Genomic DNA, 140,101 nt, shown 5'->3' with positions numbered 1-140,101 from the left:
TGATATTTTATGATGGTTGCAGTGTCTCAAGATCATGTGGTTCTCCTTTGGCCACCTTCTGGCCAACTGGGCAAGAAAAGTTGTAAAAGGAGGCAAAACAAATTTCTAACTTAGCAATCTAACTTTGGGCTCAATTGTGCTTGTTAGTCAAGGACTTACCTGTAATTGAGACTCACTGCAGTTTTGCCTTGAACAGCATGCACTCTGGGACCTCTTTCAAAGAATATTGAGAAAGAACCCCGCTCTGCAAAAGGAAAGGATGTGCTCCTATTTACACATGTCAAAAGGGAAGCGCATGAGCCACAGATGATGCAAACATATATATTCATTAGCAAAAGATCTCAGATTACTTCCTCCTGCTGCTTATCTTCAAGACAAGGAAAAGGAATAACAAAGAATAAAACAACTCCCATAAATCAAGAAAAGAGTGCAGTTAAGAAATGGCAGATGCCAGGAAGAAAGCACCACCCCTTGGCACTTTGACGCCTAATCGTTTTAATAAGATAAGAGGCTGTGCTTCAAAAAAAAACCCAACAACTTTTATCTCCTGCAAGATAATAGGCTGTGCTTCAAAATGCTTATCTCTCTTAGCCAATTCTATTTGTCTAAAAGATGTATGTATGTATGTATGTATGTATGTATGTATGTATGTATGTATTTATTTATTTGTCAAAACATGTGCAAGATAATAGGTATGGTATAAACATAAGCAATAGGCATAGGTAAATTTGGACAATAGGACAATAAGGCAGGGACAGTAGGCACAATGGTGCGCTTATGCATGCCTCTTACAGACCTCTTAGGAATGAGGTGAGGTCAACTGTAGACAGTCTAAGATTAAAATTTTTGGTGTTTGGGGAAGAAACTACAGAGTCAGGTAGTGCATTTCAGGCATTGATCGCTCTGTTGGAGGAGCTGTATTTTCTGCAGTCAAGTTTCAAACGGTTTACATTGAGTTTGAATCTATTGTATGCCTGTGTGTAGTTGCGGTTGAAGCTGAAGTAATCATTGACCAGCAGGACATTTGTGAAAGATGATTTTATGAGCTACATTTAGAGCAGTTTGAAGGTAACTTACCTCTAGGTTTTCTAAGCCCAAAATTTCAAGTCTGGTGGAATAAGATATTCTGTTGCAAGCAGAGGCATAGAGGAAATATTTCTGGACTCCCTCAATTGTATTAATGTACAATATGCAATGCACGTTCCAGACGGGTGAGCTGTATTTGAGGATTGGTCTGGCAAATGTTTTGTGTGCTCTGGTTAGCAGTTTAATATTGCCAGAGAAGAAGCTACACAAGATTAGGTTAAAAACTCTTAGTGCCTTTTTGGCAATGTTGTTACAATGGGTTCTGGCACTTAGTCATTAGATATGAGTACCCTAAGGTCCTTAATAGAGTGAAGGTTGTCCACATGAGTGCATCTTCCAAGTTTGTATTTTGTGTTCTGATTCTTTTTGCCAATGTGTAAGACAGAGCATTTATTGATTGAAAATTGCCAGTTATCAGACCATTGTAATACATGGTTTAGGTCTTTTTGAAGGATAGATCTATTGTTGGTGATGTTGAATAGTTTAACATAATCAGCAAAGAGAATGCAGTTACTTATAATATGATCACTAAAGTCGTTTATGCAAAGAATGAATAATGTTGGTCCTAGAATGCTGCCTTGAGGTTGGAGTTGGAACCTTGGAGGTCTTCAAGTCCAACCTCTTTCTCAAGCAGGAAATCCTATACCATTTCAGACAAATGGTTGTCAATATCTTCTTAAAAACCTCCAGTGTTAGAGCATTTACAACTTCTGAAGGTCAGTGGACAGATTAATTTCTATCAGGAAATTTCTCCTTGGTTCTAGATTAGTTCTCTCCTTGTTAAGTTTCCATCCATTGCTTCTTGTCTTTCGTTACTCTCAAGTGCTTTGGAAAATAGCTTGACTCCCTCTTCTTTGTGCCCACCCCTGAGATATTGGAAGATATTGCTATCATGTCACCTCCAGTCCTTCTTTTCATTAACTAGGCATATCCAATTCCAGCAACCATTCTTTGTATGTTTTAGTCTTCAGTCCCCTAATCATCTTTGTTGCTCTTTGTTCGTAGAAAATGTTGTTTGGGTGGCTTCCTTTGGGTAAATGATCCTGTTTAGTTCTCTTTTGTTAGAGCCATGAGGTCGAAAACTCCATTTACTTCTATATGGGCTTTGGGTTAAAACTTTGAATCCATTAATACTTCAGTGCCTTGGCATTAAGAAGGTCAAGGAAGGGAGGGAGGGAGAGAGGAGAAAGAAAGAATGAAAAAGAAAAAGAAAGAAAGAAGGGAAAAGAAGGAGAAGGGGAAAGAGGAGAAGGAGAAGAAAGAAGGAAAGGAGAAAAAGAAAGAAAGAAAGAAAGAAAGAAAGAAAGAAAGAAAGAAAGAAAGAAAGAAAGAAAGATGGTGAAGAAGCAAAGATATGAAATAATTTGGTTCGGAAGGAAGAAAAAAGAGAAGGAATGAAGGTAGAAAGAAGAAAAAAGAAGAAAGAAAGAAAGAAAGAAAGATAGATAGAAAGAAAGAAAGAAAGAAAGAAAGAAAGAAAGAAATGCCCTAGTCAAGAATGAAAATTAAGATGGCATTATGGAAGTTTTCTAAGACTGCAGAGATCAAATTTGTTGAATAAATGCGTCTGCTAAATTTACAAGGACTCCATTTCCCCATTCAATAACCAAGAGACATTTTCCACCCCAAATCTGTCTGTATGCCCTGCTCTGTTGATTATGCCTAGGGATTGCCCTCATTTGCCTCTGCATTAGCAAATTTCAGGAGTTGAGAATTTGGATCCTGTTCAAATCAGCACCATGGACCAGTTCACGGTGTGCTGCATTTCAAAATCTTCGCAGCTCATCAAAGAAAAGAACAGACTCTAGAATTGCGTACGGTAGTTCTGCCTCCTGTTATGGGTGTGCATCCCGTTTCCCAACAGCGACAGGTTTGAAGAGTTCAGTTAAACCACAGCCTGGAGCATTTCTATGACAGGTTTATTTACACGAATACGTAACAAGGGCATATGTTGCAGGTGTGACTCGTCTCAACCTCTCTTCTCCAACAGGATAATTAAGTAATTGAAAATACCACCAGGAGACAATGCATTGCTCCTTCAGACTTAATTCAGCACATCCTACCTCGGTCACCCTGGTTAGCAATAGCAATAGCATTTAGGTTTATCTTCTGCCCCATGGGTAGTTCACAGCACTTCCTTAGCAGTTTACAATGTTTTGCACATCGCCCTCAATAATCTGGGTCCTCGTTTTACTGACCTTGGTGTTATCTTCTGAGCCTTATCAGGACTGAACTCCAGGATGTGGGTAGAGTTTACTTGCAATATTGCATACAAATCTAATAAATAAACAAAATAAATAAATTGTAACCACCAAAGCCACTCAGGGTTAGCAGCAATGATGGGCTCCTAGGAGAACGGTCAGGTATGCAGAACTGGTAGAAACATTTTGGTCAAGTATGCAGAACCAGTAGAAAACTTTGAATTTTTTTCTTTTTCCCCCCTTCTGGGCTCTAGGTGTTTTTCCTATCACAGCAAATGAGGTTGAATGTGTATAATTTTAGAAGCGCTATGTGTGCGCGTGTGTATACATACACATACAGTTTACATACAGATGATGTATATTTTTGTGTGCCTGTGTGTAATATGTATGTACACATGTGGCATATGTACATAGAATTAAATAGTATATTTTGGATGTAATAGTAAATAGATAGGGAAATTGTATCTCAATAATAATAATAATAATAATAATAATAATAATAATAATTCTGAAGCATAACACACCAGACATTGTGATTGTGGAGAAAAAGAAAGTATGGATCATCAACATCGCAATCCCAGGAGACAGCAGAATTGAGGAGAAGCAGCTAGAGAAATTAGTGAAATACGAAGATCTAAAAATCGAGCTGCAACGACTCTGGCATAAGCCAGTGAAAGTGGTCCCAGTGGTACTTGGCATGCTGGGCGCGTGCCAAAGGATCTCAGTGGACATTTGAAAACCATTGGAATTGACAAAATCTCCATCTGTCAATTGCAAAAGGCTGCTTTACTGGGATCGGCAAACAATTCACTGCTACATCACACAGTCCTAGGTGCTTGGGAAGCGCCCGACTGGTGATGAAATACGAAATCCAGCATAGTGATCTCGTTTGCTGTGTTGTACTGACATAATAATAATAATAATAATAATAATAATAATAATAATAATAATAATTTATTACATTTGTATGCCGCCCCTCTCCGAAGACTTGGAGTGGCTTTAAGGCACCAAGCACCCTAACTGTAACCGAAACCCTTGACGTGAGTGATGTCAAGTTGGCCAACTTTAAACCAGTTGCATGACCTTTAATCCACCCCCGGTCACATGATTGCCAAATCACTTTCACTTGGTCACTGGGCCAGCAAGCCACACCCACAAAATAAGCCATGTCCACAGTGTGGTATTAAATAAAATTGTAGCCCTTCACTGGTCAGCAGGAAGACAGAAAGTTGGATCATATCTAATTCTACATACAATATTTGAGGATAGAACACAATAGAGTTGGAAGGAACTTTGGAGGTTTTCTGGTCTAGCCCCCTGCTCAAGCAGGAGAATCTATACCATTTCAGATAATTGACTGTCCGGTCTCTTAAAAACCTCCAGTGATGGAGCACCCATGATTTCTGAGGGCCAGGTGTTCCACTAGTTAATTAACCTGACAGTTAGGAAGTTTTTCATTAATTCCAGGATGCTTCTCTCTTTGATTAATTTCCAACCATTGCTTTTTGTTTTGCCCTCTGAGGCTTTGGAGAATAATTTGACCATTTCTTCTTTATGGCAGCCCCTCAAATACTAGAATCTTTCTATCATGTGACCCCTTTTCTCTAGACTAGTCAAACCAAAATCCTGCAGCTATTCTTCATATGTTTTAGTCTTCACCCTTTTGATCATCTTAGTTGCTCTCCTCTGAACTTTTTCCAATGTCTCAACCTCTTTTTTGTAATACCGTGTTTCCCCGAAAATAAGACAGAGTCTTATATTAATTTTTGCTCCCAAAGATGGGCTATGTCTTATTTTCAGGGGATGTCTTATTTTTTTTCCAATGAATTGTATCCTGCATCCTGCTGCAGCAAAAATGCATCCAAACAAGCAGCCACATGTTGGATGTGTTTTAAATCTGTTTGATTTAGCGTTTTGGGATACACTTTACGGACAGCAGTGTTATATATGTTCTGTTCGGGAATGTTGCGAAATGAAATGTCTCCTACGTCTTACTTTCAGGGGATGCCTTATATTGGGCAATTCTACAAAACCTCTCCTATGTCTTACTCTCGGGGGTGATTTATTTTCGGGGAAACAGGGTATGTTGACCTATCTTGGTTTTTCTAATTCTCTTGGACTGCCTTCATAAAATGTTCCTGGCTATCCATTACTTTTGATCAAATCTTTAGAGGAATGGAAGGCACTTTGCTGTGTTAAAACCACTAGCCCTTAATACAGGTAGTCCTAGACTTACAACGATTTGTTTAGTGACTGATCAAAGTTACAACAGTTCTTGAAAAACATGTTTTTCACAGTTATGAACTTTTGCAGCATTCCCATGATCATATAATTACACAGTAACAATAGAGTTGGAAGGGACCTTGAAGGTCTTCTAGTCCAACCCCTTGCTTAGGCAGAAAACCTTACACTACTTCAGACAAGTGGTTATCCAACGTCTGCTTTAAAACTTCTAGTGTTGGAGCATTCCCAATTTCTGGAGGCAAGCTGTCCCACTGATTAATTATTCTAACTGTCAGAAAATTTCTCCTTAGTTCTAAGTTGCTTCTCTCTTTGTTCAGCTTCCACCCATTGCTTCTTGTTCTACCTTCAGGTGATTTGGACAATAGGTGGACTCCTTCTTTGTGGCAACCCCGGAGATATTGGAACACTGCTATCATGTCTCCCCTGGTCCGTCTTTTCATTAAACTAGCCATAATTGAAATTCAGTTGCTTGGCTGGCTCATATTTATGACCGTCGCCGTGTCCCAAGGTCACACGATCCCCTTTTGCCACCTTCTGACAAGCAAACTCAAAGCACAGAGTCAAATTCACTTAACAACCATGTGAGTCCTTCAAGGATCACATCGATTCGCTTAATGGCTGCGGCAGACAAGATTGTCAAATCACATGCAACTCTTCTTAATCACTGCCTCATTTAGTGCCAAAAGTTCTGGCGCCAATTGTGGTTGTAAGTCAGTTGACTCAGCCTCCCATCCTTCCTTACCTCGCTGGTAAAACGAGGACCCAGATCATTGGGGGCAATATGCTGACTTTGTAAACCACTTAGAGAAGGATGCATAGCACCATGAAGCAGTATACAGTGTTCCCTCAATTTCCGCGGGGGATGCGTTCCGAGACCACCCGCGAAAGTTGAATTTCCGCGAAGTAGAGATGCAGAAGTAAATACACTATTTTTGGCTATGAACAGTATCACAAGCCATCCCTTAACAATTTAAACCCCTAAATTGCAATTTTCCATTCCTTTAGCAACCATTCAGATTATTACTCACCATGTTTATTTATTAAAGTTTATTAAAAAAAATATTTATTAAAGGCAGACAAAAGTTTGGCGATGACATATGATGTCATCGGGTGGGAAAAATCGTGGTATAGGGGAAAAACCCACAAAGTATTTTTAAATTAATATTTTTGAAAAACCGTGGTATAGACTTTCCGCGAAGTTCGAACCCGCGAAAGTCGAGGGAACACTGTATAAGTTTATGTGCTATTGCTATTTATCTGTATGTCATATATGGGCTTGTTTTTTTGAGTATAAGATAGACAAAAAAGTGGCTAGGATAATGCTACCTTTTTTCCTAACCAGATGCATTTGGCAAGGTCTGAGCCTCAGTCAATTAAAAGGAGTGTGTGTTCGGTTCCTGCTTCAGCCAGTGCTGGCAAGTTCTCCCCATCTGGGGAGAGTCCCCCCATTGGCCAAGCGAGGTGGTGTTTGTTCCTCCATGCCATATGACACCTGGTACTTTTTTCAGGACCTCACTGCCTGGTTAGTGTTGCAAGAAGACAGCCTCAGCTAGCTTGGGTGGGGCTGGAGTTTCGATGCCTATGAAGTGGCTGGCACGTGGTTCTGAGCTTGCCTGTGTGCAAGACCAAGGAAGGGGAGGAGACATTGAGTCCATGGTGAGACATTGCTCCATCGGTTTATTAGTTGGAGGGAGGCACTTCAACCAAGAGCATGCTTCCATCCCTGCTTTAGGATCAGAGCTTGACTATTTGGGAAGGGCTACGGGATTGACCAGAGAGTCTGCATAGTGTCTTCAGAGCAAGTAGAAGTGAGGATTGAAGATGCACTGCTAGCTGACCCGTAATCCAGGTATTGTTTTGAGGCTGCAAGAAGGGAGAAGTATATTCAAAGGTAGCTTCTTTCTGTTTGCACCTGATGACATTGTGCTTGCTTTCAATGCTTTTCTTAACGAGTCTGATGAAGTCCTGCAGGATGAAGCTCTATCTGTTGCCTTTTTGTAGTAATGAAATGCATAGCTGTACTTCTATTTCAAGGGGTTGGGTGATCAGCAAAAGGGGACTGCTACAGCTTCTCCTAATTCCCCTAACCTCCTGAGCCAAGTAAAGCTTTCCTCTCTTAAGTAATGATCCTGTCCTGAAGCTGTTGAGATACGGTAACCTTGGTTTAAAATACTTGTTAATCCCAAATTCTGAGACTCTATATGTGCATGAATGCCCTGAATCCCCTCTACTTTTTTCTTCTATGTCTTCTTTTTTCTTTAGATTTTGTAGGACTATCTGATCCAGCCTGCAAAACTGTAATTGATCACCAGATGGCAGCAAAGAGCAATATTTAAAAATGTGTACTGTATTCTGCTACCCTCAAGTGTTGAATTTGATTTTTACACTCCATGCCTAGGAACCTTGTTTTCTCTGTAAAAAGTGGATATTGTTTCGAGCAGCATAATCAGTTTAACTGTAATTGGGTTCATTGATAACTTTGTACTTATTATGTGTGGTATGATGTGTTATGTGAAACCAGCCTACAGTAGCCTATTCAACAGTCACATTTTGGCAAATTACGGCTTAGCTTAACGTATGAATCTTTTTTATCATGTTTATTGATATTCCATTATTTAATTGTTCTATTATTTTACTTTGTTCTGGTTACCCTGTTTTCTTTTCTTCCCTTTTAAAGCTATCTATAATAACCCCAAGCAAGATAGGCAGCAAATACATTTAACAAATATGTTTTTAAAAATAAGAAAAAACATTGCTTCTTAGAGAGAAGAAGAGCAAACAGGTGGCCAGTTTGTGAGTTTATCTCCGTTTTTCTGAATCTTGGGAATTTGAAGAGGTATGGATTTCAACCCATGCAGGTTGAAGCACAACTCTTAACATTTGTCTCAGGGCATCCATATATATTAAGTTTAAGGAACAATTTGTACTTTTGGCATCAGCAGAGAAGCTATTAAAAAATATCTTGGCAACTCTGAACCTGATCGATAATACTTCTTGAGAAGTAAATCACACGGGTGTCTATTTAGCAATAGAAAAAAAGGTTAGCAAATGATGCGTTGAAGTGTTATCATCAGTTGCTCTAGACTTGTGATGAAGATTATATAACAAGGAAATGATTTTCCTGCCAGGTCAGTTTTTTGTTACTGCCTTCCCTGTCTTTCCCAACAATATGTTTGTCAATATGTTCTGACCTAAAAGCATCAATCAACTTCTTTGTATCTGAGCCTTTCTTAAAATCCTGGAAAGTTGAGAAGAGCTTACACCTCAGACAAGGCTCTATAGGAGAAACAATTCTCATGTTAGAACATTTTTTCAGCTTTTTTCAACAAGGGTTCCCAGCAGGGATGGGCTCTGGTTTTCTTTGCTGCCAACTGACTCCTTGATGCATTGCATAGAGAAGCCCATATGTGCAGGGTTAAAAAACTAGTTCCTGCACCTGCGCAGAAGCAAAAAGCAAGGTGGCACCATGGAGAGCTGGTTTGGGGGCATGCTGATTCTAGCGACCCAGGCACCTAATTACTGCTGGTTCCATTGAACTGGATCAAAGTGGAAGGAACCCACCTATGGTTTCCAGATCTTCCTTTAATCATTTGTTCCATGCTAATCTTTGAGGTAATGTATCTCAACTCAGGAACTTTAAGAATTCTGGAAATTGAAATCTACACATCATAAAGCTGTTGCAGTTGAGAAATACTGTTCTAATGAATTCAGGGTGGTTCCTTTAACACGAGACCTTTTACTAACACAGGATGTTGTGACTAGTTGCATTGTGTCCATATAGTGTACCTGAAACAGGCTGCTTTGATGTCATCACACTTTGTTCTAGAGCCATGGAGATTTAAATCAGCCATGGAGATTTCATGGAAAGCTTTGAACCTGTCCTTGCTTATTGGCATAACTTAAGTTTATTTGGCTAATGCTTTAAACAAAGGTTTCACTGTTCTTTTTTATATGCTGTAAGCCGTCCTCAGAGAGGGGCAGCATATCAATCAATCAATCAATCAATCAACCAACCAACCAGATGGATGGATGGATGGATGGATGGATGGATGGATGGATGGATGGACAAATGCAATAAGTGGATACATTTAAATTGATCTAGGAGTCCTTAAAATAAATGAGTTTTTAAAGCCACATCTTTGAATCCTTTTCCAATGAAAAACTTTTAAAAATGGGTAAAAGATAAATGATTTTATGTTAGCTCCCACATCACATTAGTTTGTTTAACAAGGAGATTACTTATAAACTGTGGTGCTGAAAGACACTCTAGATGGGTTCCCTGAAGATATCTATGTTATGGAAAGATGTTTCTATCCATCTTGATGTTTGGATGGTCCTAACTCTGTGGTCCTTTAGAAAACCTTTAACTGGATTATTCTTCCTGGGAACCGAGGCCAGGATGAATAAAGTTACATTTGGTATGAAAATGAGACAGGTCACCTTATTGATTACTGATTATTATTGAATATTTTTGTCTCAGCTTGTTTTTTGTTAAAGCTGCCCAGAGTTCCTTTACTTATGTTGAAGGGATCACATAAATTCTCCAAACAATTAAGTATGCTAAGCTAACCTCTGTCGCTTTATGATTTCATAGGCTGGAAGAAGATATAAACACAACAGTTACTCCTTGCAAGACTTCACTTAATATAATGAACGATTGCTATCTGTATAAAATGTACGTTAATAAAACAACATTCCTTAAGGCAGTGTTTCTCAACTTTGGCAAATTTAAGATAGTGGAAATTTAAGATACAAGCACTTTCAATGGCAGAATTCGGGGAGTTGAAATCCACACACCTTAAAATTTCCAAAGTTGAGAAACACTGCCATAAGGAATAGTCAAACTACTGTCATCTGGTAGAAGACATGTTATCTTTTAAATTAGGTTGCACAACAATAATAGTGTAACAATGTCATTGCAGATGATTGTGATTCTGAACATAAAATGGGAATTTCCGATATTAACATCAGATCATATTTCTGTTCCCCATTATGTTTTTTGGGGGGAAAAGATTTCTACAAAAAACAAAATCTATCTATCTTAGCACATAGATGAGATAAATGTCATGATGCATATCTACATCAGATCTTGTGGAAGAAAACTTTTCCTATATGATCTGTACATCTGTTTCCTGTTCATTCTGAAATATTTCTGAAAAGTAAAAGCAACTATGTTTTGTCATATCTTAAGTCTTTGCCTCAGGACAGTCACAAGTGCTCTCTTGACTCAATAACACCTTAATTTCTTTTGGAATTGAAGGATAAAATCCTAGAAGGGCACCTTGACTAACCATGATAGTTTAATAATACAAAACCATTAAATCTATAGGAGAACTAGAGGGCAAAATAAGTACAAAGTTAGTTTGCAGTAGTGGTTGAGGTGCTGGCCTACAAATCAAAAGACTGTGAGTTCTAGGCCTGCCTTAAACATGAAAAATGGCTGGATGAATTTGGGCCAATCACTAGGAGGCTGTGAGTTCTACTCCTGCCTCAAGAATGAAAGCCACCTGGGTGACCCTAAGCCAATCACTCTCTCTCAGCCCAAACCATCTCACAGGGTTATAGTTGTAGGCCAAATAGGAGGAGGAAGGAGTATTAGATACATTTGCTCCATTGAGTTACTTATAAAATAATAAAAGGCGGGATGAAAATAAGAGAACTGTATACAGTGGTACCTCTACTTAAGAACTTAATTCGTTCCATGACCAGGTTCTTAAGTAGAAATGTTTGTAAGTAGAAGCAATTTTTCCCATAGGAATCAATGTAAAAGCAAATAATGAATGCAAATCCACTAGGAAAGAAATAAAAGCTAGGAATTTAGGTGGGAGGAGGGTGAACAAACAGACTCATTCAGAAAAGTCTATAAAAATTGTTCTCTGTTAATCCATTAATTTAACCAATTAATCAATGCAGGGTAACACAGGACTACCGTTTCTCAGTTGGAAAATTCCAGATGCTCACTAGATAGCAATAAAAAGTTAGTTTTTTCAGAATCTCGTCTAATTTTTGCAGACTGTACATGTAGCCCCTACACAATACCCCCCCTTTATGACACTGCAGTCCCTATTTGGGGTTGAGTTGGGGCAGAGGTGATAATTTACTGGCTGGATGCCCTTCCTATGTGGAGTACGCAGCAGATCCCACCCCCAGAAGTCCTTATAAATCCTAATACAGTTGTACCTCTATCTAAGAACGTCGCTACTTAAGATAAGAACTGGGTGTTCAAGGGGTTTTTTTGCCTTTTCTTAAGAACCATTTTCTACTTAAGAACCCGGACCTGGAAAAATTTCTCAGAAAATTTGAGAGCGGCATGAAGGCCCAGCCAGTTTCCTGCCACAGTGAAGGAAAGGAGCCGGCTACAAAGTGAGTGAGTGAGAGGAAAGGGTAGCCCTTCAGCATGGGAAGAAGAGGAAGCAGGTAGCAGCAGCAGCCTTTCAGTCAAAGGAGCGGGAGGTTCCCCCTTCTCACTCTCCTGGGTTTCTCTCTCACACACAGTGTATGGGAGGCAGCCTCGTGCCAGGTGTATGGGAGGCGCGTGGTCCTCCTCAGTGCTTCAGAGTCTCTTTTTTTTTAAAGCTTTAAAGTTTTGGATTTTTTTGATTCCCCTCACCTCACCTCACCTTCCTCCTTCAGCAGCGACTCTCCTCCTCCTCTTCTTCCTCCCCCTCCTCCCACCTAAATTCCTAGCTTTTATTTCTTTCCTAATGGATTTGCACGCACTATTTGCTTTTACATTGATTCCTATGGGAAAAATTGCTTCTACTTACAAACATTTCTACTTAAGAACCTGGTCATGGAACGAATTAAGTTCTTAAGTAGAATTACCACTGTATACAGTTCTCTCAATTATCTCCTTTACAGGAAGATTGGATCCTGTAGGTTCGGTAAGAAGTTCAGTAGATTGGATATTTATTTATTTATTTATTTATTTATTTATTTATTTATTTATTTATTTATTTATTTATTTATTTATTTATTTATTTATTTATTTATTTATTTATTTATTTATTTATTTATTTATTTATTTATTTATTTATTTATTTATTTATTTATTTATTTATTTATTTATTTATTTATTTATTTATTTATTTATTTATTGTTTAGATTTGTATGCCTCCCCTCTCCGAAGACTCCGAAGATTTACAGCCTCTTCAGTAAAATCAGTAGTGTATGACCCAAGATAGATCCCACAAGATCTCTGTCTGTTGTCCTCTGCCACTACAAAGTCCCTGCATCAGTTTGCATAGGCTTCTCTGCTCTTAACCTAATTAAACAAGGAGCACACAGAGTGGATCTCAAAATGATCTATGAACTCAGAAATGGGAAGTTGTCAAGACACTTCTGGTTTTCTGAGGACAGAATCAAAATGTTTCTTTTTTTTCCTAGCAATCTCAGGAATGTGTTGGGCAAAGATCTCCCTATTCAGAAGGTGTGCTAGTTTACTATTAATTTATTTATTTATCACAATATTTTATGTCCCCACCTTCTTGCAATTCTTCTCTTCCTCCTCCTGCTCCTCTTCCTCCTCCTCCAACTAATGTGATTGTGGGGGTAAAAGAAAAAGCCACCGTTGTCCCACTTTCACTGCACATAATGCAAGATATCCCCAACAAAATTGTGGGTTACCCAGAAAGCTTCTTACTGAACCTGCTACAATGAAAAGAGTGAAGACCCTGATTTTCCCTTCCCCACCACACAGCAATTGTGGTTGGTATAATTGACAGTTGCCTTCTGTGCTTCTGGATTTGTATACCTTGAATTCAGAGAGCTGTGCAAAGCAAAAGTAACTGGGTTTGGTCTGCAAACCACAATTCAGTTCCCAGTAGCCTCAGCCAGAGTTTGTGGCGTCCCACAGAGCAGAGCTCTCCAATCTTGCTAACTTTGAGTTAAAGCCCAAAAGTCTTAAAGTTGCCAAGGTTGGAGACCCCTGTCACAGAGGATTTATAAACAAACAAAAAGAAGAAGTACGTACTGTAGATCAGACAAGGAGAATTGCCAAAGATTTTATGGGCCATTAACACATCAAAGACTGGGTGTGAGCCAGGCATTCTTGTGCTGATGGATCATGTACATATGCAAAGTGATAAGAATCCTCACCCTCTATTTAATTTAGAAAAAATGAATTCCTCCATATCCCCTGACTTTAAAAAAGAAAGGCTTTGCATATGATCAAACTTTCAGTTCAAAGGCAGATGAACCTGCGCTACTGAAATATTTCTGTACTGAACTTATTTTCTTTTTTAAAAGTGCCATATTTGCAGTCACAACTTCTGAATGCAAGCTGTTTCACTGGTTAATTGTTCTATTGGGACATTTTTCCTTAATTCCACTTTGCTTCTCTTCTTAATTAGTTTCCATCCATTGTTTCTTGTCCTACCCTCTGGTGCTTCGCTAAGTACGCCAATACTCTCCTCTTAGTGGCAACCTCTCAAATGGTGCTATCATGTCCTTATTTTTTTCTAAACTAGCCATACCTGAATCCTAGAAATGTTCTTTTTCGTCTCCAGGCTTTTAATCATTTTAGTTGCACTTCTCTGTACTATTTCCAAAGTCTCAAAATATTCTTTGCAATGGATATAGTATTCCAAGTGCGGTCTTTTGTCTATTGAAAGTTATTCACAGAATATAGTTTCAAATCCTCAAAATGTTGCCTATCACCAAATCTGCTGCAATTTCTATCAGCCTTTATTAAAATGGTGTTTCCGGGATTAGATGCAATACTCAAGACAGGATTGTAATAGTGTGAGAAAAAATGGAATTGTGATTTCCCATGATTGGGAAACAATATTTGTTCTTATGGAAATACATCTAACTTTCTTCTTAGCTATTTGATACCACTGACTCACATTCCATTAGTAATCAATTTTTAGTTCAGATATGTTTTGAATGCCATAGTTGTTAATCAGCAACAGCAAAGTGACATCATCCTAAAGTGATATCAATAAAACGATACAACTTTGTGGCACAGCTGGATACCAACTCTGGCAACATTATATGCGTCATAATATGACCATTCCAATGGTGGATTGCTACCAGTTTGCCCTGGTTCGGGCGAACTGGTAGCGGTGATGGCAGGAGGCTCCGCCCACCTGCCCAGATGTCATCACAGACGATCTGCACATGTGTAAAAGCTCCACACATATTTTTTATGTACAACATTTTTATTTATTTATTCATTGTATTTATATGCTGCTCACTCCAAAATGGACTCTGAGCGGCTAATTTTTATATACATAAAATAAATTCATTACTTCAACTAAAAGAAATTCAGTTATTTTCTTTTGGTTAATGTAACTCAGAAAGCTATACGTTAAAAGTAGGATAAGCTCAGTTCTGTTTCATATACAGATGTTCTTTAATAATTGGGGGCTGGGCAGCATGTGCTCCTTAGTTTTACTTCCCACACCATTTAAATCCAGGTAGTGGCTAAATGGCTGCATGCTAGATGGCACTATCATAGAGTTCTTACTTTACTATGGTTTTGTTGTTGTTTTTCCATTATATAGACTGAAAAATCCACTATTCAACTGTAACTTACCACTGAATGGCATGCAATTGCAGAAATATTCTAAACTGAAAGGAACAACAGTCCTTCACTTGTTCTTTTTCTTGGGATTTTTTTCATAGAGTTCATAGGCAAATTTTTCTGTAACTGATTTCTCACTGATCAATCCAATGAAGTCTATATCCAGCTGGAATGGACCATCTACTTTATCAGCCAGAGTAAGTCCCAACGTGCTGATCCTATCTGGCCAGAGTTCGTATTGGCCACCCTGGATTCTACCATGGCTTGTAAAAAAGAACTTAGAAAATGGAACCTTGATTTCTTCCCAATATGCCCCCCTCTGGGGAATATGAAGTAGTTATAAGCATCTTTCACCACATTGGTGAAAGATGCAATCATGATGCAAAGATGCAAGCAATCATGCGCACACATGCATTCACAATTCCAAACCGATAGTGAAGGTAAGTGAAACCCACTACTGTTCCATTCAGTTCTGCCACACAGTTTTATTGTTTTACCCTTATCGCTGTGGGTTGATTTGCTGTTATTGCTAACAACTCGGTCTTGAGGATTAAGTACTGCAGTACAATTGTATAGCCAACATATTACTGACTTACAATGTAATATGTTTATACAATGTATTACAATTAAATTTGAGTGTTTTGATATGGAGATCCTTTGGCTGAAATCATTCTAGGGCATAAATATGGCTGTTTGGCTTTGACTTTAATTTGACATGCAGATCCGGGTGTTATGATTTGCAAATCACAGTTTACCTTGGTGCATGTTGTGTAAGGCTAACCTACAGCAAACAATGACTTAGCAAAACATTTCTTTATGGAATGGTTTTTCGAGAAAGGAAGCTTAGGCATGACATTCTTTGGTGTTTTATTTCATCCAGATTCTCTATCTTCATTTCATTCTGCATTTTTTTCCTTGAAGGAAGAGAGCCAGTTTGATCTAGTGATTAAGACCCAAGAAGCCGGCAAATTGTGAGTTCAAGTCCTGCCTCAGCCATAAATACCAGCTGGGTGATTTTTGGTCAGTCACTCTCTTTCAGCCCAACCTGCCTGACATAATTCTTGTGAGGAAAATAGGAAGAAGAAGGTGTGTTGCTCCAGTGTTGAGTTTTAAATCATTTTACCACTTGTTTCTGATGCGCTTGCGTGTGACACTTCTGACCATGTGCAGAAGCGTTCCTGGGAAGTGGGCAATGCTACCAATTCTAAGAACTAATGTGAACCAGGAACAACCCACCCCTGTGTTGCTCGCAACAGAATTCCTTATGCCACCAGGCTTGAAAATTTAGACAATTTAGAACTACACTGCCATCGGTCTGACCTAAGGATAGTACATAAAATTATCTGTTCCAATGTCCTGTATGTCAATGACTACTTCAGTTTCAACCTCAGCAATACATAAGCACACAATAGATACAAACTTAAGCCTCTCCAAACTTGATAGCAGAAAATATGACTTCAGCAACTAACCCTAGTTTTATCCCCAAACCACCAAAACTTTAACCATGGACTATCTATTATTTTTTTTAGAAATTTTTTTATTGAATATTTACATTAAAATTACAAAACAGAAGACAACAATATATACACATAAAATGAAAAAAAGAAGAAAAGGGAGAGAGAGAAGAAAGATAAGAAAAAGAAAGAAAGAATAAAGCATTCTGCTTTATATATAGCATATTTGGTATCATTATTTACAATTGGCACTACTCAAAGAGTAGTGTAATTTGTGTGCAGCTTATGTCTATCTTGCAAAGGAAAATCTTCCTTTTAACAATTATTATACATTTAATACATAAGTACATTTTTATAGTCTCCATATCGTTGTGTCAATCATATATCCTTCTTTCTTCAATGGTATAGTGGTGCTATAGTTTGTTAATATTTGTTGATGATATTTAAATTTATTGTTTCTAAATTTGGAATTGGGGTTCCTGATTTCTTTTCATTTTACTTTATTTTATTTTATTTTTATTTATTTTTTGCAACCCAGATATACCACCTGTCCCAACTTTTGTGAAAGTCCTCCATGTCCTTATCTTGCAGTTCGTAAGTCAATTTAGTCATTTCAACTACCTGATATACTTTATTTATCACATTGTATATTGTTGGTGTGAGTTCCTCTTTCCAGCATTGAGCATATGTGATTCTGGCCGCTGTTGTAATATGCAATATTACGTGTCTGTCGTTTTTTGAAAAATGTTGCCTAAATATTCCAAGTAAAAACAATTCTGGTCTTATACATTGTTCTGTCTGGGTTTTCCCAGACCTCAACACCAACTGAAAAAACAGCCAGACACTCTGGTAAAAGCCAAAAGTATTTTATAGCTGGAAAAAATAAGCACAAAGGAAAACCTGTCTTCACAACAGACAGGCTATAATACGTTACAGCAGGGTCCTGATGTCCAGTCAATACCACAAGCTTCTTGCTGGCACCCCCCCCCCCAAGGTTTCAATAGTCCAAGGTACAAACCAGGATTGTAAGCCACCAAAGTTCACAGACAGGTCTCACGAATCTCCAAGATAAAACTCCACAAGCCAGGAAGGGTGGGTCCGCCTTTTATCCTTTCCCAAGAGCACCACACCCAAACCCAGCTGTGACCTCTAATGCTGGAAATACTTAGCCAATTGAGTCCGTCTCTGATTAGCTCTCCTTTGTCGCATATCTATGATGTCTTGAGCATTTTCCCCTAAGGAATCCAGGCTGCTTGCTGGGGAGAGCTCCCCCTGGTGGGACTCTGGCTGTCCTTCTTCTTCAGCCTGGGATTCCTCTTCCTCGTCAGTCTGCACCTCCTGTTCCTCAGCCTCTCCCTCTGAGCTGGAAACCGACAGAAGGTCAGCCATTCCCGGAGGGGTCCCAGACTGAACCACAACATACATGGACTATCTATTGTTGACCTCGCCCCATTCCTAAGAGGTCCGTAAGGGGCATGTATAGGTGCACCAATGTGCTTACCATCCAGCTGACCTCCATTTATTCCTATTCATTTTCTGTACTCATAATCATGTTCATACTTATCTGTTTCCTTACACCTGCTTCACAAAATAAGTAACCAAGTAAGCAAGCAAGCCGGCCGGCAGGTAGGTAGGTGGATGAGGGGGGGTGGGGGGAGACGGAGAAAGATAATAAACAAACAAATGAATAAATAAATGTTTGCCACTTAAGAGACCTAGTTTGATATAATGATTAAGGCAGCAGAATGTGAGTTCAAGTCCCATTTTAGCAATAAAAGCCAGCTGGGTGAATTTGGGACAGCCACTTTCTCTGAACCCAGTCCACCTTACAGGGTGGTTGTTGGGGGGGATGGGAAGCGGAGGGATGTGTGTTGGATATGTTCACCTCCTTGAGGTATTCATAAAAATAATAAAGGTGGGAAAGACATGAATACTAGTAATTAAAAAAAATGAATAGTAATTTATTATTATTATTATTATTATTATTATTATTATTATTATTATTTATTAGATTTGTATGCCGACCCTCTCCGAGGACTCGGAGCGGCTCAAAACAAGCAATACAAAATACAAATCCAATATTAAAAACAGTTTTAAAACCCTTAATAAAAACAATCATGTGACCCAAACAAACCATATATAAATGAAACAGCCAAGGGGTATATCAATTTCCCCATGCCTGGCGACATAGGTGGGTTTTCAGGAGTTTATGAAAGGCAAGGAAGGTGGGGGAAGTCTGGAATTGATTCCAGAGAGCCGGGGCCACCACAGAGAAGGCTCTTCCCCTGGGTTTCATTTGGGTTTGTTTATTGTATTCCCAATTTAAATACTCCAGGATTCTTATTTCCAAGGTGGGAAGGAATAATACACTGCTCAAAAAAAAAGGGGGAACACTTAAACAACACAAATCAAACTGTCTACTTAGGAAGCAACACTGATTGACAATCAATTTCACATGCTGTTGTGCACATTCAACTTTGTACAGAACAAAGTATTCAATGAGAATATTTCATTCATTCAGATCTAGGATGTGTTATTTGAGTGTTCCCTTTATTTTTTTGAGCAGTATTTATTAATTAATTAATTAATTAATTAATTAATTCATTCATTCATTTATTAGATTTGTATGCTGCCCCTCTGTTGGAAAGCTCATTAGAATTGGTGAATTGTATCAGATGAAACTTCATTAGGTTTGTCCTTTGTACAGATGGTATACCAGCTCAGCTATCTTGTCAAAAAGTCATTAATGGTGTTGCTCAAGAAAGGGAAAGGGGAAAAAATATTGTTTTCAAGCCACCATTACCACCTCAACCACTTTAGGGCAAGCCCCTTATTGCCAGGATATATACCAGTGGTGGGTTGCTCCCATCTCGGACCAGTTCTTAGAACTGGTAGTGACAATGGAGGGGACACCCAGGACACTTCTGGGCATGCATGCATGGAAACCCCTAGCAAACTAATTCAGAACCCACTACTGAGATATACTTAAAAGAGCAAAGCATGATATGAAAGAGTTTGATTTAACTCTGTTCTCCGTGAACTTCAGAAGAGATATGCAAAAAGGTGAAACCCAGCCTCCAGTCCCAAAGTGAAGAGATAAAGAGTTTCCTAATCACCTAAAAGACAAATAATAATAATAATAAAAAGAAATAATCACCCATGCCCACGAGGTATTCAAAAATAATTGTATGGAGGGAGGGGACCAGGAGAGAAGCAGAAGGAGAAAGACCAGCCTTGGCTGAGAGTTTGTTTGTTTGTTTGTTTGTTCGTTCGTTTACTTACTTACTTACTTACTTACTTACTTACTTACTTACTTACTTACTTACTTACTTACTTACTTACTTATTTTAAATTTGTCCACCACCTAATATTATCTTGTTGAGATAAGTGACTATATAAATTATTTTAACCAACCAACTAACTAAATTGTTTCCTCTTAATGGAAGATAGAATCAGATTACAAACTGTAGCTATAGAATAAAATATGGCTTTAAAAAACATATTTATTAAAGCTGCATTTGTTTCAGAGTAACAATTGCTTTATAGCCACTGTAAATAAAGTTAAATTTAAATCTGTGCTTTAGAATGTAGCTATTTTGCATTTTTTTCACAATGCACTGTCCGGTGCTGTAAGCTAGGGGTATCAAACTCAAGGACCCAGATCTGACTCGCCAGGTACTTAGATTTGGAAACAGCAAAGGACCAACCTGCAGTTCTTCTGCCAATAAAAATGGGCTCCCTAGCTCCATTTTCACTGGCAGAGGGTTTCAGGAGGCTGTGGCAGCCGAAAACAGAACTCGGGAACCTATTTTCATTGGCAGAGTGGTCAGACCACTATAGACATCCCCCTGACAGGAGTGACATCCAGCTGGCCATGACCCCCCCCCCCTTGCAATGGCCCACTGGCCACCCGGAGGTCAAACACAACCTTGATGCGGCCCTCAATGAAATTGATTTTGACACCTCTGCTGTAGGCTTTCTTATGAGTTGCCAATTGCTTCCTCCTCTCCTGATCTGCCTTAAACCGGAGCCTCTGGTAAAGGAATAATCAACCACGTGTTTTGTGTTGCCTTATGCAAAGTTTAATTTTAATATTTTGTTTCATATTGTTGTTAAAGGTGTGGAATGAAAAGAGCAGGTTGGAATATTAACTTTTTGCTTGTATCCTTACAATTTATATTAATATTGATTGCTTATTTGTACCTTATGACAATCATTAAGTGTTGTACCTCATGATGCTTGACAAATGTATATTTTCTTTCATGTACATTGAGAGCATATGCACCATGACAAATTCCTTGCGTGTCCAATCACACTTGGCCAATAAAGAATTCTATTCCATTCCATTCCATTCCCATACTTATTTCAAATGGCTTGCTAGTTATTTGGCAAACCTCACCCAGCCAATATTGTACAACATTTAAGATTATTGGATGAGACACCCAGGTTCAACACCATATTCACCCAAGAAGATCCATAAGTAACCTTGGAATTGGTTATTGGACTTGTTCATAAATCACATGAAGCCAGACTAAATCTGATTTAGGCTAAATGTACTGCATAGATTCAGCTATTATAATATGGAAGCCATAATTTATAACAGAATACCAGAGTTGAAAAAGACATTGGAGGTCTTCTAGTCCAACCCCCTCAAAGAAGAGACCCTACCATTCCAAACAAATGGTTGTCCATTCTCTTTTTAAAAACTGGCCATGATGGTTCTGCAATCATTATTATCTGCTAAATATTCCATAAACCATGCAGGCTGGGAAATTCTGGGAGTTGAAGTCCACCCATTTTAAAGTTGCTGAAGCTGAGAAATACTAGTTTAGGCTGTCACAGCTATTTATAATGACTGTTGACCATCTTCTAAGCAGATTTCAATGAGGGAAAAGGGACTCTTTTTAACAGATTAACATAGTTGGAAGGGACTTTCTAATCCAATCCCCCACCCATCCACCCAAACATGAAGAGATCCTACATTTTTAACAGATGACAATCCAATCTCTTCTGGAAAGCTTCCAGTGATGAAGTTCCCACAACCTTTGAAGACAAACTGTTGCACTGATTGCTCTCACAGTCAGAAAATTTCTTCTTATTTCCAGGTTGAATCTCTCCTTGTTCAGTTTCCATCCATTACTCCTTGTTTGGCCTTCAAACAAGGAATGCTTTGTCTCTGGAAAATAGTGCTTTGGAAAATAGCTTGACCCATTCCTCTCTGTGGCAGCCCCTCAAATATTGGAAGACTCCTATTGTACGGTCCTTCTCTTTACTAGATTAGCCATGCCCTGTTCTTGCAACTGTTCCATTGTATGTTTTAGCCTCCAGTTCCCTAATCATTCTGGTTACGCTCCTCTGTACTCTTTTTCTTGCACTCTTGTTCCAGGTCTGTACATCCAACAGGCCATAGTCAGACCGAGAATGTTGGTCTATGTTGCCATTACCCTTATGCAGCACGACAATTATCCTTATCTAACAACCATTCTGTTGTTCTTATGGTCTTCTTTTTATCTTGGTGGGATAAAGGTTTTGGAATAATTAGTGGGTCCCAAGGAAAGTAAATTTGAGACCCATTACCATACAATCTGATCTAGTGGAGCAATGTAAGGAGAATATCAAGGAAAGATGCTAACAGATCTTAGGAAATTCTTTAGTAGGGACTATCCTGCCCTCCCCAAATCTATTTTTCATGGAGCCAGCTGGAAAGTACTCAGAGGTGGTAGTCAAAACATCTTGCTTTCCATGAATTGTCCCCTTAAATAAGTCAAGCAGGCGAATGTAAATTGACTCCTGAATGATTAAAAAATCAAGGATTTTTATCAATTTCCTTGAAGAGCAGGAAACTGAGGTGTTGACAATGAAGCAAATAGCACAACACCTTCATACGTATACAGACGGAAGCACTCACACATTCCCACCAGTGAAGAATGGATGATGCAGTTCATAGAGTTGGCAGAGGAGACAACACTATTTTGATTAAACAAAAGACTTTGTCTAGCTGTGTTCCTACTTGCAAACCAATTTTGGACTGTTTTCTTGAAGGTGAGAGAAATGAAACTTTTAACTCTGAGATTGGGCAGTTAGAACAGTTTACAATTGTAGAAATAGTGTGTACTATACTTCATTTTAGAGCAAAAAATAATATTTTATTCTTGTATGTGTGGTAAAGAAAGTTGGGAGTTATTCTTTTCTATACTTTTCTTCTCTCTTTTTTTTCTTGCATTCCCAATTCTGGCTTCCTGACACCCTCCTTTCCTTTTCTTTTCCTTTATATTTCCTTGCATTTTAACTTCTTTTGAAACTTAAAAGATTTTTGGGGAAAGGAACTAACTAGCATATCCTTATCTTGGATACACCCTGAACTTACATGAGACTATTGTGATGCTTAATGATTATGTAATTCTGAATTTCTATACCTGGAGCCCTGGGTGCTAGGACTGATAACGAGATTATAAATTCTCAACTAAGGCAATTGTCTCTTCCTTGGATAAGAAATAGTTTTCACCTTTATTTCAAGGTATTCATGGCTGAAAACAATGTACGTCCACACACACACCCCTTTAATTTTATCTTCCTAAGAATCCCCTGAGAGGAATGGGGCTGAAAGGTTGCCTGGGTTTGCATATTTGCTAAGTCAAGGTTTGGTAATAATTACATATGGGGAGGGGGAGGTTTAAATCATATTGCCCCAGTTGGTATACTGTAATCTTCTAGGCTAAGTCTCACCGGATGGTATAATGATTTAGCATGATTTGCAAAGCCCCATCATAAATAACGTTTGCATGTCAGTTCTGGGAGTTGAAGTAACCCCCCCCCCCCCCTCCTCTTAAATGTCTATGAATATTCTCAATTATCCAGATCATAATTGTCTCAAAAGTGCTTTTTTTTTACATACACAAATAACCAATCTAATTGCCTTTTGAAAAAATAAAAAGTATCTTCGAGACATTCCTCTTAAAGTTGCTGAAATTAAGAAACGGCCTAAAAATCTTCAAGAACCTGTCTGCTTGACTTTAAAAACTAGTTATCAGAAATGCTAACAGAGAAATTCAGAGTTTGTATTATGAGTAGGTTTTTGCCATGAATCTCCTTGCTTTTAGGTTTCGTGATGAATGAAATTGAGTATATAGCAGTATGTCCCAGAATAATGTTGCAGGATCCAATCTGGGTTGGTCACTAGGACTAGAAGTCTTCAGAATATTTTGGACTTGTGATAGAGCAAGCGGTGAAATCTACTTACCTTCCTTATCGGTTCAGAAGTGCATGCATTTGCGTTTCATACACACGCTTCATGCGTGCCGCAATCATGGGGGTTTTAGCATCCTTTGCCTATGTGCAGAAGGATTTACACATGCGCAGAGGGTTAAAAACAAGAAAATGGCGACGAGCAGGTGGGTGGGCGGAGCCTTGTATGGCCACTGCTACCAGTTCCCTGAACCATCAGCAGCTGCAGCTACTAGTATGCCCAAACCAGGCCAAACTGGTAGCATTTCAACCCTGGATGGAACCCATTCTCAGGGATCTTCTCTCTAGCAGAAATAATAATAATAATAATAATAATAATAATAATAATAATAATAATAATAATAATAATAATAATTTATTAGATTTGTATGCCGCCCCTCTCCGAGGACTCGGAGCGGCTCACAACAAACAATACACTATACAAATCCAATATTAAAAACAATTTTTAAAACCCTTATTAAAAACAACCATGCAATCCAAACAAATCATACATAAAGCGGGCTTATGTATGCTTTGGGCTTTCTGTATGTGGTATTTATATGGTGCCTGTTGTGTGTGGCTTTCAGATTTCAGTGCACAATCTTGCTTTCTACAGTGAGTGAAAAGTAAATCTTCTCTCCCTCCACATTACTGGTAGTCCTCAACTTACAACAGTTCATGTAGTGATCATTCAACATTACCACTGCACTAAAAGGTGTGACTTATTACCATTTTTTTCACAGTTACAACCTTTGCAGCATCCCCATGATCATGTGATCAAAATCCAGGTACTTAGCCACTGGTTCATATTTGTGACGGTTGCTGTGTCCCAAGCTTAATGGATCCCTTTTTACGGTCTTCTCACAAGCAAAGTCAATGCGGGAAGCCAGACTCACTTAAAACCAGGTTACTAACTTATCAACTGCAGTGATTTGTTTAATAACAGTGGCGAGAAAGGTCATAAAATGGAGCAAAATTCGCTTAACAAATGTTTCCCTTAACACTAGCTCTGTATGTTTATTTCTATAGGTGTTGTGTTATTACATTTATCAATTAGGGCGACTTTGAAAAAGTGGTTTCAAGGATTTACTGTCCCACCTGAGCTGCCTCTATATCCAGCTGTGGTTTGTGTACAATGAGTTGAGAAACACTTTTGTAAGATCAGGGCAAACACGTCTCAGCATGTTGATGTGCAATCTTCACTTTACTTTCCTGAATTAACTTCAAAGTCTCTGTTCCATCATGCATCTTGGTTTCTTTCTTTCTTTCTTTCTTTCTTTCTTTCTCTTCCTTCCTTCTTTCTTTCTTTCCTTCTTCCTTCCTTCCTCCCTCCCTTCCTTCCTCTCTCTCTCTCTCTTTCTTTGAAAGAATGCCTTAGTTGGGGTCACTGCCTCTCTTTTTAATAATATTTCAGGTCTTCTTCCATGTTCTTGTGGAAGCCAGCTAGATTATCCTACTGGGATCCAAAGCTGGAATATAAATCAAAGCAAAAACCATAGTCTTGTTCTTTTCTAGTCCATAACTTAACAGATATCCCTAAACTTGCAAGGCTCAAAAGCATGGCTTAACTTGAAGCACAATATTAAAAGGAAAGTTTTGAGACTCTGGAAAGAGTGCAGAGAAGAGAAACAAAGATGATTAGAGGGTGAAGGTTAAAACATACAACGAACAGTTACAGGAATTGGGTATGTCTAATGTATTGAAAAAGAACTAGGGGTGACATAATAACAGTGTTCCAATATTTGAGGGACTGCAACAAATAAGAGGGTGTCAGCCTATTTTCCAAAGCACCAGAAGGAAAAGAAAGGCTGGAAACTAATTGAGAAGAGGAGAAATCTGGAACCAAGGAGAAATTTCCTGATAGTGAGAACTATTAACCATTGGATCAGCTTGCTCCAGAAGTTGTAGGTGCTCCTTCATTGGAAGCTTTTAAGAAGAGATTAGACAACCATTTGTCTGAAATGCAAGGGTCTCCTGCTTGAGTAGTGCTTGCTCCAAAATACACCATCCATCATATCCTATGCCCAAAGTTCATGAGATGTTGAGACTTTGGAAAAAGTGCAAGGAAGAGCAACTAAGACAATTAAAGGCATGGAGACTAAAACATATGAAGAATGATTGCAGGATTTAGGTTTGGCTAGTCTAGAGAAAAGAAGGACTGGGGGTGGGGATGGGGGCATGACAGCAATATTCCAGTAGAGGCTGCCACAAAAGAGGAAAGGGTCAATTGATTTTTCAAAGCACCAGTACGCAAGGCAAGAAAAAAAGGTTGGAAACTAATCAAGAGAAAAAGCTGGAATTAAGGAGAAACTTCCTAGCAATGAGGACAATTAATCAGTGGAACAGCTTGCCTCCAGAAACTGTGGGTGCTTCATCTGGAGGCTTTTAAAAAAGAGACTGGACAGCCATTGTCTGAACTAAGCTGAACTAAGCCGTTGCATTTGTCAGAAATACAAGGGTTTCTTGCTTGAGTAGTGGGTTGGACTAGAACAGTGTTTTTCAACCAGTGTGCCGTGGCACACTAGTGTGCCGTGAGACAGGGTCAGGTGTGCCGCGAACATCAGAGAGAGAAAGAAAGCAAGAGAGAGAGAGAGAAAGAGAGAGAAAGAGCGAGAGAGAGAAAGAGAAGAAGAGAAAGAAAGCAAGAGAGAGAGAAAGAGAGAGAAAGAAAGCAAGAGAGAGGGAGAAAGAGAGGGAGGGAAGGAGAGAGAGAGAAAGACATAGAGGGAGGCAGGGAGGGAGAGAGAAAGAAAACAAAAAAGAGAGGAAGGAAGAGAAAGAAAGGGGGATGGAGAGAGAAAGAAGGAAGGGAGAGAAAGAGGGAGGGAGAGAGAAATAGAGCCAAAGGGAGGAAGAGAGAGAGATAATTTTTTTGTCCAAACTTTTTTTTAGCCCCCACCCTCCCCCCCGCTCAATGTGCCCCAGGATTTCGTAAATGTAAAAAATGTGCCGCGGCTCAAAAAAGGTTGAAAATCACTGGACTAGAAGACCTCCAGGGTCCCTTCTAACTTTGTCATTCTGTTAAGCCTGCCTGCAAAACTCAGCCTGAACTCTGCATTCTGATATCCTGCTGGGTTTTGCCCTGGTGCCCACTCCCTGCCCAAGGGCCAGCCACACACCCAGCCAGACAGATCCCCGAGGCTCCAGCCTTCTTCCAATCTTCCATTGTCTTTCTAAGTTTCCATTGCCTTGTACAAATGGGCTAGTGGAAAGAACGCTGCAGGGGCAGGAGATAAGGCGAGCAAACAAGGCCCTTAACTTCTTATGTTATGTGCAAGAAAGGGGGAGGATGTTCTTTCAATTCTACCCCTAACTCCCCCCCCCTCCTTTCCTTCTTGCATTTGGAAAGTTTATCTGTTTGGAGAGGGGGGGTGGAGGTGTGGATGATGGATAGGAGGGATCAAGGCAGCCAGGAGCTGTTGGGTCCAGTTTAGAAGAGCTGGACCTGCCTTTATCAGGAGCCTTTATAAGTCGAGAGAGTTAGCAGGTCAACCTGTTGCTGGTGAGAGATAGGATATCAAGGGCTGGCCCTGGAGACACTGAAGGAACAGGTACAGAAAAGCAGGAGATGAAGCCAAGGACCTGAGCCTCCATCTCATCTTCTGGCTTCTGGATCTTCTTTCTGCTCTCATTTCTAGCTCATGGGTCTCTGTGGTCGGGCTGTTCTTTACCTGTTCCCTGCTATCTCATGCTTTCTGTCTTTATTCCTCTTGATCATCAGTTTTAAACAATTCAGTGCAGCATCAATTCTAGGCTGTAGTGGTTCTTTCCATTTTGACTTTGAAGAGTGAAGACCAAATTTTGTCTCTGGAGGGAAACAAACCGTAAACTGTCCAAGCATCTATTTTCAGGGCAGTTCTTAGAAAGTTACAAAATGTAAGAAAATAGATTGATTCATTCTCTCTCTCTCTCTAATATATTTAATATATTAAATAAATACATGTAATTAATTTTATATTTAATATATAAATATATTTAATTATTAGGAAAATTTATTGCCCCCATAAATGGGAGCTTTGATTCTTAAATAAGACAACAATTGTACTACTCTTGAAGCCTAGATAAGGGGCAACCTTAAAAAACTTGTTAATTCTTAGTTGTTCTTTAGTTAACCTGGATGGATTAATTTCATCTTTTTCTGATGAGGTATATTTCCTATGCACTAATCCTGTAACATAACGGGAACAGACTTAAATCAAATCCATTGATTTCAATGTGACTTACCTCTTATTTGATATATTTATATGTGGTCTTATAGGGAATGTAGTCCTTACCTGAGAGATAAATGAATTAGTTCGATTTAGATAGTGCACTTCTTTCTTTCTTCGAGAAAAGTTTACAAGATGGAAATTTGATAGCCAGATGTGCTAAATTGAAAAACACGGTACTTTGATTATGTCCTTAGCAAGACCAGGCTTTTAATTCTGTAATGACTTGTGAAATTGATTTTGTTTCTAATTGTTTAACATGACCATTTTTACAGCTATTGTTTTTTATAAAGTGCTTACTGCTGTTTTGTCATAGCTTATATAGTTTTAATATCAATAGCAATTATATTTTTAATGGGAAATTTTAGCGATACAATGTCTGTATATTCTTTGGCTAATATATTTTTAATATTTTGCTATTTTTTCTGTTGTTTTTTTGTTTATATTAACATTATATCATATTATTTTAAACTATATTATACTTCACTGTTGTCTTAACGATTTATATTTGTGATGTTGTTTTATAGCTGTGGCAATAATCTAAAAATTTAGCTCATTTTCCATTGCACATTGGCTAGGCTGTTTGTGTAGAGAGGGTGATAAATTGCCATCCTATAACTGTATTATTATGCAGGTCAATGACCTAGATGGAGGGTCTCCAACCTTGGTAACTTTAAGCCTGGGGACTTCAAGAATTCTGGAAATTGAAGTCCTCAAGGCTTAAAGTTGCCAAGGTTAAAGACCCCTGACCTAGATAAAGCTTGAATGATTATGGCTCATTGCCTTTATTTAATGGATTAGAAAATATGATTATGTATTTCAAGGCTTTATGGAAACAAGAGGTTCAGACTTGAGTTTAGAGGCAGTAGTTGTGATATCTTAGTTTTCAGCTGTAAAAATAAAGATAAAAATAGAGAAAGCTTTGTGATGAATAGAGTACATCTAGACTCGAAAAACATAGAAACACAGAAGACTGACAGCAGAAAAAGACCTCATGATCCATCTAGTCTGCCCTTATACTATTTTTTTGTATTTTATCTTAGGATGGATATATGTTTATCCGAGGCATGTTTAAATTCAGTTAAACAATCTTGAAAACTTAAATCATTTTGGTGTCACTTTGAACAGGGGGGTTTGGAATGGAACTCTTCAGCTTTTGATCTGAAAACACACCTTTCTGCTTTTCAGGAACAGATACGCAGAAACAATATGAGCCATATATAATTTTTCCTTTTCCAGGACTAACAGACAAATATACTTGTAAATATTCTCTGGGTTTGTTCTTATTTTAATACATCTCTTTACCCAAGGTATCAAATTCTAACTCACAAGAGTGTTGGTTTTTATATGTTTTTAATCTTTCTTATGTTATGGAATAAATTCTTTTAATTCTAATTTTAAATTCTATTTCTTTGCAATAGTTTAAATCACATGGTTAATTTGCCAGAGAAGTTCAGTTATTGGGTAGGTGACTTATAATAAGAAGTGCCTGCATAGTTACTACCAGGAGTCTTTTGCCTTGTTCAGAAACACATTATGTGTGCATGAGGACCTCGATGAAGATAAATGTTCTATCTTGATCAGGGCCCTCTTGTGTGGTTTAAAATTGGGGGATGAAGGGTTATCATGTGAATACATTTCTGGGCCCGGGAACTATTCAACCAGGACTAAACTTAACTTGCAGCCTTAGCTCAATGAAAAAAAGATGGTGTATTAGTTAAAATACTGCCTTGAATGAGCTGGACCAGGATGGTTCGAATCGTGAATGTCTACCTAACTCCTGTCTTGTTAAGTTGGGGATAAAATCAAAGGAGGCAGCTTTGCAGAAAAAAAAAATAGTTCTTTCTTTTCCTAGCAGGTGGGAATAATTCTAAGACAATGGAAGAAGAGTCCTCATCCTATAAGACTGTCCTTTCTTTTGGACGTTTCAAAGTTCGAAAATTACAAAATGGTCCCTGCCCGGAGCAAGCCAACCATACATCTAAACAGGACCTCCCTTCTGTGCAAACAGAAGAAAATGGATCTCTTTCAGCTCCCCCTGATTATGAGACTTCGATTGATGCCTGTCCACGCTATGAGTTTTATGCGCTCTCCGCACCCCCTGGACGTCGGAAGATCCGACCCTCGTTGGATATGCTGAGAAATGCAGAACCGGTAAGAGGGTCCTCCTACCCCATAATGGTTAGGGAGAAGAAATTGGTTTTTTCTTCTCCATGACAACATGGGCACCTTTTAAAATTAAATATATATATTAAAAACAGGACAAACACAACATATGAACATACATTTACACACATATAAATTAAATAATTTCAAGTTGGTCTACGTCCGTATTTTAACATTCTTATCTATATACTATACATTTATATACCTGTACACATTGTATAAAAAGCCAATCTTCATTGTGAGTGTTCTTTCCTTTTCTGCATCCATTTATACCACATTGTTCAGGTAGAATAATAGTCTGAATCTTTTTTGTCGTTCAATTCCATGGTTATCTGTTCCATTTCTGCATGGTCGAAAAGGACTTTTCTCCTTTTCTGTGATCTGTAAACTGTGATCTCTTGAGTTGTGGTTTAATAAACCACAGTTGACTGGGTTCACATGAAATGTTAAGTTACAACTGGCTTAAAATTGTCAAATTATTAAGGAAATGGCCAAATTAAGAATAGATTGGACAAATCCTTGTTTGGAAGGGGCTCCTCTTTGAACAGAGCATTAGACTAGAGATCTCCAAAGTCTGTTTCAACTCTGTTATTATTTCAGACTGGTTCATCCATTGACTTTAACCTTAATGTGATTTGTTGATTTACACTTAGCAAGCTGCCTGAATCCTAGCATCATGGTTTATAAATCATGCTTTAGAGCTTAAATTGTTATGAGATGGGATTTCTTTAATAAATTGTCTTTAGAATTACCCTGACATTGTGCAAAGTGTAAAGCAAATAATTATGGCTTTCAAATAACCAAGTTTGGCCCCTGATCATGTGTGAACTGGATTATTTTTATGCAGCGCACTAAATTGTGGAATGCAATATAAAAATTTGCTAGCTTTTCCCTACATGCTAAATCATATTCTCCATGGCTTATAAACCATGCAGGCTAGACTGATTTTTAAAAATCTAAGTCACAGCTAGGCAAACCCATCTCAATAGAATAGAACAGAATAGAATAGAACAGGACAGGACAGAAACAGTTGGAAGAGACCTTGGAGGTCTTCTAGTCCATCCCCTGCTTAGGCATGAACCTCTAGTATTTCAGACAAATGGTTATCCAATCTCTTCTTTAAAACTATCAGTACTGGAGCGTTTACACCTTCTGGAGGCAAGCTCTTCCACTAATTAATTGTTCTAACTGTCAGGAAATTTCTCCTTAGTTCTAAGTTGCTTCTCTCCTTGATTAGTTTCCACCCATTGCTTCTTGTCCTTCTCTCAGATGCTTTGGAGAATAGCTTGACTCTCTCTTCTTTGTTGCAAACTCTGAGATATCAGAACCCTGCTATCATGTCTCCTTAGTCCTTCTTTTATATACCGTAGAGCAGTGTTTTTCAACCAGTGTGCCGCGGCACACTAGTGTACCATGAGACATGGTCAGGTGTGCCGCGAAGCTCAGAGAGAGAAAGAAAGCAAGAGAGAAAGAAAGTAAGAGAGAGAAAGAGAGAGAGAAAGAGAACAAGAGAGAGAGAGAAAGCAAGAGAGAGAGAAAGAGAACAAGAGAAAGAAAGCAAGAAAGAGAGAAAGAGAGAGAAAGAAAGCAATAGAGAGAGAGAAAGAGAGGGAGGGAAGGAGAGAGAGAGAGAGAGAGAGAAAGACATGGAGGGAGGGAGGGAGGGAGAAAGAGAGCAAAAAAGAGAGGAAGGAAGGAAGAGAAAGAAAGGATGGAGAGAGAAAGAAGGAAGGGAGAGAAAGAGGGTGGGAGAGAGAAATAGAGCGAAAGGGAAGAAGAGAGAGAGATAATTTTTTTGTCCAAACTTTTCCCTCCCCCCGCTCAATGTGCCCCAGGGTTTTGTAAATGTAAAAAATGTACCGCGGCTCAAAAAAGGTTGAAAATTACTGCCGTAGAGGAACCCTTTTTTTTTTTGTTCTGCATGATTAAAATAAAGATTAAACACAATGTGTTTAATTTCCGGGATCACAAAAAGAACACCAGTCTTTTTCCACAAAGTCATATTTTGGGGAAAGAAATGGAGCCAAAAATCCAGCGCATAAAAATGTGAAGACGTAGAACAGTAGGAGCTTCACATTGGTTCTAATTACTTTTCTTTTTCTCTTATTTCTTTTTGTGTAAATAGAATATCGAAAACACTATAGAATCTGGTTCTAAGGATGGGGAGGAAAAGGACGTGGAAGACACCGAGCCGGAAGTAGAGCCCATTCGATTTGGCTGGGTGACAGGAGTCATGGTAAAGTTGTTGTTGTTGTTGTTGTTGTTGTTGTTGTTGTTATTATTATTATTATTAATTGGATTTGTATGCCGCCCCTCTCCGCAGTCTCGGGGCGGATAACAGCAGTAATAAAACAGCATATAACAATAATCCAATACTAAAAACAGTTAAAAACCCATTATTATAAAAACCAGTCATACATACAGACATACCATGCATAAAATTGTAAAGGCCTAGGGGGAAAGCGTATCTCAATTCCCCCATGCCTGGTGGCAGAGGTGGGTTTTAAGCAACTTACGAAAGGCAAGGAGGGTGGGGGCAATTCTAATCTCAGGGGGGAGTTGGTTCCAGAGGGCCGCCACCGCCACAGAGAAGGCTCTTCCCCTGGGCCCCACCAAGGGACATTGTTTAATTGACGGGACCCGGAGAAGACCCACTCTGTGGGACCTAACTGGTCTCTGAGATTCGTGCAGCAGAAGGCGGTCCCTGAGGTAATCTGGTCTGGTGCCATGAAGGGCTTTATAGGTCATAACCAACACTTTAAATTGTGACCAGAAACTGATCGACAACCAATGCAGACTGCCAAGTGTTGGTGTGACGTGGGCAAAGTTCACAGTGCAATGTGTGAATTTATTTGATCCAGGAGGGGTGGGATCCCAACTGTCCTGCAAGTAGGAACCATAACTGGGACTGCCATAATTGGCGCTGCCACCAATTGAGGTGGATCCTTAATTTAGTGGCTTCTTAACAATTTTAAGTAAATGTATGTGCAAATGAGAGTCAGTTTAGTCTACTGATTACAACAGGACTAGAAACCAGGAGACCGTGATTTCTAGTCCTGCCTTAGGAATGAAAGTTGGCTGGGTGACTTTGGGCCAACCATTCTCTTTTGTCAACCCAACCCACCTCACAAGGTTGTTGTTGTGTGGAAGATAAGAGGGAGAAGGCGCATTAGAATAGAATAAAGTAGAATAGAATTATCTTATTGGCCAAGTGTGATTGGACACAGAAGGAATTTGTCTTGGTGCATAGGCTCTCAGTGTACATAAAAGAAAAGATAGATTTGTCAAGAATCATGAGGTCCAACACTTAATGATTGTCATTGGGGTCAAATAAGCAATGAAGAAACAATCAATATTAATAAAAATCTTAAGAATTAGGTGTATCTTCATCGTCTTGAGTGATTAATAAAACTAATAAAGTCAGGATAAAAAAGCAACTAATAATAAAATAATGAGACTAATAATGTGAACCCTCCCAGATTTTCATACATGTCTATTTTACCTCTGAAGATCCGATGTATGCTGAATATTTGGGGTGTGATCCTTTATCTCCGTTTACCTTGGATAACGGCCCAGGCTGGCATAGGTAAGAAACTTTGTGGAATTAATGAGGGACTTATTTCTATGGAGAACCTCCATCATCCAGGTCATGGTTATCCCACAGCTGCTTTTTAAAGAGGCAACCAGACATTCTTGCTTTTTTTCTTTTGAAGACTTTTTGCTTCTCATCCAAGAAGCTTCTTCAGTTCTGAATATTAAGTGTTCCCTACCATTCAGTCAGAGCTGAAGAAGCTTTTGGATGAGAAGCGGAATGTCTTCAAATGAAAAACAAGGAAGTCCAATTACTTCATGAAAAAGCACCTTTAGTAGGGACTGTTTTCTTGATTTCACCTTCTCTCCACTAAAAAAAAACAGTTTTTTAAATCATATGTAGTCAATCTTGATATGAGTTTGTAACTATTTTTATGTCATGTATAGATACTTCTTGACTTACAACCATTTGTTTAGTGACCGTTCAATTTTTCACACTTACAACCTTCGCAATATCCTTAGGCTCGGGTGATCAAAATTCCAGCACTTGGTAACTGACTCATAACAGCTACAGCCATTCACTTAACAACTGTGGCAAGAAAGGTTGTAAAATGGGACAAAACTCACTTAATAACGGTCTCATTTAACAACAATAGTTTTGGGCTCCATTGTTTTCATAAGTCGAGAGTTACTTTTATATGCAAGGAGAAGAAAAAATATATATTTTAATGTTGCATGATGTTTTTGAACCTTCAGATGGATTTTGTCCACAGAAAATGACAATTCCTCTTTAGAACAGGATAAATTGTTTAAAAATACTAATCAACCTGCATTCAAATTAGGAGAAAGTGAGGCAGTGATAATATAATCTGCGTAGATAACCTTAGCTGAATGATTGCAGTTTAATAATTACAAGATTGGACAGAAGGCTCCTAAATCTTAATCTGGTACAGATAGCCCTTGCTTGGGGCCTGCAATTCTGTTGCTAAGCAACATAGTTATTAAGGGCAGTGGTGGGTTGTAAAATATTTTGCCATTAGTTTGCATGTGTGCTCATGCGTGCGCATGATGCTTCTGCAGATAGGCGGAGCCTTCTGTCCCTTACAGATAGGCGGAGCCTTAGAAACATAGAAACATAGAAGACTGACAGCAGAAAAAGACCTCATGGTCCATCTAGTCTGCCCTTATACTATTTCCTGTATTTTATCTTACAATGGATATATGTTTATCCTAGGCATGTTTAAATTCAGTTACTGTGGATTTACCAACCATGTCTGCTGGAAGTTTGTTCCAAGGATCTACTACTCTTTCAGTGAAATAATATTTTCTCACATTGCTTCTGATCTTTCCCCCAACTAACTTCAGATTGTGTCCCCTTGTTCTTGTGTTCACTTTCCTATTAAAAACACTTCCCTCCTGAACCTTATTTAACCCTTTAACATATTTAAATGTTTCGATCATGTCCCCCCTTTTCCTTCTGTCCTCCAGACTATACAGATTGAGTTCTTTAAGTGTTTCCTGATACGTTTTATGCTTAAGACCTTCCACCATTCTTGTAGCCCGTCTTTGGACCCGTTCAGTTTTGTCAATATCTTTTTGTAGGTGAGGTCTCCAGAACTGAACACAGTATTCCAAATGTGGTCTCACCAGCGCTCTATATAAGGGGATCACAATCTCCCTCTTCCTGCTTGTTATACCTCTAGCTATGCAGCCAAGCATCCTACTTGCTTTTCCTACTGCCCGACCACACTGCTCACCCATTTTGAGACTGTCAGAAATCACTACCCCTAAATCCTTCTCTTCTGAAGTTTTTGCTAACACAGAACGTCTGCAGATGGCGCTATCGGTCCAAACCGGGAACAATCCGTCGCTGATTAAGGGAGATTGATGAACTTATGACCTCATATCCTCCAGTTATTAAACGAGTCAGGCAGGTTGTTAAGCAGACATCATGTGATTGCAGTTGTGCTACTGACATTGCATGCTAGAATTATGAAACCCACAAATGGCAATCTTGTGACCACGGGAATTTTGCAACTGTCATAAATGTGAGAACTGGTTGTAATGTCACTTTTTCAACTTGAATTGATTCCTAAGCAGGGAAATCGATACATGCTTCCAAAATACCAAACTATGTTCCTTGTTCTTTCAGGTTTAACCTGGTTGATCATTCTCATGTCCTCTGTGGTGACCAGTATTACTGGTCTTTCCATCTCTGCAATTTCCACCAATGGCAAAGTCAAAGCAGGTAAACCATCTTTTTTACAATCTTACAAACTCTTTTCTGGCTCAGCTACTGGTCTAGCGCCCTAGCCTACTCTATGACTCTTTGCTGCCCCTTTATGGCCATTCAGGGTTTTGCAGTTCAGGTAAAGCCATCCTACAAAAAGTGTACCAAGTAATCAGAGTTTCAGGTCAGGAGGCATAAAAAGAGAAAAAAAGTCAAAGTACAGCCCTGATCAGAGTCCAAGAAGCCAGTTCAAGGGGCCCTGAACAGAGTTCAGGGGAGCTGGTAAAAAAAGGATCACCCAGACAGTGTTTTTTAAAACATAGTTTTATTTTTTTTAACATAATGAGACCCTATTCAAAGGTACTTAAACTTTCCATTTCAGCATAGCTGGCATAAGTCTAATGCAGGTGTGGAAAATTTAAGGTAAGTTTAGGACCTGTGGACTTCAACTCCCAGAATTCCCAAGTCTTAAAATTGCCATAGTTGCCCATCCTCCAATCAAACAGAATTCAGAACATATTGTGTGAGCAATTGAACTAGACCGGAAGTCTCCAAACATGGCAACTTTAAGACTTATGGACTTCAGTTCCCTGAATTCCCTAACCCGCTGGCTGAGGAATTCTGGAAGCTGAAGTCCAGAAGTGTAAAATCTAGCGACTTCCCACAATAAATAACAGAATAACATACTTGGAAGGGATTTTGGAGGTCTTGGAGTCCAATCTCCTGCTCAGACAGGAGACCCTACGCAATTCCAGACAAGGGGATGTTCAAACTCTTCTTAAAAACCTCCAGTGATGGAACACTCACAATTTCTGGACGCAAGATGTTCCACGGATTATTCTCACTGTCAGGAAATTTCTCCTTTGTTCTAGGTGGTTTTTCTCCTTAATTAATATCTGTGGGGGTTTTTCTTGCCTTCAGATGCTTTGAAGAATAGGTTGACTCCCTCTTATTTGTGGAAGTTCCTTAGATACCGGAACACTGCTATAATATCACCCCTGTTCCTTCTTTTCACTAGAGTAGATGTTCCCTATCTGGTGATAGGGAAAATAAAACTGACTTCATTTTGCTTCTCTTGGGTTTAGGGGGAACCTACTTCCTGATCTCTCGCAGTTTGGGACCAGAACTTGGCGGATCCATTGGTCTTCTCTTCTCCTTTGCCAATGCTGTGGCTGTGGCTATGCATGTAGTGGGTTTCTCCGAAACAGTGAAGGACCTGCTGGTGGTACGTGTGAAAAAAACCAACACTTGTCTTTCCTCTGTTCTCGTAGCTCGGGATTTTCTAACCTAGATGTGTAGACTTCAACTCCCAGAATTTCTCAGCCATCATGGGAAGCATGCTGCATGCTGGCTAGGGAATTCTGGAAGTTGAGGTCTACATATCTTAACACTGGCAAGATTAATAAATACTGTTCTTGCTGTTTGCTGAATAGCATGCTAGCTGTGCAAATTATAGGGCGATCCCTTGGAGCTCCTGATGAAGCCATTTTTATCTTTCAATTTCCAGATCTCATACTTCTATGGTATCTAAAGTAGATGTGCTTTCCCCTTTTTCCTTCCCTTCCCTCTTCCTCTCCCTTTCACTCCCCCTTTCCTGCCTTCCTCCCTCTTCTTTGTTTCCCTTCCTTCATTTCCTCCCTCCCTCCTTCCCTCCCTCAACCTCTACCTCTCTCGGCCTCTATCTCTATGTCTCCTCCACCTTTCTCTTACTTTCCTTCCTTCCTTCAGTTCTTCCTTCCCTTCATTCTCTCCTTCTCTTTCTTTTTTCCCTTCCTTCCCTCTCCCTCCTTCTCTCCCTCCCTCCCTTCCTTCTGTCCTTCCCCCAGTGTTGCTCCCCACCATTTAAGAAAAGACTGCATTTTGGGCTATCTAACAGTCAATTTAACCATCTGAAGATGGGATGAAATTAAAATTCAAATACCAGTTCTGTAGCTTGGTGGTTGTGGAGGGGAAGGATGGTGCAAAATCTCCATTCACCCCACCCTGGGACCAACCAGAGGTGGTATTTGCCAGTTTTCTAGACCAGTGTTTCCCAACCTTGGCAACTTGGAGATATCTGGACTTCAACTCCCAGAATTCCCCAGCCAGCATTTGCTGGCTGGGGAATTCTGGGAGTTGAAGTCCAGATATCTCCAAGTTGCCAAGGTTGGGAAACACTGCTCTAGACTACTCAAAATTTTGCTACTGGTTATCCAGAACCTGGCAGAACCTGCTGAATTTCACCCCTGGATGGTAGCAACAATGAGATTGCATTTGGAAGGATGTTTAGAGGAGGAAGGAAGTGTTCACCATCTCCATCTTTCCCCAGGAGTTTGATGCCGTGATGACAGATCCAGTGAACGATATCCGCATTGTGGGCGTGATCACCGTCACCGTCCTCCTTGGAATCGCTTTGGCTGGCATGGAATGGGAAGCAAAAGTAATGACACAGACCTGTTGACAGTGGGATGGGTAGCCAGCACAAAGGAGAGAGAGTAGATCTTAGCGGTTAGAGAAGATGATTGAGGAAAGTCAAGGCATGTGGGTTGTGGGTGTCTCCACGGTTGGATCTATGTGTCATCTGACAATTTCAGAAGGAGAAACCTTCAGATATCTGGAGGACTGAATCCAATGTGTGGGCAACTTTGGGAAGGTTTACCAAAAGATTATGAGGAGGAAAACCAGCCAGACTCGTTTCTGAACATTAAACACTGAAGCTATAGATTATTATCTGGCAAAGCTGTTCACGATATGGAATACATCTTATACGGTCGCTATCCTATCATTATATGGTAGCAGCAACTGGCTGAAGTTATTAACAGCACAGGAGAAAAGGCTGGTAAAAAAATAATTGGCAGTGTTGAAATCTTAAAAAGGAGACGAGCTGATATGGACTATTAGGCAAAAACCCTTGAGGGAGGGAAGGAGGGAGAGAAAAAACAATAAATTAAATCAGTTATGCAAAGGTGATTTATTTTTGGATTGTCAGATCTCCATAGAAATAATCAGTTTAGGAAGGGGAGTAAAAAGATAAATTTTATTTCTAGCTACAGCAAAGATACACTGTTTATCCAGAGAACTGTGTAGATTTTAATTGCACAAGGGATATACAGGAAGTCCTCAACATACAACAGTCCATTCGGTTCAAAGTTACAACAGTACTGAAAAAAAGGGATTTATGGTTGTTTTTATGACCATTGCAGCATTTCTATGGTCATGTGATCAAAATTCAGATGCATAGCAGATGTTCATATTTATGATGGTTATGGTGTCCTGTGATCAGCTTTTGCAATCTTCTGACAAGCAAAGTCAACAGGGAAGCCAGATTTGTTTAACAACCACATTGCTAATTTAACAACTGCAGAGATTCATTTAATATGAATGTGGCAAGGTCAGAAAGTGGGTCAAAACTGAACAAATGTCTGACATAGCGATGTAAATTTGGGGATGAGTTGTGACGGTAGGTTGAGGACTACCTTGTATCTAACCAGGAAACTTAAAATAACTAACCAAATTAAGGTAAAATCCATATATATTGAATAGGTCTCCCATGAAATCCAGGATTAGGAAGATAATCCATCGGGGAATGAAGCCTTTACATCTTTTCTCTTGTTGCTTCTATTTCCAGGCTCAAGTTGTCTTCTTCTTTGTCATCATGATATCCTTCATCAACTATTTCATCGGGACCTTAATCCCTGCCTCATCAGAGAGAATGGCCAAAGGCTACTTCAGCTATCGTAGTAAGATTCATACTCTGCAATTCTTAGTTTTCTTGACAGAATCATAGTTATATAATACAGATTGCAGGGTTTACGTAGAAATGCAAATAGTGCCCTCCTCTTTAAAACAACTGTATCTTCTGAAACACAGCTGCTTTAAAGAGTTGTAGCAGATGCAACATTTATACTCCTACACACTCTGCAGCATATTTTCCTAGTTGTTCTGAACATGTTGTACAGTTCAATAACACAATACAGCTGGCCATATTCAGGAAAAACTGATTTTCAGAAGTAGATATCCCAATAAGCCTAGGGAAAGTCACAGGTTCTGTCCATGGGACTGCCAATGGACCCAGACAAAGAACAAATTTTGCCTAAAACAAAACTGGTCATCTGTGGCCAAAGACAGATCAGCTGCCTTCCCCCTGCCTGGGGTTCACACACTACACCACATAAAAGAGTTCCACCAGGCTACAAGATACTATTCATATAGCCATAATTTGGTTTGTGAATATGGCAACTCTAGTTTGTTCAGTAAATCATGGTTAACAATACTTGTGTATTGTGATGCAGTAAAGCAGCTTCCTATGTTCATATTCAGAGGGTTTTTAAAAAAAATTTGGAATCATGAGGACTAGAGTCTATATGGTGCACTGATCTAGAGGAGGAATTCTCACCTCACAATCAGGAGTTTGATCCTGGGTAGAAGCAGATATTTCTCACTCTGGGCACAATGAGAATATATCTGCTGAACAAAACTCCGCATTGGTGACAAGGATGGCATCTGGGCAGTAAACACTCCGATAACTCCATTCAGTTCTTCAGATTCCACCCTGCAAGGGATTATGGGGTCCTTAAAAGGAGAAGATGAGGAGGAGGACTAGAGCCTTTATTATTATTTTGGATGAAAGAGCTTGGATATCAAGTATTTGCTGTGCCTACTGAAGTTCAAGGTTCCCGTCCCCTGAGCCATCAAGTACAAAAAGACAGGTCCTAATGAGCTGCTACTAATTAAAGCAAATCAACTTAAAGCAGAATCAAGCTATTGTCTAATGCAGTTCTGTAGTCTTGAAAAGCCAAATGCCTTTAAAATAAAAAAAATTCAATGACTTTTAGGGTGTTCACTTGATTTTTTTTCCCTTTCCTTCTTCAAGATGACATCTTCTTGCAGAACCTCGGCCCTGAATGGCGAGGGGAATCAGGAAGCTTTTTTGGCATGTTCTCCATCTTCTTCCCTTCAGCCACGGGAATTCTGGCCGGGGCAAATATTTCAGGAGACTTGAAGGTAAGTTGGCTTGGCAGATATAGCTGTTTGCTTCAATGCATGATGACGCTCAGTTGGACGTCTTCTCTTGCTTGTCTGTTTCCCTTAAAGATTTATATTCCCTTATGAGTAAAATATTTCTGGGGCATTTTTCAGAGGAAAGGATTTAAAAGTAGAGAGAGGGAAAAATGGTAACAGATTCGCTGAAAGGAAGAGTCTGGAAAAAACAAGAAAAAGGGTGTCCCAAAGGTGATTTTTCAAGAGGCAACTGGACTTTCCTATTTTTTTTCTTTTGAAGAAAGGGGGGAAAAAGCTTCTTTAGCTCTGACAGGATAGTGGAGAATAGAATGGAGCTGAAGAAACTTCTTGGTTGGGAAGTGAAATGTCTTCAAATTAAAAAAAACAAGAAAGTCGAATTGCCTCAAGGAAAAAACACCTTTGGGACAACCATGACATGGACGGCTGACAATCTCTACAAACCTGTAGCAAAAGGGTGAAATATAGGCTTCAACAGTCAAAAACCTCCTAGAAATTCTGCTTGCACTTCCAGAAAAGGAGAAAACAGAAAGCATTTTGGGGGACTAAAGGTGGTTTTTATGTACATGAAATATTACAGAACTTGGTTCGAGTCGAGATGTAGGATAGGAGAGCTCCTCCCCAAGATGGCTGCTGCTGGGTAGGCAGTTTGTCTTCTCCCACCCACGATGTTCTGCATTTGTTGACAGCTGGTTCTTTGGCAGCCTTGCCCCGGGGATTTGAATGGGGACAATTAAGAAGGACCCCAAATGATGTTTGGATGCTGTGGACCCAATGATGTTTGGATGCTGTGGAGGAAAGGGAATCTTGAAGATTTCTGCTCTCTGTGGGAAGAGGTGGAAAGTCAGTGGTGTTTTCTTTATCTTTTCCTACCAGCAGAATTTTTTCATAAGCAAACCTGAGATGTAGGAACTAGCTGGAAAACTAGTTCCACACCTGCCTGGGGACAAAGCCAAATGCGTGACTTTGAGCCAGTCCCTTTCTCTCAGCCCTAAGACCACTTCCAAAACCCCCCAAAAACCTGTTGCCAAGAAGATTGCATGGACTTGGCCATGTAAGACCAAAAGTCAACACTTGAGTCAAAGACAAACACCCGCAGGATGAGGAATGAGGGTTTACAGCAATATAATTTCAACCAAAGCTCATGACTTATTAAAGAAAGCAGATGGAATATCCTGTGTACTAGTATGTTCCCTTTTTTTTCCAGGCTCCTCTGCAGTGAGTTAAAATACAGACACATACATACACATATACACACCCTTCTGCATCCTGGTGCCTTTAAAACAGACTTCTGGGAACTGCAGGCCCAGCATACCTATATGATATTGATTAACAAAGGATAATCTCATAGTTGGATAAAAGAGAGAGTAATTTTCCATTCAGGTTGCTCTTTAGACGTGTGTGAGCAAGATCCGGCCAAGCCACATTCCGTAGAAGACAATAGGAATCCCATTTAAATCTCCTCACAATTAGAGGGTAAAGGTTTAAAAAGATTATCCCCTTTCTTCAGAAAAGATAATTTAGACCAGTGTTTTTCAAACTCGATAACTTAAAAATATGTGGACTTCATCTCCTGGAATTCCATAGCCAGCAAGAGAGATGAAGTCCTCACATCTTTCACACAATAGCCAAGTGTGAAGTACACCAATTTAGACCAATTTCATCTGTTAGAAGCTCAGAAGAGAAGATCAAGGGCAAGATCCTTGATTAAAGATCTCCCAAGGCTGAGGCCAAGATCAGGTTCCAAGAATCTTGCCTCAAGATCATCTTAAGAAGATGAAGAGCAAGTGGCCCTCCTCTAGGAAGGAACTACCAAATTGGGTGGACAACACAAAAAAGGCCCTTTTTATTTATCTGGACCACTTCAGATGAGGGAAGCACACAAGACAATAATATTGGAAGATACTTCTACATGGGGTTTGTAAAGCTGTAATTCAACTTTTCAGGAAGTGTCCTGGTTTTGCAATAAAATCAAACCACAAAGTAAGATTTGGAACAGAACTAAGTCAAAGAATCTCTTACCGAAGAGAATATCTGTAGCTCAGGGTTAAACTGCGGTGGCAGCGTTGTTGTTATTCCCTGAGCTTGAGTTGTTGACTTGCAGATATTTCATTACCCAACTAGGTAACATAACCAGTGCTGTACCAGTGATATTACTTAGTTGGGCAATGAAATGTCTACAAGGAAATAACCCAGCTCAGAAAACAACGAAGTTTACATCTTATACACAGAGTAACTGCCCCAAGTCTGCGGAGAGGGGCAGCATACAAATCTAATAAATAATAATTATTATTATTATTAATAATAATAACAACAACAACAACATATTTATGGGTTATATTCTGCTGTTGTTTATTGAAGGGTACTATAGCAGTTGTTTTAATTGTTTGCACCCTGCAAAATAATCCCCATTGCCTGTGAAATTACTTTGTTTGGATCAGATAAGCATAGAATGGGCACACCGGCACTTTTGAGGCTAATGGGAAATGGGAGAAAGGGCCTTACATGCTGGGAAAGAAGAATAAGCAAGTAGAGACGCCATGCCTAGCTGAGTAATGACCATAGTAACCGTATCAATTTCTAATTATGCAATGTACCATATAGGGCGCGCTGTTGGATTTAATATACATATGACAATAAGCAAGACAGCTGTGCCAATCAATTCCAGGACATGTGGCTGGTTGCATTAACATTGCAGCAATTACTGCAACCAACAATTCCTTTGTAGGTTGCAGCAATGTCATGCATATTTTCTGAACCCTGGCACTTGTCCAAAAAGTATATTCAATGCTGGTGAAACATTTCATCTCTCTTAGCTATAGAGGAAATTCTAGGAACAAAAGAACCACATTGTCCCTCTTCCCAGTTGAGCTGTGTTGGGATAGTCCCCTAAAGGGAGCAGCTATTTGGCTTTCAGATCACTAATGATGGCTTCTCCTCCCTCAAATGTCATTGGTGGGGCTGCTGTAGGAGGAAAAACCATAGAAATGTGTGTAAATATAGCACCACAGAGCAAACAGAGAATATAATCACCATATACTTTCTCTTATTAGCAGCATCTTTATATTGAATTTCCAAACTAATCGTTCTGGTTTGTCAGATTTGCAAATAAATATTTATTGCCACTGTGTTATTGGCCATTTTCTTTATTCTGTTGCAGTCTTATTTCTGTTGGTGTATCTTGAACTCATTTGCTGTAGTTGAATATGACTAGGCTGTTTATGCTGCTGCACCACGCTTGGATCTCTGGACCCATAATCTGTTAGAAATTCTGTTTATATATACCACCAGAGTTACAACATTTGAGCAGTAAAGCACATGGTGACTGTACTCTTTATTTTCTCTGTGGTGCTACACATAAACAGTATTTTATAACACTGTTCTTCAGCTCAGCTGAACTGAGAAAGCTCTCCTTGTGGTTTCATCCAGCTGCCAAGAAGGTGGTGCTAAAAAGAGATGGAAGGGATGGAAGCCTTGCTTCTTCTCAGATATAGTTAGGTGGAGGCAGTTCTGGGAAGCAAAGAACTATATTGTTCATGGTTTTAGTTGAATGGACCCTGCTGAGACAAACCAAGAAAGGGATCTTTGGGTTTTGGTGGACAGCTCAATGAATTTTACTGCTCAGTGTGCAGCAGCAGTAAAAAAAAATCAAATTCCATGCTTGGCATGATTAGGAAGGGAATTGAAAATAGGTCAGCAATGTTGTATTGCCTCTGTACAAATCGATGGTGAGACCACATTTGGAGTACTGTGTACAGTTCTGGTCACTGCACCTCAAGAAGGATATAATGGAACTGGAAAAGGTGCAAAAAAGGGCAACAAGAATGATCAAGGAAATGGAGCACCTCCCTTATGAAACCAGGTTGCAATGCCTTGGTCTCTTCAAGCCTTGTAAGACGGTGTTTAAGAGGTGACTTGATCGAAGTGTATAAAATCATGCATGGGATAGAAACGGTGGATAGAGAAAAATTCTTTTCTCTATCACACAATACTAGGACGAAGGGACACTCTCTAAGGGTCATAAGTAAGGAAGTGAGGACAAATGAAGGGAAATATTTCTTCACCCAGAGGGTCATTGGTTTATGGAATTCACTTCCAGAAGAAGTCATGACAGCTGTCAGCCTGGATAGCTTCAAGGCAGGATTAGACAGATTCATGGATGCCAAGTGTATTAATGGTTATTGAAATGGATGTCCCTGTGCCACCTCTATGTTGGTTGAGGCAGGCAGGATTCCCTTGAGTTCCATTTGTTGGGGGTCAAGGGAAAGGGAGGGTCTTGCCTTCTTTTTCTGCTCAAGATCCCCATGTACAATTGATGGGCTACTGTGTGACACAGAATGCTGGACTCGATGGGCTTTGGCCTGATTCAGCATGGCTCTTCTTATGTTCTTATGCTTTTTCATGTGTCTCTCTTCCTTCTTCTTCCACCAAGGTTCTTATCCACTTTTGTTCACCACCATCTTCCTTTTGTAGGACCCAGCAGTGGCCATCCCCCAAGGAACACTAATGGCTATCTTCCTGACCACCATCAGCTATTTGGCCATCGCTGCCACCATAGGTAACTTAAGATTCCATTTTGAGGGACCACAATCTCCTGATAGCCATGCCAGAATCCCATCCTGTATGACTTTTTTCTTCATCTTCTACAGGAGCTTGCGTCATCCGTGATGCCTCTGGAAGTTTAAATGACACTTTGATCTCCAACTTCACTGGTGGAGACTGTGTTGGCCTGGCCTGCGGGTATGGCTGGAACTTCACCGAATGTAGTGTGACACAAACCTGCGAATATGGGCTTGCCAATGATTACCAGGTACAGCTACTGGACTCGCCCCACCTGCTCTTTGGGAGTAGAAGAGAGATTTGGGATGTGTGACTTGGACTTTTCCCTCTTCATAATGTTCCTCTTGCCTTCTTTTCCAGACAATGAGCATGGTGTCGGCATTCAGCCCCCTGATCACCGCGGGAATCTTCGCTGCTACGCTCTCTTCTGCTTTGGCTTGCCTTGTGTCAGCCCCCAAGGTCTTCCAGGTAGATGGGGACGGGAATTATGGGGCAAGAAACAGTATCAATTAATTAATAGAATAAGGCAGCACAGTGGCTCACATGCTTAGGACACTGGGTTGGAGATAGCATGCCTGCGTTCGAGACATGAATGCTGCGATGGTATGGGTTGAGCGTTTGTTCTTTGCTTCAGCTCCTGCCAGGGATATGAATGGAGCCCCCAACTGGGCATCCGCAGGGCAACTGGTGATGTTACCAGTTAATCCTTTCCACCCAGAAGCATCTTAAATTCAAAGTGCTGGTTATGACCTACAAAACCTTACCTGGCTTACGACCAGACTATCTTTGGGACCGTCTTCTGCCTCATGTATCCTGGCGGCCCGTTAGGTTTCACAGAGTCAGCCTTCTCCAGATCCTGTTGCCCAGTAAATTGTTCCATGTACATGGAAGAGCATAAGCACCAAGACAAATTCCTTGGGTGTCCAATCACACTTGGCCAATAAAGAATTCTATTCTCCAATGCGCTGCTTAGGAGAGTCCAACATGGGTTATACTCTAGTCTTATTGGTAGGGACTGAGTTTGAATTTAAATAATTCTGTCCCGCCCCCTGCTTGCCCCAGAGGGCTCAGTTTTAAAAACTCAGTCGTAGAGTAGGGTAGAGTATATTTTTATCCTCTCCGACTGACACCATGTTGGACTCTCCTAAACAAATAAGGTAAGTTCTTTTACATATATACAGTAGTACCCCTAGATACGAGCATAATTCGTTCCAGAAGGGAGCTTATATGTCGAGGCAACTCGTATCTGGAACAAATAACTTTAGACGTTGTTTTTCCCCTCCGAGATAACCAAAAGCAGGGATTCTTGCGCCACCTAGTGGACGCTCGGCTCGTATCCCGAATTTGAGCTCGGGACTACAACAGAAATGTCTCTCCCCTCATGGCTCGTATCTTGAAATACTCGCATGTAGAGCAGCTCGTATCTAGAGGTACTACTGTACTTTTTTTCTATAAGAAATTGGCTGGTTAGCTGGTCCGTTGGCAAGAACCGCCTTGTTTTTTGATTATATGGGTCCCTTTCTTCAGTGGAGATTCTATTTTTCTATTCTATTCTTCTATTCCAATGTTGTATGCCACTCTGAGTCAACTCGGGAAGGGTGGCATAGAAATCTAATAAATAAATAAATAAATAGATAAATCTCAGTGCTTGTGACAAAATGTGATGTGGTCAGTGAATTAATTTGCCTCCCGGAGTTGTGAATGCTCATTGCTGGAGCTCTATGGAGATTCTTAGTCATCCATGGTTGTCCTATTTTTTTCCAAGAAGCAACTGGACTTTCTGGGGGGGGGGAGGGTTGTTTGAAGATGTTTCACTTCTCATTCAAGATGTTCTGTATTTCTTCAAAAAGAAGCTTCTTGCATTTGAAGTGAAATATCTTCAAAGAGAAACTAGAAAGTCCAGTTGCCTCTTTTGGGTCATTTACTGGGAGTTTTCAGAAATAGACTGGACAACCATTTGACTGAAATGATACAAGGCTCCTACCTTGAGCAGGTGGCCAGACTAGAAGATCTCCGAGGTCCTTTCTCCAGCCCTATGATTCTATGAAATACGGATATCGTGTTGGGGTTTCCTTCAAACTGATATTGGCTGCGAATTCTGATTGTTCCAATGCAGTTGGAGAAGTTTAGGGTGAAGATGGCTTTCCACAAGCCCCCTTGGCAGCAAACTCCATAATCTCCTTACGTTGTGATAGAGTTTGGTTTTATCGCCAGGTCAATTTCATGGGTTAGCCTTTAACTTTAGAAAGGAACAAGTCCTTTCTCACCTGGTCGGGCTGAACTTTGACAAGTGGGGGGATTTCTTTCTGAATGTGCTGAGTCTGAATATTATCATTCAGTTTTAAAGCTGGTGGGAGAGGAAGAGTAGAGACAGTTAATTAAAAGTTGAAATGGCCGTGTAAATTGCTTTCTTGTTCTTCACTTTGGGACTGCTTATCAGATAAAAGTAGATAAGAGATGTCCCCAAAGTGCTTTTTACAACTTCCTGAAAACATTTTGCTTCTCATCCAAGAAGCTTCTTCAGTTCTGACCGGGTGGTGGGGAATGGAAGGACTTATATTCTTCACAGTTATCTGGTCATAAAGAATATAAATCCTTCTATTCCCCCCACATTGTCAGAACTGAAGAAGCTTCTGAGTTGAGAAGAGAAACGTTTTTGGGGAAACCCCCCCCCCCCAAGAAAGTCCAGTTTCTTTTTCAGTCCAGTTGCCTTTTGAAAAATATCTGACCTGATTGTGATTGAGAATCTCCATAGCCAGAAGATAGAGGTGTTTTTGCAGGTAAATTCATGGGAACGGACACCGTGTTCATATAAATTGAGATGGAACTAATTCTCAATCATATATTTTTGACTTGCTCCAACCTGCCCAACATCTGGTGATGGCAAGAAGCATTTAAACATCCCTGGGACCACTAGCCATGTCTCCAATTGAATTTTGAGACTCCTGCTTTGAAGTTTATGTCTCTCTTTTCTTCTAGTGCCTCTGCCAGGACAACCTCTACCCTCTGATTGGCTTTTTCGCCAAGGGTTATGGAAAGAATAAGGAGCCACTGAGGGCCTATGGTCTAACCTTTATCCTGGCTGTTGCCTTCATCCTCATAGGTAAGCTTATACATTGGTCATCTTAATATCTCTATTCTAAAATGTGAACAAAAAGGCCAAGGGCCAGAAGTCGAGGGCGAAGTGAGACCAATAGGTTGGAATTGCTTTGGAGTAAAAGATGAATCTAACCATGGATTGAAGAGCCAGTTGTAATGAATAAATTTACACAATCCATTAAGTACGTTAAATGGACTGGGTGCTTTCTGGATCTGGGTATCGTAAGAAGACTTTTTTTCAACATGGCGGGACCCAGGGGAAGAGCCTTCTCTGTGGCGGCCCCGGCCCCCTGGTACAACGGTACTGTAAAAAGTGGATTATGACTGGTTTTCATATGGTTGCATGATGAGCGGCACATATTTATGTCCTGGAGTGATGTGATCATGTGTAACCTTTCGCACCAGCGTCTGACAAGCAAAGTCAATTAAGGAAGCCAGGCTTGCTTAACAACGGTTTGATTGCCCTTTAGCAATTTGCTTAACAAACGTGGCAAAAAGACCATAAAATGAGGCGCAGCTCACTTAACTGCCTTGTTTGACAATGGAAATCTTGCACTCATAAGTGGCAGTCATAAGCCAAGGATTTTTCTATGCCCGAATCCTTGCTCAGGTTCCGCAGTGGCTTGTCAGTATTCCTCACACCCTTTTCCCTTTGCAGCTGAACTGAATACCATCGCTCCCATTATCTCCAACTTTTTCCTCTGCTCTTACGCCCTGATCAACTTCAGCTGCTTCCATGCCACCATCACCAACTCCCCAGGTAAGATGGGATGGGTACTTTGAGACTTTAGGTGGGAAAGTGCCAAGAAGCGCAACCAACATGATTAAAAGCCTGGAGACAAAAACATATGAAAAATAGTTGCAGGATTTGGGGTTTGGCTGGTCTAGAGAAAAGAAGGACCAGAAAGGACATGATATCCGTACAGATAGTTCTTGACTTACAACAGTTCACTTACTGACCATTTGAAGTTTCCATGGTACTGAAAAAAGTGACTCACACTTGTGACCATTGTGTTTCACAGTTGCAACCCCATGGTCATGCGATTTACATTTGGATGCCTGACAATTGACTCTCAATTTTATGATGGTCGCAGTGTCTAGGGGTCATAGACCCCCCCTTTTGTGACCTTCTGAAAAGCAAAGGTCCGTGGGGAAACCGGATTCATTTAACAACAGTGTTACTAATTTAACCCCTGCAGTGATTCACTTAATGAACGTGGCAAGAAAAGTCATACACACATAGACACACACTCACACATGTACTGTGAGTCGAAGGCCAAATATCTTCAAGTTGCCAAGGTTGGGAAACACTATCATAGAGAAATCTGAAAAGGGTACATTGTATTACATTGGAAGTCGTAATATGCTACATCAGTGTTTCCCAACCTTGGCAACTTGAAGATATTTGGACTTCAACTCCCAGAATTCCCCAGCCAGCAAATGCTGGCTGGGGAATTCTGGGAGTTGAAGTCCAAATATCTTCAAGTTGCCAAGGTTGGGAAACACTGTGCTACATATTAAGAACATAATACTGTGTATTATGCAGTGGTGAAATCCATTTTTTTAACTACTGGTTCTGTCGGCGTGGCTTGGTGGACATGGCAGGGGAAGGATAGTGCAAAATCCCCATTCCCACCCCACTCTGGGGCCAGCCGGAGGTGATATTTGCCGTTTCTCCAAACTACTCAAAATATCCGCTACCAGTTCTCAAGAACCTGTCACAATTTGCTGGATTTTACCCCTAGTATTATGTATTATATATCCCCATATATGCTGTACAGTGGTATATGCAGTGTATAATAGGAGCTTATGTGATTATATATACTGAATATAATAATATACCAAACCATCAACCAAGCAATGCCAACTGGCGAGGCCATGGGGAAAGGCCTTCTCTGTGGCAGCTCCGGCTCTCTGGAACCAGCTGCCCTGGAGATCCGTACCCTCCCCACCCTTTTGGCCTTCTGCAAAGGTGTAAAGGCCTGGTTTTCCCACCAGGCTTGGGGCCTTTGACCAAAGGAGATACCATCTAGATCTGGCCATGAGAGATACTGAGAGATATGTATGGCTTTTTCTAGGGTTTTGTAATTTTTAAAAAAATTGTTCTTTTAAATATTGTTTTTATTTGTTGTAAGCTGCCCAAATTCCTTGAGGAATTTAGGCGGCGTATAAATTAGATTAATAAATAAAGTAAATAAATACCACAGTACATATACAGTAGTGTATTATTTTTATATGACCCCATAATAGAAATTCTCTAAGTTCTTACGTGGCCAACATTAAATCTTTTGCATGGCTAAAGCTTTGGATTAAACTAGTGGGAGGGTTCTGGCGATGACAAATGACATTCCCATCTTTCTTTTGCCCCTACTAGGCTGGAGGCCTTCCTTCCGCTACTTCAACAAATGGACTGCACTCTTTGGATCCATCATCTCTGTGGTCATTATGTTTCTGCTGACTTGGTGGGCAGCCCTCATTGTCGTTGGGGTCATCGTTGTGAGCTTAGCCTACGTCACCTACAAGAAACCAGGTGAGGACACCTTGAAATCGAAGTTCCTAAGGTAGGCACCGTCTTCCCACGTTATGCTCTCCAGAGTTTGAGAACTGCATGCCCACCCTCCACAATCTAATACCAAGATTCGCTTTGATCGCCACAATGTAAAAAGGATGTTGAGACTCTAGAAAGAATGAAGTGAAAAGCAACAAAGATGATTAGGGGACTGGAGGCTAAAGCATATGTAGAATGGCTGCAAGAACTGGGTATGTCTAGTTTAATGAACAGAAGGATCAGGGGAGACCTGATGACTGACAGAACATCTCATTTTAGAATAGACTCTCTTTTTAGAATAGAACAGAATAGAATTCTTTATAGGCCAAGTGTGATTGGACGCACAAGAAATCTGCTTTGGTGCATATACTGTCAGTGTACATAAAAGAAAAAAAATACATTTGTCAAGAATCATGATGTACAACACTTAATGATTGTCATAGGGTACAAATAAGCAACCAGGAAATAATCAATATTAATAAAAGTCATGAGGATACAAGCAACAAGTTACAGTCTTACAGGCATAAGTGGGAGGAGATGGGTGATAGGAATGATGAGAAGACTAATAGTTATAATAATGCAGCCTTAGTGAATAGTTTGACAGTGTTGAGGGATTTATTTGTTTAGCCGAGTGATGGCGTTCAGGAGAAAAAACTATTCTTGTGTCTAGTTGCCTTAGTGTGCAGTGTTCTATAGCGTCGTTTGGAGTGTAGGAGTTGAAACAATTTATGTTTCCCTCCTTGTTCTTCACAGAGGTGAACTGGGGCTCCTCAGTGCAAGCTGGGACCTACAACATGGCTCTTTCAAATACCATGAACCTGACTAATGTGGAAGACCATGTCAAGAATTTCAGGTGAGTGGGCCCATGGGGGTGGGCGTGGCCAGCTAGATGTCACTCCTGTTGGAGGCACCTATCCACGTTTCGACAACTCGGTTACTGAAGTCATATTTTTTACAGTCAAGTTTGGAGCGGCTAATATTAAGTTTAAATCTGTTGTGTGCTCTTGTGTTGTTGTGGTTGAAGCTGAAGTAGTCGCCGACAGGCAGGACGTTGCAGCATATGATCTTGTGGGCAATACTTAGATTTATTTATTTATTTAGTTATGCCAGTTGCTCCCTCGTTATTTGTCTAAATGAATTATATTCCCTAATGCTCCTGCCGCATCAAGGATCCGTAGCACATCTTCAGCTGATCCGAGTTAAAGGGAGCTTCTCCATCCCTGCTGCACAGTTCATCATGTGGTTATTTATTATCATTTAATGCATGATGAAAACAGGACAGAACTGAAGTAAATATAGATACACCGTCCACGTAATTATATGTAAAACTTCTACGGGGGTATGGCTTGCTCTGGCTTTATGCTGGAACCTGAGAGCGCATTTTGTGGTGTGATATATATTTACTAACCATCTTGCCGTTGCTGCCTTTCCCCTCTGCAGGCCTCAGTGTTTGGTCCTGTCAGGTCCTCCCAGCTTCCGACCAGCCCTGGTGGATTTTGCTGGCTCCTTCACTAAAAACGTCAGCCTCATGATATGTGGAAATGTGACTGAGGTTAGTGTACCTTGTTGGGGGTCAACTCTTTGGGGGGGGGGGCTAGGACAACTCATTGTGGCCATCTTTCTGGAGCCAACTTGTTGCAGGATGACTCACCCCATGAAAATTCCACGTGAGATAACTCAAACACAATTGGTTGCCGATTCAGTTTCCGGTCACAATTCAAAGTGTTGGTTATGACCTATAAAGCCCTTCATGGCACCAGACCAGATTATCTCTGGGACCGCTTTCTGCCGCAGGAATCCCAGCGACCAGTTAAGTCCCACAGAGTTGGCCTTCTCCGGGCCCTGTCGACTAAACAATATCGTTTGGCGGGATCCAGGGGAAGAGCCTTCTCTGTGGCGGCCCCGGCCATCTGGAACCAACTCCCCCCAGAGATTAGAATAGCCCCCACCCTCCTTGCCTTTCGTAAGCTCCTTAAAGCCCACCTCTGCCGTCAGGCATGGGGGAACTGAGATATTCTTTCCCCCTAGGCCTCTACAATTTATACATGGTATGTTTGTACGTATGTTTGGTTTTACTAATAAGGGTTTTTTAGTTGTCTTAGTATTGGATTGTTACATGCTGGTTTTATCACTGTTGTTAGCTGCCCCGAGTCCACGGAGAGGGGCGGCATACAAATCCAATAAATAAATAAACAAACAAACAGACAAACAAACAAACAAACAAATAAATGTTGTGGGGAAGGACCTTTTCAGTGGCTCCAATCCTTTGGAATTAACTGCCTCCAAAGATCCTTCCTATCGCCACCCAACTGGTCTTCCAAAAAGCTATTAAGACCTGGCTTTTCTGACAGGCCTGGGACTTGGAATGATTGAGTGTATATATAGTTTTGGGGTTATTTATGTATTTTTATGCTATTTGCTGTTTTTATTGTGGTAACACTTTTGTACTGTTTTTTAAGTTGTTGTGATTATTGTGAGCTGCCCAGAGTTTTGCTGGAGCTGGGTGGCATATATCACTAAGCAAACAAACAAACAAACAAATGTTATATCTGCCACTGTTCTTCATTATTTTCATGTTTGTATAATTCCACAAAAATGAAAATCAATATTGAAGTAATATTAGTGGATAACATTAAATTACGCCACGTAGAATTTTACCACCCCACATGGGAAGTTGGCTGCAGTAAGTTGTCCCATTCCACTCTGTGGGGCAAGAATAAAGAGGCTGGGGGAAGTCTGTTGCCCAAACCCTCTGTTTTTTCCCCATCACCCCCAGGATCCCTCCTGCGTTGAGGATTATGATGAGCAACTCCAATGGCTCAGCATGCGGAAAATCCAAGCATTCTACAACTTCATCACCATCGGAGATTTGCGTTCAGGAGCTAGAAGCCTCATGCAGGTACCACATTTGCAAAGTCGACTGAGGTTTTGGGAGTGAAGGCTTTGCATTCATTGCCGCAGAAAGGAAGAAAAATTAGGGACCCAGACAGAGAAAGATGGGTTGAAGCCAAAGATGATAGCGACAGAAGATAATATTTGTTGCTCAGGGTTGAACTATTGGGATTCTTGGTGCTCTCTGGACTGTAGATGTTTCATTATCAAACTATTCGATGCACTGATGATGTTAACTACTTTGGTAATGAAATGTCTGCAAGAAAGCCACTGAGCTCAGAGAGAACCAAGAACCCCGAAGAGGGTTTCTATATTCTAAGCTGGTATTCTGTATCAGCTGCTTTAAGACTGCTTGGAAATCTCCCTTGGTGACCTGGATATCTCATTCTGTTAGCCAAATGATGAGGATGAAGTCTTCTATGTTGTCTTTGAAAAAGGGTTGTATAGAACCAACATTAAAAAGTGCATTTTGATCACACGATCATAGGGATACTACAATGGTCATAAATATGAAAATTGGCCATAAGTCATTTTTTCCGTGTTGTTGCAACTTTAAACAGTCACTAAACAAATGGTTGTGAGTTGAGGATTAGCTATAATTCTCTGAGTAACCTTTACATAATTGACTCATTTATTATATTTATATAGCTTTATCACTGAATGCTTTGACATTAAGAGCAAGTTGAAAGTAAATTTCTGGCTCAAGTTAAGTTTTAAGTCCATCTAGATGGATGGTTGGATGGACAGACATGGTTAGAAACATAGAAACAGAAGATTGACGGCAGAAAAAGACCTCATGGTCCATATACTCTGCCCTTATACTATTTCCTGTATTTTATCTTAGGATGGGTTTATCCCAGGCATGTTTAAATTCCCAGGCATGTTTAAATTCAATTCCTGTGGATTTGCCAACCACGTCTGCTGGAAATTTGTACCAAGCATCTACTACTCTTTCAGTAATATAATATTTTCTCCCGTTGCTTCTGATCTTTCCCCCATCTAACCTTAGATTGTGTCCCCTTGTTCTTGCGTTCACTTTCCTATTAAAAACACTTCCCTCCAAAACTTTATTTAACTCTTTAACATATTTAAACATTTTTATCATGTCCCCCCTTTCCCTTCTGTCCTCCAGACTATACAGATTGAGTTAATTAAGTCTTTCCTGATAAGGTTAGACTTAACTTTCCTGGTTATCAAGATATTTTTAAAATAGTGATCTCTAAAAACATTACCAGGCACACATACCCTTAAACTACAATTTTGACACCACCTATCTCCTGGTTCAGTATGTTGAATAACCATACTGATTTATTACTATACCATACTAATCATTTTATGATTTCTTACCATACTAACCACCAGGATTTCTTAATATTAGTTTATGGTCAATGTATATAAACCAGGCCACCATAATTGTTCAACAGACTGTGGTTAAAATAAACCATGTTTAGCACAGTATATAAATGTGGACAGTACCTTTTCCCTTTGATTAAAAAAACCTCACAACACTTTCTCCTTACAGGTATCAGGTCTAGGACGTCTGAAACCAAACACCATAGTTCTTGGTTATAAAAATGACTGGCAGAGCGACTGTCCCCAAAGCCTGGAGAATTATGTGGGCATAATACAGTAAGGACATCGTGTTCTCAAGAAAAATAAATGAAAAATGGATTGAGTTAGGAATGGATAGAGGTGCAGCGAGTTTATGAAAGGAAGAGATTTAGATCTCTCCTAAGGCAGAGATTTTGTAGATCTTTGCCGTTTAAATTTTATATATTCTTTTAGTATGTAAAACTGCTCAAGTTTAAATCAATTCCAAAGGAAAATCAGTAAAAGCCATAAAAATATTGTTTTTTGAGTTTAATAAGCCAGGGGTAATGTCAAGAAAACTTTGGAATTTGGCTAGAATTGGGTGAAGGATATTCTATAGCTGTTCATAAACTCACTTTAGTGTAGAGATTAAGGCACCAGGCTAGAAAGCAGGAGATTGTGAGTTCAAGTCCTGCCTTAGTCATGAAAACCCAGTCCTTCTCTCCCAACCCAACACACCTCACAGAGTTGTTTTTGTTGTGGGGAAAATTGGAAGAGGAAAGTATGCTGGGTAAGTTCGTGACTTAGAGTTATTTGTAAAAATTGATAAAAGAGGGGTGCAAATATATATTTGGGCAAAGTCCAGGAGACACTGGAAGCCTGGGTAAACTGGTGTGCTGTGGTCTATGAGGCCACAAGGAGTCAGACACAACTTAGCAAATGAAAAACAAATAATAAATAGACTTCTCTTACGTTATTCTGGGTTTTTTCCTAAAGCAGATTGATAAGGACAATGTATAAAAATTGGTTGGTAATTATTCAAATTTTCTCATCCACCTCCAACCCCTTGCAGTGACTCCTTTGATCTCAGCACTGCTGTCTGCCTGCTTCGGATGAGAGACGGGCTGGACATGTCCCGGATGATCAAGGCCCAAGGTAAGTGAATCCCCCTACTCAAAAAAAAAAACACTTGAAAGGAATGATCTCTCTTGCTTTAGTTCTGGAAAGGAGAACAGGTTTCTGTGGAGCTTTCCTTAAAGGGAAGAAAACCCCTTACAGGTAAACCCTTAAATTACCACCACAACTGAGCCCAAAATATACGTTGCTAAGCCAGACATTTGTTAAGTGGGTGTTTCCCCATTTTACGACCTTTCTTGCCACAGTTGTTAAGTGAACCACTGCAGTTGATAAGTTAGTAACCCAGTTGTTAAAGTGAATCTAACATTCCCACTGGCTTTGCTTGTTAGAAAGTCATAAAAGTGGCCCAGGATCAGCGCAACTGAGTCGGTTGCCAAGCATTACAATTTTGATCACGTGACCCTGGAGATGCTGCAAAGTTTGTAGGTGTGAAAAGCGGCCATAAATCTGTCGTAATGTTGAACAGTCACTAAATGAACTGTTGTAAGTCTAAGAGGTCTATAAGGGGCGTGCATAAGCGCACCATTGTGCCTACTGTCCTGTTGTCTTTTTTTTTTAATCATTACTTTCTATGTTATGTTTATATATAAACTACTATCCTATACTTGATTGACAAACAAACAAACAAAGTCAAAATGCCTATACACATTTTCGAACAGTGTTTAATGTTGCTGTTTTGTATTTTAATTCCTCTGTGCTACCTGTGTTATTGAATTAGGTAGGACACAGGATATACATAGGTTATTGGTTGATTTATTTCTAAATAAATCAATTATAGAGGAAGTGAGGAGGATTATAATGTAATAAAGGCAGTATAGAAACCAAATAAATAAATAAATAAATGAATGAATGAATGAATGAATGAATGAATAAATAAATGAATAATGCAGCCTTGATTAATGGGGTTTATTTTCTATTTCCAGGGACAGTGAACCTGGGTTTTGAAGATGCAGAAGCAGCCTTGGGGAAGGAAAAACAGAAACGTAAGTTGATCTAAAATAAAAAATTTGTACACATAGAAAGTGTTAGGATTGGCCTCTTTTCAGACCATTCCAGATTCACATTAAAAAAACCCACCTTCTTCAAAAAATAAGAACTGGAAGCTTGAATATGCTATGGAATTTCCCCCCCCCTAAATTTTCCTAACATTTTCCCATAAATGCAAGATCTGCTTTTTTCAGATCAACCAAGCATTGATCCTTTGGTTGCAAGAAGAATTGACTAACTGACTTATTCTTTCATATTGTAAGCGAAGTGTGACTGGCCTGAAGTCCAGTGGTAGGACTCAAATATTTTTACTACTGGTTCTGTGGCCGTGGCTTGTTGGGTATAGCTTGGTGGCCGTGGCAGGAGAATACTACTATAAAATCTCCATTCCCTCCCCACTGCAGGGGAAGATTACTGTAAATTCCCCATTTCCTCCTGATCAGCTGGGATTCGGAGTAGTGCCAGTCAGAGATGGTATTAACGATTCTCCGAACTACTCAAAATTTCTGCTACTGGTTCTCCAGAACTGGTCAGAACCTGCTGAATCCCACCTCTGCCAAGTCACTCAGGTGTCCTCCACATGTCTGACACAGGAGTAGAACTCACTGTCTCCTGGTGCTTTAATGCTAAGCCCCAGGTATCATTTAATGCCAGAACTTTGGAGTTTGGAGAGAACTGAACGATGTTCCATAGTTGTTCATAAAGCCAGTTTGGTCTAGTACAAGGATGCATTGGCTGGATGTATCATGCACTGGCTATGCCCACTCCCAGTTTAGCAAAATGGGAAAAGTTGCAATATGTCACATGACGACGTGACACTGCAAGTTTGATGCCCCTAGTCCAGTGGTGAAGACACCCAGCTAGAAAGTAGGAGATTGTGAATTCTGTGGAACATCTATTTATGTTTATGTTTCACTATAGGTGGCATGTTTAAAGTTGGTGCCGATGCCAGCTTGGAGACCGTGTTCCAGAGCAAGCAGAAGAAGAAAAATATTGATATCTATTGGTTGTTTGATGATGGTGGTATGTGAATTTCCCCTGGAAATAATATTTCTAGTTTTTATTGCTTATTGTTTATGGCCAGCACCTGCTCCCCCATCGCATCTAATAGTCCAGAAATACAATTGGTACCATGACACTATGCTAAAATTGTGTCCTTTTTTCCCCTTGCAAAACTGGAAGGACACATTTGTAGAAAGTGTGCGTGTCTACGAATAGGGCAAAGTTCAGATACAGATGGGAAAGCCATAAAGAGAGGTTTTTTCCCCCCCCCCCAAGGCTCTTAATGGCTCATTCATTGTCCTTTAAATACATAAATTATTTACAGCAATAGATTTATAATGTATGCAATATTTAACTATATATAATTTTGTAAATGATAGATAATGTGCCATAAAGTTGGTGTTAAGCCAACTATCTCAGATAGATCTTCTCCAGATAAATGAATGAATACAGGTATTCCTTGACTTACGACCACAATTGAGCCCAGAATTTATGTTACTAAGCAAGGCATTTGTTAAGTGAATTTTGCCCCATTTAACAACCTTGCTTGCTACAAGTGCTTGTTAAGAGAATCACTGCAGTTGTGAAGTGAATCCAGTTTCCCCACTGACTTTGCTTATCAGAATGTCTCAAAAGCTGATTGATCCCTGAACATTGCAATCATCATAAGTATGAACTAGTTGCAAAGCATCAAAATTTTGATCACGTGACCATGAGGATATTGCAACGGTCATAAGAGTGAAAAACGGTCACAAGCCACATTTCTCATTGTAACTTTGGACGGTCACTAAATGAACTATTGTAAGTCAAGGACTATCTGTATACAGATATGTGTGTCTGCATCCATATCTCCAGAGGTTAATTCTCTGCCTTACAAGGCAAAAGCTTCCCGTTCAAATCCCAGTAAGGGTGTGGCTAGCTGATGAGGCCAGAACAAGGCCGAAATGGTGCCATCCTAGTCTCCCTTAATTTTAAAATTTCAGCACTGCTCAATACATTGCTCAAAAAAATAAAGGGAACACTTAAACAATACAATATAACTCCAAGTAAATCAAACTTCTGTGAAATCAAACTGTCCACTTAGGAAGCAACACTGATTGACAATCAATTGCACATGCTGTTGTCCACATTCAACTTTGTACAGAACAAATTATTCAATGAGAATATTTCATTCATTCAGATCTAGGATGTGTTATTTGAGCATTCTCTTTACTTTTTTGAGCAGTACATATATATATATATATATATATATATATGTGTGTGTGTGTGTGTGTGTGTGTGTGTGTGTGTGTGTGTGCGTGTGTGTTTTGTGTGTAAGAATGTATATCTCTCTCTATATATATATATATATAAGATACCATATTTCCCCCAAAATAAGACATCCCCAGATAATAAACCCAATTAGGCTTTTGAGTGCATGGCAATAAGGCCAAGTGCTTATTTCAGGGTTCAAAAAAAGAGAAGACGGTCTTATTTTTGGGGAAACATGGTATGTATGTATGTATGTATGTATGTATGTATGTATGTATGTATGTATGTATGCATGCATGTATGCATGCATGCACGTATGTATGCATGCATGCACGTATGTATGTATGTATGCATGTGTATGTGTACTGTATGTATATATAATATATATATGTATTATGTATGTATACACAAACACACATACATAAACACTTAATTATTGTATATAAAATGTTTTTTATATATACATCTGTAAATATACACCCTCTTTTCACCTCAAATAAGAAATGCCCTGATAATAAGACCACTCTTTTGAGTGCATGGCAATAAGGCCAGGCGCTTATATCAGGGTTCAAAAAAATATAAGACATGGTCTTATTTTCAGGGAAACACGGTATCATGAATGGTATATCCAGGATTCTTCGGAGAGGGGCGGCATACAAATCCAAATAATAAATAAATAAAATAAATTCACCCAGTTTTATCTGTTCCTTAGCAATTGTGAGAAAGTACACTTAGGAAATAATATTTTCCCCTCTCGTAATTGGTTCTCATGAGAAAATCCTCCATCCATGTCAAAAGGATGAAATGGAATGTGTGAATGGTTGTTGAGAGAGGAGGAAAAGCAGGAAATTAAAAAAATTAGGTAACAGATGTAGGTGCCTCCAAAAAAATAATGGTCACAGGAAAAAACTTAGAAGCACCTGGGGCAAAATGATCTTGGTTTAGACACGTCTGCCAATCATCTGAGAGCTGGTGGCAACGTGAAGCTTTACCCACCTGCCCAGATGCCGCTCTTTGGATTCTTTTACCCTCTGCGCACGCGCAAAGCATTCTGTGCATGTGCAGAGGGTAAAAGAACCCAAAGAACATCTGGGCAGATAGGCGAAGCATCATGTTGCGATCACTACCATCTCTCCGACAACTGGCAGGCATGCCCGAACTGGGAACATTCCACCCCTGGAAGCACCCCTTTCTAATTAAACAGGTTGCTAAAGCAACCTTGATCAAATGGGAATGACTGTTATTTATAGTTTTGGGGCTTTTTAGATTTTATATTTAATTAATTGGATTTGGGATGTTATACAGTGATACCTTGTCTTACAAACTTAATTGGTTCCGGGACAAGGTTCTTAAGGTGAAAAGTTTGTAAGATGAAACAATGTTTCCCATAGGAATCAATGGAAAAGCGATTAATGCGTGCAAGCCCAAAATTCACCCCTTTTGCCAGCCGAAGCGCCCGTTTTTGCACTGCTGGGATTTCCCTGAGGCTCCCCTCCATGGGAAACCCCCCTCCAGACCTCTGTGTTATTGCGATGCTGCGATTTCACTGAGGCTCCCCTTGCTGGGAAACCCCACCTCCGGACTTCCGTTGCCAGCGAAGTACCCGTTTTTGTGCTGCTGGGATTCCCCTGCAGCATCACAAAAACATGGAAGTCCGGAGGTGGGGTTTCCCATGGAGGGGAGCCTCAGGGAAATCCCAGCAGCGCAAAAACGGGTGCTTCGCTGGCAATGGAAGTCTGGGGGCGGGGCATCCCAGCGGCGGCGGAGAGTTTGTAAGGTCAAAATAGTTTGTAAGAAGAGGCAAAAAAATCTTAAACCCCGGGTTTGTATCTCGAAAAGTTTGTATGACGAGGCGTTTGTAAGACGAAGTATCACTGTACATTGTTTTATTATATGTTGTGAGCTGCCCCGAGTCCTCGGAAAAGGGCGGCATAAAAGTTCAATTAATAAGTAAATAATAAATAAATAGTAAAGCAATGATAGGAAATGTGTACCTTCAAACTTATTAAGATTCTACCAGCATAGCCTTACAATAAAGTAGAATTACCTCCTCTAGCCAAATTTCATATCCGGTTTAGCAATGGAAGATGGGGCCTGTTTGCCCTTTTGAATTTGGATGTCAACTAGTTGGGGAAATACCAGCAGAGATGCCTTCCCAGCAGTGGTGGGATTCAGCCGGTTCACAGTGGTTCAAGCAAACCGGTTGTTAAATTATCCCGCCCCCCCCCCCCCTATCAAAATGGGCAATGCGCTGCAATGGAGAAATGGACAACGGAGAGGAGAAGGCCGCTTCCCTCTTCCATTGCGCCGACCACTCCATTTCTCATTCCTCCATTGCACTCAGGATCCACTGATAGGTGAGGGGTGAGGAATTCAACACCAGTCCACCCAGCGTCTGGCTGGCTGTCGCAGAAGGCTTGTCCCACATATACGGCGGAGTTGGAGACTGGAGATGGGCCACATCACTCACGACCGCCAACCTGACCCTAGGCGAACCGGTTATTAAATTATTTTAACCCCACCACTGCTTCTCAATACAGCTAGGGCTCTGCTTTCAGGACAGGATGTTGTTTCTGGCAGTGTGGTTGTGCCGCCATGTTGTGCAGCCGGTCTCTGGACTTTTTTTTCCCCCTCCCTCCTTGCTCCGCAGGGCTGACCCTCCTCATCCCCTATCTCCTGACTCGCCGGAAACGCTGGAGCCAGTGCAAAGTCCGAGTCTTCATCAGTGGGCAGATCTCTAATGCCGAGGAACACAGAGAAGAGTAAGGGAGAAAGGGCAGGGATGATGGGGGAGATTAAAATCCGAAGCTAAGCAGTTCCAGGAAGGGGCTGCCGGTGTTTTCTTGGCAGCTCACCGGAGTTTGCTCAGGGAGATTGTAAATGCGAGAGAGACACTATGTCCTGAAAGATAGCACTCACACTTTGTCTTTAGATTGCCTCCAAAGTCTGCGTCGAAGTGTTGAGATATTGCTTTGAAAGGCTTCTCCTATTCTCTTTGCTTACGGGCTCTTCAATCATGGATGCGCCAGGTAGACCCTGCATTTCATTGATCTATTGATTTGATTTCTATAGCTGCCCACCTTTGGGGCAGCTCACAATTCCAAAACAATTAAAGTCTTAAAAGCCATTTAAGCCACGGTGCTGCAGGATTAGAAACGCCAATACTGCAGGCTAATTCTGATGACTGCTCATTACAAGCAGTTCAGCAGTTCAGTTCTCACTGGCTCAAAGTTGATGCTGCCTTCCATCCTTCTGAGGTCAGTTAAACGGGAACGCAAATTGTTGGGGGCAATATGCTGACTTTGTAAACCGCTTAGAGTAGGCTGTAAAAGCACTGTGAAGCGGTATAGGTCTAAGTGCTATTGCTAAGTGCTATTTTATTATATACAGTGTTCCCTTGATTTTCGCGGGGGATGCATTCCGAGACCGCCCGCAAAAGTCGAATTTCCGCGAAGTAGAGATGCGGAAGTAAATACACCATTTTTGGCTATGGACAGTATCACATGCTTTCCCGTAACACTTTAAACCCCTAAACTGCAAATTCTCATTCCCTTAGCAACCATTTAGATTATTACTCACCATGTTTATTTATTAAAGTTTATTAAAAAAATATTTATTAAAGGCGGACGAAAGTTTGGTGATGACGCATGACATCATCGGGCGGGAAAAACCGTGGTATAGGGAAAAAAACAGCAAAGTATTTTTTAATTAATATTTTTGAAAAACCGTGGTATAGCCGTTTCGTGAAGTTCGAACCCGCGAAAATCGAGGGACCACTGTACTAGATAGATAGATAGATAGATAGATAGATAGATAGATAGATAGATAGATAGATAGATAGAATGGTAGATAGATAGATAGATAGATAGATAGATAGATAGATAGATAGATAGATAGATAGATAGAATGGTAGATAGAATGGTAGATAGAATGGTAGATAGATAGATAGATAGATAGATAGATAGATAGATAGATAGATAGATAGATAGATAGATAGATAGAATGGTAGATAGATATAGATAGATAGACATACAAAACAGAGACAGACTCTAGAAAGAGTGCAGAGAAGAGCAGTAAAGATGATTAAGGGACTGGAAGCTAAAACATACAGTTGCTGGAATTGAGCATGTCCAATTGAATGAAAAGAAGGACTAGGGATTAACATGATAGCAGTGTTCCAATATCTCAGGGATTGCAACAGAAAGAGGGAGTCAAGCTATTCTCCAAAGCACATGAAAGCAGGAGAACAAGCAATAGCTGGAAACTAATCAAGGAGAGAAGCAACTTAGAAATAAGAAGAATTTTCCTGTTAGAACAGTTAATCAGTGGAACACCTTGCCTCCAGGAATTGGGAATGCTCCAACACTTGAAAAGGTTTTTAAAGAAAAGATTGGACAATCCTTTGTCTGGAATGGTTTATGGTTTCCTGCCTGACCAGGGGATGGGCTAGAAGATCTCCAAGGTTCCTTCAAAAAACAAGCACAACAAAGAATGGTTCTTCCTGCATCAATTCAGAAAGCTCAGATTGCCCAACAGCTGCTGCTACAGCTCTACAGAGGAGTTATCTGTTGTTTGTACTTTTGCAAGTACAAACAACAGATGAGAGCTTATGCAGCAGAGACAAATTCCTTGTGTGCTCTATTCTCTACTCTATTGGTCTAGCCTAGCCAGTCCAGTCCATATTAAAAAAAAAAAAAACATTAAAACACCAACAAACATTTTAAATGTGTAATTTGAGCAAATATACAAAGCAAAGCATGGGCCTGTCAACAACATGGGCCAGGAGATTAAAAGATTTTTCTTGTCCAACTCTTTCTGTTGCACAGGATCCAGATGCTGTTGGAAAGATTCCGCCTGGGTTTTAGCGAGGTTGTGGTGCTGCCTGAATTGATGTGGAAACCTGAGGAGAACAGGTAAATATCCTGCAATTGGTCCTCAATTATTGTTTCCTAATCGCAGCTCCCTTGACTCAAACCAATACAGGGAGTCCTCAATTTACGACCACAATTGCGGCCATAAGCAAGGACTGCGCGCATCGTTTCTCGAGGGAAGTGTGACAATAACTTTTGCTGCCTGATGCCCCTGATCCAGTGATGGGCTACTGGGGGTTCACAGGCGTCCGGGAGAACCTCTAGCTAAGAGACTCAAACTCAACCCGGATAAGACGGAGTGGCTGTGGGTTCTGCCTCCCAAGGACAATTCCATCTGTCCGTCCATTACCCTGGGGGGGGAATTATTGACCCCCTCGGAGAGGGTCCGCAACTTGGGCGTCCTCCTCGATCCACAGCTCACATTAAAAAACCATCTTTCAGCTGTGGCGAGGGGGGCGTTTGCCCAGGTTCGCCTGGTGCACCAGTTGTGGCCCTATCTGGACCGGGACTCATTGCTCACAGTCACTCATGCCCTCATCACCTCGAGATTCGACTACTGTAACGCTCTCTACATGGGTCTACCTTTAAAAAGTGTTCGGAAACTTCAGATCGTGCAGAATGCAGCTGCGAGAGCAGTCATGGGCTTACCTAGGTATGCCCATGTTTCGGCATCACTCCGCAGTCTGCATTGGTTGCCGATCAATTTCCGGTCACAATTCAAAGTGTTGGTTATGACCTTTAAAGCCCTTCATGGCATTGGACCAGAATATCTCCGAGACCGCCTCCTGCCGCACGAATCCCAGCGACCGATTAGGTCCCACAGAGTGGGCCTTCTCTGGGTCCCGTCAACTAAACAATGTCGGTTGGCGGGCCCCAGGGGAAGAGCCTTCTCTGTGGCGGCCTCGACTCTCTGGAACCAACTCCCCCGGAGATTAGAACTGCCCCTACTCTCCCTGCCTTCCGTAAAGTTCTTAAAACCCACCTTTGTCGTCAGGCATGGGGGAATTGAAACATCTCCCCCGGGCACGTACAATTTATGTATGGTATGTTTGTGTGTGTGCTTGTTAGTATATCGGGGTTCTTTTAAATTTTTTTTAAAATATTTAAATTTATTTGAATCTATTTGGATTTGTACGATTTGTTTATGCCTGTTGTGAGCCGCCCCGAGTTCACGGAGAGGGGCGGCATACAAATCTAAATAATAAATAAATAATAATAAATAAGATTCTGTGTGGTTCGGAGTACCCCCAAAATCCCACTCCTGGCTGGTCTGACCCAATCCTCCCCTCCCGTCCCAGAAATCGCCACATGGCCCATTTTAGATGCAGGTAAATGCAGGGCGTGTGTAGAGGCTTTGGGAGGGCAAAAAACGGGCCTGCCAGAAGTTTGGAAAGGCATGAAATGGGTCCATTTCTGACCTCCAGAAGGACTCTGGAACTTAGAGAGGCTGTTTTCGCTCTCCCAGAAGCTCAAGAAAAACCTCCGGAGCCCAGGGAGGGCAAAAATGCTCTCCCGCCATCACGATGCAGGAGGATGACTAGGCCACCATGGCCATGTCCAAGAGGAACCGGGCATAGAACCCCTTGCTAAAATTTTTGAAGCCCACCCTTGCCCTTTTCTCTGAACAGTGAGGCTCCTGTCCTTCGATTTTTTTGTTACCCCCTTCCTTGCTTTCTATAGAACATGAGAAAATATTATTTTACTGAAAGAGTAGTAGATCCTTGGAACAAACTTCCAGCAGACGTGGTAGATAAATCCACAGTAACTGAATTTAAACATGCCTGGGATAAACACATATCCATCCTAAGATAAAATACAGAAAATAGTATAAGGGCAGACTAGATGGACTAGGTCTTTTTCTGCCGTCAGACTTCTATGTTTCTATGTCTAACTTCTCTCCTTTCCTTCTCCATGACAGTTGCAAAGAATTCGAGGACCTGATCGCTCCCTATCGGCTGAATGAGGGCCAAAAAGATGCTGAAACCATAGAAGCAATGAAGAAGGAGATGCCATGGAAAATCACCGTTGAAGACATGAGAGTCTACAAGAAAAAGGTGAGAATTCCCAGGCCTCTACTTCTTGAGGTCAAAGAGACAAGTGTTTGAATGAAGATTTTTAAAAGAGGGAAAGGTTTTTTATTTCTTCCTACCTCTCAGGCAACTGAATTTTTATACCACTGCTGAACGTGAAAATGGATAATAATAATAATAATAATAATAATAATAATAATAATAATAATTTATTAGATTTGTATGCCGCCCCTCTCCGAAGACTCCAATAGTTTACAGACTGATTTTAGAAAGGTGCCCTGCATTAATTAAGACAGATTTTCTCAATGTTGCTTCTAAGTTAAAATATTATTTTTCCAAGATATTTATAACGGCTTATAAAACCTGCAAATGGCATCCAGCACAGGAGAAGAGCACAGTTCTTCTAAAAGTTGAATGATTCCCCCGTCCCTCCAATATGTTTTAATTTGGTTCAGTATGTTTTCAATAGAATTTTTCCAGGGGGAGATTCAAAAAGAAAAAAGAAAAGAAAAGCCAAGATTCTGTGCAGTTTGGAGAACCTCCAAATGCCTTCTGACTGGCCCCACTCCCCCAAATAAACCCCCAAGTAGCCCCTAGGAGCTTTCAGGGGGAGCACAGATGCTTGCAAAGAAATACGACCCTTCTAACTCTTCCCCTCCCGCACATCCCGTCAAAATTAATCCTCCCATAGCCCCCACCATTCTGCCAGAATCGATGAGAAGCATTAACAAGTTTAGCAACAGAAGTCAAGTGAGGCTCACTTCCTGGTGATTTCCTATATACTTCCTATAGCCGCTCCGAGTCTTCGGAAAGGGGTGGCATACAAATCTAATAAATAATAATAATAATAATAATAATAATAATAATAATAATAATGATCCCAGGAGACAGCAGAATTGAGGAGAAGCAGCTAGAGAAATTAGTGAAATACGAAGATCTAAAAATCGAGCTGCAACGACTCTGGCATAAGCCCGTGAAAGTGGTCCCAGTGGTACTTGGCACGCTGGACGCAGTGCCAAAGGATCTCAGCGGACATTTGAAAACCATTTGAATTGACAAAATCTCCATCTGTCAATTGCAAAAGGCTGCTTTACTGGGATCGGCAAACATAATTCGCCGCTACATCACGCAGTCCTAGGTGCTTGGGAAGCGCCTGACTGGTGATGAAATACGAAATCCAGCAAGTGATCTCATTTGCTGTGTTGTACTGACATAATAATAATAATAATAATAATAATAATAATAATAATAATATGCTTTTTCCCCTCAGGAGGGTAATTTCTTCTTCCGCCTTTTAGTTTCTGTCCCTGTGATCTCCTTGTGGCCCCCACTCCACATGTTAACCAATCTCATTTCCCCCCCAAGATCAGTCAAACACTTCCACTCGAGCTGGGATTAGAGGGGTTAAACGGATGGGGAAAGGGTCGAAACAAAAAACAACAACACCCCACTAAAAACCTTATTTTTTCTCTCTCCCCCCCCCCCATGTTATTTCTCTAGTCTGAACAGCACATGCGTCTTCACGAGGTTCTACAAGATCATTCCCGCAATGCAGCCCTCATCGTCATGTGAGTTGCGTCCTCTTTCTCAGTTTGGCCAGCATACCTAACGGTTGTAGCATTCTTACTCAAGGCAACAGTGCACTCCTTACTTTGGGAACTAAGTTTGTGGTAGTGGACTGCAGTTATAAAAGCATTGCCTTGCTAATCCCTATTAATTTGTCAAGTGCCCAAGGGAATGTGGTGTGATTTTAGTGCCAGTGTGGTTTAAATTTAAGGTACTGGTTTAGGAGCAAAGAGCTTGTTCAAACACTGATTTATTTATTTATTCGATTTTTTTATGCTGCCCTTCTACCTAGACTCAGGGCGGCTTACAACATGTTAGCAATAGCACTTTTTCAACAGAGCCAGCATATTGCCCCCACAATCCGGGTCCTCATTTTACCCACCTTTACCCAACTTTGAGCCGGTGATGAGATTTGAACCGCTGACCTGCAGATCTAGCAGTCAGCTTTAGTGGCCTGCAGTACTGCACTCTAACCACTGCGCCACCTCGACTCTTAATTTAATTTAATGCAGGAGGTCAGGTTAATCAGGTAATGCCTTTCTTTTTCAGTGTACACATTACCCATCCTATCAGTAGGGTACACACGGATTTTGCAATGTGTTCCTTACAGACAAATCCCTAACTTCTTCTTCTTTGCCTTTCCTTAATTCTCCAGAAGCCTTCCAGTGGTACGTAAAGGAGCCTGCCCCAGTTCCCTCTACATGGCCTGGCTTGAGACCGTCTCTAAGGACTTGCCTCCACCAATTGTCTTCATCCGGGGCAATCAAGAGGATGCACTTACTTTCTACTGCCAATAGAGGGCAGCAGGATCCCAAAGAAGCCTTGCGCAAACAGGGTATAAGGAGCTGCCTGTTATGCCAGCCCAGTTACAGGGGGAGGGGGGCGAAGGACTTCAAAGTCTGACGGTCCCCATCCCCCCACTCCATGGAAAGCAGACGGGCATTGCCGTTGTGTCAGCATCACCAAGAGGCCAGGACCATCCACGCACAATGAAGGGATTTTGCTAAGGATTGTTTTTTAAAAAAAATCCCTGCTCGTTGTTGAGTTTGAAAGCAAAAGGACCAATTCTGAATGTGTCGTGTCTCCATACTCTGTAAATAGTGATATTTTTTTTTGAATATTGTTATTTAATAACTCTGGTGTGTCTACTTTGTTTTTCTTAGCGTCGTACTTCCTCCTCCACTTATAGCAATAGCGCTTAAGACTTGTATACCACTTAATGATGTTTTACAGCCTCTCTAAGCCAGTGATGGCGAACATCCCCCCCCCCCACCGGGTGCCAAAAGAATGTGTGTGTGCGCTATCGTGCATGTGCTAGTGCCCACACCCATAGTTCAATGCCTGGGGAGGGTGAAAACAGCTTCCCTGTCCTCTAGAGCAGGGATTTTCAACCTTTTTTGAGCTGCGGCACATTTTTTACATTTACGAAACCCTGGGGCACATTGAGCGGGGGGGGGGGGGCCTAAAAAAGTTTGGACAAATTTTTTTCTCTCTCTCTCTCTTCCTCCCCTTCGCTCTATTTCTTTCTCCCTCCCTTCCTCTTTCTTTCTCTCTCCATCCCTCTTTCTTTCTCTTCCTTCCTCTCTTTTTTACTCTCTTTCTCTCTCCCTCCCTCTCTCCCTCCCTCTATGTCTTTCTCTCTCTCTCCTTCCCTCCCTCTCTTGCTTTCTTTGTCTCTCTTGCTCTCTCTCTCTTTCTCTCTCTCTTTCTTTCTCTTGTTCTCTTTCTCTCTCGCTTGCTTTCTTTCTCTCTCTTGTTCTCTTTCTCTCTCTCTCTTGTTCTCTTTCTCTCTCTTGCTTTTTCTCTCTCTCTCTCTCTTTCTTTCTCTCTGAGCTTCGCAGCACACCTGACCATTTCACTGGTTGAAAAACACTGCTCTAGAGGCCCTCTAGAGGCTGGAAATGGCCTGTTTCCCAACTTCTGGTGGGCCTTTGCCTTCCCCAGGCTCCAGAGGCTTCCCTCCCGCATCCGCCTGGAGGCTTTCTGGAAGCCAAAAATGTCCTCCCTTTATGTGAGCCAAAAATCATCTGGCCAGCACACACATGAATGTTGGAGCTGAGATAGGACAACGACTCGCGTGCCAGCAGATATGGCTCCATGTGCCACCTGTGGCACCCGTGCCATATGTTCACCATCACTGCTCTAAATGGTTTACGGAGTCAGCATATTGCCCGCAACAATCTGGGTCCTGATTTTACTGATCTCAGAAGAATGGAAATCTGAGTCAACCTGGCAGAATTCTAATCACTGTGCCACCATTGCTCTTATAATAATTGAAAACGATACAGAATGAAAGTTATTTGTTTTTAAGGGCCAGATGGAAGGCTGAGTCAACCTTGAACCTGGTGAGATTTGAACTGCCAAACTGCTGGCGGACGATGATCTGCAGAAGTAGCCTGAAGTTCTGCATTCATGGGGTTCCTTTTCTAGCAAAGCTCAACCTTGGGGTGCAATTCTTAAGTGACAAATACAAGAAGGTACGGTATGGCCCCTTTACAACCTAGAGACTTCAACTCCCAGCATTTCTAAATCGGTTGTGCTGGCTCAGGACTTCTGGGAAAGTCCACAGGTTGTAAAGGATCATGGCCAGCCATGCTACTTTAAGGGCAGCGTGTGGCTCATTTGCAGATTCCCAATCAGGTCCAAGTTTCAGATCTTTTGGGGATTTATTTTGAGGGGCCTTAGAGACAGAGCTTTTCAGCCACTTCGGCATCCAGTGCACCCCTTTAAAAACAACTGAAATCTTGCTAAAAAGGAACACCCCCTAAAAGAAACCCAAATATTTCAGTGTCACCAGTCGGTTGAGCTCATGACTCATACACTTGTGGATGAGATGGAAGGTTCTGTTCATAAAGCAAAAGGAAGAAAAGGTGGTTTTCACAGAAAACAAAATATGAAATCAACAGATTTGAAGACCCACAAGCAAAACTAGTGAATTCTCTCGGCTTCTGGGGTGCTGCATTGCTCAGAAGTTCCCCTTGCTTTTTCTCAAAAGCCACTTTTCATCACAATAGACCCAGCACAGACACACTCTTACAGCCCCTTCTACAAAATCAAATCATTTATTTTAGGCAAAAAAAGGGATTCTCTCTCTCTCTCTGGGTGTGTTTTAAAAAAAGGTATCTACTGAACCTTCCAGCGGCTTTCACTTCATGGCTTCCAAACTGGGAAAGATTTTCAGGCAAAGAGAAACCCTTAGTCTCGCCACGTTACCTCCACTTCATCTGTACGATACCTGGAAAGAATGAAATAACACAACTAATTGGGTTTGAATGGGTATCCATTCTTCTGAGGATGCAATTTATCTCAGAGTAAACACATATCAAATGTAGCTTTGACGTGTTTCAAAGCTGTACCCATAATCGGGCTGATTGGCCACCAAATTTGGGCTCCCAAGCTGTTAATTGCAAAAAATATAAGAAGCACCGATAATCGGGCTGATTGGCCACCAAATTTGGGCTCCCAAGCTGTTAATTGCAAAAAATATAGGAAGCATCAATAATTGGGCTGATTGGCCACTAAATTTGGGCTCCCAAGCTGTTAATTGCAAAAAATATAGGGGGCTGCTCGTTTATAGAGTCATTGCATTTTCTGGATCTGTACAGGTAATCCTCAAACGATAACATTTCATTTAGTAACTGTTCAAAATTATGGCACTTGACCATTTTTCACACATGATTTACATTCGAATGCTTGTCAACTGGTTCATATTTATGACGGTTGCATAACTGGGTCACGTGATCCCCTTTTGTGACCTCTGACAAGCAAAGTCAATGGGAAGCCGGGTTCACTTAACAACCATTTTACTAATTCAACAACTACAGTGATTCACTTAACAGATATGGCAAGAACAGCTGTAAAATGGGGCAAAATTCACTTAACGAATTTCTCACTTAGCAACATAAATTCTGGGTTCAATTGTGGCTGTAACTCAAGGACTAAATGTATTTACAGGGGTACAATGGCTGGAAGTTTTAAAACAGTAGAATTAAAAAGCCACAGTTTCAAAGGTTTCTGATTAAGCAAGGATCTAAATAAATTAGATGTCTCAGCACTTCCATGTTCTATCTCCCTTTTAAGTTCACAATTCTTTCTCCCACTATGGCAAACAAGGATGACCACCTTTGCGTAATCCACGAATCTTCAAGTGTTGTGATTTGGCTTGACCGAAACATTTCCCAACCAGCTTGTGCGATCATGGCACCATTGTCAATGCAGAACCTGGGTACAAAACAGTCATGAGGAATTAAAAACAACAATAACAACAGGAGAGCCTTTCTGAGTGCAGCCTCTCTTTTGTTCTTTTGCAAAGGCTAAACTCCACTCGACATCAGCAGGGTGTGATTGTATCACTTCCCAAATTTGCTATATGCAGCTTAATTGAGTCTAGGACAGCGATGGCGAACAGATGTGGCACACGGAGCCACATCTGCTGGCACACAAGCTATTGCCCTAGCTCAGCTAGGTAGTAACTATGAGAGGGATCTTGGAATCCTAGTGGACAAACATTTAAATATGAGCCAGCAGTGTGCAGCAGCTGCCAAAAAAGCCAACACAGTTCTAGGCGGCATTAACAGAGGGATAGAATCAAGATCACGTGAAGTTTTTAATACCACTTTATAAGGCCTTGGTAAGGCCACACTTGGAGTCCTGTATTTGGTTTTGGGTGCCATGATGCAAAAAGGATATTGAGACTCCAGAAAGAGTGCAGAAAAGAGCAACCAAGATGATTAGGGGACTAGAGGCTAAAACATATGAAGAACTGTTGCAGGACTTGGGCATGGCTAGTTTAATGAAAAGAAGGACCAGGGGAGACAGGATAGCAGTGTTTCAATATCTCAGGGGTGCCACAAAGCACCTGAGGGTAGAACAAGAAGCAATGAATGGAAACTAAACAAGGAGAGAAGTAACTTAGAATTAAGGAGAAATTTCCTGATAGTCAGAATAGTTGATCAGTGGAACAGCTTGCCTCCAGAAGTTCGGAATGCTCCAACGCTGGAAGTTTTTAAGCAGATGTTGGATAACCATCTGTCTGAAGCAGTGTAGGGTTTCCTGCCTAAGCAGGGGGTTAGACTAGAAGACCTCCAAGTTCCCTTCCAAATCTGTTGTTGCTGCTGTTGTTGTTGTTCTGTCCAGAGCAGCCCGTTCTAAAAGAAAATGTCTCACGAGTTCAATCAAACTTCTCAAACTCGCAAGATATTTTCTTTTAGGAAATAGCTGCCCTGGACACAATCCGAGGAACGCAATGGAGGTACTGGTACAAATATCAGGTAGGATATGCGTCTTGTCGTGGGGCGCAATTTGGGATTGGCAGGTTGGGTAGGGCAGACCACAAGATGGGCATCCGCGGAGAGTTGGGAGACAAAAAGTTTACTTCTTCTGGGGGGGAAGGGGTGTTATAGTGGAAAATAATTGAAAAGCACTGTCTAGGACAGGGGTAGGCAAAGTTGGCTCTTCTATGATCTGTGGACTTCAACTCCCAGAATTCCTGAGCCAATCATGCCAGCTCAGGAATTCTGGGAGTTGAAGTCCACATGTCATAGAAGAGCCAACTTTGCCCGCCCCTGGTCTAGGAAGATCTTTGGGAAAAGATGGAGGGTGGGAGTGTTCTCACCTTTCATCAGTGGCAAAGAGTTGAGCCCCTCTCTCTCTGCACATGATCCCCATCATCTCTTGAAGTCGCTCATTACCTGCAAAGAAAGAAGCAGTCTATTTCTGATTGAAAACAAATAAACAAACCCCAAACCAGTTGAAATGCAACAAGCACCGCATCTAGTAGACCAATGTTTCCCCATCGTGACTATTTTAATATTTGTTGCTTCTTGTTCCTCAGAAATTGTGGGAAGTTCATCAATGGAAGTTTTCAAGAGACTGGACTGCCATCTGTAGGGCGGTGATGGTGAATCTTTTTTTCCTAGGGTGCTATTGTGCATGCGCAAGTTCCCACACCCATAATTCAATGCCTGGAGAGGGCGAAAACAGCTTCCCCCATGCCCCAGAGCAGTAGTTCTCAATCTGGGGGTTGGGACCCCTTTGAGGGTCGAACGACTGTTTCACAGGGGTCGCCTAAGACCAGGGAAAAAGACAAATTTCCCATGGTGTTAGGAACTAAAGCTTCTATACTGTCACCTTGGAACATCTGACCAATCAGATGTTTACAGTCTGACCTTCCTGTCAATCAGCTTAAATCTCTGTTGGGAGAATTGGCGCTAGACTTATGGTTGGGGGTCACCACAACTTGAGGAACTGTATTAAGGGGTCGCGGCATTAGAAAGGTTGAGAAACACTGCCTTAGAGGCTCTCTGGAGGCCAGAAATGGCCTGTTTCCCAACTTCTGGTGGGCCCAGTAGGCTCGTGTTTCGCCCTCTCCAGGCTCCAAAGACTTCCCTGGAGTCGGGGGAGGGTAAAAACGCCCTCCCTCATCCCTCCGGAGGCTCTCTGGAAGCCAAAACGACCTCCCACGGCCTCTGTGCAAGCCAAAAATCATCTGGCCGGCACACACATGCATGTTGGAGCTGAGCTAGAGCAACAGCTCGCATGCCAGCAGATATGACTCCGCATGCTACTTGTGGCACCTGTGCCATAGGTTCACCATCACTGGTGTAGGGTCTCCTGCTTGGGCAGGGGGTTGGACTAGATGACCTGCAAGCCCCCTTCCAACTCTGTTATTCTGTTTGGTCCTGCCTTCAGGTGTTTTGGAGAATAGGTGGACCCCCTCTTCTTTGCGACAGCCCTTCAAATATTTGGAAGGCTGCTATCATGTCACATCTAAGCCTCCAAATACAGTGGTACCTCGACATACGAGTTTAATTCGTTCCAGACCAGAGCTCGTAAGTCGATCAACTCGTATCTGGAACGAATGCCTTTAGATTTTGTTTTTCGCGCTGAGATAACTGGAAGCAAGGAGATTCTTGCGCCATCTAGTGGAAGCTCGGCTCGTAGCCCGAATTTGAGCTCAGGTGTCAAACAGAAATTTCGTTCGTGCCGCGGCTCGCAACTTGGAATACTCGCATGTGGAGCAGCTCGTACCTAGAAGTACCACTGTATTGGACAGCTGCTATCATGTCACCTCTAGTATGTCTAATATGGACTAGACATACCCAATCACTGCACCCATCCCTCATAAGTTTTCTCCATCTTGATGGTTTCTCCGTTTTGACTATTTTAATTTTGTAGATAATGCAGCCGACATAGATAGGAGCCGGTTGCCAGGCACCCGAATTTTGATCACGTGACCATGTTGCAACGGCTGTGTGAAAAAAAACGGCGCCAAGCCACCTTTTTCAGTGCCGTCGTAACTTCTAATGGTCCTTAAGTGAATTATTATAAATTGAGGACTATGTGTTTCTCAACTTCCCCGTCTCGCCTCCAGGGACATTCGTTCTACCCAGCGTTTATCCAAATCACTTACAGCCAACGCCGCCCACAATTAAGGCCTCGCTGGAGCCGGTGTGCGCCATGGCCCGTTCGGTGATCTCAACCAGCATTGCAAAGAGCGTCTCCTAGTGAGGAAAGAGAAATTATGAGATCCGTTCAAAAGCTCTCTGTTTGGTTTTCAACTATGGGTGCCCATCCTCCTCTATCTACACATGCAATATAAATATTTATTTCTTTATTTCTTTATTTAATTTGACTTCTTTTTTTTCTTTTTTTAGAATTTTTTTTATTGAATATATACATATTAAAAACAAAAAGAACAGAACATTGTATTTACAGATTGTAAATACAGTTGTAATATGTCTGTTGTAGGACAATACAACACATATCCCTTTCCCTCCTCCCCCTCAAATTGTATCTTTGACAGTTTTTATTTTACAATTCTACGGTCTATAGCATCAGCGTAATTGTTAGTGTAACATTGGTTAATAGTCATAATAATAATAAGTAACTTACAATAAATAAATAAAGTGTTGCTTACAATCTTAATCATTCATTCATTCATTCACTTATTTATTGGATTTGTATGCCACCCCTCTCCGGAGACTAGGGGCGGCTAACAGCAATAATAAGACAGCGTACAATAATAATCCATAATAATCCATATTATATATATTTTACTTATTATTTCAGTTTTATCTATACTATGTCTACCTTTTTGTTTTCCACATTATGTACAGCTATTCTTTTTTTTTTTCAGTTTTCAACCCAGTTATATCTCTCTTTTTCTTTCTTTCTCTCCCTCCTTCATTCCCTCTTTCTCATCGAGTTGGCGGCGGGGCCGGTGGATTCGGCCCCCCCCCACGCACGGCCGGATATCAGGCTGGCGGCGTGGCCAGCGGATTGGCCCCCCCACCCCGCACGGCCGGACATCAGGCTGGTGGATTCGCCTCTCCCCACACACGTACGGACTTCGGGCTGGCGGCGGGGCTGGTGGATTCTCCCCCCAGCACATACGGATATCGGGCTGGCAGCGGGCAGCTGGCTTTGCTGACCGGCGCAGGGCTCAAGCCCTGTGCCTGCCAGCAAAGCCAGCTTTCTGGAAAACAAGCGCGCTTTTCAAACGCGTTGCTTTCCTGCACCTCTTTCCTGGGCAGGGGGGAGGAGGCGGCCACCTTCTCCCCCCCCCCGCCCAGGAAAGAGGTGCAGGAAAGCAGCGCATTTGAAAAGCGTGCTGCTTTCCCGGAAAGCCGACTTTACTGGCCGGCGTGCCCGCCCCTTGGCTCTGCCTCCCGCCGCCGCTGCGCAGCTCACCTCAGAAGCCTTGACGCTTTGCTGGCTAGCATGGTGGCGGGGGAGGAGGCGGAGTTCAGGGTGGAATAGGCCGATTCCGTGCCCGTCGCCCCCGGCTCCAGGGGGCAGCTCCCAGCGCGGCGGCTGGGGAGGAGGCCAATGCCTCCTCCGATGCCAACGCCTCCTCCGACGCCAAGGGGAAGCGGAAGGGCATGGGAGGAGGTGGGTGCGGCCGACGGCAGAGCCCAGGAAGCCGGGGCTTTCTCACCCACCGACAGCTTGGGAGGGGTGGATCAGCTGTCGGTCGGGGAGAAACCCCGCCAACTTAGAAAACTCTGGGCTGTCGTTAAGATTTGCCTGCGCTATAGCACGCTGCGCACCTTATAGGGAACTATGGTTAGCAATAGCACTTTTTTAACAGAGCTAGGATATTGCCCCCGCAATCCGGGTCCTCATCTTACCCACCTCGGAAGGATGGAAGGCTGAGTCAACCTTGAGCCGGTGATGAGATTTGAACCGCTGACCTTCAGATCTACAAGTCAGCTTCAGTGGCCTGCAGTACAGCACTCTACCTGCTGCGCCACCCTGGCTCATGTTAATAACAGAATGGCGTTCCACCTTATTTTGTATGAAATAAAAAAGGCTCGTCTGAGATGTTTTCTCAAGTTACTTTCTCAGCCTTGGCTCATCTCCCTCTTATCTAATCATTGCCTTTGATGGTGGCTTTCACATCTGTCAGTTCTGGAAGCCATTACAGTGATCCCCCGAGTTTCGCGATCTCGAGCTTCGCGAAACGCTATATCGCGATTTTTAAAAAAATATTAATTTAAAAAAACCCCACTTCCGCATTTGGCTTCGGGAGTCAGCTGGGAAGCGGCGCAGCTGTTTTAAAAGGTCGCAGCCGGCCTGGGGGGCTTCCCAGCACCCCCCCGAACCCCCAACCCGGGTTTGGGGGGGTGCTGGGAAGCCCCCCATGCCGGCGGCGACCTTTTAAAACAGCCGCGCGGCTTCCCAACTGAGTCCTGAAGCCAAACGCCAAAGGCGAACTTCCGTGTTTGGCTTCAGGACTCAGTTGGGAAGCCGCGCGGCTGTTTTAAAAGGTCGCCGCCAGCATGGGGGGCTTCCCAGCACCCCCCCAAACCCCCAACCTGGGTCTTCCCGGCCGCCCACGCAAAGGGGAAACACCGGCTCCTCGCTGATGCCCGCCGCTCGCCCGCCCGCCAGCAAGAGGGGAAGACCCAGGGAAGGTTCCTTCGGCCGCCCAACAGCTGATCTGCTCGGTAGCGCAGCAGCAGCGAGGAGCCGAATCGGGGTTTCCCCTTTGCGTGGGCGGCGAGGAACGCAAACTCCACCATCTGCACATGCGCGGCCATGGGAAAAGGGCGCGCATGCGCAGATGGCGTTTTTACTTCCGCAACCCCACATTGCGAAAAATCGATTATCGCGAGGGGTCTGGGAATGGAACCCTCGCGATAATAGAGGGATCACTGTATATCTGTTTTGCTTCAACTGCCGCATAAGTGTCACAATAGCCTAGGAAATTGTTTTTGTTTTGTTTTTTTTGTGGGAGCAGCACAAAAGGACGAATGCACCTGCACTTGCAAGGAGATAGTATTCATCTGAGCATAAAGACTTGATTGGTCCATGTTATCAGCTTGTATGGGGAGTGTGGGGAAAAGTCAGAAACTTTCAACCGAGTGGGAAAAACCTTGGAAGCTTTTAGATTCAGGTTTTCTCAGATGCTGCCAATAATAATAATAAATAAATTGGAACTTTGAAAAATTTCTAGCTGCAGAGGTTTATTTTGTTGGGGTTGCTTAGTGCAGTGATTTTAAACCTTTTTTGAGCCGCGGCACATTTTTTACATTTACGAAACCCTGGGGCACATTGAGCAGGGGGAGGGGGGGAGATAAAAAAAGTTTGAACAAAAAAATTATCTCTCTCTCTTCCTCCCCTTCACTCTATTTCTTTCTCCCTCTTTCTCTCCCTTCCTTCCTCTTCCTTTCTCTCTCCCTTTCTTTCTCTTCCTTCCTCTCTTTTTTGCTCTCTTTCTCTCTCCCTCCCTACCTCCCTCTATGTCTTTCTCTCTCTCTCCTTCCCTCCCTCTCGTTCTCTCTCTCTCTTTCTCTCTCTCTCTCTCTCTTACTCTTGTTCTCTTTCTTTCTCTCTTGCTTTCTTTCTCTCTCTCTTGTTCTCTTTCTCGCTTGCTCTTTCTTTCTCTTTCTTTCTCTCTTGCTTTCTCTCTCTTATTTCTTTCTTTCTCTCTTGCTTTCTCTCTCTCTTGCTTTCTTTCTCTCTGAGCTTCGCAGCACACCTGACCATGTCTCGCGGCACACTAGTGTGCCACGGCACACTGGTTGAAAAACACTGGCTTAGTGGAATGCTGACACTGTCCTCCCTCTACATGGTCCTAGGGATAGCACAGCCAACAAGACTGCATGCTGGCTGAGGAATTCTGGAAGCTGAAGTTGCCAAAGTTGGAGACTTCTGTTCTACAAAATCTTTGATCCAGATTTGATTAGTCCCTTACCTGTAGAGAGAAGCAGAGGTCCTCTGGAGTGCATTCTCCTGCAGAAAGCATTCTGTGAGCCACATCCTGCAAGAAAACAGAATGAATCCTTGGTATCTATTTCAGATAGTCTTCACCTGCACCTCTATAACTGTCTGGTTCGGTTCTGCAACCCAACAAGACCGACACAGACTTCAGACGATAATCAGAACTGCAGAAAAAACAATTGCTGTCAACCTGCCTTCCATTGAGCACCTGTATACTGCATGAGTCAAAAAGAGGGTGGGGAAAATATTTACTGACCCCTCGCATCCTGGACATAAACTGTTCCAACTCCTACCCTCAAAACGTCACTACAGAGCACTGCACACTGAGACAACTAGACACAAGAACAGTTTTTTCCCCAAATGCCACCACTCTGCTAAACAAATAATTCCCTCAACACTGTCAAACTATTTACTAAGTCTGCACTACTATTACTACTAGTTTTTTCCCATCATTCCTATCACCCATTTCCTCCCACTTATGACTCTATGACTGTAACTTGTTGCTTGCTTCATTAAGATTTTTTATTAATAATGATTGTTTCCTCATTGCTTATTTGACCCCTATGATAATCATTAAGTGTCGTACCTCATGATTCTTGACAAATGTATCTTTTTCTTTTATGTACACTGAGAGCATATGCACCAAAGACAAATTCCTTGTGTGTTCACTCATACTTGGCCAATAAAATAATTGTATTCTAATTCTATTCCATTCTATTCTTCATTTAGGAACCATGATTGGCCCAAAGGTGCTTTTTTAAAAACTTTCTGGATTTTCTTTGAGGACATTTTGCTTTTTATCCAAGAAGCTTCTGCAGAGAAAGTCCAGTTGCCTCTTGAAAAAAACCTTTGGGACATCCATGGTTTGGATGATGGAATCTCTAGACATTCAACCATGATTGGGACCAGCAACTTGGCTATTAAGTGGACACTGCAGCCGAAATAAAGTTTTCCTACTCTTTCCTTCTGAAAAAGTAGTAGATCCTTGGAACAAACTTCCAGCAGACGTGGTAGATAAATCCACAGTAACTGAATTTAAACATGCCTGGGATAAACATATATCCATCCTAAGATAAAATACAGAAAATAGTATAAGGGCAGACTAGATGGACTTTTCTGCCGTCAGACTTCTATGTTTCTATGTTTCTATGTTTGTGGACCTGTGAAGATTGTAAAAGTGAAGATTGTCCATTAAATTACTTTTTCATCATTGCATTGTGGATAGGCACTAAACAAGGCAGTCACTAGGGTTATTTCCCTAACGTAATGAATGTTGAACCAGTAGGGAAGGTAATCTAATTTAATTTAACTTAAATCCCGCCCAACTCCTGAAGGACTCTAGGCGGCTTACAACAAGACACATCTAAAAAACTAGTTTAAAAAGCAATTTATTTATTTATTTGTTTGTTTGTTTGTTTGTTTGTTTATTTAAATTTGAATGCCGCCCCTTCTCCGTAGACTCGGGGCGGCTCACAGCAGTAATAGAAAAACAATATACAGTACAATACAAATCTAATAATTAAAACTAAAAACCCATAATTTAAAAAACATGCACATAACATACCATACATAAACAATATAGGCCTGGGGAAGTTATCTCAATTCCCCCATGCCTGATGACAGAGGTGGGTTTTAAGGAGCTTATGAAAGGCGAGGGGGGTGGGGGCAATTCTGATCTCTGGGGAGAGTTGGTTCCAGAGAGTCGGGGCCGCCACAGAGAAGGCTCTTCCCCTGGGTCCCGCCAAACGACATTGTTAAGTCAACAGGACCTGGAGAAGGCCAACTCTGTGGGACCTAACTGGTCGCTGGGATTCATGCAGCAGAAGGCGGTCCCGGAAATTTAAAACCCCTTATATGAAAGCATTCATATCTTTTCTGGACTGATGTAAAAGATGTGTCATTTGTTGTGTTCTTAAAGGCAACATTTTAAAAAGTTTGTCCTTTCTATTTCCAACTGCTAGTTTGTGGGATTTGAATCCTACTTACCTCTATGTGGGACAAAATCCCAGAGAAGGACACATCCATGCCTTTCACTGTATAGGGAAGCTCAACCAACTTTTGACCCCTGTGGAGGAAAAAAAGAAGCACTGAGTCTCCTTCTCCTGTATGGAGCTATAATCTAAAATATGGTGTCTCCAGAGCATTGTTTCGCAATCCTAGCAAATGTCAAGCTGTGCGGACTTCAACTCCCAGAATTCCCCAGTTCATCATGAACTCCACAGAGCTTAAAGTTGCTGAGGATGAGAAACACAGAACTGGGAAATCAAAATAGGCCTCCCAACCCCTCCAGCTGGCGCAGAAGGATACCATGGTTGATGATATCGAAAGCTGCTGAGAGGTCAAGAAACACCAGGACAGACGAAAAGCCCCTGTCCTGGGCTCGCCAGAGATCATCCATCAGTGTGGCCAAAGCAATTTCTATGCTGTAACCGGGCCTGAATCCTGACTGTTGAGGGCCTAGATAATTGGCTTCTTCCAAGGACCGCTGGAGCGCCACCACCGTCTCAACAACCTTCCCCATGAAGGGAAGGTTGGAGACTGGATGATAGTTGTTGAGAATGGCTAGGTCCAGGGAAGGCTTCTTGAGGAGGGGGTGCACAAGTGCCTCTTTGTAGGGAGCCGGGAAGGACCCCCTCCCCAAAGAAGCGTTGACAATCTCCTGGACTCAGCTCCATGTCACCTCCCTGCTGGCTGAAACCAATCTGGAGGGACACGGATCCAGTAAACAAGTGGCAGAACTCACAGCTCCAATGGCCTTGTCCACTTCATCAGGTGTCACCAGATCAAACTCCTGCCAGACAGGTGGACAATGACGGGCCCCAGTCACCCCAACTGACTCGTTGTCAGTCGACTGTGCAGTCCAAAATCTGAGTGATTTTATCAGCGAAAAACATGTTGAAATCCTCAGCACTACCTTGCAAGGGCTCCCCAACTCCCCCCTGGTTAAGAAGGGAGTGGGTTACCCTGAACAGGGCAGCCAGGCAGGATTCCGCTGATGCAATCAAGGCAGCATGATACCAAGGAGCTGTCCGGGGTCTAGTGCCAGGGAGAGGTCGCAACGGCGCAATCTGGTCAAGAGCCTCCGCTGAGACTTGTTCCAACAAGCAAGAGACTCTGCCAAATTGTGGATAAGTGAATCCAGTAAAACCCCAAGCACCTTCTGAAAGCGCTCTGGGTCCATCAGGCCCCTGGGGCGGAACCACCTAGTCGGTTCCGCCTCTCTGCGGGGGAGAACTGAAGTCAAGCCGTAGCAGAAAATGGCCTGACCATGACAAAGGCAACACATCTAAGCCCCTTAGTCTCAGACCATCACTCAGCTGCTCCAGAAGAAATACCATGTCAGGTGCGTGCCCCCTCCCCATGAGTCAGACCCTCAATTACGTGGGTCAGGTCAATGGCTGTCATGGTGGCTATGAACTCCTGTGCTAGCCCAGAGGATTTGCCGAACAACGGTAGATTCAAGTCCCCCAAGACAATGAGTCTGGGGAACTCCACTGCTAGCCCGGCTACCTCCTTGAGTAGCATAGGCAGGGCTGTTGACATGCAGCTGGGAGGCAGGTACATGAGCAACAAGCCCTCCTGAACCCCTAGGTCTAACTTCACAAGGAGGGACTCACAACCCGCAATCTCAGGAGCAGCGAGTCTGCGCAGGCTAATAGTCTCCTTGGCTATAATAGCCACTCCTGCCCCCCTTCCCTGGGGTCGCGGCTGATGCCATACCTGAAACCCGGCTGGGCATATTTCAGAGAGAGGAACTCCTCCCACTGGGCCCAACCAGGTTTCAGTCACACATACCAGGTCGGCCTCCTCCTCTAGGATAAGATCCCGGATAAGAAGGGCCTTATTCACAAGCAACCTTGCATTGAGCAGTAGCAGCCTGAGTCCAGGGCCTGGATTACACTCATCACCAGAGCCCTGGGTTGAGTCCATGGGGCTGGAACATGGGGTCGTTTTCAGCCAGCGTTCCCTCATTCCCCTAAAATGGCCTGCCCCATGTCTCCTGTCATATTTGCCTCTCCCCAGCAGCACCAGAATTTTTTGGCCTTCTTCCACCCCAGAGATAGGTTGCCCCATCCCTCCTGCCTCTACATCGCCAGGCAAGCTAACCCAATCGTTCATTCATTCATCTCATACATACCTTCCATCCGATCCCAAACATCCATCACTAAAATTACCCCCCAATAAGTTAGTTAAAAAGAATATAAAAATTAAAAAAGGTTAACCAGTCAATTATAAATTTAAACTGAGACAATAATATAGTTAAATGGTTGTGGGGGGGGGGGGATTCCCCCCCCTCTTCTTATGACTTACTTCTTGGCCATCTGTTCAATGTTGTAGCCTGGACTGGGATCATTTGAGATCTAAGACAAGACGTGAATAAAAGAATCAGACTTCCACAATAATAATAATAATAAATAATAAACAATAATACACTAATAATACTTGACGATCGTCAATAAACTGACTGAGCAATCATCAATAGGAAAGACACAATGTCCATGGATAGTGGACATCGCAGTACCTGGAGACAGCAAAAAAGAAGAGAAAAGAATTGGATAAAATAGGAAAAAGATGTAAGGACCTGCAAATAGAAGTAGAATGACTGTAGCAAAAGAAAGTAAAGATTGGTTCTAAGTTTTTTAAAAAACCTATTCTTAATACTGTTTTGCCTGATGCCTTGTACATGAAATTACTTTCCCGTATATATTCAGAGACTAAACTGCAAATTATAAAATAACCCAGCTTGGCCGACTTTGAGTGTTAAAAAGTTCCATCTCCTCTGATCTTTAACAATAATAGCATTTAGACTTGTATAACATGGAAGCTTTCAGAAATTGTTACCATTCCGAAGATGGGTCGAGATTTAAGAGAGCCTGGGTCTTACCGTCCGATCAGTTTGGCAAATCAGGATTATAAAATATTTATGAAAATACTGGCAAATAGATTAGAAAATATTTTACCAAAAATAATTGAAGAGGATCAATATGGATTCGTGAAGGGAAGGAAAATAAGTGAACCAATTAGAAATGTAATGAATGTGATGCACCATGCTACCGCTACTAAAAGGAAATTGGGAATTTTGAAATTAGATGTTTATAAAGCGTTCGATAAAGTTAACCATAGTTATTTATATAAATTATGTAACAAATTAAATATGGGGGAAAAATTTTGTGAAACTATAAAAGAGATTTATAAAGGAAATGAAGCATATATAAGAGTGAATGGACAAAGAACGCAGAGTATTAAAATATTAAACGGCACCAAGCAGGGATGCCCTCTGTCTCCAAAATTATTCGTAATAGCAATAGAGATCTTAGCTAATAAGATAAGACAAGATAACACTTGGGCAGGATATAGAATAGGGAAATTAGAAATGAAAATAAATTTATTTGCAGATGATGCAATTATATTGACCCAGACCCCGATGGAGATGATTAAAGGTATAATAAATATTTTACAAGAGTTTAAGCAGGAATCGGGACTGTCGGTTAATATGGAAAAATCAGAGATTATGTGTTTAAATACAGATCCGAGAGAACAGATAGAAATTAGGAAAGAATCAGGGTTGAAATTAGGACTTAAAAAAATAAAATATTTGGGAATTTGGTTATTAAAAAACCCAGTGAAAATGGAAGAGATTAATTATAGAATAACATGGAGGAAAATGTTGAAACAGATGAGGAGCTGGAAAGATAAAAAGCTAAGGAGACTCTCTAAAATAAGAGCTTTAAAAATGATGATAGCTCCCAAGATGATGTACCTATTTCAGGTGCTGTCGGGGGGGTTATCGGTATGTAAGGTTAAAGAGTGGGACAAAAAATTAAATTATTGGATTGAAGAAGATAAGAGACCAAGAATAAGAAAAAAGTGGTTAATTGCGAATGAAAAAGAGGGGGGATGGGGTGTTCCATGTTTGGAGCTGTATAGGGAAGCTTTTCAAATGGAAAGGTTAATGGAGTTGCAATTAAGTGAAAATAAATGGGCGAAATTGGAAAAACAGATAAACGGGATGAATAATAGAGAATTAATTTTTAGGAAGTGGAATAGGAGAGATATAGGAAAATTAATAGGCCCAATGAAAGGGACTATGGAAATTTGGAAAAAATGGCAAGGGAAAATAGGATTATATAAATCTAAACTGTCATCGCTTTATGTAATAAATAGAGAAAACGAAATTAACTTAAACAGGGTTATAGGAGAGTTGAAGGGAAGAGGGATAACTAAGATAGAACAGTTATACGAGAAGGATGGCAGGCCAAGTAGAAATCGCATAGAATGGTGGTTAGGTAAGGGAAGGTGGCTACAAATAAATGCAATATGTAAATATCTAAATGAAAGGGAGAATAAAGAAGTATTATGGCGGGAGGAGACAGGGTTAGAGAAAATAATAAGAGAAAAAAGTGAGGGGATAAAGGCGCAAGCAACTAATATATACAAACTGCTAGTACAGTCAGATGGGGACACGATTGATGGATTGACTAAATGGTGGCAAAATGAGATATTAGTAGAGGTACAAGAAATGGAAAATATAGTAGAAGATATAAGGAAAATTAAAAATACAAGAATTAGGGAAATGAGAAGGAAAATATTACATAAGTGGTATTTTACTCCCGTTCAATTTGCACATTTTCAGCAGAATGTTAGGGGGAATTGTTGGCATGGTTGTCAAGATAAAGGAGTGTTTATGCATATGTTTTGGGAATGCCCGATAGTGCAGGAATTTTGGCAAAAAGTGAAAGAGGATATCAATGGAATGTTAAATATACAATGGACAATCACTAAGGAAATGGCAGTATTAGTAAAAAGCAATGCGATGGGAGAATTTAGAGAAATAAAAAAAGCAGCAATAGAAAGTGCTCAGGCAGTAATAGTTTTGGGTTGGAAGGATGCGACAAAATGGACAATGCAAAATTGGTATAGGTACATGGTGGATCATATTCAATTTGAAATTATGGAAAAAAGGATAAATTTGGATAATGAAACTGATTTGGGACAGCTGATTGGACGGTGGGACAAGGTAAGACGATATATGACGAGCAGAATCCGAGACCAAGCTACAAGAAATAAACTAGAATCACTCTATAATATGTAGACAGATATATTGCTCTTGGGTTAAGTGGATTAAAAAAGAAATACCCCCAATTTGGTGGTGGGGAATGTGTGTATGTCGGGGTGATGGGCACAATTCACATTTCACTATGCACTGTTTTATGTTGTGTGATTTTAAATTGTTAAAAATCAATAAATAAAATTATAAAAAAAAAAAAAGACTTGTATAACGCTTCATAGTGCTTTTACACTCTCTAATGGGGGGAGTATTAGACCCCCCTGCAATTTGCATATCAAAGAAATAGATTGACAGATGATGCTGTTAATATGGCTCTATACTACATCCCACAACATCTTGAATCTCCAAAGACCTACACTAGAGTCCTCTTTGTAGACTGTCGTTCAGCATTCAACACCATCATACTAGACATTCTTTTAACTAAACTAAATCATCTAGCGGTATCTAAATTTATTTATTTATTTATTTTTATTATTTGGATTTGTATGCCGCCCCTCTCCGAAGTAGAGATGCAGAAGTAAATACACCATTTTTGGCTATGGACAGTATCACAAGTCATCCTTTAACACTTTAAACCCCTAAATTACCATTTCCCATTCCCTTAACAACCATTTACTCTGCATTATTACTGGTATTCACCGTTGAATAAGACACTTAGTGATCCTGATACTTATAAACATAATTATTTATTAACAATAATTAATTTTTTTGTTATTGATTTGCAAAAATTATTAGTTTGACGATAACGTATGACATCATCGGGCGGGAAAAACCGTGGTATAGAAAAAAAAACTCGATGTATTTTTTAATTAATATTTTTTGAAAAACCGTGGTATAGGCTATCCGCGAAGTTCGAACCTGCGAAAATCGAGGGAACACTGTACTAGCAAAAATGGATCCCCCAGCCCCACCTGGGCCACAAGAGGTGCCCCCCCCCAGGTAACATCCAGTTTGCCATGCCCACCTTGGTGATGCCCACCTGGATACACCGGCCCTCCCGAGGTGAAACGCAACCCTGTGAGATAATTTTGTAAAAAGTTTATTTAAAAAGAAAAAGTGTTTGCAAAGGCAGCCTCCAAGTCTCTTCCCAATCTGGACCGAGGGCAAGGAGAGCAAAAACACATTTTACAATGCGTACTGTTTATACTTTCTACTCGATACCCACCAAACGCAACCCTGTGAGATAATTTTGTAAATTATCTCATAATCCTGCTTCACACCGCCTTTATTCTGCTACTTTCTATGTTATTCTATTCTAAAAGGTCAGCATAACAATTCTCCCCATAGTCATAACTAACCTTATCTTGTCCTCCGGTAATTTCTCCCCTGAGCTCCTTCTTATCTTACTGCATTTTAGCCTGACTATGGGGGCGTTACAGTGGCCTGGCCTTGGTGCGGTCCAGGTGGAATTATCCAAAGTCATTCTACTTTGTGTTACTGAATGCATTCTGGGGCAGTTTATAAAAAAATATTGCAGCTTTTAAATATCAAACTTTGTTAGTATATTAACTATCCTTTATAAAAAAGTAACGCAGAATTCTTCTCCTTCAATCCTTCGATGAAGTTTAGTTTAGTTTAGTTTAATTTAGTTTATTTAGATTTGTATGCCGCCCCTTTCCGAAGACTCGGGGCGGCTAACAACAATGAAGAAAACAATGTAACAAATCTAATATTAAAAAGTAATCTAAAAAACACCAATTTAAGAGACCAATCATACCAACAAGCATACCATGTATAAATTCTATAAGCCTAGGGGGAAGGGAGAAAAACATTTTCAATTCCCCCATGCCTGACGACAGAGTTGGGTTTTAAGGAGCTTGCGAAAGGCAAGGAGGGTGGGGGCAACTCTGATATCTGGGGGGAGCTGGTTCCAGAGGGTCGGGGCCGCCACAGAGAAGGCTCTTCCCCTGGGTCCCGCCAAATGACATTGTTTGAAATCAAGTTTGACACCCTTACCAGTTGTTCCCTGAAGCTCAAAGTTTCTCTGATGCGCAATATCGCCCGACTGAACCTCTTACAAAAGTTGGTTACATTCAAAGTCCCATAACATTTACCTACAATCTAATGAAGACAACTTGTATTCTCAGTCTATGTTCAGCTGTTCTTACCTTCAACACTCGAGCAAAACGGTCCAGGCAGTTTCCCACAGCAATGTCTATAGTTTCTCCAAATATACGGTAACGATGCTCAGAATATGCAATGACCTGGATAGGAGGAAGATGCGGACATAGCTCTTTACTCAATGTTCCTAAGATCTAGATGGGCCAACCAAAGTTCTTCTCCCCACCTTCTTAGGTGGAAATCATTAGGTTCAAAACAGTAACAAGGCAAGGGAAACCAAGAAAAGTAGCAACTTGTTTTGTGAGGCCTTTCTCTGGGGAATCCACAAAATGTATGCCCAGAAAGTAACAATTTTTTTCTTCAACAATTATTTATTGAAGACACAGAAGAAAGAATTATGTTTCTTCTACACTCCCTATTTTTCTACGTAATCTCCTTCTTGTTCTTCCTCCAGTGAGACACAAGGGCACGTATGCCTTGTCGGGACCACTCCTTGTTCTAATGGCCTCACCCTCTGTGTCCAGCGACTAACCGTACTTCTATCGACTGCAGATTCTCCATAAACTGTACACAAATGTTTGTGAATGTTCCCAACAGTTTCTTTCTCCAGAGTGAGAAATTCAATGATGACACGCTGCTTGTAACGTACATCACTTACAGATGCTATTTCAAGACACTGCTGCAGCTACGCTATTTGTCTGAAGAAATGTAAATTTTACACACACACTCCTGACAATTCAAATAATGTATATCTAAAGTTTCGCATTCATACCATTACTGTAGGTTTAGAAAAAAAATGTGGTGCATTACTTTCTGGGCGACCCTCGTATTATCAAATGCCAGTCACTCATGAAATCTCTGGAATAGTAAAGCCTCCAAATTTGAAACATGACATGTATGTTCCTCTTGGCTTGTAGATGCTTGCAAAAAAGGGATTTTTCAAAATGGCCATCAGGTCATTAGTATTTCTATATACAGAGAATTATATTAACGTGCTCTGATGCTAAGGATTTAGACATTCTACTCTCCCTCCCCATCTAAAAAGAACTCTGCTCCAACTGCAGTTGCCTTATATTACACACTCTGATACTACCCTTTTGCTAAACCGGGCATGAGCATGACCAGCACATGACTCATCCGGCCTGGGGGCTAGGAGTTTAAACATTCTACTCCGTCTCCCCACCAAAAAGAACTCTGTTCCAACTGGCAGTTGCCTTATATTAATCCACTCTGATGCTAAGGAGTTTACACATTCTACAGCCTGATCGTAACTACCCATTAATTTTAAAGCTTCAACTGTCAATTTATCAAGCCCGATCACATAGTTTCATAGTGAAGCACAGGTATCCAGCTACTAGTACACTATAAAATGTCAATCAACAAGTGGAGTCCTAAGTCACCTTGTCCCAAGGCCTCCTGGAGAAACCAGGTCTTTTAAGGCTTTCTAAAAAGACAATGTCAAGTCCACAAGGAGTTCAAGGAGAATAGAGTTTCAGAAGATACAGATGACTACAAAAGAAGTCCAACTTGGAGTCTCTGCTTTACTGATGAGCCCTGGGAAAGAATGATGGTTCTGGCCAGATGTTATTGGCTGGACAAAAGCCATCTACATGTCTCCCATAGTTTCAAGGTCATTACTTTCTTCTTACACCAAGCTCTTTGACAGTACTGGACTTCAGAAGTAAGGAAATTAATGATGTTGCCTGCTCAGAAGTGCTTATTTGTACTAAACTGTAACTTAGGTTGCTTTGTCTTGGAAATATGGCCACAGTAAACCAACTATAGATTATTTAGCACAGGGTGAAACTTCCCTTTAAGCCAGAGGTCTTCAACCTTGGCAACTTTAAGACTTGTGGACTTCAGCTCCCAGAATTCTCCAGCCAGTTATGCTGGAGAGTTCTGGGAGTTGAAGTTCACAAGTCTTAAAGTTGCCAAGTTTGAAGACCTCTGCTCTAAGCCATGATGTGGTTTCCTGGTTTTTATTTTGTTGGGGTCATGAACTCAACTGCGGCTCTGTAAATCCTGATTTTGGGGATAAAGTGATGTGCATGAATTTGGGATATTATGGTTTACATTTCTAAACCATGGTTTAGCATAATATGCAAACCCAAAAATCTCTGCTCTTTCACAGTACCTGAGTGTTTCCACCACTGACATACAACACAGTTGGGTTCTTTGCACCAGTCACAAGTCGCCCCATTTCAATGTGTCCGACACAATGATTCACTCCCAGAAGAGGCTTCCCCCACAACTGGGCCACTGTTCTGGCCACAACAGCCACAGTTACCAGTGGAGCACCCATTCCTGGACCTGAAAGATGGGGAAATATGCATTAAGTCTAATATAGCATTGATATACAGCTCTCAAATTTTTATTGTGCATTGATTTAATTGTTTTGGTAGGCCTTTCAAACTAGAGCTGCTCCCTGTCTTGCAACCCCAATTGATCCCAAAATTTATGTTGCTAAATCAAAAATTTGTTGAGCGAGTTTTGCCCCACTTTATGACTTTTCTTGCCACATTTTCTAAGTGAATCACTGCAGTTGTTAAATTAGTAACACCATTGTTAAACAACTCTGGCTTCCCCATTGATTTGCTTGTCAGAAGGTCACAAAAGGTGAATCCCACAAACCCGGGACACCGTAATTGTCATAAATATGAACCAGTTATCAAGCATCCGAATGTAAATTACATGACCCTGGGGGTGTTGCAATGGTCCTAAGTGTGAAAAATGGTCATAAATCACTTTTGTCAGTGCTGTTGTAATTTTAAATGGTCACTGAATGAACTCTTGTAAGGAGAAGACTCTCTGTGTGTGTGTGTGTGTGTGTGTGTGTGTGTGTGTGTGTGTGTGTGTTTTCACTGATTTTATTCACCCAACCCAGGGATAAGCAAAATTGTCTCTTCTATGACATGTGGACTTCAACTCCCAAAATTCCTGAACTAGCATGATTGGCTCAGGAATTCTGGGAGTTGAAGTCCAAATGTCATAGAAGAGCCAACTTTGCCTACCTTTGGCCCACCTAGTCTCAATTTGATTAGGAAAATTCTCTAGGAGTAGAGAACTTGGTGATTCTTCACATTTTGTTGAAATACAGTTTTCTGCAAGTCTAGCCAGCATGAACAACAAGAAGGTTACGAGGAGATGGAGTACAGCAATACAGTCTTCAAGGACTCTTAATCAGAGTACAGGTCTCCTACTTCAGTGACTGCAAGACTTACGGAGTTCAACTCCCAGAATTCCTCAGTCAGCCATTCCCAATTGACTTTGGCTGGGGAATTCTGGGAGCCCTCATCACCTCGAGGTTCGACTACTGTAATGCTCTCTACATGGGGCTACCTTTGAAAAGTGTTCAGAAACTTCAGATCGTGCAAAATGCAGCTGCGAGAGCAATCATGGGCTTCCCAAGGTATGCCCATGTTACACCAACACTCCGCAGTCTGCATTGGTTGCCGACCAGTTTCCGGTCACAATTCAAAGTGTTGGTTATGACCTATAAAGCCCTTCATGGCATCGGACCAGAATATCTCCGGGACCGCCTTCTGCCGCACGAATCCCAGCGACCGGTTAGGTCCCAGAGTTGGCCTTCTCCGGCTCCCGTCAACTAAACAATGTCATTTGGTGGGACCCAGGAGAAGAGCCTTCTCTGTGGTGGCCCCGACCCTCTGGAACCAACTCCCCCCAGATATCAGAGTTGCCCCCCACCCTCCTTGCCTTTCGCAAGCTCCTTAAAACCCACCTCTGTCGTCAGGCATGGGGGAATTGAAATTTTTTCCCCTTCCCCCTAGGCTTACAGAATTTATACATGGTATGCTTGTTTGTATGATTGGTCTTTTAAATTGGGTTTTTTTTTAGATTATATTTTTAATATTAGATTTTTTACATTGTTCACTTTGTTGTTGTTAGCCGCCCCGAGTCTTCGGAGAGGGGCGGCATACAAATCTAATAAATAAAATAAATAAAATAAATAGTTGAAGCCCACAACTTAAAAGTTTCCAAGATTAGAGATCCTCCTTCCTCAAAGAATCTATGCGTCTCCTTCCCTTTAAGAAACGAGCTTTACCTTTGGTGAAAGCCACTGCGTCAATGTCCTGAGGTTTCAATCCAGCCTCTTCCAGGGCTTCACGCAACACAGTAAGGACACAAGAACGGTGATGGCGTGCTGTGTCACTTGGAAGGAAACCTAGCCGTGGAACCCAAATAGGAAAAAAGGCGTGTGACTATGGGGACACATTAATTAATCTTTCCCCCCCATTTCTTTAAATTCAGGAAAAATGCTGACTTTTTTTTTTTTAGCAAGCAGTTCTCTCATAGCCCTCATAGGCTGATGTCCTCCAATGACTTCAGATCCCAGGATACCTTCCTGGCACCACCCTGGCTAGGAATTCTGGGAGTTGAAGTGCAATTAGAAAGCACCTGGCTAAATTCTAATGAACATTCGTGGGAAATAGTGGGGGGTCAGAGGTCGACCTCTAGGTCTCTCCCTTGTGGGGTGCCTTAGGGGTCGGTCCTCTCCCCCCTGCTATTTAATATCTACATGAAACCGCTGGGGGAGATCATCCAAGGGCATGGGGTGAGGTATCATCAGTATGCTGATGATACCCAGCTATACATCTCCACCCCATGTCCAGTCAATGAAGCAGTGGAAGTGATGTGCCGGTGCCTGGAGGCTGTTGGGGCCTGGATGGATGTCAACAAGCTCAAACTCAACCCAGACAAGACAGAGTGGCTGTGGGTCTTGCCTCCCAAGGACAATTCCATCTGTCCGTCCATTACCCTGGGGGGGGGGGAACTATTGACCCCCTCAGAGAGGGTCCGCAACTTGGGCATCCTCCTCGATCCACAGCTAACATTGGAACATCATCTTTCGGCTGTGGCGAGGGGGGCGTTTGCCCAGGTTCGCCTGGTGCACCAGTTGCGGCCCTATTTGGACAGGGAGTCACTGCTCACAGTCACTCATGCCCTCATCAGCTCGAGGTTCGATTACTGCAACGCTCTCTACATGAGGCTACCTTTGAAAAGTGTTTGAAAACTTCAGATTGTGCAGAATGCGGCCGCGAGAGCCATCGTGGGGCTTCCAAGATTCGCCCACGTTTCTTCAACACTGGCTGCCGATCGGTTTCTGGTCACAATTCAAAGTGTTGGTAATGACCTTTAAAGCCCTACATGGCATTGGGCCAGAATACATCCAGAACCGCCTTCTACCACACGAATCCCAGCGGCCGATAAGGTCCCACAGAGTTGGCCTTCTCTGGGTCCCGTCGACCAAACAATGTCGTTTGGCGGGCCCCAGGGGAAGAGCCTTCTCTGTGGCGGCCCCGGCCCTCTGGAACCAACTCCCCCCAGAGATTAGAACGGCCCTCACCCTCCTTGTCTTTCGCAAATTACTTAAGACCCACCTTTGTCGCCAGGCATGGGGGAGTTAAGTTATCCTTTCCCCCTAGGCTACTACAAGTTATGCATGGTATGTTTGTGTGTATGTTTGGTTTTTTATAATAAGGGTTTTTTAGTTGTTTTTATTAATTGGACTGTTCATGTTGTTTTACCACTGTTGTTAGCCGCCTTGAGTCTGCGGAGAGGGGCGGCATACTAATCCAATTAATAATAATAATAATAATAATAATAATAATAATAATAATAATAGCCCTCATAGGCTGATGTCCTCCAATGACTTCAAATCCCAGGATCCCTTCCTGGCACCACCCTGGCTAGGAATTCTGGGAGTTGAAGTGCAATTAGAAAGCACCTGGCTGAATTCTGACGAACATTCGTGGGAAATAGCACAAGATTCCTACCTTGTCCCGGAGGGGTTACATACGTTCGTCGGGGATTGCTCAGCACTTCCCCATCCCTTACAATCCCAATTCCGATCTTGTTGGCACTGCCCTCAAAGCCAATCACGATGGGCATCTTTTCCTGGAACACCTCCAAAAAAAAAAAAAAGGTGAAATGTGATTTCAGTCTCCAACAGAAGCCTTGGGGACCTCGGGAATCTGCAGTGATCCCTGATCCAGCTGATCCCCAGCAGGCATGATTTCCCTTGCACAGACAGGTGGCAATTTAGCTAACAAGGACATAAGATTCATGAGAATGAATCCTTTATGACAGTGATGGTGAACCTTTTTTCCCCGGGTGCTGAAAAAGTGTGGGTGCACACTATCGCACATGTGAGTGCCCACACTCATAATTCAATGCCTGGGGAGGGCAAAAACAATTCCCCCCCCTGGAGGCCCTCTGGAGGCCAGAAATGGCCTGTTTCCAACTTCTGGTGGGCCCAGTAAGCTCATATTTTGCCCTTCCCAAGGTCCAATGACTTCCCTGGAGCTGGGGGAGGCTATAACTGCCCTCCCCTATCCTCTTGGAGGCTCTGTGGAAGCCAAAAATGCCCTCCCAGAGTCTCTCTGTGAGCCAAAAATCAGCTGGCTGGCACACACATGCACTTTGGAGCTGAATGGCTCATGTGCCAGCAGATATGGCTCCACGTGCCACCTGTGGCACCCGTGCCATAGATTCGCCATCACTGCTTTATGACTTACCTGAGATTCTTCAGAGCAAGCAGGAAAAACACATGTGCAACAAAAATATCTTGGAAGGAAAACCCAGCGGCAAAGGAAGGGTTAAATCCCCCCCACCCCTTCTCAAGGTTCTAAGCAGAGAGTAAATCACTACATTACACAGCAGCATACACAAGTGGTTTTCATTTGACCAGCTGCTACATGAGGATTAGAAAGTGTAAGGAGTCTACGGTAATTTCGAAGCTTGGTTAACTTTTCACTAACCAACTTACCATAGGTCAGTGATTTTCAACCTTTTTTTGAGCCGCGGCACATTTTTTACATTTACAAAACCATGGGGCACATTGAGGGGGGGGGGGGGCGGCTAAAAAAATATTGGACAAAAAGATTCTCTCTCTTCCTCCCTTTTGCTCTATTTCTCTCTCCCTCTTTCTCTCTCTTCCTCTTTTTTTCTCTCTCTCCATCCCTCTTTCTTTCTTTCTTTCTTCCTTCTTTCCTCTTTTTTGCTCTCTTTCTCTCTCCCTCCCTACCTCCCTCTATGTCTTTCTCTCTCCCACCTTCCCTCACTCTCTTTCTCTCTCTCTCTTGCTTTCTTTCTTTCTCTCTCTTTCTTTCTCTCTTGTTCTCTTTCTCTCTTTCTTTCTTTCTCTCTTGTTTTCTTTCTCTGAGCTTCGCGGCATACCTGACCATGTCTCGTGGCACACTGGTTGAAAAACACTGCCATAGGTAACATCATCAATGTTAGTGGGGTTTGCTCTCAATTTATTTTCTAGTAACCCATCCTGCCAATAGAATATAAACTGAGAGTAAATCCCACTCCTTCCTAGAACTGATCAAGTTAAGTAGTTAGGTCTTCAAGAAAATGATCCAAGCTCTTATTGTGATATTTCAATATCACCATAGGAAATAAGAAACAGGACTGCCATACATTGTCCACAACGTTTTTTAAAATGTTTATCTAAGTATGTTTATATTGAAATAAAAGAAAACTTTTTAATTTTTTTAAAAAACTGCTCAAAAAAAACACCAAGGAGCCCTCATGTCAACCCTCAGCTGCAAATACTATCCTTTATTTTTTTATGGAGGCTCTCAGTCATCCAAGTCATGGCTGTCTCAAAGGTGCTTTTTCTTCCCAAGAGGCAACTGGATTTTCTTGGGTTTTGCGTGAAGATGTTTCGCTTCTCCTCCAGGAATCTTTCCCGGTTCTGAACGAACGGCAGAGAATGGAAGGATTCAATGGAAGGAAGGAAGCAAAAACCAAGGAAGTCCATTGGGATTCTCCTTTATTGATGAGAAGGTGCCGATTCCAACCTCAGTATTTTTTTTCTTTTAGGAAACAAAAAAAAGACTTTATTAAATATCCGTATGTAGGATTTCCAAAAAGGAGATCATATATTACCGTTTAAAACTTTTTACTTCACCCTCTGGATTGTTCGATTGGGAACCGAAGGTATTGATTGATTCTCTCGGTAGGCAGGCAATGTTCCGGGGTTGGTTACAGAAGACGCCTGACGTCATCCGCTCGTTAACCCCCGCCTCCTCCCCCGGCACGTGACCGATGTGGAGTGGGCCAATTGCCGAAGTGGGGCGTTGCCTGTGGCTTGAATAAAAAGTCCCGCCTCATCCTTGGTCACATGCTCACTACACTACACGTGTGTGTGTGTCTTTCTTTCTACGGTTCCTGCGGATTCTCCGGTAGCTGCAAGAAAGTCTGGCGCCCGGTGTGGTGAGAACGAACGTTGCTTAAACTTAAAAAATTAGTATTGCTTTTTATTTAAATAAGGTTTTGTCCCTCATTGCTTTTCATACGGAAACGAGCCAGAGTCCCGGACTTCCATTTTTTTTGCATTGTTTTTCTAAAAGAAAAAAAAATCCGCTTGCTTTTAAGAGTGGGGTGGCGGGTATCTCGTCCGCTTTGTAACTACACTTTGTATATACGTGGTTTTCACTAGATAGTTCATTAAGGTTTATTATGGGTTTACTGTTCTTATTACTAATTACTTGACTTTGTTTATGGTAGGTACTATTTACTGGGCGGCATATACTGTAAATCAAATTAATTAAATTAAATTAAAAATTCAACAGGGATATCTTGCCGGGATGGGGTGGGTTGGAAAACAATGCCCCTTGGCAAGTTACCAATGTTTCCCCGCCACTGGTGCTTTATGGAGGGATTGTTTTTGATATTGCAATTAAAAAAAAACCTATTACGGATACAATGAAAAGAGATTCGGTTAATTAGAATAGAGTTGGAAGGGACCTTGAAGGTCCGCCAGTCCAAACACCTGCTCAAGCAAGAAACTTTATAGTGCCGTTTGAGACACCTAGTTATCCAGACCTTAAAAACCTCCCGCAACGTCTCGTGTGTGCGTGAACAACACGGGGGAGCAATTTCATTTTTAATGGGGGCAGTTGGAACCTTGTTTAAACGTAGTTAATGGTCTTTTAGGCTGCCTCTGGGTGAGTAGTTCACTTTTTGAATAATATGTGGGGGGGGGGGGTTGGTTAGAGGATTTTAAAAGGATTTTAGAGATGCTTAGGTGGGGCATGGCCCAAAAAAAGGTTGGCAACCACTGGTCTAGTGGCAAGCCGTTCCACTGGTTAATTGTCCTCCCTGTTGGGAAGTTTCTCCTTAATTCCAGGTTGCTTCCCTCCTTGGTTAGTTTCTAACCATTGTTTCTTATACTGCCTTCTGGTGCTTTGGAAAATAAACTGACCTGCTTTTCTTTACAGCAGCCCCCCAGTCCTTTTCTTTAGACGAGCCACACCCAAATCTTGCAAGCAGTCTTCATTAGGCTCTGGGTCTTTATCTTAATTGTTAAATTATCTTAATTGCTCTTTGCAATTTTTCCAAGGTCTCAACCTGCTTCCAATCACGCTTGGCCATGAATTTTAACATCTTTTTTTAATAAACCTGGTTACCAAACCTGGGTGCAGTATTTTTTTTTTTGGGGGGGGGGGGGAGAAGGAAAGCCACCACCACGCATTTTTCCACCAGCCTGAATTGAGCTGAATCTGTCTTCCATTCTTTTCTCTCGCTGCCTGGCTAGCGGGAAATGGGGGGGGGGCTACTTCTGGGTTTACTCTCCCGCGGAAGGAGGGAGGGAGAGTTGCTAGGGAGGAATGGGGTAGGGAATGGGCTCCAGGAGGAGGGGAGGGGACCCAGTCTCTCCCATTGCGAAGTGTGCTTTCGCTGCAGCCATGGAGGGGGTGTTGGGTGTCCACCTCCCACCCCGCACCTAAGGAAACCTTTCCTCTGCTCCCTGCTCAATCCTACCTCAGGTGAGAGGACGATGCAATATCAGAGCTACGCTTCTGACCCGGCGCTGGCCCACAGCTCCTCCAGGCCCTTTTTGCTGAATTGGGGGACGGAGGGGGAAGCCTTGAGCAACTCCCTACTCCTCCATGCCCGTCTTGCTGGGGGGGGGAGGGCACGGGGAAAGCAGCCTTGACGCCTTGAGTGGGAGGGGGCGGGAGAGCAGCCTCGTCTGTAGTCCTGTCTTGCTGGAGGGGGGGGGGAGCAGCCTTGATGCCTTGAGTGGGAGGGGGTGGGAAATCAGACTCAACTCCGTACTCCTCCAGGCCTGTCTTGCTGGAGGGGGGGGGACAGGGGGGGGGGAAGAGAGCAGCCTTGATGCCTTGAGTGGGAGGGGTCAGGAGAGCAGCCTCGAGCAACTCCCTACTCCTCCAGGCCTGTCTTGCTGGGTGGGTGGGGGAGAGCAGCCTCGATGGCTCTGCATGATTGGCTCAGGAATTCTGGGACTTGAAGTCCACAAGTCATAAGAAGAGCTCACTTTGCCTACCCCTATTGTAAACCATCTGCTGAATTCTATTGTTGCATGGCAATATTCATCTTTTCCAGGAGACGCTACTGTTGAGAACCCTAAGGTTGGGCAAACAAGTTAGTCTGAACTTTCGTCTGAAGCATATTCGTGGACCTACAATGACAAAAAGATCAAAGAGAGAAGAGGAGGGGCTCTCTCCAGTGGTGGAGGTGGAGGAGGAACAAGAAGAAGAGGCGACAACGTCTTTTGTTTCTGGTATGGATTTCAGTCCTACCATTGAAATTGGGGTTTGTTTGTTTATTTATTTATTTGATTTCTAGGCCACCCTTCTCTTGAGACTCAGGTTGGCTAACAGCATATTAATGCATAACAATGGAAACATCGAAATTAAATAAAACACTATAAAATAATTGAATAGAACAACCCTGTAAAACATCACTTTTTTATGTATATTAATTGGATTGTTTTATTATTGTTCTTGTATATGTTGTGAGCCGCCCCAGTCCTCGGGGAGGGGCGCTTAAAAATCCAATTAAACCTTAACCTTAAATCCTTAACTTAAAACATATCACAGACAGCCCACCTCGCCCCGAGTCTACAGAGAGGGGCGTCATACAAATCCAATAAAATAAATAAATACAACTCTGTCATATCGCCAACAGCCAGACAATAATAGGGGCTGGAATAAGTAACCAAGTTCATCAACCCCATGCCTGCCGGCATAGATGTGTTTTAGAAGCTCTTCTGGAAGGCCGGGAGAATGGGAGTAGTATGGATCTCTTGGGGGGGGGGGGGAGCTGATTCCATAGGGCAGGGGCAACTACAGAGAAGGCCCTTCCCCTAGGGCCTGCTAGCTGGCATTGTCGGGCTGATGGGACCTGGAGAAGGCCGATCCTGTGGGCCCTAACCGGTCGATGGGATACATGAGACAAGAGATGGTCCCGTAGGTCAGTGATTTTCAACCTTTTTTTCAGCCGCGACACATTTTTTACATTTACAAAATCCTCGGGGAACACCACCAACCAAAATGACACAAAATGACACCCTAAGACACTCTCCTCTCTTTTTCCATCCCTGTCTCCTCCCCACCCTTGTGTATGTGTGTGTGTGTGTGTATACACACTCTTGAACCATTTCCCAAAACAGGTGAGGGCTGGGTTTTTTTCTCTCTTATTCTTTGGGTGCTTTTTATCATATGCTTTAAATCAAGAGTCACTTCTCTCTCTCTTTTGTTTCTCTCTTTCCTCTTATTATCTGTCTCAATCATTTTCTCATTTCTCTTTTTTTCTCCCCTTTTTGCTCATTTCTGTCTCTCCCTTCCTCTCCTTTTCTCTCTCTCTTGCCTTCTTTCTCTCTCACTCTTGCTTTCTCTCTCTTTCTCTCTTTTCTTTCTCTCTTGCTTTCTCTCTCTCACTCTTTCTCTCTCTCTTGCTTTCTTTCTCTCTCTTTTTCACTCTCACTCTCACAGCAAAAAGTTGCGAGACCGGAACATGACCTTCCTTCTTCGCAGCACACCTGACCATGTCTCGCGGCACACTAGTGTGCCACGGCACACTGGTTGAAAAACACTGCCGTAGGTAATCAGGTCGTAAAGCCATGTAGGGCTTTAAAGGTCAACACCAACACTTTGAATTACGTTCAGAGACTAGTTGGCAACCAATGCAGCTCGCGGAGTGATGGCGAAACATGGGAGGCCCATGAGAGCTTGCGCAGCTGCGTTTTGGATCAATTGCAGTCTCCGAACGTTCTTCAGAGGTAGCTCTGGATTGGGTTGATTTGGGAAAGGAAGATGCCCCTTGTTTTATGCTCCTCTGCATGGCAGCATGGCAACCTTTGGGCAAGTCCACCTCTTCCATTGAATAGCCTCTCGTTTCCTTCAGCCCCTTTCCTCAACCCATAGATTGGCATTCTTCAAATTTGGCTCCAGAGTTACCAGGGCTTTTAGCCTTGGTATGGTGAACTCCCAGCCTATATCTTCTCTCAGATCCTGGGAGTGGAGGCAGGGGGGGAGAATAAAATACAAATCTAATAAATAAATAAATAAAATAGAAGAAACCTTTGATGGATCAAGACATTTCATAGGACAGGACTACATCCTGCTTGGCGGTCCCACAGAGTTGGCCTTCTCCAGGTCCCGTCGACTAAACAATGTCGTGTGGCGGGACCCAGGGGAAGAGCCTTCTCTGTGGCAGCCCCGACCCTGTGGAACCAACTCCAACCAGATATCAGAGTTGCCCCCACCCTCCTTGCCTTTCGTAAGCTCCTCAAAACTCACCTATCGACATTGTCTTCTGATTACTTTTAGATTTCTTGATGTTTTATTTCAATGCTTCTTTTGAGTTTCTTTTTTTTTGTCCATTGGTACCATTTTGTCCAGGTTTCATAATAGTCCGATTCTTTTCGATTATTAAGTTCCATTGTCAATCTGTCCATCTCTGCACAGTCGCATATTTTCTTGATGATCTCATTGTCTTCAGGTATTTGCGGATTTTTTCCAGTTCTGTGGAAATATAATCCTTGCAGCTGTTGTAATATGCAAGCTTAAATATTTTACATTTTTAGAATAGGTACCTCTCATAATACCCAGTAGAAAAAACACTGGCGTATATTCTATTTTCGTATTTGTTATTTGACACAACTATTTATTTTTTTCCAATATTTCCTCAGTGGAGTCTGATTTTCATCAAGCAAGCAAACACCACAAGTGTTGGTTATGATCTTTAAAGCCCTTCATGGCATTGGACTAGAATATCTCCGAGACCGCCTCCTGCCGCACGAATCCCAGCGACCGATTAGGCCCCACAGAGTGGGCCTTCTCCGGGTCCCGTCAACTAAACAATGTTGGTTGGCGGGCCCCAGGGGAAGAGCCTTCTCTGTGGCGGCCCCGACTCTCTGGAACCAGCTCCCCCCAGAGATTAGAACTGCCCCTACCCTCCTTGCCTTTCGTAAACTCCTTAAAACCCACCTTTGTCGTCAGGCATGGGGGAACTGAAATATCTCCCCTGGGCCTATACAATTTATGCATGGTATGCTTGTGTGTATGTCTGTTTAATAATGGTAAATTTATTATATTTGTTATAAACTGTTTTTTATTTTGTTGTGAGCCGCCCCGAGTCTACGGAGAGGGGCGGCATACAAATCTAATAAACATAAACACATAAACAAACCTGTTCCTTTACCCTATGATGTGTCTTGTTTCTTTTTCCCTCAGGATCTAAACGCAAACGCAAAATTGAGGGCGAGTCTGCGGAGGCCAGTCCCCAGCGGCCCATTGCCCATCTGGCGTCAAATTGGGAGAATTCTTGTCTTTACCAAGATTCACCTGATAAGCTCACCTCCTCCAGTGATAAAAAATATAATCTAAAGTTAAGTTCCTGGAATATTGATGGCCTCAGGGCCTGGTGGAGAAAGAACGGCTTGCAGGTAAAGATTCCTCCATTTTGTTTTCTTATGGGGATCTTTCCACCTTGGATGGGATGGCAGTGGTTTTTCCTTTGCCCTCCTTCAAAAGCTGGACAGTCAGTATCATAAAAATGCATTTAAGGATCACACATCAGATAGCTTTTATGGTCAATCTTCTGGGTACACAATGGTATATACATTAAAACAAAACTCTGATGGCCACTCTAGAAGGAGAAGAAGCACCCACCAAACACTCACCATCCCTATCTGGACTGGGAGTCACTGCTCACAGTCACTCATGCCCTCATCACCTCGAGGTTCGACTACTGTAATGCTCTCTACATGGGGCTACCTTTGAAAAGTGTTCGGAAACTTCAGATCGTGCAGAATGCAGCTGCGAGAGCAGTCATGGGCTTACCTAGGTATGCCCATGTTTCACCAACACTCCGCAGTCTGCATTGGTTGCCGATCAATTTCCGGTCACAATTCAAAGTGTTGGTTATGACCTTTAAGCCCTTCATGGCATTGGACCAGAATATCTCTGAGACCGCCTTCTGCCGCACGAATCCCAGTGACCGATTAGGTCCCACAGAGTGGGCCTTCTCCGGGTCCCGTCAACTAAACAATGTCGGTTGGCGGGCCCCAGGGGAAGAGCCTTCTCTGTGGCGGGCCCGACTCTCTGGAACTAACTCCCCCCCAGAGATTAGAACTGCCCCTACTCTCCTTGCCTTTCGTAAGCTCCTTAAAACCCACCTTTGTCGTCAGGCATGGGGGAACTGAGACATCTCCCCCGGGCATATACAATTTATGCATGGTATGTTTGTGTGTATGTTTGCTTAGTACATGGGGTTTTTAAAATATTTTAAACTATAATTTAGATTTGTCATGAATTGTTTTATTTTGTTGTGAGCCGCCCCGAGTCTGCGGAGAGGGGCGGCATACAAATCTAAATAATAAATAAAAAAAAATAAATCCCTAGGAAAATAGTTTGGGAGGGGGGAATTGTAAAGATTCAGTCTAACTGGGAGTGATTCTTAATGAAGACCTGTCATGTAATTTTATACACGGCCCTGATTTAATAACGCTAATTAGAGCTAGAAACTCCGTTGATAAGCAACACAATTATAAGTCGGAAAACCACATGCTCACATTGTTCAGCAACCGCAGTTCTGGCTGCCATTGTTAAGTGAGGATCTTATGTGATTGCGACTTCTGACTTCCTACCAGTTTCCCCATTGATTTTGCTTGTCAGAAATTGCGATCGTGTGATCATGGGAAACCACAATGGCTGGAACCTTCAAGGACTATTTGCTAATACCATTCTTTCAGTACCACTGTGAGTTCAAATGGTCACTGAATAAGTATTCATTAAACAAGGACCACGTATATTGGCAACCGTGTGGAAGTTGTCAGAAACACCTCCCCCGGGCATGTTCAATTTATGCATGGTATGTTTGTGGGTGTGTTTGTTAGTAAATGGGGTTCTTTTTAAATCTTTTTAAATATTTTAAATTTATTTGGATTTGTCATGATTTGCTGTATCTTGCTGTGAGCCACCCTGAGTCTGCGGAGAGGGGCGGCATACAAATCTAAATAATAAATAAATAAATAAAGCTGATCTTTCGGGTTTTGCCTAGGGCCATCTTAATTCTATTACTTTATTTGCTTAAATAATAGACAGCTAGCGTTTAACTTGCAACAGTTTGCTCAGTGATGATTTGAAGTTACAACCCGATTGAAAATAGTGACTTATGTCCGATTCCTTATTTACGCCTGTTACAGTATTCCCAAGGTCACATGATCAAAATTTAAAAGCTTGGCATCTGGTTCATATTTATGCCGGTTGCAATGTCCCAGGGTCATGTGATCAACTTTTGTCACATCCTGAGGAGCAAAGTCAATGGAGAAGCCAATTCATTTATCCATGTTACTAACTGAACAACTGCACTGATTCACATAACAGCTGTGACAAGAAAAGGCATAAAATGGGGAAGCCTCTGACTCTTCCAACAGAAACTTTGGGCTCAGTTGTGGTCATAAGTCGAGGACTGTCCATAAATGTAATGATGGAGACAGTATTAAATAGATACACCTGTCCCTTTAACTTCTTGCTTGTTGATTTTACAGCTTTTAAATGTGCTTCAATTTCTGGCTGTGAATTCCACCACACTTGCCCCATTGTGCAAAAGATGCTCTTGGCTCTAAAATAATTAATCTTTGGGGCAATCCTGCTGTTTGAGGAAAGTAGGAAATAAATCACAAATTTACCCTTTGCCAACCTTCTCCATAACCTATGGAACTGAAGGTTTATTTTTTTTATCCATATTAAAAAACACCTTCAGCTGTTCTATCTTAGCATTCTCGAACCTCCGGATCTAACCCACAGCTGTGTGAAGATTGTTTATTGGGAATTCTGAGTGTTTAGGTCTGTACTTCTAGCACATGTCTTGCTTCAGGAGGCTAGACTAAACCAGGGATTTCAAGCCACTGGGCAGCAGTCCACTATCAAGCCATGGTCTTTTTGAAGCCATGCCATGCGAGAGGCAGGCTGGCACCCATGCCTGCGTGTAGCTCCACTCACGCAAATACAGTGTTCCCTCAACTTTCGCAGGGGATGCGTTCTGAGACCATCTGTGAAAGTCGAATTTCCGTGAAGTAGAGATGCGGAAGTAAATACACTATTTTTGGCTATGAACAGTATCACAAGCCTTCCCTTAACAATTTAAACCTCTAAATTACGATTTCCTATTCCCTTAGCAACCATTTAGATTATTACTCACTATGTTTATTTATTAAAGTTTATTTAAAAAATATTTATTAAAGGCAGATGAAAGTTTGGCGACATGACATCATCGGGCGGGGAAAACCTTAGTATAGGGAAAAAACCACGAAGTATTTTTTTAATTAATATTTTTGAAAAAACGTGGTATAGACTTTTCGCGAAGTTCGAACCCGCAAAAATTGAGGGAACACTGTACTTGCATGGCCCAGTTCCCCACTTCCCCTCTCCAGCCAGGCTACGAGTCTGCAAAAGTCTGCTAAACTACAAAACATGCCTGTCAAAATTCAGCTTTCCTGTCACCTATTTGGCTGTTTGTAGGGCACTGTTTGGTTTGGCCCTTCTCCAGATGTGTGAGCTTAGATCCTTAAAGAGATGTTATATATATGATGATATAAGATATGTTTTTTATTACTGTTGTTAGCCGCCCCGAGTCTACGGAGAGGGGCGGCATACAAATCAAATCAATCAATCAATCAATCAAATAAATAAATAAATAAATAAATAAGATCTTCATCCAGCAGAGTTGCCGAACAGGATCCTGGGGGCTGAATCTCGTACATCTGGAAGGGACTGGGAAAGGCTGCTAGTTGCAATTCATTGTAGATCCCTAATGAAAACAATCTCTGCATTGTTAAGGGCCATCAAAAAGCAATTATAAAAATACTGTGGCATAGTAACCAGCGGTGGAGCAGGGAACAAGCAGTTCCCCTTGGAGCTACCAGCAGCCAGCTTGGTTGAAGACTACCAAGGCAATGTTGTTTTTATATCCCCTTCTCTTCAAACAAGCGAAAGAATGCATCTCCTTTGCAGTTGGGTCCACAGCTAATGTTTCCTCACTAGAACAAATGCTAGGAGAATGGTGGGTTTTATCCATCTAATAGCTGTCTTGAGAATAGAACATTGCAAAGGATATTTAGTCTTCCCAAGTCAACCAAAGGTTGGGAAGGATGCTTGTAAAAAAAAAATTCAGACTTTCAGGATGGCTAATTCTCTGAAAAAAAACACGACAGGATCTCCCATCCCCTTTTCCCTTGTGATTTTGCCATTTCATTTTTGTGGCCTCTCTTGTAAGTTGTCTCAAGGACACTGGCCAAAAGGTTTGAGGGGGGGGGGGGGGCGCTACAGTTCTGCTGTTAACTGTCCTCTTTGCAAAGGTCAGCCTAAATGTTATTACTCAATAACTCCTCTACTGATGGTATACAGTGTTCCCTCGATTTTTGCGGGTTCAAACTTCGCGAAACGTCTATACCACGGTTTTTCAAAAATATTAATTAAAAAATACTTCGCGGTTTCCCCCCCCATACCACGGGTTTTCCCGCCCGATGACGTCATATGTCATTGCCAAACTTTTGTCTGCCTTTAAAAAACATTTTTTTTAATAAACTTTAATAAATAAACATGGTGAGTAATAATCTAAATGGTTGCTAAGGGAATGGAAAATTGTAATTTAGGGGTTTAAAGTGTTAAGGGAAGGCTTGGAATACTGTTCATAGCCAAAAATAGTGTATTTACTTCCGCATCACTACTTCACGGAAATTCGACTTTCGCGGGCAGTCTCGGAACGCATCCCCCGCGAAAATCGAGGGAACATTGTACTAATAGTCCTCGACTTACAACCTCAACGGACACCAAAATTTCTCCACTTTCCTTGCCACGGTTATTAAGTGAATCACTGTACAGTAGATGTTAAGTTAGTAACACAGTTGTTAGGCGGACCTGGTTTCCCCCATAGATTTTTCTTGTCAGAAGGTTGCAAAATGAGATCACATGACCCTGGGGCAATGAAACCATCATAAACGTTATAAATCAATTGACAAGTGTCTGAATTTTGATCACATGATCCCTCGACAGATTTTGAAGTAAGTGTGAAAAGCAGTCATAAATGAATGAGCTGGAAGGGGCTTGGAGGTCTTATAACCTAGCCCTCTGCTCAAGCAGGAGAACCTATTCTATTTTGGATAAATCACTTGATTAAACTTTTCTTAAAACTTTAAGATGGATCACCCACGATTTCTGGAGACAAAATGTTCCAGTGCTAAATTGTCCTGACTGAATTTCAAATGATCACTAAGTGAACTATTGTAAGTCAAGGAGTACCTGTTGTAAGAAGTGTAAAATGATGATTTCGGTGAACTGTATTAACTCACTCCTTTTATGTTCCATCCAGTTAGTAACATCACTTAGCAGATTAACCCCTGCTAACCTCTTAGTCCATTTTTACTAAGAGACAACAGCAGTCAAGAGATGTCAGAAATTTATTTTATTACTTTTTATTATTTTATTTTATATTAATTGTATTTCATTTCATTTTATTCCCTGCAGTGGGTCAAGGAAGAGGACCCCGACGTCTTATGCCTACAAGAAACAAAATGCTCGGAAAAACAGCTGCCTCCTGATATTCTGAATTTGGCTGAGTACCCCCATAAATTTTGGGCCTGTTCTAGTGCCAAAGAGGGTTATAGTGGAGTGGCGATGTTGTCGAAGACCAAACCTCTGAATGTCACTTATGGTATAGGTAGGAACTTCTCCATCCTTATTTTAGGATCTTAGTGTTGTGATTCAGCCTGAGGCTCCTCAGGGACCGGCTGGAGCTCTGCCAGATCCATGCCCAGAGGAGGAGGACAGTGAACAGGAGGGGGAGGACCAGGTAGACGGGGGAGAGGAACATCAGGAAGAGGAGGAGGGAGAGCAGCCTGAGACCCCCGGAGGGGGGACTCTCCCCAGCTAGTAGCCTGGATTCATTGGATGAAGACGCACAGGCTATAATAGACATGAGGCAGCGACGTGCAGCTCAAAGACGGGGCCAATTAGAAAGGTATTTCCACCCCTGAATTGGCAACAGCTGGGTTTGGGTGTGGTTCTCCTCAGCAGGGTTGAAAAGGCAGGCCCGCCCTTACAGTCTTGTGGAGAGTTATCAACTGGGAGTCCTGTGACCTTGCTTCGATTCTTGGCATCTCTGATCTTGGCTTGTGGCCTAGAAGTCTGGAAGACTTGGGGGAGGCGTGGGGTTTATTATCTCCAGCGTTGTTTTTGCCAGCAAGAATCCTGTTTTATTGCCTGGCCTTCGTGAAACCTCTGTGAAGCTTCATAGTGTTCCTGTCTGTAAGAACAGTTTTTGTTACCTGTGTTTGCTTTCAATTATATAAACTGCCTTTGCTTTTTACCTCTGGCTACTCTTTTTGGTTGGTGTTGGCGTCTTGGGGGACCCAGACAGAACACTTAGTTCCTCTTAGACTAGTGAATTATCCTATACGAAAGCACAACCAGTGAATCTTTGTTGCCTTGAGGGGAGCAAACCTCTATTCTTTGGGGAGGTGGGAGACAGGAGACAGTATTGTATTGGCAGTTCTGTGTTAGCAAAAACTTCAGAAGAGAAGGATTTAGGGGTAGTGATTTCTGACAGTCTCAAAATGGGTGAGCAGTGTGGTCGGGCGGTAGGAAAAGCAAGTAGGATGCTTGGCTGCGTAGCTAGAGGTATAACAAGCAGAAAGAGGGAGATTGTGATCCCGTTTTTATTCATTCATTCATTCATTCATTTATTTATTTATTTATTAGACTTGTATGCCGCCCCTCTCTGTAGACTCGGGATGGCTCACAACAATATACAATAAATCTATATAGAGCACTGGTGAGACCACATTTGGAATACTGTGTTCAGTTCTGGAGACCTCACCTACAAAAAGATATTGACAAAATTGAACGGGTCCAAAGATGGGCTACAAAAAGGGTGGAAGGTCTTAAGCATAAAACGTATCAGGAAAGACTGAATGAACTCAATCTGTATAGTCTGGAGCAGTGGTTTTCAACCTTTTTTGAGCCACGGCACATTTTTTACATTTACAAAACCATGGGGCACATTGAGGGGAGGGGGGCGGCTAAAAAAAGTTTGGACAAAAAAATTTCTCTCTTCCTTTCGCTCTATTTCTCTCTCACACTTTCTCTCACTCTTTTTTTCTCTCTCCATCCCTTTCTTTCTCTCTTCCTTCTTTCCTCTTTTTTGCTCTTTCCCTCTACCTCCCTCCCTCCCTCTATGTCTTTCTCTCTCCCATCTTCCCTCTCTTTCTTTCTCTCTTTCTTTCTCTTGTTTTCTTTCTCTCTCTGAGCTTCGCGGCACACCTGACCATGTCTTGCGGCACACTGGTTGAAAAACACTGGTCTGGAGGACAGAAGGGAAAGGGGGGACATGATCGAAACATTTAAATACGTCAAAGGATTAAATAAGGTTTCAGGAGGGAAGTGTTTTTGATAGGAAAGTCAACACAAGAACAAGGGGACACAATCTGAAGTTAGTTGGGGGAAAGATCAAAAGCAACATGAGAAAATATTATTTTAATGAAAGAGTAGTAGATCCTTGGAACAAACTTCCAGCAGACATGGTTGGTAAATCCACAGTAACTGAGTTTAAACATGCATGGGATAAACATATATCCATCCTAAGATAAAATACAAAAAATAGTATAAGGGCAGACTAGATGGATCATGAGGTCTTTTTCTGCCATCAGTCTTCTATGTTTCTATTTTTAAGGGTTTGTCTGGGTGAAAAAGCAAGCTCTCCAGATTGCTGCCCAACAAAAGAGCTTTTGCAGGTGAATCACTGCAGTGGTTAAGTTAGTTAAGTGAATTGGGATTCCCCATGGACTTTGCTTGTTGCAAAAGGTGACTCTGGGACACCGTCATAAATGTGAGCCAGTGGCCAAAAGTCTGAATTTGGATCATGGAAATGCTGTAATGGCCGTGTGAAAAGCGGCCATAAGCCATTTTTTCCCCTTCATGTGATCAAAATTCAGACGCATGGCAACTGGTTCGTACTTAACAGCTGTGCTGTGTCCCAAGGTCACGTGATCCTCTTTGCAACCTTCTGACAAAGTCAGAGGAGAAGCCGGGTTCACTTAATAAACCAGTTACTAACTTACCAACTGCAGTGATTCACCTAACAAATGTAGCCAACAAATATCTCAGTTAATAGCAATTTTGTGCTCAATTTTGGTCCTAACATCCAAGATTATTTACAGTGGGAAGCCAGGGAGTTCTCAGTTAGTTAGTTAGTTAGTTAATTTCTTTATAGTTTGTGTTGGAAGGGACCCTGTGGGTTTTCTAATCCAATGTCCTGCTGGTGCAGGAGACCCTATACTTGTATGCCGGAGTGTTGTTTCTCCAACACTCCGCAGTCTGCATTGGTTGCCGATCAGTTTCCGGTCACAATTCAAAGTGTTGGTTATGATCTATAAAGCCCTTCATGGCACCGGGCCAGAATATCTCAGGGACCGCCTTCTGCCGCACGAATCCCAGCGACCAGTTAGGTACCACAGAGTGGGTCTTCTCCGGGTCCCGTCAACCAAACAATGTCGCTTAGCGGGGCCCAGGGGAAGAGCCTTCTCTGTGGCGGCCCCGACCCTCTGGAACCAACTCCTCCCAGAGATTAGAATTGCCCCCACCCTCCTTGCCTTTCGTAAGCTGCATAAAACCCACCTCTGCCGCCAGGCATGGGGGAAGTAAGATACACTTTCCCCCTAGGCCTTAACAATTTTATGTATGGTATGTTTGTATGTGTGATTGGTCTTTATATAATGGGTTTTTAACTGCTTTTTTAGTATTGGATTTTGTTGTACTGTTTTACTGCTGTTGTTAGCCGCCCCGAGTCTGCGGAGAGGGGCGGCATACAAATCCAATAATAATAATAATAATAATAATAATAATAATAATAATAATAATAATATACCATCCCAGACATGGCAGTCCAGTCTCCTTTTGAAGGTCTCCAGTGTTGGGTCATTCACAACTTCCGCAGTCAGGCCATTCCACTGGTTGATCTCTCTCACCGTCAGAAAGTTCTTCCTTATTTCTAGGTGGAATCTCTCCTTGGTCAGTTTCCATCCATTGCTCCTTGTCTGATGCTTTGGAAACAGTATGACCTCCTCCTCACTGCAGCAGCCCCTCAAGTATTTGAAGACTGCTATCATGTCCCCCTTGGACCTCCTTTTTAGACTATCCGTGCACAGTTCTTGCAACCTTTCCTCATATGTTTTGGTTTCTAGTCCCTTTATCATTCTGGTTGCTCTCTTCTGTACTTTTTCCAGAGTTTCAATATCTTTTTTGTAGCGTGAAGCCCAAAACATAGAAACATAGAAGTCTGACGGCAGAAAAAGACCTCATGGTCCATCTAGTCTGCCCTTATACTATTTTCTGTATTTTATCTTAGGATGGATATATGTTTATCCCAGGCATGTTTAAATTCAGTTACTGTGGATTTATCTACCACGTCTGCTGGAAGTTTGTTCCAAGGATCTACTACTCTTTCAGTAAAATAATATTTTCTCATGTTGCTTTTGATCTTTCCCCCAACTAACTTCAGATTGTGTCCCCTTGTTCTTGTGTTCACTTTCCTTTTAAAAACACTTCCCTCCTGGACCTTATTTAACCCTTTAATATATTTAAATGTTTCAATCATGCCCCCCCTTTTCCTTCTGTCCTCCAGACTATACAGATTGAGTTCATTAAGTCTTTCCTGATACGTTTTATGCTTAAGACCTTCCACCATTCTTGTAGTCCGTCTTTGGACCCGTTCAATTTTGTCAATATCTTTTTGTAGGTGAGGTCTCCAGAACTGAACACAGTATTCCAAATGTGGTCTCACCAGCATTCTATATAGCAGGATCATAATCTCCCTCTTCCTGCTTGTTATACCTCTAGCTATGCAGCCAAGCATCCTACTTGCTTTCCCTACCGCCTGACTGCACTGTTCACCCATTTTGAGACTGTCAGAAATCACTACCCTTAAATCCTTTTCTTCTGAAGTATTTGCTAACAAAATTGAATACAGTACTCTTAGTTAGTTAGCTAGTTTGATTGATTGATTGATTGATTTCTATGCCACCCTTCTTCTGAGACGCAGGACGGCTTACAACATGTTAGAAATCTAAATAAAATTACATTCTAAAAAAACCCCGTTAAAAATTAGACAAACAAGTTCTTACTTCATACACCCTACCTTCATTCATTGGGCGGAGCAAGATATCAAAGTATCAATGGCCCCAAGCCTGCCAACAGAGGTGGGTCTTTAGAGCTTTACAGAAGGCAGGGAGAGTTGGGGAGGGGAGTATGAATCTCTGGGGGAGTTTGTTCCATAGAGCCGGGGCCGCCACAGAGAAGGCTTTTGATGGCACCCGACTGGAAAAGCTGGAATGTGTTTTCCTATGATGGCGCTTGTTCAAAACTAACATTTTCTTTGGTCTCTCTTCTGCAATGTTGCTACAGGAAGCGAGGAGTTTGACAAGGAGGGCCGGGTGATCACAGCAGAGTTCATTTCCTATTTCCTTATTACGGCCTACGTGCCCAATGCCGGTCGTAAATTGGTGCGCCTGGACTACCGCCAACGTTGGGATGAGGCCTTTCGCTCCTACTTGGAAGGTCTAGCTGCCCGTAAGCATCTGATTTTGTGTGGAGATCTCAATGTAGCCCACCAGGAAATAGACCTGAAGAACCCCAAGGGGAATAAGAAGAATGCGGGATTCACCCCCGAGGAGCGAGCTGGTTTCAGCCAATTATTGGAGGCTGGCTTCGTGGATACTTTCCGACATCTCTACCCTGAAACCCGCTATGCTTATACTTTCTGGACATATATGATGAATGCACGGGCTAAGAATGTGGGATGGCGGCTTGATTACTTTGTAGTCTCCAGGGGGTTACTGGAAGGGTTGTGTGACAGCAAGATCCGCTCCTTGGCCTTGGGGAGTGACCATTGCCCCATCACCCTCTTTATAGCTGTGTAACAAATGCAAAGACCCAACCCCTAATGTAGCTTGAGTGGGAAAAGAAAACCTATAATCATGTCTATATGACTACTCAACCCTAATTTTAGAGCAGTGGTTTTCAACCACGGCAGCTTTCAGACTTGTGGACTCTCAGGATTCTAGGTGGCTCTGGGAGTGGAAGTCCACACGTCACCAAGGTTGAGAAACACTGCTCCAAAGTCAGGATCTCAATCCTTTTCCATTTTTTAGTCCCATTCCAAGATGATAATAGGGTTCCACAATGTTTTTAAAAGGGATATATTTATATATATGGCTACTTTGAGGTTAAAGTGGTCTTGCTTTGATATTCTTTGCCTGCTCAAGTTAACAAAAAATGGTGGCTTAAAAAGTGGGACGAGCAGGATGGGTGCAATCTACTAAAAACACCCATTGATTCCTGAGCGTCATACTGGAGTCTTTGCAAAAAAATTTAATTTTTTTTTAAAAAACAAGTGGGAGCCTTTCTTTTATTCTCCAGATGTTTGTTATCTTCCTATTGCCCCTCATGAAAAAAGTAGCCATCTTTTTTTCTCTCTTAATGCTTTGATAAGCATGTAATTCATTAAGACTATTTCACGGAAAAAAACGTAGCTTCAATAAAATATAAATTGATCAAGCGGTCTCGTTTTCTATTCCGGAATGCTGCCCATTAACAATTTCAATGTGGTCTTTTAAGCAATGACTTCCTTTAAACTTTCAACTTTATCTTCACCTGATGGTACAATTGGGTGGAGGAATTTTCCCCCTGTTGGTTTCACACTGACTTTAACAATTACATATTCTATTCTTTGCAACTCTTATTTCCAATAATGGAAAGATTTCTGTTCATCTATTTGCTTAAAGGTAAACCTTTCCAGTCGTGTCCGACTCCATTGGGTGGTGGCCATATCAGTTTCCTAGATTGGAAGCCAGCATTGTCCAAAAATGTTTCCCTGGTCTCGTAGCCAGCATGATTATACACAAAACAGCACTGAATACTGAGCGGTACTTTATCTCTTTGCATTTGCATGCTTATTTTTGCTTTCCCAAAAATAAGAATGGGACTTATATTAATTTTTGCTCTAAGATGCCTTAGGGCAGGGAGGGCGAACCTGTGGCACAGGTGCCACAGGTGGCATGTGGAGCCATATCTGCTGGCATGTGAGCCGTTGCCCTAGCTCAGCTCCAATGTGCATGTGTGTGCAGGCCAGCTGATTTTTGGCTTGCGCAGAGGCTCTGGGAGGGTTTTTGACTTCCCGAGATCCTCCGGGGGGGGGGATGAGGGAGGGCGTTTTTACCTTTTCCCGTCTCCAGGGAAGCCTTTGGAGCCTGGGGAGGGAAAACATGAGCCTACAGTGCCCACCAGAAGATGGGAAATGGGCCCTTTCTGGCCTCCGGGCGGGTGGGAGAAGCTGTTTTCACCCTCCCTAGGCATCGAATTATGGGAGTGGACACTCGCGCATGCGCGATAGTGCGTGTGCACGCTCTTGGCACCAATGTTCCCTCTAATTTTTTTTCGGTGTGGGTGGAAAAGTATAGTGTCTGAGCGGCAGTCCCTTTGGGACTGGGCGGCATAGAAGTATGAATGAATGAATAAATAAGAAAAAAATTCCCCTCTTTTTTATTGAAAGAATTTAATAATAAAACAAAACCAAAATCTATTACTATTATTGCTATCTTCTCTTTTTCCATCCCTGTCTCCTCCCCCCTTATGTGTGTGTTTGTGTGTGTGAACTCTTGAATCATTTCCAATAACAGGTGAGCTACTGGAAATGGTTCAAGAGTTCACACACACACAAACAGCTGGGGGTTTTTTTCTCTGTTATTATTTGGGTGCTTTTTACTATATGCTTTAAATCAAGAGTCATTTCTCTCTCTTTCTCACTTTCTCTCTCCCTCTCTTTCTATCTCTCTCCCCCTCTTTCTCTCTCTTGCTTTCTTTCTCTCTTTCTTTCTATCTCTCTCTTGCTATCTCTCTCCCCCCTTTTTCTCTCTCTTGCTGTCTCTCTCCCCCCCTTCTCTCTTTCTCACTTTCTCTCTCCCTCTTTCTCTTGTCAGCGAGGGGGCTGCGAGAGCGCTTTCTCCGAGCGCTTCGGGAACACCTGCCCTGCCTCTACTGCAGCCCCCTTGCTGAAAGTCCGGGACGAAAGCGCTCCCAGCGAAGGGGCTGCAAGAGGGGCGGGGCGGGCATTCCCGAAGCGCGCGGTGAAAAACCTCTCGCAGCCCCCTGGCTGGGAGCGCAGAAGTGGAGGAGGAGGAGAAGACGCAGCCACCGCTGCAGGAGAAGTTGCGCCCCAAGGCAGGAGGAGAGGGGGGCAGAGGCGAGCCGCGGCTCCCTTTCCTTCTACTGCCGGTGGCTCCCCGCCCCTGCAACCCCCCCCCCCCCGCGGGCTGGCAGGGGGATGGGAAGCACACGAACATGGAAAAGGGTGTGCGGGGGGGGGTATTTTGGGGCACGCACATGCGCACACACGCAGCTTACCGGGAACACTGCTTGACGCCTGAGGGAAAAAAGGTTTGCCTTAGGGAGTGATGGCGAACCTTTTTTTCGTTAGTGTGCCAAAAGGTTATTTGTGTGTGTGTGCATGCTAGCACCTGTGCACATGCTCACCCATTCCTCCCCCCCGCCATGCATCTGCAACCTCTGTGCATGTGTACAATCCTCCCCCCGGATTGTGCACAGGCCTCATTGAAGCCTGGGAAAGAGGCAAACCGGAAGCTTGGAAAAACAGACTTCCGGTTTGCCTATTGGGCAGTTTTTTCCACTCCAGGGCATCAAGGAAACGTCAGGCTAGTGGGTGTATGTATGCTGGAGCTCACAAGGCAATGCTTCTCATGCTCTCCAATATGGTTCCATATGTCACCTGTGGCACGCATGCCATAGGTTCGCTATCACGGTCTTAGGGATTTTTTTTTCTGGCTAGGTCTTATTTTTCAGGAAATACGGTACTAAAAGGCTTCTGTCCGGGGGACTCAACTCAAGCTTATTTTTTGGAATAGGGCTATCAAACAACTGGGGAAATCATGCTGGGCTTATTTTTCAGTTGGATATTATTTTGGGGGAAACACGGTAGGTGGGCAGGAGCTGGGGTGAGGATGGGGGCTGACCTCATCCCAGTGCTTAGGTCTTAAATCCAGACCATCCAGCTGGCAAGCTTAGTGTCAGGCCGAAGTCTTCATGTGGAGTTAGAGAGTTCAGCCTGACACAACACAAGGGGGGAAGGGAGGGGTAGTGAGTAGTCAGAGGGGAAACAACCAAAGATTCCTTTCTCCAAGCCAAGGCCACCATTTGTTCTGCCTCAACTGAAGAGAAGAGGAAGTTGAGAAGCCCCTGCACACAGATTGGCTCTCGTGATGAACCTGTGGGTGTGGGGGATGTAAGATGGGATTAACCTAGATGGGATTCTGGGAAGGACTCAGAATCGGAATGATAATGGTGTAGCTAACATGGTTCTGTTAATAAACCAAGCTCTGATTGAGAGAATTGGACTGGGACTTGGTTTATTTCTCAGATGCTATTACACTTTGCATCTTTAACCACTAAGCCATCACACCGCCATATCCATTTGCTTAATACTGGCTAAAGTACTCATTTTTGTATCTGGACAGCGGAAGCCACCTATAGGAAAAACTACGGTGATGATACCCAGTTGTACATCTCCACCCCATGTCCAGTCAACGAAGCAGTGGAAGTGATGTGCCGGTGCCTAGGGGATGTTAGGGTCTGGATGGGTATCAACAGGTTCAGACTCAACCCTGACAAGACGGAATGGCTGTGGATTTTGCCTCCAAAGACAATATCTGTCTGTCCATTACCCTGGGTGGGGGGGAATTACTAACCCTCTCTGAGAGGGTCCGCAACTTGGGCGTCCTCCTCGATCCACAGCTAACATTAGAGAACCATCTTTCAGCTGTGGCGAGGGGGGGCGTTTGCCCAGGTTCACCTGGTGCACCAGTTGCGGCCCTACCTGGACCAGGAGTCACTGCTCAGTCACTCATGCCCTCATCACCTTGAGGTTTGACTACTGTAACGCTCTGTACATGGGGCTACCTTTGAAAAGTTTGGGGAAACTTCAGATCGTGCAGAACGCGGCTGCGAGAGCAATCATGGGCTTTCCCAGATATGCCCATGTCACATCAACACTCACAGTCTGCATTGGTTGTCAATCAGTTTCCGGTTACAATTCAGTGTTGGTTATGACCTATAAAGCCCTAAGAATACCTTAGGGACCGCCTTCTGCCGCACGAATCCCAGCGACCAATTAGGTCCCACAGAGTTGGCCTTCTCCAGCTCCTGTTGACAAAACAATGCCGTCTGGCAGCACCCAGAGGAAGAGCCTTCTCTGTGGCAGCCCTGGCCCTCGGGAATCAACTCCCCCCAGAGATCAGGACTGCCCCCACCCTCCTTGCCTTTTGCAAACCCATCAAAACCCACCTCGGCCGCCAGTCATAAAGAAATTGATTCCCCTCAGCTGTCCCGTTTTATGTATGGTTTGTTTGGGATGTATGATTGTTTTTAAATCAAGGGTTTTAACTGTTCTGCTTTTAATCATTGGATTTGTATTGTGTATTGTTGTGAGCTGCTCCGAGTCTTCGGAGAGGGGCGGCATACAAATCTAATAAATAATAACTTCAATCCTCAACAGCTCAAGGTTGAATCAGCCTTCCATCCTTCTGAGGTGGGTAAAATGAGGACCCAGATTGTTCGGGGCAATACAGTAGAACCCCGACTTACGAGACTAATTGGTTCCGGAAGGAGGCTCGTAAGTCGGAACGCTCGTATGATGAAACATTGTTTCCCATAGGAAACAATGTAAAGTCAATTAATCCGTGCAACAACAAAAAAAACAGCTGCCACTAACTTCCGCGTTCGGCTTCAGGAGACAGCTGGAAGCCCCCGAGCCCCCCAGGCCGGCTGCGACGTTTTAAAACACCCGCGCCGCTTCGCAGCTGTCTCCTGAAGCCGAACGCGGAAGTTAGCGTTCGGCTTCAGGAGACAGCTGCGAAGCGGCGCGCGTTTTAAAACATCGCAGCCGGCCTGGGGGGCTTGCCAGCACCCCCCGAGCCCCCCAGGCCGGCTGCAACCTTTTAAAACACGCGGGATACGAGCGCCAAGGAGCTGTCTCCTGAAGCCGAACGCGGAAGTTAGCGTTCGGCTTCAGGAGACAGCTCCTTGGCGCTCGTATCCCGAATGTGAGCTCGGGAGGCGAACAAAAATGTCGCTCCCCTCCCAGCTCTTATCTCGAGTAGCTCGTAAGTAGAGCTGCTCGTATGTCGAGGTTCCACTGTATGCTATTCTGTAAACTGTTCCAAAGCACTTCAGCCAGGGCTAAATGTTCCCAGTTTCAAGTTAAGCTGATTTCCCTAGGAGTTGCTCATTATCCTTTAAAAAAAAACATCCCCAAACTCAGTGTGTTCTTTCACAGGGGAGAAAAAAGGGAGCTTTAGATTTCAACCAAGGAAGGATCCTTTGCCACCCAAACCCACCTGGGAAGAATGTCAGCAATACAAGATGTGAAACAAATCAACCCAATTGGAGTTCATCTGACATGACTTGGTTGTCCAAGTCTTATATTTTTAACCTCTTGACATATTTGCAGCAAGGATGGAATTAACCTTTGCAAGATAATTAGTCTTTCACATACATCCAAGGTGAAAGGATTAGTGGAAGGCTTGGTAGATTAAGGAGAAGGTACCAGAGCTTCAAATGATGAATGTCAATGACCCTTGCTGACACTGAAGCAGAACATTGGATTAAATTACACAAAGAAGTTTTTAATATGTAAAAGATTTGTAAGGAGGCCCATTTTAAGCAACCCTTCAGGAATTTCCTCCAACTGAAGTACATTTAGTCAAACTAAATCCTATTAAGCAAATGAATTTCCTTCCTTAGTCAAAGGACATTAAGTTCAAATAAACTCTTCATTGAAGGAATTTCCTTAACTGAAAGAAATAAATCCCATTCCCCTTAAGGTGGCTCATTCTGAAAAATCACAGCTTCCTCTCACGTTAAGTCAGATACGGAATATTTACTTTTTATTTATTTACAATCATCCAGTTGTGCACGTGAAAGAGAAGGAAAAGGACAACAGACATGTTCAACCATGGCTGAAAAGAGAGACAGACAGACACACGGTGCAAGTACGCAGGCAGGCAAGCAGGCAGCCAACACGGAGGAAAATTATCTTAAATAGTTCTATGTACATTTCACTCCTTATATACAAGCTGCAACAGGCTTGGGGTGGAGGTGGGGTATAAGCTCGATGCCACAGACGTGGGGGAACTAAAACCTTGAGGCCACGAGTGAAGATGGGGGGAGAGGACTCGCGCTGAGCAAAATCAAGCCAGATTTGTACTAGGATGGATTCACTTCCCTAAGTGGAATGTGTTGGTTGCATGACTCAGGGCATCCTTTCCTCTGTACGACAGAGTGCACGCACCATTTTCCTCCCTCTTCGGTCTGTCATCAACTAGTAAGACAAAAGTAGGGATGAAAATCTGATTTTAGTAGGCTCTGGAAGAAGATAGGTTCTGCGCCTCAAGTCAAATGTTGGAATAAATCCCACCCCAGCTCTCAAATCAACTGCAGGCGGTGTTGGTTAGCAGTTCTCCCATCAACCTTTTGAACAAAAGCAAACAACACGGTAGCCATGGTTTGAAAGGGTTCTTTAAAGAGAGACAGTTGATGGTTCCTAAGGCTGCTCTCACCTCACCCTGTGGAGGGGGGGGGGGAATGTGGAGGGGGGGGGGAATCGTGGATTGTGGGAGAAGAAACAGGGAAAGTGGCTCCTTCAAGGAATGTGCAAAAGATTTAAGAAAAACTAAAGCAGAAACCGAGTCCTGCAGTTAAACAAGCTAAATTTCTTCAGCGGAAGACCTCTGGATCTCACATTGTGGATCACAGAAAGTGGGAGGCGAAGGCTGAAATAAATTAAATGAAAATCTGGACCAATCCCGGGGCTTTGGTACTAACCTTTATGGAACGGCCTTCTCGCATTCCCCCGGGGGGGCCCATTCACATTTAAGGATTGTAGGAAAGGCCTCGACTTTCGAAACCTTGCAGCTGTTAGCTACCCTCCACGTTACAGACCACAGGATGACAAAAACAAGGGAAAAAAGCACCCCACAATACAGCAACAATTCCTTGACGCTCTTTTGCCTCCTCCTCCTTCCCCCCACCGACCAGAGATTTTTTTTAAGCAGCCTCCGATGGGAGCCGAGAACAGAGTCCTGAAGACACCCATCTTCTGAAGTGTCACCGCTGAAGAACTGTAGTGTTATCTCAAAGGGCTGCGCTGTTTGGGATGGGCCATCTCCAAACGGCAACACAACACCCGCCGCTGGATTGATGTCAAAACCGTCCAGTTGCGTTCAAGTTTTTCTTTTGGGAATGATTAGTGTTCTGTTAATGTGCAGGATCCATAGGAACTTTGCCGCCCCCCCCCCCCCCCCCGCCGGGGATGGCACAACCCCAACAGAAACTGGGTCTTCGGCTCCTTTGGAGTCAAATTGTACTTTCTTTCGCCATCAATCCTGGCTCAGAGCAACAGAGATGGAAGAAGACTGGTAGATAACAGGGTTTTGTCCCACGGTTACTCAGATGACGACACCAGGAGCAGGCACAGCAAGAAGGTGGGACGGCAGACCCAACTTCAAATGGAAGCGGAGGGGAGAAGACAGGCCTTGGGTACCCGGAATTGGGGTGGTGGACCAGCAGTGGGAAACCAACAGGAGCTTGGGGACGATCACGAGAAGTTCTGGACTGGGTGGCTGACTCTCATGCAAGCCCAGTACATAGCTCGGCCAAGGAAAACCAAGGCCAGGAAAATCACCACCGCCCAGGCTGCATAGACCCCTCTGTACTGCTGGGCTTCTTTCCAGGTACCAAACTAGAGAATGAAAGAAGAGTGAGATATCAGATTCACAATAAAATGGCTTAAATAGATTTAATGCAAAAGAGAAAGGTCTGTGTGTGTTCATGTGTATGTGTGTTCAACAGACCTTTTGTTCCAGCCTGACCCATGAAACGTCTTCAATTTTAGAGTGCTGAAGTTTGTGGGGATGTGATGGTAAGCTTTCTATCTTGCATGAATAAACCTCCCTTTTAAAAAAATAATTAGAATGGACCTATGCAGAGAGGGATTATCTTAAAATTCAGCCTCCTGGAACTGGATTCTGAATAGGGAGAGACACTGCTCCTTGCAAACTTTACTACTCCTTTTCAAGAGAGACCTTGGACAGATGCTCCATCGGTGCTAAAGGTAGCTCTCGACTTACAACAACTTTTAATGACTGTTCAAAGTTACAACTGCGCTGAAAAAAAGTGATTGATAGCATATTTTTCACCTACGACCGTTGCAGCATCCTCGAATGTAAATCTGTGAGATTTACAAAGGGGATCACATGATCCTGGGAACACATGACCCTGGTCCACTTCTTCATATTTATGACAGAATACAATTACATTCAGATTGTTGACCACTGCTTTATATTTATGACGGTTGCAGTGTCTTGGGGACATCTGATCCATTTTGTGAACGTCTGACAAGCAAAGTCAATGGGAAGCCAGATTCACCGAACAATCAATTTTACTTATTTCGCAATAGAAGTGATTTGCTTTACTAGTGCAGTAAGGAAAGTCATAACAAGGGACAAAACTCAACCTCACAAATTTCTCATGCAGCAATGTAAATTTTGGGCTCAACTGTGGTCATACAGGTCAAAAACTACCTGTATTTAGGACTTTAGTCTGGTTTCCTCTTTAATATTAACTTTGTTTTTATTATTTTAGAGAAACACTTGCATAAGGAATTGGTGTGTAAGGGGTTCCTTTAGCAAAAAGAGGGGCGGGCAGGAGGAGGAAATATTCCTTTATCTTACAATGAAATATCCATTGTAAGATAAAATACAGGAAATAGTATAAGGGCAGACTAGATGGACCATGAGGTCTTTTTCTGCCATCAGTCTTCTATGTTTCTATCTTTCTATGAGTTTTAAAATGGGAATTGCAGAATGTTTTTTGTCATAAAAGGGCCACTGTTCCCCATTCCGGCGCTAAATAAATAAATAGCTGTCATTTCAAACTGGGCACAATTTAGGCATAGCCTAAATTAGGAGCTTTTAAGCAACACAGCTCTGCCAACTTTTAAGTTTTGATTTCAGATATTGAGTGCCAATGTTCAGTTGCCTTCCTACTAAGGGAAAATGAGTGTTCACTCACCTGATACGCTCTTTCTCAGAGTGGGAGGAGTCAGACGTCAGGGTAGGGAGGATTCTAATTGGCTTAGTTTCCTCAGGCCTGCAGAAAGGCAGCTAAGATAAGCCAATTAGAATCCTCCCAATCTTGACTGCTGACTCCTCCCCTCTCTGGAGAACGTGACCTCTAGTTCAGACTGACATTGGACACATCTCTGTAGACTCCTTGGCAGGAAAATCGATGAGAGTTTTGTCTCTTATGTTCTTCCTGTTTTTTAATCTTCTCAACCCCCCCCCCCCACCCTCCCAAAAAGCCCTGGGATTTCCAGGTATCAACCACACAGATGCCCCTCGCTCAAGACTCACCGCCAATCCCGTTGCTGTCACGGCCATAAGCACGCCCAATAACAGGCAGCATAAGCACCTTTTCCTTGGATAGCGACGCCCAATGGAAGAGCTGGGGATACGAAGAGTGGCAAGGGAAGCACGTCAAGCATCCAGAGAGTCACCCCCATAAAGCTCCCCTCCCCTCCCATAATCTGGAACTCTGGCAGAGAAAGAGGCCTTGCCTATCGAAGACAAGCAGCAGACCTCTTCTCTAGCAAAACGGCGGGATGGGGACTCCTCTCTGAAGCGGAACCCCACAAACAGCGAGCTCCCTCCCCCATTCCAGTTATTAACACTCAGTGCAAACTCGGAGAACGTTGTGAATGCTTCTCCTCCTCCTCCAATTCCTTCCCCAGAGTAACTCACACTTTACGGCAGTGAGGGCATCGGGCTAAAGTGCGATCGGTGAATTCTGTCCACTGGAGAGACAAAAAAAAAGAGAGAGAGAGAGAAGGGATTAGGAGAGAATGTCAGCCTGTCCCAAGCCATATTTTGGTGCTGCACATTTAGGCTCATTTTTATAGGGATCACGCTTAACTGGTCCTCCAAATAGCAATAGCACTTAGACTTATATACCGCTCCACATTGCTTTTATAGCCCTCTCTAAGTAGAAACATAGAAACATATAAGATTGATGGCAGAAGGAGACCTCATGGTCCATCTAGTCTGCCCTTATACTATTTCCTGTATTTTATCTTAGGATGGATCTATGTTTATCCCAGGCACGTTTAAATCCAGTTACTCTGGATTTACCAACCACATCTGCTGGAAGTTTGTTCCAACCATCTATTACTCTTTTAATAAAATTATATTTTCTCATGTTGCTTCTGATGTTTCCCCCAACTAACCTTAGATAGTGCCCCCTTGTTCTTGTGTTCAATTTCCTATTAAAAACACTTTTTACAGAGTGGTTTACAGAGTCAGCATTTTTCCCACAACAATCTGAGTCCCCATTTTATGCGCCTTGGAAGGATGGAAGGCTGTGTCAACCTTGAGCCTGGTGAAGTTCGAATTGTCAAAATGCAGGTAGCCGTCAGGCAGGCAGAACTAGCCTGCAGTACTGCATTCTAACCACTGTGCCAATGCAGCCACCATCAAATTACAACAATTCGTTTAGTGACCATTGGAAGTTACAACACTACCGGGAAAAAAAAATGACATTATCCCCTTTTCACACTTATGACCTTTGCAGCATCTTCATGGTTACTGTATTTTTCGGTGTATAAGACACACCTTTTTACCTCCAAAAAGTATGCCAAAAACTGGGTGCGTCTTATACAACGAAGGTTGCGTGGGGAGGGGGGAGTTGAGTGGTGGTTAGCAGCGGCGGCAGCAGTATTCCCGTAGTCCTGCAGAGGGAGCTTTTCACGCGGTTTGACATGTGGCACCTGCTGCCACTGCCAAACTGTGTGAGAAGCCGCTACTGCCAGACTACAGGAAGGCTGCTGCCGCCGCCGCTGCTTACCACTACCACTGTAGCGGCTCCTCTCCGCAGGCTACTTCCCTGCACAGGATTTGGTGTAAGTTACTTCGGGACCCCCACCGCCCGCCTCAGAGTAGAGCGAGAAACTTTTTGCAATCTTGGGGACGGAACTGCAGCTGCCCCCTTTCCCCGGCACTGAGTCAGCGCTTGAACAAGGGAATTCCCTTGGCCCTTTCTCCTTCTGTAGCGGTCTACCAACTGTAGTTGAAGAAACTCAGCCTCGCGAGGGCAAGGCGGTCCGGCGATGGAGAAGGTTAAGCACGCAGGCAGCTCCCAGACAGGTGGGCTGAAGCTGGGCACTCTGCTTGGGGCTCTGCCGGTGGGCTGGCCCTGTCTCGCCCGTCTGTTGGATGCCTAGGCAGCGGGGGGAGCCTGCAGAGCTATTTCCCTGGCAGCAGCCTGGACCCTGGACGTGCGAAAGGTCCCTGCATCAAGGCAAGTGTTGCGTTCTTTCCTTTGGGGTAAGAGTGACTGGCGTTTGGAACAATCTCTGAGTGCTGAGAAAAGCTGCTTCCCATAGTCCGGCGAATTCAGCAGCCATTTCTCACAACGAGCTGTGGGCTAGTTAGGACTGCAGACAAGGATAAGCAGCGTCTTCCAAGTCCCTCCCCCCCCAAAAAAGACCCTTGATGGTGTGTTTTTACAGGCGCTGAACGCCTCGCCTTTCTAGTGTTGGCTATATTAGGGACAAAACTGCAGCCGATCCTCCGGTAACCCCGTGGCCGGTGGCAGGTCCTGGGTGACGGGCTCATCAAGGCTCTGAAGCACCGCCGCCACTTTGCTGCTGGTGCAGGGCGAGGCAGCTTGCCTGAGCCGTTTTTCGGCCTGCCAGGATGGCTCCTTGTCAAGGGGAAAAGTCTGGCAGATCCTAGAGACCGCCCTTTCCCTTAGCGACTCTAGCAACCAAGTTTCCCACTCAGTCTCAGCGGGGAGAAGCCACTCGGATCCTCGAAAGGGGCACCCCAAACGAGAAAGCGCGCAGTGAGCTTTCTCCTTGCCTCCCAAACTCCTTCCAACTCCGCATGGTAAAAGCGGTAGCAGTAGCAACTCTAGAGATTTTAGCCACGGTGGGGCCTTCTTTCGGTCTTTGGATGTGGGAGAGCTGAAAAAAACCGCTCCGTGACTAATAAAAATAGCTAAAGCGGGGAAGGGAGAGGAGAATTGGGGAGGAATTTTGAGGCAGGTGGCAGTGACTTGGCTCTCCTCGCTTCTATTGGGGATGCAGGACAGTTTATACGCACAAGTAGAGGGGGATGCAAGAGTGCGGACACACACACACCGACAGAGACAAAGACACAGAGACACAGAAAGAGTTGGAAGGGACTCTGTACTGTAGGTCATCTGGTGCAAGGGTCTCCCACGTTGGTCACTTTATGACTTGTGGACTTCAACTCCCAGAGTTCCTCAGCCAGCAAAGGTGTCTGAGGAACTCTGGGAGTTGTAGTCCACAAGTCTTAAAAGTTGCCAAGGTTGGGGATCCCTGCTTTAGAAACACTCCTTTAAACAAATATTTCAGGTTTATCATCATCATATAGAGTGATACCTCGTCTTACGAACTTAATTGGTTCCGGGACGAGGTTTGTAAGGTGAAACGTTTGTAAGATGAAACAATGTTTCACATAGGAATCAATGGAAAAGCGATGAATGCGTGCAAGCCCAAAACTCACCCCTTTTGCCAGCCGAAGCGCCCGTTTTTGCGCTGCTGGGATTCCACTGAGGCTCCCCTCCATGGGAAACCCCACCTCTGGACGTGTTTTTGTGATGCTGCGATTTTGCTGAGACTTCCCTTGCTGGGAAACCCCACCTCTGGACTTCTGTTGCCAGCGAAGCGCCCGTTTTTTCGCTGCTGGGATTCCCCTGCAGCATCGCAAAAACACAGAAGTCCGGAGGTGGGATTTCCCATGGAGGGGAGCCTCAGGAGAATCCCAGCAGCACAAAAACGGGCGCTTCACTGGCAACAGAAGTCTGGAGGCGGGGCATCCCAGTGGCGGTGGCTTGGGTTTGAAGGTAAAAATAGTTTGGAAGAAGAGGCAAAAAAATCTTAAACCCCAGGTTTGTATCTCGAAAAGTTTGTATGACGAGGGGTTTGTAAGACGAGGTATCACTGTATTTCCATGCACTTCAATTGTGAAAATTGGAGTAGTTAAGAGAGGGTTTTTTGAAAACCTGATGGTATAGTAGTAACATTAAGGCAACCTCAGCAGGGAACTGTAATTGTAAATGATTCTATCACTAGCCATTTCTGTGACTAAAGGAACAACTAACAAAATGAATTATCCTCATTTGTTTGAGTTAGGGTTAGGAGTGCAAGGGTCTTCAAACCTGGCAAATTTAAGGCTTGTGGACTTCAATTCCCATTTCTGAGCTAGCGTAACTGGAGGAGGAATTCTGGGAGTTGAAGTCCACAAGTCTTGAAGCTGTCAGGTTTGAAGTTTGTAAAAAGTGTACATGGTTTTAAACAGTTTAAATGGTTGTAAAAAGTATTCTGCTACACTGGTATTTTATTAAACAATATAATACTGCACCATTTCGTTCAGAATGCTTTTTTCCTTTTTTTCCTCCTCTAAAATTTAGGTGTGTCTTATACACCAAAAAATACGGTGTATAATCAAAATTCAGATGGTTGACGACTGGTTCCCATCTGTGAAGGCTGCAGTGTCCCAATGTCCCTTTTGCAACCTTCTGACAAGCAAAATCCATGGGGAAGCCGGGTTCATTTAAAAACCGTGTTATTTATTTATTAAATGCAGTGACTCGCTTAACAACTCTGGCAAGAAAGGTCGTAAAATGGGGCAAAACTCACATAACAAGTTTCTTGTTTAGTGACATAGGTTTTGGGCTCAAACTGCGATTGTTAAGTGGGAAGCATGACTACTTGTAACTGGTTTCTTATTGAAATCCACTCACACAGAGATATTTCGCAGGTGAGAGACCAATTTGTGTCAATTTCAAAGGATACAAGCAACTTCAGCCAATTGAATTGTATTTTTCTATCCACTTTGCACTAGAAGGCCAGTTCCCAACAAGACTTCCTTGCTTGGGCTCAAATCAGAATTTATAAGCTTAGAATTTTATTCTGATAACATGTCTCCAAACGCCACCCAAAGTGGAGCCTGGAACAAATAAGCCTTGTTTTTTTGCCCTCAATCCCTTCCTCCACAGCACTCTTACCAGGAAATTATTTTCACAGTGGCCGCAATTGACACGCACACCTACGGGCTGAGGCTCGGGACTCGGAGGGCCAGGGTGAACGGGCCCTAAGTTTATGACCCTTTTACTGGGTAGAAAAAGAGGGAGAAAAGAGGTTTAGATTATTTTTCTTGTCAGCCCACCTGACTCTACTGAACACCTATTTTCAAGCCAATGAAACTCTACTCATGGAGAATAAAGTTGAGTTTGGATTTAAACATTTCCCCATTTTTTTTAACTCGGGCCCAAACCCGGCATGCACAGCTAACCTCTCATATTCAAAGAAAGTTCTTCAACATGCCAATGTCTGGGTTTCATCAATTAGTCTTTCTGGTTTTATCAGGGCAACCTCAGTTTTTATTATCTAAACATAAATGCCCTCTTCCAAGAACAAAAACAAGAAAGATCAGGGGGAAAATCCCCTTTTCCTTCTCTCTCTCTGAGCATGTTTTTATTTCTAAAAATGTCACCTTTTTAGCTTCATTATTCCAATCTGTATCTTTGCTTTCTTTCTTCAGAAAACAGAATCCTACCCATATTATCGAATCATACCACTTTCCTATTCCTTCCCACCTTGCTAAAAAGATTTCAGGATTCAAAAGACCTAAATCTTTCTCTCTTACACAGCCCACTTTTCTCAAAACACATAAAAGTTCTGCACTCATGAATAAAGTGTGTGTTCTTCCTCCATGTTTGACGGCATAGATCAGGGGTTCTAAAACTCGGCAACTTTAAGACTTGTGGACTTCAACTCCCAGAATTTTCCAGCCAGCATAGCTAGGAGTTGAAGTCCACAAGTCTTAAAAGTTGCCAAGTTTTAAGACCTCTAGCATAGGATGTTAAGCCCAATAGTTTCAGGAAAGTGCTGTATTTATAACGGTATGAAAAGAAACCCACTTTTTGCATTGGATACCTTTAAAAAACAGAATAATGGAATAAACAAATAAAAGAGAATAAATTAGAAGGAAATTACGATGATGTAAAGCTGTATTAATGGAATTATATTTTACATATATGGGATGTTCATGTTTGTTTTGTATGTTGTATTGTTTATTTTATTGTTTTTTTAATTGGAAAATTACAACTTTTTAAAAGAATAATACAGAATAATGGAGTTGGAAGGGACCATGGACGACTTTTAGGCCAACTCACTGCTCAAGCAGGAGACCACTGAGAATGAATAAATACAACTAAATTAATAAATGGTTGCTGTACAAAACTGTAAGACAGATTCCCCCCACCCAAAAAGCAAAGTAATTGTGTACATTCTTCTACTTCTACTTATTTTTCCAACTTGCCTTTCTACTGAATATTAGAAACATAGAAGATTGATGGTAAAAAAAGACCTCATGGTCTATCTAGTCTGCCCTTATACTATTTCCTCTATTTTATCTTAGGATGGATGGATGTTTATCCCAGGCATGTTTAAATTCAGTTACTGTGGATTTACCAACCACATATTGTTAAACGTCGTATTTTTTACAATATTTTTACAATATTTGCTAAAATATCTTTATATGCGCAACTGGTAGCATGGTCTCCAATTGAACTTTGGGAAATAATGTACAATGTACAAGAATGAATGTAATTACCTTGCATTTAGAAATAAATCTTGCTTACAATTTTGTACGGCAATCTTTTAAAAAAGATGTTATTTATTCAATTTCTACAGGATGCTTATCTCAGCTTGAGCAGTGAGTTGTAAGGAAAGACTTCCAAGGTCTCTTCCAACTCCATTATTCTGTATTCTAAAGGCACCCAATTGCAGCTGTTAGAGCAATGTAACCTTGGCAAGGTGAAGATGTGTGGACTTCAATTCCCAGAGACCTTGGCTACAGAATTATAGGAGTTGAAGTCCTTACATCCTCAAGTTGCCAAGGAAGGTTGAAAAGCACTGCCCTGCAAGGCAGCCATTTCTCCGGAATGGTATAGGGCAGCTATTCTCCATAGCTGGCTGGAGATTTCTGGGAGTTGAAGTCCACAAGATTTAAAGTTTGAAGACCTCTGGTATAGGGTCTGATCTTGAGCAGTGGGGTTAGATTAGAAGACCTCCATTTCAATGACTCTGGACAGCTAACAATTTTTGGACTATAATTCTACACATGGTCTTGCTCTAATCTGAAATTAGGGGTGTATAACTTTTTCTTAGTGATTAGGTGAGACTAAATTTTTCATTTTATCTTATATTCTATGTCATAGAAACATAGAAGACTGACGGCAGAAAAGACCTCATGATCCATCTAGTCTGCCCTTATACTATTTTTTTGTATTTTATCTTAGGATGGATATATGTTTATCCCAGCCATGTTTAAATTAAGTTACTGTGGATTTACCAACCACATCTGCTGGAAGTTTGTTCCAAGGATTTACTGCTCTTTCAGTAAAATAATATTTTCTCATGTTGCTTTTGATCTTTCCCCCAACTAACTTCAGGTTGTGTCCCCTTGTTCTTGTGTTCACTTTCCTATTAAAAACACTTCCCTCCTGAATTTTATTTAACCCTTTGACATATTTAAATGTTTCGATCATATCCTCCCTTTTCCTTCTGTCCTTCAGACTATACAGATTGAGTTCATTCAGTCTTTCCTGATACGTTTTATGCTTAAGACCTTCCACCATTCTTGTAGCCCGTCTTTGGACCCATTCAATTTTGTCAATATCTTTTTGTAGGTGAGGTCTCCAGAACTGAACACAGTATTCCAAATGTGGTCTCACCAGAGTTCTATATAGCAGGATCACAATCTCCCTCTTCCTGCTTGTTATACCTCTAGCTATGCAACCAAGCATCCTACTTGCTTTTCCTACCGCCCGACCACACTGCTCACCCATTTTGAGACTGTCAGAAATCACTACCCCTAAATTCTTCTCTTCTGAAGTTTTTGCGAACACAGAACTGCCAATACAATACTCAGATTGAGGATTCCTTTTCCCCAAGTGCATTATTTTACATTTGGAAACATTGGAATCATGTCAAGATGATTGGTGTTGATACTAATATATTTACTTGATTTTAATAACAAACTTGTTTTAAAATGGCATATTATTTAAATGTGTAGAAGTCAATTCATTATTCAGAGAATCTATACTTAAATTATCTAGTTTTATGTAGACAGTGGCACCTCTACTTAAGAACGCCTCTACTTAAGAACTTTTCTAGATAAGAACCGGGTGTTCAAGATTTTTTTGCCTCTTCTTAAGAATCATTTTCTACTGAAGAACCCGAGCCCGGAAACATTTCCCAGGAAATTTGAGAGCGGCACGAAGGCCCGGCCAGTTTCCTGCCATTCCCCCTTTAATCCCGGCCATCTTGGGCTTTTCTGGGCTGCCAGAGGAGCGTTTCGGTGGCGCTTAAGGAGGCTTTGGCAGCCCAGAGCGAATGGAGCATTTTCCTTTCTTTGGGCGCTTGGAGAGGGAATAAACCACTTCGCTGTGGTGACTCCCTTGCGCTGCTTCCCATACACCCAGTGAGGGGTTGCCTCCCATAGCGTCTGGGCACAGAAAGGCAAAAGGGGGCGCTTCGCCCCGGCCAGTACAAAGGTGCCAGCTACAAAGCGAGCGAGCGAAAGGAGAGGAGAGCCCTTCAGCATGGGAAGGAAGAGGCAGCAGGTAGCAGAAGCAGCCGCCTTTCGGTCAAAGGAGCGGGAAGTTCCCCCCTCTCACCCACCTGGGTTTCTTTCTCTGGCGCAGTGTATGGGAGGCTACCTTGCGCCGGCTGTATGGTAGGCGCCTGCACCTCCTCGCCACTCAGAGTCCCTCTTTTTTTTTTAAGCCTTAAAGTTTTGGATTTTTTTGATTCCCCTCACCTCACCATCTTCCTTCGGCAGCGACTGTCCTCTTCTTCCTCCTCCTTCTCCCACCCAAATTCCAAGTTTTTATTTCCTTCCTAATGGGTTTGCACGCATTATTTGCTTTTACATTGATTTGTATGCGAAAAATTGCTTCTACTTAACTTTTCTACTTAAGAACTTGGTCACGGAACGAATTAAGTTCTTAAGTAGAGGTACCACTGTATTTATGTGAACCACCAAGAGTAATTTGTCATTATGAAAGCAGTCATATTTATTAAATTAACAAATACACATAAATATCTCTTATTTCCTTTGTGATTTTATTTTATCTCCTTTTGCTTCTGTTTTCCCTATAAAATGTTATATACTACTCAAAAATATAAAGGGAACAAATAACACATCCTAGATCTGAATGAATGAAATATTCTCATTGAATACTTGGAGTTATATTCTATTGTTTAAGTGTTCCCTTTATTTTTTTGAGCAGTGTATATAGAGAGGGAGAATGTTTAGAAAGCTATTTTTGATCCAATATTAAAACAACCTGAAGAACATAACTAGATAATTCTTTTCCCCACACCTTACCAATATATTCGTGGACAGGCAATGCGTTGTGAGGTCACTTTGCAGATCAAAAGACAGTTGCAAGGGCATCTGACATACTTCTTGCCAGGTGGGGCATTTTTAATTGGCTATAAAAAGAAATAACATTTTTGACAGTTAAACAAGTTGAACATGTTTCCTGGTTTAAGAAGGTCACAAGAGGCCAAAAAGTCCAATCCTTTTGTTAGGCATTGAACCAAGATTACTACTGACACTCTCTTTAATCACAATGTATCTGAAAATATTTAAACTGAATTAATACTTATTTAAAAATTTAACAGATAGCCAACAGGCACAGTGGACAAGACAAAAGGTTTATTGTTGTAAGCCACCCTGAATTCTACGGGATTGGGCGGCATATCAATAAATTAAATTAAATTAATTAAATTAAATGTTTTGGCCAAATTGGGAAAATAGTCTGGAAACAAATTTTTGATTTTTTTTCCTGAAGAAAGCAAAGGACACCTTAGCAGAAACCAGTCGCAAGTAACTAACAAATATACATTTTTTACACAGGAATTTCTGTGTTATCTTTATTTTTCATAGCATAAAAATTTAGGTATGAAGAGTTGCACTAGAATCATGCTCAAATAGCTGAGCTGCTGCTAATCTGAATAAGAAAAGCTGGGCTAGATAAACCTAAGCTTGGATAAAGTGTGCATTTCAAGAAACAAGGTTAACAAAAATGTTGCACTAAGAAAACACCTATTTTACATCAGGAAAAGTATATTTTTCAGTCAGAGGACTTTCAATATACAGTAATACCTCATGATACGAACTTAATTGGTGCAAGGAGGAGGTTCGTAAGACAAAAGGTTTGTAAGACGAAACATTGTTTCCCATAGGAAACAATGTAAAGTCAATTAATCCGTGCAACCAAACCCCCCCCCCCCCAAAAAAACGGCTTTCGGCGACTGCTGGGAAGCCGCGCGGCTGTTTTAAAAGGTGACAGCCGGCCTGGGGGGCTTCCCAGCACCCCCCGAACCCGGGTTCGGGGGGGTGCTGGCAAGCCCCCCAGGCCGGCTGCGACCTTTTAAAACAGCCGCTCCGCTTCCCAGCTGTCTCCTGAAGCCGAACGCGGAAGTTCGGCTTTGGCGTTCGGCTTCAGGAGACAGCTGGGAAGCGGCACGGCTGTTTTAAAAGGTCGCAGCCAGCCTGGGGGGCTTCCCAGCACCCCCCCGAATCCCGAACCCAGCCCTTCTCAAACATGTTCGGTTTTCATTGCAATCTTAACAGGTAAGTTTCTTATATCAAAGGTCATTCTGAGTGAAGCTGGGGCAAAAGTAAGGCACAATTGATAACTGTACATTGAGTACCTAACTAATCTAAAGTCATATCTTGAACTCCAAAAGAAATTCATTTTTTTTAAGTTTCTATCTGTCCATGATGCCTCAATCTAAGGTAAAAAGGCTTCCAAACAATGGGAGTTGAAAGAAAAAACATCAGACTGAAATTCAGGATATTTTCTCAAATAAGTGAAACAATTGAATTGGATTTTAAATTATTGAGGGGATCCGTGCAACTATTTTGACTTTCAGTTTTGTGCTATCTGCAGCTGCAGGAACTGAAGATAGCACCTTGGCAATGCTAATTTTTAGATTTATATTTTCAGAAGACCAGTAACAGAAAAGAAACCCGAACAGGAAACCAGTTCTAGAACAAGTTCCCAATTTAAGAGGAAGCCTTTTCCTCTTAAAGGAATATTTTGTGCCTGAAGTGTTCTAGCTTGTCTATATATCTTGATGGCAACCTTTAAGGCAGAGTAGTTTTAGCAACTCCCCAAGTGGGACCTGCAAGGCGAGGGGTAGGAAGGCATCAGCTGCCACCGCATGGTTGCTTGTATACTTTGCTACTATGACAGTTTGGCATGGACTGGTTTGGGGGAAGGGTGGATGGGAGGAAGGCTGCTTGAAAGGGGAAAGCAAAAGTTTTAACTGTTATGTCCCTTAGATCAGTCATTTTCAACCTTTTTTGAGCCGCGGCACATTTTTTACATTTACAAAATCCGTGGGCACACCACCAACCAAAATGACACAAAATGACATCTAAGACACTCTCCTCTCTTTTCCATCCCTGTCTCCTCCCTCCCTGGTGTGTGTGTGTATACACACTCTTGAACCATTTCCAAAAACAGGTGAGGGGTGGGTTTTTCTCTTATTCTTTGGGTGATTTTTATATATGCTTTAAATTAAGTCACTTCTCTCTCTCTCTCTCTCTTGTTTCTCTCTCTTTCCTCTCATTCTCCGTCTCAATCATTTTCTCATTTCTCTTTTTTTCTCCCCTTTTTGCTCATCTCTCTCTCTCCCCCTTCCTCTCATTCTCTCTCTCTCTCTCTTGCTTTATTTCTCTCTCTCTTTTTCTTTCTCTCTTGCTTTCTCTCTCTCTCTCTCTTGCTTTCCTTCTTTCTCTCTCTCTTGATTTATTTCTCTCTCTCTTTCACCTTCTCTCTATCTCTTGCTCTCAGCAAAAAGTTGTGGGACCGGAACCTGAGCTTCCTTCTTCGCGGCACACCTGACTATGTCTCGCGGCACACTAGTGTGCCGCGGCATACTGGTTGAAAAACACTGCCTTAGATGTTGCTTCAAGGTCACCCAGCTGGGGAAAGAACACAGCTGCATACCAACCTCAGCTTGATTGAAGTGACCTTGTTTGAAACATCTTGCTTCCATCTGACTGGATGGGGGGAGGGAGTAAAAAGAGTAATGGGAGGCAGTTAAGGGAGGGGAAAGTTGAAGCTAGAGATTTTGGTGGCGGGATTCTCAGTTCTGGCCATGAATAACTACAATGGACTTGATTGCTAATAAAATTATACCTGTCTCAATAAATGGAGCTAAGGATCATTTCTATTTAGAGGTCTAAGTGATGGCAGGCCTGACATTAAGAGAAAATACTATGACTTCAACCAGCAGAAGAATCATCTCTAAATATTTCTAGTGAAAACCGACAGGAATAACTGTTTGGAAAGTGTGCGGAATAGAACAGAGCAGCAAGGCTAAAGGCAGAAATACATTCATACCCTAAATATTTCTTTTAGGAGTTATAACTCCTAGATGCCTTAACAACTTCGTGGGTAGTGGGAAGGAGTCCGTATCCTTCTTTACCCGTAAGAATAAAAAAGCTCCCCAAAGTTTATCCAATCCAATAGTCCAGGAATTTGACAAGCAGATGTTTTTAGCTCCTAAGTGTTGCACAAGGAACACTTGATTTGTAATTACTTTTTTTTAGAAATCATTCCAAGTTACAGTGGTGCTGAAACAAAGGGACTTACAATCAGTTCTTGCATTTATGACCAGTGAAACGTATCAGAACTCACATGATCAAAATATATACAGTTGGCAACTAGCATGTATTTATAATAGATGCAGCATCCCAATAAATATGAGCCAGCAGTGTGCAGCAGCTGCCAAAAAAGCCAATACAGTTCTAGCTGCATCCACACAGCAATAGAATCAAGATCATATGAAGTGTTAATACCATTTTATAATGCCTTGGTAAGGCCACACTTGGAATACTGCATCCAGTTTTGGTCTCCATGATGTAAAAAGGATGTTGAGGCTCTAGAAAGAGTGCAGAGAAGAGCAACAGAGATGATTAGGGGATTACAGGCTAAATCATATGAAGAATGATTGCTGGAATTAGGTATGTTTAATCTGATGAAAAGAAGGGCTAGGGTAGGGATGGCATATCTGCTGGCACATGAGCCATTGCCCTAGCTCAGCTCCAACGTGCATTTGTGTGCCAGTCACCTGAGTTTTGGCTCACACAGAGGCTTTGGGATGGCATTTTTGGCTTCCAGAGAGCCTCCAGGGGGATGGAGGGTGCGTTTCCCAGTTCCAGGGAAGCATTTGGAGCCCAAGAAGGGCAAAACACGAGCCTACTGGGCCCACCAGAAGTTGGGAAACTGGCTGTTTCCGACCTCCAGAGAGCCTTGGGGTGGGGGGAGCTCTCATCACACATTGAATTATGGGTGTAGGCACTCATGAATGTGCAATAGAATGTGTGCATGCTCTTTCGGCACCTGAGGAAAAAATGGTTCGCTATCACTGGGCTAGGGATTGACATGGTAGCAGTGTTCTAATATCTCAGGGGTTGCTACGAAGAAGACGGAGTCAAACTGGTCTCCAAAGTACCTGAGAATAGAACAAGAAGCAATGGGTGGAAACTAAACAAGGAGGGAAGCAACTTGGAACTAAGGAGAAATTTCCTGACAACTAGAACAATTAATCACTGGAACAGCTTGCCTCCATAAGTTGTGAATGCTCCAATACTGGAAGTTTTTAAGATTAGTGTAGGGTTTCCTGCCTAAGCAGGGGGTTGGACTAGAAGACCTCCAAAGTCCCTTCCAATTCTATTATTATTAATAACATAATAGAATAATATAAATAATATCAATGGGGAAAGCTGGATTCACTCAACTAAGATATTCACTTAACGATAATAATTCACTTAATGACCACAGGTTATAAAATTGAGCAGAACGTGAATAACCATTGCCTCACATAGTGATGGAAATTCCAGTTCCAAGCGTGGTCACAAGTGAAGGACTACCTGTAATGATACCACCAGCTTCCTATTGTTGGCTCTACTCAGCATTTCTTCAAAATAAACCTCTCATCGTGGATACATTCCTCCTCTATAATTGGAGTACTTATTTTTACCTATTTAAATGAGTAACAAGCACATTCCCTCCAGGGGCATAAATTAACTGTGCAGTGTGTAAAAATGTGTTGCATTCAGTTCAAATTTCCTATCTGTCATTTCACTGAAAGACGTCAACTTTTAATAATGCCAAGGGAGAGGAATTAAGGCAAAGGGGGGAGAAAGGCCCAATTGTTTTTTTTTCCTCAGCCAAAATAAACAAGAACCTACACTTTTCATTGAGATAATTAATGTACAGACCACACTTCAGGGAACAACCTTCTTCCAATCAAACTTGTAATGTAAAGAAAGACACCATAAAAACTTTCCTATGAGTCTAGTTCAGACAATACTTCCCCACAATCTAATCAATCCAATAAAACAGTACAGTACAATAAATAATTCCAGCTAAAGGAGAACACCAATATAATCCTCTTAGGAAAAAACAAAGTAAGAAAAGGAAAGAAAAGGAATCCTTTTAACAAATGGCCTTGTGCAGAGTCAGGCCACATATATAGCTTGCTTATTATCGACAATGCTGACTTCAGCGCCAACAGCTCTCAAGGGACTGAAGACTGCCTGAAAGCTAACACAAGTACTCCCTCAGCAAGCCATGTCAGCAGATTTGCAGTTGTGGCTTACTCTTTTGCAATCTAGGGTGGGGGTTTTTAAGTAAACCATCACTATGTTTTTTTTAAAAAAATCGGTACATATTTGTGCCATCTAGCGAGAACCATAGGAATACAAGCCTCTCTTTGTCTTTGACTAGCTTTATTGTATGATGGTAGCATCTGGCAGGAGGCCAGAGTTTTGCTGTTGTGGAATTGAGCTGAAGGTAGCCAAGGAGGGGACGTGACCCTGAGAAGCATTGCTTTTCTCCTAATTTCTATCTGGTTCATGGGTTGGCTTGTCTTCCTTTACATGTACTATTGGCTTTATTTGGCTTTTATCTGTTTCCCGTGCAGAAGCACTCTGTGTACAGTACTTGCAAAACAGTAAAATGTAATCAAACTAAAGTGTACAACCAATAAAAGGGATAAATAATAATACTGCAGCCACATCCTATGGATTGATGTACATAAACATTAGGGGAGGAAAAAAAACCCAAATCCTTAGTCACTATATTTTGTCAGCTGTGAGAATTAGGTGTTCAGCAGAGTGATGGCACAAGGGAAAAAAGTATCCCTGTGGCTAGTTGTGTTGGCATACACAACTGTATGCCATCCTGTAGTGCTGTCCCAAGGGAAGGAATTGAAAATTTATATCCAGGATGGGATCTATAAATATCTTCTCAGCCCTCCTTTTGACTTGCGCAATATACAAGTCTTCTACTGCAGGCATATAATCCATATCTTATATCCCACCCAGCTGCTTCTCGCCTTTAAATCTTTCCACTGTGCCTCCTACATCTCCCCCTCACAGTGCTCACCGTGGCCTCGTTGCAAACACTACATTTCACCACGTGCTGATGCATCTTTCCCTCCACGTTGATGGGGCTCTGACAGACTCGGCAAGTGATCATAGGGGCACTGCCGCTCTCCGGCGACGCCATCGGGGAATACGGCGGGGGATCTTCTGCAGGCAGTATGGCTGCTTGGCTCCCATCATTGAGACTGCTGAAGGAGGAAAATCCTTGGAAGGGAAAAGAGAATTGAATCATGGTGAAAAGAGAGCACTCAACTACCATTCTATGGTGCTGCTGTTAAGGCCACCCCCTCGATCCTTATCTCTTACCTGCATTTCATTCTCATTCTCATACCTTCCAGATCTCTTACCTGCATTTCATTCTCCTCAAATTTCTCCTCCTCCACCACCCTTTAATTCCCACCTCTAAATCTGTTCATCTTCTACTCGCAAAGCCCTGTAGACGATGGCCTTGATGGAGAGAGGGGAGATCTATTCCAAAGCAACTAGGACGGAAAAACTGGTTCGGTCCAAACAATGAAGGAGGAATGAGAAAACATTTGAAGCCAACTTCATAACTCACATTAGTATAAGAGAGGGAGGAGATGAGCCTAATTTTATCTGCAAACATCTACTTTTATTTACAATCTACAAATGTCTACTTCAATCTACAAATATCCACAGGCCCCTCACATCCTAAACTGTTTCAACTTTTCCACTCAGGATGCCACTACAGGGCATGGCATGCTGAAACTAGACAGATAGTTTTTTCCCCCTCATGCCATCACTCTGCTAATCACCTAATTCCCACAGGACTGTCTAATGCCTAAGGATATTTAATTGGCCTGTATTGCTATTATCCTTCTCATCTTTCTTACTAACTTCTTTTATTGGTTTCTTATGATTTATCACTTGTTGTTTGTATCTCATGATTAATGGCTGTATCTTATGATTTGTGATCATTTGTTGTTTGTATGTACACTGAGAGCTTATGCACTGGAGACAAATACCTCCTGCGTCCAATTACACGGCCAATAAAGAGCATTTCTATTTTATTAAGATTGATTACTACAGAGAATCCCTTTTTAAAAAATAGCAGTTTTGGTCTTCGGGTGGAGTCGATTCTTGGTTTAATCTACATCTTGGGACTGACAGTTATTAGCAATTCTGATTAGCTTTCCTTGGAAAAAAGCATTTGGCAGGAGCCAGACTAGTAATATAATAATAATAACAACAACAACAACAACATCTCCGAGTCTATGGAGAGGGGCGGCATACAAATTTAATAAATAATAATAAAATAATAATATCAAAACATTTATTTACTGCTTAGGGACACCAAGCCCGCCCACCCCCACCCCCCACTACAAATGTAAGTATCTTATCAAAAAGGCTTGAGATGAAGTGCTTTTTGATTGGATACCCAATTCCAATTCTACCCCTACCGAGCCACGCCCCCGATTTGACGACCTCTCCTCTCTAGGATTCTCTTGTCTATTGTCCCCCCTCCTCGGCCCCGCCCATCGCCTCTGCTTTCTCAGCGGCCCTCCCAGGAAGATAAACCAGGAAAAGGCGGCTCACCCTGTGGTGGGTTGGGTTTTCCCGGAGCATTTGAGGCGGGCCCCGACGCCAGACCCGCCGGCCCCACCAAGCCTCCGGAGCCGTGGCCGTTCCCATCGCCAGACTCGGCTGGCAGCAGCGGAGAGCGTTCACCATCCGCAGCCATCGCTGCTGCGGCTGCTACTGCTGCACCCGCAACCGCCCCGCGTCTCTTTCGGCTTCCGTAGTGCGCACGTCACTGCCCCTCCCTCCCGAATTACTCTTGTCACATGACGACCCCATGGCTTCATCCTATCCGCTGCAAAGGAGCGGCATGGCACCTATCACGTGACCAGAAACTGGTGGCGATAGCCGTTGCTGCGCTTCTAATTGGTCAGGGAAGGCTGTGACGGTGTGTCGTCCGCTTCTTTCCATTGAACGCGAATCGTGCTCGTTATTTTCCAGTTTCCCCCTCCTCCTCGCCCCGTGGTTCTCTCTCCGCCTCCTTATTGGCTGCTTCTTGCAGGGGGTTCCCAGTTTGTCCCGAATCATTGTTTCTTCCATGATAGGCTATTACTCCCCCCCCCTTATTTCTCAAGGTGGGCCCGGCGTTTAACGAGTTGTAGCTCACGTGATAATGAACCGCGGATGCTGATTGGCTTAGTTCTTCCGTTGTTCCATAGTATGATCTTAGGAGCCATCCTGGAGCTGACGTGCGGGAACGTCTCCTCTCCCATTAGGAGGATCGAAGTTCTCCATTGCTTGTCCTACCAATCGCTCCTCCTTTTCTGGAGAACGCCCCGCCCCCTCGACCATGATTGACGGTCCCCGTGAAGATTCCGCCCCCGAGTTCGAATTTTCAATGTAGAGGAAAAAGAGGTTGCAATCTGCCCTGCACGTGCTCCGTTACGCGCGTGGAAAGCTTCCAGGGGTTTTGTCTCAGTGCCATTCAAATGTGGACAACTTACAACTCCGTTGTCTCCGTTCCGACTTAACTATAGTTCACAAAATCATATACCAAGATATCCTTCCTGTTAGTAATTACCTCACCTTCAACCTCAACAACATACGAGCACGGAATAGAATAGAATAGAATTTAAGGCCTTGGGGGGGCACCTGTGCTAATTGTACATATATCTGATGT

General features: G+C 42.3%; 4 protein-coding genes across 6 annotated transcripts; 2 read left to right on the top strand and 2 right to left on the bottom strand.

The window, feature by feature from the left end:
• The first annotated feature begins 22,438 nt into the window (after nucleotides 1-22,438).
• On the top strand, nucleotides 22,439-69,085 carry LOC139154157 (solute carrier family 12 member 3-like). The gene is made up of 27 exons (XM_070728590.1): nucleotides 22,439-22,553; nucleotides 29,802-30,124; nucleotides 32,235-32,345; nucleotides 33,620-33,695; nucleotides 35,793-35,888; nucleotides 36,956-37,095; nucleotides 38,179-38,289; nucleotides 39,478-39,589; nucleotides 40,723-40,853; nucleotides 45,342-45,426; nucleotides 45,518-45,678; nucleotides 45,789-45,896; nucleotides 48,408-48,531; nucleotides 49,186-49,287; nucleotides 50,902-51,057; nucleotides 51,829-51,928; nucleotides 52,516-52,627; nucleotides 53,852-53,974; nucleotides 55,490-55,596; nucleotides 56,351-56,433; nucleotides 57,345-57,398; nucleotides 58,324-58,425; nucleotides 62,306-62,417; nucleotides 64,482-64,568; nucleotides 66,445-66,580; nucleotides 68,057-68,124; nucleotides 68,778-69,085. Exons 1-27 carry the CDS (start codon nucleotides 22,439-22,441, stop codon nucleotides 68,917-68,919), a joined length of 3,177 nt encoding a protein of 1,058 aa, XP_070584691.1. The 3' UTR covers nucleotides 68,920-69,085.
• Nucleotides 69,086-71,165: 2,080 nt separating this feature from the next.
• OSGEP (O-sialoglycoprotein endopeptidase) lies at nucleotides 71,166-96,513 on the bottom strand. 2 transcript variants are annotated; one of them, XM_070766833.1, is made up of 12 exons: nucleotides 96,393-96,513; nucleotides 94,274-94,403; nucleotides 92,542-92,661; nucleotides 90,613-90,788; nucleotides 88,526-88,621; nucleotides 83,660-83,709; nucleotides 81,335-81,413; nucleotides 79,323-79,388; nucleotides 75,534-75,624; nucleotides 73,737-73,812; nucleotides 72,245-72,343; nucleotides 71,166-71,357 (listed from the first exon to the last, which is right to left on the bottom strand). In XM_070766833.1, exons 2-12 carry the CDS (start codon nucleotides 94,386-94,388, stop codon nucleotides 71,318-71,320), a joined length of 1,008 nt encoding a protein of 335 aa, XP_070622934.1. In that variant the 5' UTR covers nucleotides 94,389-94,403; nucleotides 96,393-96,513; the 3' UTR covers nucleotides 71,166-71,317. The 2 variants fall into 2 exon arrangements, with proteins under 2 accessions (XP_070622934.1, XP_070622935.1); XM_070766834.1 differs by lacking the exon at nucleotides 96,393-96,513 and adding an exon at nucleotides 95,015-95,074.
• Nucleotides 96,514-96,550: 37 nt separating this feature from the next.
• APEX1 (apurinic/apyrimidinic endodeoxyribonuclease 1) lies at nucleotides 96,551-113,368 on the top strand. Of its 2 annotated transcripts, none has more exons than XM_070766832.1 (5): nucleotides 96,551-96,719; nucleotides 98,856-99,033; nucleotides 101,990-102,201; nucleotides 107,285-107,477; nucleotides 112,217-113,368. In XM_070766832.1, exons 2-5 carry the CDS (start codon nucleotides 98,937-98,939, stop codon nucleotides 112,729-112,731), a joined length of 1,017 nt encoding a protein of 338 aa, XP_070622933.1. In that variant the 5' UTR covers nucleotides 96,551-96,719; nucleotides 98,856-98,936; the 3' UTR covers nucleotides 112,732-113,368. The 2 variants fall into 2 exon arrangements, with proteins under 2 accessions (XP_070622933.1, XP_070622932.1); XM_070766831.1 differs by having other exon boundaries at nucleotides 96,632-96,714.
• Nucleotides 113,369-118,745: 5,377 nt separating this feature from the next.
• On the bottom strand, nucleotides 118,746-139,721 carry PIP4P1 (phosphatidylinositol-4,5-bisphosphate 4-phosphatase 1). The gene is made up of 7 exons (XM_070729135.1): nucleotides 139,000-139,721; nucleotides 137,444-137,646; nucleotides 131,359-131,465; nucleotides 126,968-127,073; nucleotides 122,680-122,732; nucleotides 122,293-122,383; nucleotides 118,746-120,620 (listed from the first exon to the last, which is right to left on the bottom strand). Exons 1-7 carry the CDS (start codon nucleotides 139,142-139,144, stop codon nucleotides 120,477-120,479), a joined length of 849 nt encoding a protein of 282 aa, XP_070585236.1. The 5' UTR covers nucleotides 139,145-139,721; the 3' UTR covers nucleotides 118,746-120,476.
• Nucleotides 139,722-140,101: the final 380 nt, after the last annotated feature.

The sequence above is a fragment of the Erythrolamprus reginae genome, chromosome Z (genome assembly GCF_031021105.1).
Source record: "Erythrolamprus reginae isolate rEryReg1 chromosome Z, rEryReg1.hap1, whole genome shotgun sequence".
Taxonomy (NCBI): domain Eukaryota; kingdom Metazoa; phylum Chordata; class Lepidosauria; order Squamata; family Dipsadidae; genus Erythrolamprus; species Erythrolamprus reginae.
This window is presented reverse-complemented; position numbering and strand designations above follow the sequence as displayed.

Bases quoted from the DNA above. Each gene is read 5' to 3' on its own strand.
- LOC139154157 (XM_070728590.1), top strand. From the start codon at position 22,439: ATGGATGATGCAGTTCATAGAGTTGGCAGAGGAGACAACACTATTTTG. The intron at 51,058-51,828 runs GTGAGGACACCT...TGTTCTTCACAG, and splicing joins CGTCACCTACAAGAAACCAG to AGGTGAACTGGGGCTCCTCA. The intron at 66,581-68,056 runs GTGAGAATTCCC...TTATTTCTCTAG, and splicing joins TGAGAGTCTACAAGAAAAAG to TCTGAACAGCACATGCGTCT.
- OSGEP (XM_070766833.1), bottom strand. From the start codon at position 94,388: ATGCCCATCGTGATTGGCTTTGAGGGCAGTGCCAACAAGATCGGAATT. The intron at 83,710-88,525 runs GTAAGAACAGCT...GTCTTGTCTTAG, and splicing joins GTTTTGCTCGAGTGTTGAAG to ATCTCAAATGATCCCAGTCC. The intron at 73,813-75,533 runs GTAAGTGATTTG...CTTTCTTTGCAG, and splicing joins AATTGTGGGCGGCGTTGGCT to GTAATGAGCGACTTCAAGAG.
- APEX1 (XM_070766832.1), top strand. From the start codon at position 98,937: ATGACAAAAAGATCAAAGAGAGAAGAGGAGGGGCTCTCTCCAGTGGTG. The intron at 102,202-107,284 runs GTAAAGATTCCT...TATTCCCTGCAG, and splicing joins GGAGAAAGAACGGCTTGCAG to TGGGTCAAGGAAGAGGACCC. The intron at 107,478-112,216 runs GTAGGAACTTCT...ATGTTGCTACAG, and splicing joins GAATGTCACTTATGGTATAG to GAAGCGAGGAGTTTGACAAG.
- PIP4P1 (XM_070729135.1), bottom strand. From the start codon at position 139,144: ATGGCTGCGGATGGTGAACGCTCTCCGCTGCTGCCAGCCGAGTCTGGC. The intron at 122,733-126,967 runs GTAAGAGTGCTG...TTGTCTCTCCAG, and splicing joins ACTGTGAAAATAATTTCCTG to TGGACAGAATTCACCGATCG. The intron at 122,384-122,679 runs GTGAGTTACTCT...TCGTATCCCCAG, and splicing joins TGCCCTCACTGCCGTAAAGT to CTCTTCCATTGGGCGTCGCT.